This window comes from Erinaceus europaeus, chromosome X (assembly GCF_950295315.1).
Source record: "Erinaceus europaeus chromosome X, mEriEur2.1, whole genome shotgun sequence".
NCBI lineage: Eukaryota > Metazoa > Chordata > Mammalia > Eulipotyphla > Erinaceidae > Erinaceus > Erinaceus europaeus.
In genome coordinates this window covers 41,326,039-41,470,217 of record NC_080185.1, presented here as the reverse complement: position 1 = coordinate 41,470,217, position 144,179 = coordinate 41,326,039, and the positions used below count along the sequence as shown (strand labels likewise).

Sequence of the window (144,179 nt, the reverse complement as noted above, 5' to 3'; positions counted from 1 at the left end):
ATCATGCTAGCATCTGGAACCTGGTGGTTGAAAAGAAAGTTAACATATAAAGTCAAACAAGTTGTTGACTAATCATGAACCTAAAGGCTTGCCAGGAGCCATTTCTCTTCTTGATAGATGATAAGCTTTGAAACAATGGAAGCCCTCGAGACAAGTTTCATTTCCCCCTGGGCAGGCCATTTTCCCCTCAGGTAGACCATTTTTCAGAAACAGTGACACAACACATAGTTGTGGTAGCAAACATGATTTCATCCATTGTATGTTGCAAGGAACATTCCCCCTTTGAAGATTGCTCCCCCTCCTCCTCCTCCAGCACTTCCCCCCTCCTTCCCCAAAGCCTTATAATGCCTGTGTTCACAATAAAATTTACAGCTTGATCAGAAACTTGTCTTGCTGTCATTCTTCGTGTCTCATGTTCCTTAATTTCAGGTCTTTTTTTTTTTTATACTGCTTTGTACTTAGCTAAATAATTTATCTTGTTTTGCAGTTTTCTTTTTTTTAATTTTTTTTTATTTAAGAAACAATTAATTAACAAAACCATAGGGTAGGAGGGGTACAACCACACAATTCCCACCGCCCAATCTCCATATCCCACCCCCTCCCCAGTAGCTTTCCCATGCTCTATCCCTCTGGGAGCATGGACCCAGGGTCATTGTGGGTTGCAGAAGGTAGAAGGTCTGGCTTCTGTAATTGCTTCCCCGCTGAACATGGGCGTTGACTGGTCGGTCCATACTCCCAGTCTGCCTCTCTCTTTCCCTATTAGGGTGGGTCTCTGGGGAAGCTGAGCTCCAGGACACATTGGTGGGGTCTTCAATCCAGAGAAGCCTGGCCGGCATCCTGATGACACCTGGAACCTGGTGACTGAAAAGAGAGTTAACATGCAAAGCCAAACAAATTGTTGAGCAATCATGGACCCAAAGCTTGGAATAGTGGAGAGGAAGTGTTAGGGAGGTACTCACTGCAAACTCTAGTGTACTTCTGCTTTCTTACTTTGGTGCCATACTCCAAACTCAGTTAATTTCTGCTTTGCGTTTCTACCTCTTTTTTTTTTTTACATGCATAACATTCCCCAGATTCCCATTTAACAATACAACCCCCACTATTTCATTCATCATTTTTCATGGACCTGTATTCTCCCCACCCACCCACCCACCCCAGAGTCTTTTACTTTGGTGTAATACTCCAATTCCATTTCAGGTTCGACTTGTGTTTTCTTTTCTAATCTTGTTTTTCAACTTTGGCCTGAGAGTGAGATCATCCCGTATTCATCCTTCTGTTTCTGACTTATTTCACTCAACATGATTTTTTCAAGGTCCATCCAAGATCGGCTGAAAAGAGTGAAGTCACCATTTTTTACAGCTGAGTAGTATTCCATTGTGTATATATACCACAACTTGCTCAGCCACTCATCTGTTGTTGGACACCTGGGTTGCTTCCAGGTTTTGGCTATTACAAATTATGCTGCCAAGAACATATGTGTACACAGATCTTTTTGGATGGATGTGTTGGGTTCCTTAGGATATATCCCCAGGAGGGGAATTGCAGGGTCATAGGGTAGGTCCATTTCTAGCCTTCTGAGAGTTCTCCAGACTGTTCTCCACAGAGGTTGGACCAACTGACATTCCCACCAGCAGTGCAGGAGGGTTCCTTTGACCCCACACCCTCTCCAGCATTTGCTGCTGTTGCCTTTTCTGATGTGTGACATTCTCACAGGAGTGAAGTGATATCTCATTGTTGTCTTGATTTGCATTTCTCTGACAATCAGAGACTTGGAGCATTTTTTCATCTGTTTCTTGGCCTTTTGGATCTCTTCTGTGGTGAATATTCTGTCCAAGTCCTCCCCCCATTTTTGGATGGGTTTATTTGTTGTCTTGTTGTTGAGTCTGGCAAGCTCTTTATATATATTGGTTATTAAACTCTTATCTGATGTATGGCATGTAAAGATCTTCTCCCATTCTGTCAGGGGTCTCTTGATTTGGGTAGTGGTTTCTTTTGCTGTGAAGAAGCTTTTTAATTTGATGTAGTCCCATAGGTTTATACTTGCCTTAGTCTTCCTTGTAACTGGATTCGTTTCATTGAAAATGTCTTTAAAATTTATGCGGAAAAGAGTTCTGCCTATATTTTCCTCTAAGTATCTGATAGTTTCTGGTCTAACATCCAAGTCCTTGATCCACTTGGAATTTACTTTTGTATTCGGTGAAATACAGTGATTCAGTTTCATTCTTCTGCATGTTTCAACCCATTGTTTCCAACACCATTTGTTGAAGAGACTCTGCTTCCCCCATATAATAGTCTGGGCTCCTTTGTCAAAGATTAGATGTCCATACGTGTGGGGCCTCATTTCTGGGCTCTCAATTCTATTCCATTGGTCAGTGTGTCTGTTCATGTTCCAATACCAAGCAGTTTTGATGACAATGGCCCTATAATACAGTTTGAGATCTGGCAGTGTGATGCCTCCGGTTCTGTTCTTTTTTCTCAAGATTGTTTTGGCAATTCTAGGTCTTTTTTGGTTCTAGATAAACATTTGTAGCATTTGTTCTATTCTCCTAAAAAATGTGCTTGGGATCTTGATGGGGATAGCATTAAATTTGTAGATGGCTCTGGGTAATATATTTATTTTGATGATGTTAATTCTTCCAACCCATGAACATGGAATATCTTTCCACTTCTTTGTGTCTTTTTCAATTTCTTTGAGTAATGACTCATAATTTTCAGTATACAAGTCTTTCACTTCTTTGGTTAGGTTTATTCTTAAATATTTTATTGTTTTTGTTGCTATAGAAAAAGGAACTGATTTCTGGATTTCAATTTCTTCTAACTTAGTGTTTGCATAGAGGAATGCCACTGACTTTTGAATGTTAATTTTATAGCCTGACACCTTACTGTATTGCCTGATGATTTCCAAAAGCTTCTTGCTGGATTCCTTAGGTTCTTCCATGTATACTATCATGTCATCTGCAAATAAGGAGAGTTTGACTTCTTCTCTTCCAATCTGTATGCCTTTAATTCTTTGCTCCTGCCTGATTGCTATGGCAAGAACTTCCAACACTATGTTGAATAGTAATGATGATAGTGGGCAGCCCTGTCTAGTCCCTGATCTGAGTGGAAATGCTTCCCGTTTTTCACCATTGAGTATGATGTTGGCTGTAGGTTTGCTATAGATAGACTCCACTATCTTCAGGAATTTTCCATCTATTCCTATTTTTTGTAGTGTTTTGATCATAAAGGGATGTTGTATTTTGTCAAAGGCTTTCTCTTCATCTATTGATATGACCATGTGGTTTTTGGTCTTGCTTTTGTTGATGTGGTGGATCACATTGATTGATTTATGTATATTAAACCAACCTTGCATGCCTGGGATAAACCCCACTTGGTCATGATGAACAATTTTTTTGATATACTGCTGTATCCGGTTGGCTAGAATTTTGTTCAATATTTTCGCATCTATGTTCATCAGAGATATTGGTCTGTAGTTTTCTTTTTTGGTTGTGTCCCTGTCTGCTTTTGGTATCAGGGTGATGTTGGCTTCATAGAAGCTGGCAGGGAGTATTCCAGTGTCTTCAATCTTCTGGAAGACTTTTAAAAGTAGACATATTAGTTCTTCTTTGAAAGTTTTGTAGAATTCATTTGTAAAACCATCTGGTCCAGGACTTTTATTTTTGGGAAGATTTTTGATAACTGTTTCAATTTCATTAGCTGTGATGGGCCTGTTCATGTTATCCACTTCCTCTTTACTTAGTTTTGGAAGTTGGTAGATATCTAGGAAATCATTCATTTCTTGCAGGTTCTCTAGCTTGGTGGCATATAGTTGTTCATAGAAGCCTCGCATGATATGTTGAATTTCTGCAGTGTCTGTTGTGATTTCTCCTCTTTCATTTACTATCCGATTTATTTGGGTCTTCTCCCTTTTTTGTTTTGTGAGTCTGGCTAAAGGTTTGTTGATTTTGTTTACTCTTTCGAAGAACCAACATTTACTTTCGTTGATCTTTTGTATGGTTTTCCTATTCTCAATGTTATTTATTTCTGCCCTAACTTTAGTAATTTCTGTCCTTCTGGTTGCTTTAGGCTTCCTTTGTTGTTCTTCTTCTAGGTCTTTGAGATGTACAATCAGGCTGTTTATTTGTGCCTTTTCTTGTTTCCTAATGTGTGCTTGTATAGCTATGAACTTCCCTCTTAGGACTGCTTTAGCTGTGTCCCAAATATTTTGATAGCTTGTGTCTTCATTTTCATTGAACTCTCGAAACATTTTGATTTCTTCCTTGATTTCCTCTTTGACCCAGAAGTTGTTAAGAAGTGTACTGTTGAGCTTCCACATTTTGGGACTGTTACTAATCTTTTGTTGATTGTTAAGTGTTAGTTTAATTCCACTGTGGTCTGAGAAGATGCTTGGGATGATTTCAGTGCTCTTGAATAGGCTGATGCTGTCTTTGTGGCCTAACATATGGTCTATCCTTGAGAATGATCCATGTGGATTTGAGTAAAGTGTGTATTCCAGTTTCTTGGGATGAATGACTCTGAAAATGTCCAATAGTTCTAGTTTATCTATCTCTTCATTTAGCTCCCTTATGTCTTTACTGATTTTCTGCCTGGATGATCTGTCAAGTTGAGATAGTGGGGTGTTGAAGTCCCCTACTATGATTGTGTTACTGTTAATATATTGCTGTAGCTCTTTCAGTAGAAGTTTGATGTATTTAGATGGCTTCTCATTGGGTGCATAGATATCAATAATTGTTAAGTCCTCTTGATTGACTGATCCTCTGAGCATTAAGTAGTGTCCATTCCTATCTTTTTAAATCTTATCTATTTTAAAGTCTATCATGTCAGATATGAGAATAGCTGTTCCTGCCCTTTTTTGTGGGCCATTGGCTTGAATGATAGTTTTCCATCCTTTCACTTTAAGTCTGTGTTTGTCTTGTTGCGTTAGGTGAGTTTCCTGTAGACAACATATTGTTGGGTTGTGTTTTCTGATCCATCTTCCTACTCTGTGTCTTTTAATAGGTGAATTCAGGCCATTGACATTTATTGATATCAAAGATTGAAGATATTTTAACCCCATTCTTGTAGAGTTTTAGAGTGTTTTGATATATGTCCTATTTGTGGTGGTCTGGTTGTTTATAGGAGACCTTTCAGAACGTCTTTCAGGGCTGGCTTGGTGATGGTTGCTTCCTTCAACTGTTGCTTGTCTGAGAAGGTTTTGATGCTTCCATCTAGTCTGAATGACAATCTAGCAGGATATAGAATTCTTGGCTGAAAGCCTTTCTCATTGAGCACTCGATAGATATCTTGCCATTCTCTTCTGTCCTGTAGTGTTTGTATGGAGAAGTCTGCTGCTAATCTTATGGGTTTTCCTTTGTAGGTGACTCTTTGTTTTTCTCTTGCAGCCTTCAGGATCCTTTCTTTATCCTTATTCCTTTCCAATCTAAGTATGACATGTCTTGGTGTCTTTAGGTCTGGGTTAATTCTGTTTGGGACCCTCTGGGCTTCTTGAATCTTTGTGTCTTTGGTGTTGTCTAGACTAGAGAAATTTTCAGCTATTATGGCCTGGAGAATGCTTTCTTCCTCCCCTTCTCTTTCTTCCTCTGGTAAACCAATAATGCGTATATTGTTTCTTTTGAAGTCATCCCATAGGACTCTGTTGTTGTTTTCAGCATCTCTTAATCTCTTTTTTAGATCTCTTACTTCTTTTTTGTTGTCTCTAATTCATCCTCAATCTTGTTAATTCTGTCTTCAGCCTCATTGATTCTATTCTCTCTGCCCTCTACTGCTTTCTGGAGTTCATCTATTTTGTTGCCCTGCTCTGATACTGTTTTAGCTTGTTCAGCTAGTTGCCTTCTTAGCTCAGCGATTTCAGCTTTCAGCTCTCTAATAACCATGAGATAATTAGAATTTTCTTCCATATTCTCATTTGTTGTTCCTGCATTTCTGATTACAATTTTTTCAAATTCTTTACTCACCTGTTATTATTTCCTTAGCTAATGTTTGGATGTTGAACTCATTGTTTTGTGCTTCACCCTCTGGAGGACTTTTAGCTGGACTCTTGTCCTGGTTCAAGTCTCCAATATTTTTTCTTGTTGTTTTAACCATTTTATATATGTTAACAATTTTTTTCAATCCCTGAGTTGGAGCTCAGTGGTGTAAAAGCCTTTTTTTTCCCTGTAGGCTATGGGATCCTGAGGGCTTTTAAACTATCAATAGGCTTCTTAGCTTAATCACTGACTCCCGACCAAGAGATAAAGCAGGGTGTGGCAGAGATAATCCAGTGGTTATGCAAAGAGACTTTCACAGCCCCTCAGCTATGCCACCGAGGTATAGGTCTTCTCCTGAGTTTACCGGTTAGATCTCTGTCCCCTGGTTTCCCTCCCTGTTGCTGCTCCAGATTCTGAGGGTAGTAGCAATGGAGACTCAGAGTTGCACTTGGAGAGTCTCTGGGGAGTCCTTTCCTCCCTTCAGCTGTCCCCTTGTTGGTGGAGCAGATTGGAGGTGGTGTCTCCACTGATAAACTGCTGAATGTTAGCAGTCACTAATCTCTCCTTAGGCCCCTCTCTCCTCTCTGTCACCAGCCACGCGTGTTTGTACTCACGGGTGATTTACTGGGTTTCTGTGGTCATTCTAGTCCTGTCTTGTTTCGGTCTGGGTGGTCTCCTTTGGTATTCCTAGTTGATCCAGGAGAGGAGAGGAAAGGAGAGGAGAGGAGAGAAAGCGATCTGCTGCTCATAGCTCCGCCTCCGGAAGTCTCCATTTCAGGTCTTATTGGGTTCCTAGCCCCTGCTCACTGCCCTGCTGGCCGGGGCATTCTGGCGCCTGAGCGTGGGGCGAAGAAGCCTTCTGGACCTAGAAACTCCGCTGATCGAGAGGGTAGGCCTACCCGAATTCACTGAGTCACTGCGGCCAAGGGAGTAACGCAAAGACTCGCAGAGATCGCCACGGAAATACCCGACCGTGAGTCGCATCTGGAGGGGTGTTCACAGCGGCTGAGGTAAGCAAAACCATGGGACATGAATTTAGCAAACAAGATTTATTCATTAAAGGACTCAAGGAGTCAAGACACGAGGAACTAGGGTTAAAAAGAAAGAATTAAAGAAGTTTTTAGATTATATTGGAAATATTTGCCCCTGGTTCCCCCAGGAAGGCACTATAGATGAGAAACGTTGGAGGAGAATTGGTGACTGTCTTAATGATTACTATCAGTCTTTTGGTCCTGAATGTGTACCTGTTTCTGCCTTTTGTTACTGGAATTTAATGACATCTTAAAATCTATAATAACCACCCTGATATTAAAAACCTTATTACAGAGGGTGAAAAGGTCCTCCGACAACTTTCTTGTCCGCCGTCCAGGACAAAGACCCCATCTCCATGCCCTTCTGTGGTTATTGATCTTGATCCCCCAGTACCCAGTCAAAATAAAAGCCTCCCAGCACCCGATGAAAGTAAAAGCCCTGTTCCCCTCCCTATAGGTCCCTCCTCACTTACTAAAGTTCCCTTTATTGACCCTCCTATTGCTAATTCACATGAGGACGAAACCCAGCATTCTTTCCCCCGCCTCTATCCAGTTTTACAAAACCTCCCACAAAACCCCCCCTCTCCTGAAGCACTTCCCACAGCGGAGGATGAGGCTTTGCTAGAAAAAGAGGCTGCCACATACCACAATCCTGATTGGTGTCCTCCTCCCTTTAATCCCCCTCCCTATATCCATGCCCCCACTCTCCAGCCTGACCCTCTCCTTGACAACCCCTCCGTCAGGAGGGCACGCTCAGGAGCCCTTACAGGAATTTCCACTCTCCGCAAGGTCCTTGCTGACCGGAGAGAGCAGCTTCAATTAATGAAAGAAATAGCTGCAGTTACAGAAGAACTTACATTTTTAACCTCACCTAAAAACCCAATCCCTAAAACTAAAGCTAAAACTAAACCATCCAAATCTAAACCGGTTTTGGCTTTCCCTGTTACTCGGAGCCAGGCTCAAACTGATCCTGAACATAAGGACTCTATACAAATAGAAAATACTGAAGACCCTCCAGGTTCAGATGATGGTAGTGATGATAATCTCCCAGAACCCCCTGTCCCCTCTAAAACTGAAGATGACAAAGCCCAATCAAATTCAGACGATGATAATGATGATAATTGTTCTCAAAATCATAAAAACTTAAATCATTATGATAATGGTTCTCAGAGATACAAAAATCTAAATCTTAAATACTTAGAAAAACTAAAAGCGGCGGTTGCTAACTATGGACCGACTGCTCCCTTTACTATAACCTTGTTAGAAGGATTTAGTGATAAATGGCTTACTCCTAATGATTGGAATCGGCTGGCTCGTGCTGCTTTTAGTGGAGGAGACTATGTCTCCTGGAGAATTGAATTCATAGAAAATTGTAGGGACATGGCTCAGCGCAATGAGAGAAAAGACTCCTCAAAAACTTGGACCCTTAAAAAACTTGTTGGTGAGAGCCCTTATAATTCCAGTGAAGCTCAAGCCCGTTTTCCACCTGGCTTACTCACCCAGATACAGCAGGCTGGCCTAAAAGCATGGAAACGCCTTCCCCCTAAGGGATCGACCACTACTTCCTCGGCAAAAATTAGGCAAGGCCCAGAAGAGCCCTATAGTGATTTTATCAGCCACCTAATTGAGGCAGCAGAAAGGCTTTTCGGAGGTGAAGAAACTGATAATCCTTTTGTTAAACATTTGGCTTTTGAAAATGCTAACCCCGCTTGTCAAGATGCCATCCGTCCTTACAGGCGTGGCACTCTTGCTGATTATGTTAAGCTTTGCTCTGGCATCGGCACTACACATGCTCTTGGGCTCGCCATCGGGGTCGTCCTCCGTAATAATAATTTTGCTGCAGGCGCCAGCCAACATAATAGGACTTGCTTTAACTGCAAACAGCCTGGTCATTTTATGAGAGAATGCACGGCTACTGCCCAAATTCAATCTCCTGTGTCAGAGCGCCCTCTACCGGCAACAGTGTGTTCATGTTGCCAAAAAGGCAGACACTGGGCTTCTGAATGCAAATCAAAGACTAACATCCAGGGCCAATTCTTAAACCCCCGACCGACGGGAAACTTCCTGCGGTGCCGGCCCCTGGCCCCCACACAAAGGACAAACCCTGGGGCTACAAGGTTTGTCCCTCCGGCTTCAGCCCAACCGCTTCAGCAACCGCTCCAGCCGCTTCCCCCTCCCCAGTCAATTCCCAATGCCTTCGCAGGTCAGTCTCTAGTCTCTGGAGAGCCACCGCTCGCAGCGCAGGACTGGACCTCTGTGCCACCTCCCGCACAATATTAACCCCTGATACAGGCCCACAGACCATAAATACTGGAGTTTTTGGCCCTCTCCCCCCAAATTTGTTTGGTCTCATACTAGGAAGAGCTAGTTCCACCCTCCGAGGTCTGCATGTGATCCCTGGAGTTGTTGATAATGACTTCACCGGAGAAATTAAAATTATTGCCTCCTCTCAGGAAGGCACACAGGTCATTCCACCCAGTGAGCGTTTAGCACAGTTAATATTACTTCCCTTACAACACCTTAATAACAATTTCCATAAACAGTCCCGTCTCAATGACCCCCCTGGGTCTTCAGACGCATATTGGGTCCAACAGGTTTCTCTTGACCGCCCCTCCTTAAAACTATTTTTAAATGGAAAACCTTTTACTGGTATTATAGACACAGGGGCTGATGCCACAGTTATTTCTGAAAAAGACTGGCCACACACTTGGCCCTTAACGGCCTCTCACACCCATTTAAAAGGCATAGGCCAGTCCACTGATCCCAAAATCAGCTCCCAGGCTCTTACTTGGTCAGACGAAGAAGGGAAGGCAATACTGGCTCTGTTACTCCATTTGTTATCCCTGGGCTGCCAGTTAATCTCTGGGGTCATGATATTCTCTCTCAAATGAATGTTATTATGTGCAGCCCCAATGAAAAGGTGACCCGGCAGATGTTAAATCAAGGTTTTCTCCCGGGAAGAGGACTAGGAAAAAACTCTCAAGGAATTAGAGATCCCCTTACAGTCGTCCAAAGAACAGATCAGTCAGGGCTGGGTATCCCTCCCCCTCTGCCTTTTTCCTAATGGCCATTGACATACCTGCACCCCATGCAGAAAAAATTTCCTGGAAAACAAGTGTTCCCGTATGGGTTGATCAATGGCCTTTAACACAAGAAAAAGCCAAGGCAGCACTGACGCTAGTGCAGGAGCAGCTTGCTGCAGGTCACATAGAGCCAACCACCTCCCCATGGAATACCCCAATTTTTGTCATAAAAAAGAAATCAGGAAAATGGCTATTATTACAAGACCTGAGAGCTATTAACAAAGTAATGTTCCCTATGGGGGCCCTTCAACCGGGTCTACCCTCCCCTGTAGCAATTCCCTCTGGCTATTTTAAAATAGTTATTGATCTCAAAGATTGTTTCTTCACTATTCCCTTACACCCTGATGATAGGCCTCATTTTGCCTTCAGCATACCCCAAATAAATTTTCAGGGCCCTATGCCCCGTTATCAATGGAAAGTACTACCACAAGGCATGGCCAATAGCCCTACCCTTTGTCAAAAATTTGTTGATCAGGCTGTTGCTCCAATTAGACAAAAGTGGCCTTCCATATACATACTACATTATATGGACAACATACTTTTGGCTGCCCCCCAAAAAGACAGCCTGTTCCTATGCCTAGAAGACCTGACAGCCAGCCTTTCAAATAGAGGATTTCAAGTTGCCCCCGATAAAGTACAAATAGCTGACCCGTATACTTACTTAGGATATGAATTGCTTCATCACCGTGTGCTAACCCCACGGATTCAACTACGCACCTCCCATTTACAGACCTTAAATGACTTCCAAAAACTTTTAGGTGACATTCAATGGCTTAGACCATATTTAAAATTGCCCACTCATGCCCTGCTCCCCCTAAATGAAATTCTTAATGGTGACCTAAATCCATCGTCTCCCAGAAAACTTTCCCCTGAAGCCCAAGCTTCCTTAACCCTTATAAACCGCTCCATACAAGAACAGACTGTTTTTCAAATTGACTATAATACACCCCTGCTGTTTGTTATCTGTTCCACTTCTCATACGCTCACTGGTGTTTTCTGGCAAAACTCACTTAAAGCCAAAGATAAGGGGCACCCCCTACTATGGGTTCATCTGCCCGCTTCCCCTCAAAAAGTGCTTGCCACATATCCATTCCTGATTGCACAGCTGATTATAAAAGCACGTAAATTAAGCCGTCAATATTTTGGGAAAGATCCTGATTCTCTTATCTTACCTTAAAAGATCAGCTTGACTGGTTGCTCCAAGCCTCTGATGACTGGCCTATTGCATGTGCCTCCTTCTCAGGCACCATTGATAATCATTATCCCAACAATCCCCTGCTTCAATTTGCTGCTGTACATCCCTTTGTATTCCCCAAAGTAACAGCCACCCAGCCTCTCGATACGGCCTCCTTGGTATTTACTGACGGCTCTGCTAATGGAATTGCAGCCTACGTGATTGATGGGAACCCTGCCTCCTGCCTCTCCCCTTACACTTCAGCTCAGCTTGTTGAACTTTATGCTATCATCAAAGTGTTTCAGGAATTGCATTCCCAGCCCTTTAACCTATATACAGACAGTGCCTATGCTGCCCATTCAGTGCCATTGTTAGAGACTGTTCCTTTTATCAAATCCTCCACCAATGCTTCTCCCTTATTTCTAACATTGCTCTCCTTAATTGTTGCTCGAACCTGCCCTTTTTTCATAGGCCATTTGCGTGCTCACACACTGTTACCTGGTCCACTCTCTGAAGGAAATGCACTGGCAGATGCTGCCACTCAGTTAACTTTCCCTGTACTTGCTGACCCCGTTTCCCTAGCACAACAGGCCCATTCTCTCCACCACCTTAACTCTCAGACCCTTTGCCTTGCATACAAGGTTACCCGTGACCAAGCTCGTGAAATTGTTAAAAATTGCCCTGACTGCTCTATCTCACTCCCAGTCCCTCACATTGGAGTTAATCCACGTGGACTGGTCCCGAGTGAAATTTGGCAAATGGATGTTACTCATTTTAATGAATTTGGAAAACTTAAATACATTCATGTTACTGTTGGTACCTTTAGTGGCTTTATCTTTGCCTCCCTCCATACTGGAGAGGCCTCAAAAAATGTTATTGCTCATGTCCTTCAGTGCCTTTCAGTCATTGGTAAACCTAAGGTGGTCAAGATGGACAATGGTCCGGGATACGTGGGGAAAAATTTTCAGGCCTTCTGCCAGAGACTCTGTATTAAACATATCACTGGCATCCCCTATAACCCTCAAGGCCAAGGCATTGTAGAACGAGCTCACCAAACACTTAAGGCAGCTCTGCATAAACTCAAAAATACTTCCCTCTATGAAACTCGTGGAGCGCCACGTAATATCCTCAACCATGCTCTTTTTGTTCTTAATTTTCTCAATCTCGATGCACAAGGAAAATCTGCTGCTGACCGTCTCTGGCACCCAGAGACCCATGATAGACAAGCCATGGTCAGGTGGCGTGATCCCCTGACCTCACAATGGAAAGGTCCCGACCCTGTCCTCATATGGGGACGTGGTTCAGCCCGCATATATGATCAAAATGAAGGAGCTCCTAGGAGGCTTCCTGAAAGACTTGTTAGACAAGTCAATGGAATCTCACCCTCAAGGGGAGATTGCCCTGCTCTTCCAAAAAACAGTGTTGATACACTTCCCTAAAGCGCCAAGAGTTACTAATGCATTCCACGCCCAAGAACATAAGTTCCTGAGACCTTTTTTCTTCTCTTGTCTTTCAGGTAAACAACTCAACAATTTGAAGATGGCTCCAAAGAAGTCCAGCCATGTGATGCTTCCTTGTCTTCTCTACCTGCCCCTATTATTGGCCATTCCCACCCGTGCAGCTCTTGTTTATCAGTGGGAATTCCAGGTTAGAGAGACACAAACTAAGGACTCACACACCACAGTCCAAAACATTGGCACAGCACGCTGTCCTCCTAAAGGTTGCCGGGAGACTGTTGTTATTAATATTTCTCCCAAAACTATATCTAGCACCTATAGGCCTTATGCCTGCTTTCCCTTTGATAATAAAGACAGGAGCGGATGCCTTACTGATGTTTCCACTTATGGAGGCTGCCGCTATTGGTCCTGCATTATTCATGATGCCCACTCGCCAAAAACCCGCACCGGAAAGCCCAGTATTCTCAGATTACAAGGGTCCCAGTTTACTATTCAGATTTCTGATCCTTTGAATACCCGCTGGCAAGAGGGAGTTATAGGTAAATTATATAATGATGGATATTCCAGATATCCTACTGGAACTATACATATCTCCCGACAATTGGCGTTGGCTGAGCACAGAGAACAAGTAAATCAAGTCATTATAGAAACAGAAAATAAGCTCCATTCGGTTTTCCAAATAAATTCAGCCATGGAAGTCACTAAAAAATGGGCTACCTGGCCCCATTATCTTCAATATGCAATTAATCTTTTAAATTATTCTCAGATTGTTCTCAACACTTCCCGTTGCTTGCTGTGTGCATCCCTTTCACGGCCCATTCTCGCAGCAGCACCTTTAAACAACACACCTCCAGCTTCCCTGGAGGCCACCACAAAAAACCCCCCTATGGGGCCCCATCCCTCCGCCCCCTCAGTCCCACTTTTTCTTTTTTCATAGGCAGTTCATTTATACTGTTGTGCCTTTATACCAGCAACTCCAGCTCTGTTAATTTCACTTGCACCCGTAATGTCTCTGTAAGCGCTGTCCATACAGCCCCCCCCATTAGCTTACTTCTGGTGCTGTGGGACACTTCTGACTAGCATAAATACCACTACCCCTGGACCCTGCCTCATAGTAGCTATAGTCCCCCAACTCACTTTATATGAACCTGATGAGTTTGCATGGCTCTTACACTCCACTCGTAAAAGAGCTGTTTTCCTCCCATTGATAATTGGCATAGGCCTAGCTACCTCTACCGGCATAGCTGGTGGGGCACTAGGACATTCCATTTACTTCTCCCATGATTTTTCTAACAAATTACAGCAAGTCATAGACTCCACCACAAATAGTCTAGAGTCATTACAGAGACAGATCACATCACTGCAAAAGTTACTTTACAGAACAGGCGAGCTCTTGACCTTTTGACGGCAGAAAAGGGAGGAACCTGCCTAGCTTTACAAGAAGAATGTTGTTTTTACATTAATGAATCAGGAGTTATAGAAGAAAATGTCAGAAACCTACAAACACTTAGTCGAGATTTGAGGAATAGATATGACCCTTCCTTTACACAATCATGGATGAATTCCCCCTTTTTTACTTGGCTGCCCTCAATTGTAGGACCCTTGATTAGTCTTTTGTTAATGATTACCTTAGGACCCTTTATTTTTAATAAGATTACCGATTTTATAAAACGGCAGATTGACTCCTTGGCATCAAAACCTTTGCAAATTCATTATCACAGACTTGATTTGGCTGATAGAGGCCTGGCTGAACCTGAGGATGACTGACCTCCTTTTCGGATGGCATAAAACTCAGAATTATGCACTGAGACATCCAACCTTGGCAGGGCAAGGACACCAGTAAGGGGTGCAAGGCAAAGCACTGCAGGGGGAGGACCCTGTAGTCCACCTCTGAGTCCCCCGTGAAGCAAACCTGATTTGCATGGAGGTTGGTGTCAGCAACAAAAAAATCATTTCCCTGGAAACTGTGGCTCTGCCTCCCCTCCCCAAAAAGACACCGAGAGCCTTATAAGATGCGGGAAGGTTGGTTTCTGCACCCACCCCGCGGGAGGAATTGGGTCAATACTTCCCCCCTCTGGTTATACCTGCTGTTCAGGTCCCTGCTCCTCACCTCAACTGCCTGCCTCAAGTTAAATTATAACGAAGGGATGAGATGCCAGGAGCCATTTCTCTGCTTGATAGATGATAAGCTTTGAAACAATGGAAGCCCTCGAGACAAGTTTCATTTCCCCCTGGGCAGGCCATTTTCCCCTCAGGTAGACCATTTATCAGAAACAGTGACACAACACATAGTTGTGGTAGCAAACATGATTTCATCCATTGTATGTTGCAAGGAACATTCCCCCTTTGAAGATTGCTCCCCCTCCTCTTCCTCCAGCACTTCCCCCCTCCTTCCCCAAAGCCTTATAATGCCTGTGTTCACAATAAAATTTACAGCTTGATCAGAAACTTGTCTTGCTGTCATTCTTCGTGTCTCATGTTCCTTGATTTCAGGTCTTATTGGGTTCCTAGCCCCTGCTCACCACCCTGCTGGCCGGGGCAAAGGCTGGAATAGTGCAGATGAAGAGTATATGTGGGGAGGGGATGTCTCCATTTTGTAGATAGCTAGTAGGCATATTTTAGTTATTTTCCAAAGGTCCTGTGGCTATATTACCCCCCCCCCCCGAGCCTAAAATCTGATATGCAGGTGGATCCAAGTTACTGTCTGGGGAGATGATGTCATGGCTGGGAAAAGGATCAGAAAGCTTGATCAGGTAAGAGAGTAGTTCTCAAATATGGGAAAGGTATATAAACATTGTTGACTGTAAACCCCATCGATTTGATCTGATCTGGGGCCCATATTCAGCTTAGGAGCCTATGTGACCTCTGCATCCCTGTAGATCTGAGCTCACATTCTGTGGTCATGAGTAGGAACGTTCCACGCTGCCCCAATTTCAGGACCCATCTTCCTCAGGTGTAGCATAGAGTATGTTGTCTGTCCTGCCTTCGGAGGATGGAACATTCTCTACCGTTGTTGATCCAAGTTGAGAGCAAGGTCCCATGGGGGCCCACAAAGGGGTATGTTTTGTTGTTCCTGATAGAGATGACCGGTAACAATGGAGAGAGGGATTTATTCGAGGTCTAGGCCCACCATGTCTGTTTGGGAATCTTAGGACTCCCTGAATAGGGCTCCTCCACTGTAAATACAACACAATGTAGGGAGGGATATCCATTTATCTGAGGAACAAACCAAAACAAGAACACTGATTACACAGATTCCTTTAAAAGTGAACATAAGAGTATGAATGTAGGCCAGGCAGTGGGTGCACCTGGTTGAATGCATATATGGCCATGTGCAAGGATCCAGGTTCAAGTCTCCACTTGCAGGGGGGATAGCTACACAAGTGGTGAAGGTTACAGGTCTCTCTCTGTCTTTTTTCTATCTCTCCTTCTCTACCTGTCTCTCAATTTCTCTCAATTTCTCTTTCTCTCTTTCTCTCTACCCTCTCAATCTCTGTCTCTGTCCAAAACAAATAATACATGTTAAAGTACCATATATAGTTCTTTATTGTGGGATTAATGGTTTACAGTCGACAGTAAAATGGTTTGTACATGCGTAACAGTTCCCAGTTTTCCACATAACATTACAACCCTCATTAGGCCCTCCTCTGCCATCATGTTCCAGGACCTGAACCCTCCCCCCCACTCACCCCAGAGTCTTTTACTTTGGTGCAATACACCAGCTCCAGTCCAAGTTCTCCTTTGTGTTTTCCATTCTGATCTTATTTTTCTACTTCTGTTTATGAGTGAGACCATCCCATATCCATCCTTCTCTTTCTGCCTTATCTCACTTAGCATGATTCCTTCAAGCTCCATCCAAGATGAGGCGAAGAAGGTGAAGTCACCATTTTTTATAGCTGAGTAGTATTCCACTGTGTATATAGACCACAACTTGCTCAGCCACTCATCTGTTGTTGGACACCTGGGTTGCTTCCAGGTTTAAAGCACATTATACAACAGAGCGATGCTACATAATCTGAGATGGTCACCACAGTGTGTCTGGTTAGCATGATTACAAAATTCCTTTCTTGTGATAAGGATTTTTTTCTTTTGTCGCTGCTGGGACTTTACCCCAATTTAAAAAAAAAGGACTTAGTTGTCATCTGAACATTAATATGCTCCCTAGCACAAATTTGGCACAATGTCATTGACAGCTGCTCAAGAGCACATTTCAAAAGTTCCCATCGCGAGAAAAATATTGTCTAACTATGTATGGGGACAGAAGTTATCTTCATCATCATCATCATCATCATCATCATCATCTTGCCAGTTATCACTGGGGCTCAGTGCCAGCACTACTAATCCGCTGCTCCTGGTGGCCATGTTTTCCCCATGTTACTGGATAGGACAGAGAGAAATAGAGAGGAGGAGGAGATAAAAAGGGAAAGAGAAAGATAAACACCTGCAGACCGGCTTCAAAACTTGTGAAGCATCACACACACACACACACACACACACACACACACACACACACACACACACACACCCGGTGCAGGTGGGGAGCCAGGGGTTCGAACAATCCTTGCGCAAGTTCGTGAGCTTAACTGGATGCTCCACTGCCTGGCCGCGCTAGATTTATTGTAGTGATCGATTTTCAATAGATGCCACTACGGAATGAATTATTGCTTAGCTGAAATTAGTACAGTATGTGAACTATACCTCGATAAGGTAAACAAGGGACACAATATCTATATTTCACCTTTTTCATGATAACAGAAAAAAACATCATTATGGCACCAAATAAAATAATAATTCTTGATAGCGTCTCATACCTAGTATGGCTTTCATTCCCAGGCTCCTAGTGCATGGTATGGTTCCTGACAAGTCTTTGAGTAAGTGAATTTCTCCCTAACAGTGAATGGGTCACATAACAAGGGGCCATCATCTATCATCTCAAAATTCTGAGATTCTCCAGGTCATTTTTTCCAACTTATAATATGCTTTCATCTGTAGATGAAAAGACAAAATACAGGGGGCCGGGTGGTGGTGCACCTGGTTAAGCGCATACACTGCAGTGCACAAGGACCCACCTGCAGGAGAAAAGCTTCGTGAGCGATGAAGCAGTGCTGCAGGTGTCTGTCACTCTCCCTATCATCCTATTCCCTCTTGATTTCTGGTAGTCTCTTTCCAATAAATAAAAATAAAGATAATAAAAAAGTTTTAAAAGAAAGAAAATACAAAATAAATAAAATAATTTGAAAAGAATTCTTTGGGGGCCGGGCGGTGGTGCAGCAGGTTGAGCTCACATGGCGCGATGCGCAAAGATCTGGGCTGGAGACCCCTGGCTTCACAAGCGGTGAAGCAGGTCTGCAGGTGTCTTTCTCTCCCCCTCTCTGTCTTCTCCACCTCTCTCAATTTCTCTCTGATCTATCCAACAACAACAGCAGTGGCAACAATAACAACAAGGGCAGCCACAAGGGCAACAACAAGGGCAACAAAATGGGAAAAATGGCCCCCAGGAGCAGTGGATTCATAGTGTAGGCACTAAGTCCCAGCGATGACCATGGAGGCAAAAAAATTCTTTTTAAAAAATTCAAATATGGGGGCAGGGTGGTGGCGCACCTGGTGGAGTGCACATGTTGCAATGCACAAGGTCCCAGGTTCGAGCCTCCAGTCCTCACCTGGAGGGGGAAAGCTTCACGAGCGGTGAATAAGTACTGCAGGTGTTTCTCTGTCTCTCTGCCTCTCTGTGTACCCCTTCCCTCTCAATTTCTATCTGTTCTAATAAATAGGAGGGGGAAAAAAGGAAAAAATGGCTACCATGAGTGGTGATTTCATAGTGCTGGCACCGAGGTCCAGCGATACAGCAATAACCCTGGAGGTAAAAATAAAATAAAATAAAATAAAATACATAAAATAAAAGGGGGCAGGCGGTAGCGCAGCGGGTTAAGTACACATGCATGAAGCATAAGGACCAGCGTAAGGATTCTGGTTCGATCCCCCGGCTTCCCACCTGCAGGGAAGTTGCTTCACAAGTGGCGAGGCAGGTCTGCAGGTGTCTATCTTTCTCTCCTCCTCTCTGTCTTCCTCTCCTCTCTCCATTTTCTCTCTGCCCTATATGGCAACAAAAACAACTATAACAATGACAAGAGCAACAAAATGGAAAAATTGGCCTCCAAGAGCAGTAGATTTGTAGTGCGGGCACCGAGCCCCAGCAATAACTCTGGAGGCAACAAAAATATAAATACATAAATAAACAAGCGGGTTAAGCGCAGGTGGCAAAGCGCAAGGACTGGCTTAAGGATCCTGATTCGAGACCCCGGCTCCCCACCTGCAGGGGAGTCGCTTCACAGGCGGTGAAGCAGATCTGCAGGTGTTTATCTTTCTCTCCCCCTCTCTGTCTTCCCCTCCTCTCTCTATTTCTCTCTGTCCTATCCAACAACGATGACGTCAACAACAACAATAATAACTACAACAACAATAAAACACCAAGGGCAACAAAAGGGAAAATAAATAAATATTAAAAAATGTTTTAAAAATAAAATGAAGACTAGAAGACTGGGCTGGGGAGGCTGTGCTTCACAGTCTCATGCGTGTGGCACCTGCACACACAAGGTTCATTTGGGACACTGCATAAAGTAAACTCAGGCTCAGCCCCGAGTGGTGGTTCACCTAGTAGATTGCACACATTATCACGAGTGAGGACCCAGGTTCAAGCCCTCAGTTCCCACCTGCAGGGGGAAATTTCAGGAGTAGTGGGGCAGGGCTGCGGACATCTCTCCTGTCCCTCTCTCTCCCTCTCCCTACTTCTTGTACAGAGCCACACTGCTGAGGCTGGAATTCCTGCTACATTCTTATCAGATTCTCTGGCAGAGAGATGGGACACACTGAAGCAGTATTTATTATGCCGGCAGACCCAGCTGGAACTTTGTCCACAAAAGACTGTGTCCCAAGCACCATAGCTGGCCCTTTTATACAGTTCTCAACTTTCCCAAAATAACTCAGAGCAGAGAGCCAGGTGGTGGTGCACCGGGTTAAGCACACACACTACAGTGCGCAAGGACCTGGGTTCAAGCCTTTGGTCCCCACCTGCAGGGGGAAAGCTTTACAAATGGTGTCTCTCTCCCTCTCTATCTCCCCCATCCTCTCACAATTTCTCATTCTCTATCCAATAATAAATAAAATAAAATAAAATAAAATTTAAAAAGAAAGATTAAAAATAATAACTCATAACAAAAAGCTTCACACGTGACTATTTATGTTGTGTATACAGAGAGTACAACTTGTTTGGCTTATCAGTAGACTCGGGTGGAAGTAGCAGAGTCTAAGGCTGCTGACCAAGGCCACTTTGATAACAGCAGTAGAAAGCCCTGTTGATGCTGAGAGCAGGCGGAAGGTTGCCACCACCTGCATTTTTCTTTAACTAAGAAGTTAGCCCTTGTTTTTCTCTTTAAAAGTTAATCCTACCCACCTGCAGGGGAGTCACTTCACAGGCAGTGAAGCCGGTCTGCAGAGGTCTATCTTTCTTTCCCCCTCTGTCTTCCCCTCCTCTCTCCATTTCTCTCTGTCCTATCCAACAGCGATGACATCAATAACTACAACAATGAAACAAGGGCAAGAAGAGGGAATAAATAAATATATTTTTTAAAAAGTTAACCCTTGTTTGCCTCGACGTGCCCCTGAGTGGGACACCTTCACCTGCTCCCTGCCTCCCCTGCCCCAGCTCCCAGGGTCTCCTTTCTCAAACAGCCCTTTCTCAAAGGGGCAGTTTCAGGGGGCTAGGCAGTGGCACACCCAGTTGAGTGAGCGCACATAGTACTAAGTGCAAGGACCTGCACAGGGATCCAGGTTTGAACCCCCACTCCCCACCTGCGGGGGGGGGGGGACACTTCACAAGCGGTGAAGCAGGTCTGCAGGTGTCTAGTTTTCTCTCTCCCCCTCTTTCTGTCTCCCCCTCCTTTCTCAATTTCTCTGTCCTATCCAATAAAATGGAAAAAAAAAGAGGCCACCAGGAGCAGTGGATTCATAGTGCCAGCACCAAGCTCCAATGATAACCCTGGAGGAAAAAGCGGGGGGGGGGGGAGTTCCAGATTATGCCCAGGCAGTGGGAATACTGTGTTCAGAGCTCAGCGAACCCAGAAGCCCTGGGAGGGAATTCCTCCCAAGCTAATAAGGTGAGTAGGCAGGTGCTCATTATGTCACTTCCTGCTGCAACCTGGTTTCATCTCTACTCTCGGGAGAGTCTTGCTCTTCTACACACACAAAGGCAAACTTTCTCCTTTTTCTTTGTTCTTGCCACAAGGGCTATCGCTAGGGCTCCGTGCCTGTATGACAAATACACTGCTCCTAATGCCTTTTTTCTTTCTTTCTTTTATTTAATAGGCTAGATATTGAGAGGGAAAGGGGAAGATAGGGAGAGAGGGAGGGAGGAAGGGGGAGAGAGACAGAGACAGAGCGAGACAGACAGAGACGTAGTTATGGCTTATACACAAGTAGGGAAACCTTAGCCAGATGCCAGGACCCTGAGATCTAAAGCATCTCAGGCCTGAAAGAAAGTAATTACTCCCTGGGCAGATGTCCTCACCAATATGTTCTGGAACCTCACAGCGTCAGCCTCAGAGCCCTACCCCATTAGGGAAAGACAGAAACAGGATGGGGGGGTATGGATCAACCTGCCAATGCCCATGTCCAGTGGAGAAGAAATTACAGAATCTAGAACTCCAACCTTCTGCACCCCACAAATAATTTTGATCCATACTCCCAGTGGGGGAGAAATGATAGGGGAAGATGACCAGAGGGTCTGAACTCCAACTCCACCAGGACCTGGAGAGAGAGGAAAAAAAAGGGGAGGGATAATAGGATGTAGTAATAGGTGTAGGTATGACTTGGAATGGAAGATGGGACCTTAAAAAAGGGCCAAATATATATATATAGTTGTAGAAATAATAGTTAACCCATATCTGCAACCTTGCGAGAACTGCTGTAGCTTCCAATGGAGGGATTGGGGATCCAGAGCTCTGGTGGTGGGAACCGTGTTGTCTTACACTTTTGTAAATCAATGTTAAATCAGTGGTAAAATTTAATACTGTCTGCTACATCTGCTCTGACTTAGTCATAGTGACTCCATGGGTGTTCTGAAGAAAGTATAGAATACTTTCCGGATGGGAGTCAGGTGGTAGTGCAACGGGTTAAGCACACGTGGCGCAAAGCGGGTTAAGCACACGTGGCCCGAAGCGCAATGACAGGAGTAAGGATCCCGGTTTGAGCCCCTGGCTCCCCACCTGCAGGGGAGTCGCTTCACAGGCGGTGAAGCAGGTCTGCAGGTGTCTATCTTTCTCTCCCCTCTCTGTCTTCCCCTCCTCTCTCCATTTCTCTCTGTCCTATCCAATAACGACGACAACAATAATAACTACAACAATAAAAAACAAGGGCAACAGAAGGGAATAAATAAATAAATATTTAAAAAATACTTTCTGGCTAAGAGTAAAAGAATGTTAAGTACATGAAAGATAAAATACAGCTGAATGAAAAGAGTGTAAATGAGTAAATAAATTAAACTTGTGGTAAGTTTATAGTAAGTAGATTGCTAAAATTCTAACAGTAAATTAAGTTCTAATATTGTGTTTAAATTGTTTAACTGTTTTAAAATCATACTACTTAAGAGATGGTAATCATTTTACCCTGTCAGTGTCTTGAGTATTGATCCATTGGTATATTTTTGTTTTAGTCTTCTTTGCAATTAGATTTGCATCATTGAAGATGCCTTTAAAACTTATACGGAAAAGACTTCTGCCAATATTTTACTTTAAGTATTTGATAGTCTCTGGTCTAACATTCAAGTCCTTGATCCATTTAAAACATATAGACTCCACAATCTTAAAGAGTTTTCCATCTATTCCCACTTTTTGTAGCATTTTACTCATGAAGAGATGTTAGATTTTTGTCAAAGAGTTTCTCTGTACCTATTGATATAATCATCTGGTTTTTGGTCTTGCCTTTGTTGATAGGGTAGATCACATAGATTTGTGTACATATATTAAGCCAAGCTTGCATCCCTGGGATAAAACCCCACTTGGTTGCAATGAACAATCTTTTTAATATACTGTTATATCCAGTTGGCAAGAATTTTGTTCAATATTTTAACACCTAAAATACCCTTATTGTAACTAGCAAGCTAACACTAAAAAAAAAAAAAAAAAAAACTTTGAGCTTAACTCAGACTCCTCTAAAACTTGTGTTAACTCTACTCCATAAATACACTAGCTTAGACTTTAGTCCAACAAAATATGTGATGGTTGTTCAGTTACTGTTTAACAATTAGCCTTCAAGGCCTTAACAACTGGGAAGAAGTTTAACCTTATTGGATAGAGGGCAGACTACAGAAACTTCACATGGTGAATTGTCCAGAAACCTCATCTCTCCAGAGCCCTACCCTTATAGAGAAAATATCAGGGACGGAACAGGTCTGTCTAGGAGTATGGGTCGACCAGGCAACTGCCTACATGTCAACAGGAAGCAAAAGTCTGTCCTCCAACATCTCACAAAGAATTTTGGGTCTGGGAGTCCGTGGTAGCGCAGCAGGTTAAGCGCACATGGTGCCAAGCGCAACGACTGGCACAAGGATCCCAGTTCGAGCCCCCTGGCTCCCCACCTGCAGGAGAGTCACTTCCCAAGTGGTGAAGCAGGTCTGCAGGTGTCTATCTTTCTCTTCCTCTCTCTGTCTTCCCCTCCTCTCTCCATTTCTCGCTGTCCTATCCAACAACGGCATCATCATCAACAACAATAATAACTATAATAATATAACAACAAGGGCAACAAAAAGGAATAAATAAATATTTTTTTTAAAAAAGAATTTTGGGTCCATACTCCTAGAGGGGGAAAGGTTGAGGGACAGGAAGTACCTAGAGGGTACCGCCCAGAAAATGGAAGTGGTGACAGGTGTGGTTTGGAAAGGTGGAGGTGGGGCTTGGGTGTTAAGAGGTAGATCTGTGGGCGTGGCTCTGTTTTCTGTCTAGGTCATCAAGAAGTAAGAAGTCTGTTTCTCTCTATCTCTCTCCGTCTCCTCTCTCTTTCTCTCATGTCCTAACATGTGAATGTTCTCAATAAAATTTAAGGTTACTGAAAATCATGCTCTCTCTTCAGTTCTTTGTTGAGATAATGCATGATGAACTTTTTAAAATGTTGGGGAGGACTCAGGAGACAGCATAATGGTTCAGCAAAAGACTTTCAAGCCTGAAGCTCCAAAGTCCCAGGTTCAGTCCCCAGCACCATCATAAGCCAGAGCTGAATGGTGCTCTGGTCGCTCTCTCTGTATCTTTCTCTCTGTATCCCACTTTCACTAAAAATAAATAAATTAAATATTTTTTAAAAATTTGGGGAAACAAGTGTCATCATCCCCTCCCCCCAAAAAAAATGTCATCACTTTATCCTCATGCGAATTCTAAGTGAAAAATTGTCTGTCTTTTTTACTAACCTTTCTGAAAACACATCCAATGTAACTCAAAACTGTTCTCTTTTAAAGTTATCTTTATTTATTGGATAGAGAGATAGCCAGAAATCGAGAGAGTAGCGGGAGATAGAGAAGGAAAGAGACAGAGAGACACCTGCAGCTCTGCTTCATTACTCGTAAAGCTTTCCCCCTGCAGGTGGGGACTGGGACCTAGGTTCTTGTGTACTGTAACATGTGCACTCAGCTAGGTGTGCTACCACCTGGCCCCTCAAAACTGTTCTTAAAGTTTCTGTTCCCCCCCCCCCACAGAACCTTTTAAAATAGTTTTCTTCTTATATATGGGAAAGAAAGAGAGTCACAGGAGGCAGAGAGAAGGGGAGGGAGGGAATGCTGTACCAGGGACTGAACTGGGAATCTTTGGCATGGAAGTTAGGCTTTCTACCAGCTGAGCTACTCCCCCAGCTGCCCCTACACACAGTCTCTATAGATAACATAGGCTCTTTATGTTCCAGGAAACAAACCGTTACAACAGCCCCCAAAACGACCAGCACTGTTTCTATTCCTTGTTTATGGGTGAAGAAATGAAGCTTAGTGAGGTGAAGTGGCTTGTCCAGTGCTTTTGACATGCTTAAGCTGGAATGCATGGTGCAGGATGGTGAGCCAGAGGTCACCCACAGACCACAAGAGGAACTGAAATAAGAGCTGCTTCTGACTCCCTGAGCCCGCAGAAACACACAGCAAGCCTCAAGGGGCTGCATGGGAAGATCAAGGCAGGTTGTGGAGAGATGGGGGCCTGGGACACACACCTTAAATAGCGGCTGTGAGTGGCATGTTTGGGGCTTCCCAGGCTAAGACCAGAATGGTTCATTCAAGCCCAAAGTGAAGGATTTGGTAAGCCTCAAAGGGTCTCTCTCTCTCTCTCTTTAAAATATTTTTTATTCCCTTTTGTTGCCCTTGTTGCTTTATTCTTGTAGTTACTGATGTTGTTGGATAGGACAGAGAGAAACTGAGAGAGGAGGGGAAGACAGAGAGGGGGAGAGAAAGATAGACACCTGCAAATCTGCTTCAATGCCTGTGAAGCAACTCCCCTGCAGATGGGGAGCCAGGGCTCGAACCGGGATACTTAAGCCAGTCCTTGAGCTTGGTGCCATGTGCGCTTAACCTGCTGCGCTATCGCCTGACTCCCTCTCTCTTTTTTACAGAGGCGGGGGGGGGGGAGGGAATAAAAGAGACGACAGCACCCAAGCTTTCTTCAGTGTGGTAGGTGCCAGGCTCCAACCTGGGTCACGTACCTGGCAAAGCAGCCCATTATCCATGAGCTGTTTCTCTGGCCCACCCCACAGGGTCTTGTCTGAGGGCTGTGTGCAGGTGTATACGGGTGCGGGGAGGCAGTGGAGACTGTTGATAGCAAGGGCTGCTAGAGACATCCTGGTGGGAACTCACTTCTGCTTGCCGCCCTGTAGGCTGCTGCTTAGGGTGTTCCCGGCAGGGGGCGCCCCTGGCAGTTTAAGGTAAGGCACTTGCAAAGCACATGGTCAAAGAAAAATGAACACTAATAATGGCACCACATAGTTTAGGGTTTCCAACTCTGGGAATCTCTGCCTCATCAGTAAGTTTTATTATTCCCCGGGAATATAATGAAACCTATTTTTTTCTTTTTCTTTATTTTATTGCCACCAGTGTTATCATTGGGGCTTGGTGCTGGCACTACAAATCCACAGCTCCCGGCAGACACCCCCCCATTTTATTTGATAGAACAGAGAGAAATTGAGAGGGGAGAGGGAGGCAGCGAGGGAGAGAGAAAAAAATACCTGCAGACCTGCTTCACTGCTCCTGAAGTGTCCCCCTTGCAGGTGGGAAGCAGGGACTAGCTCCCCCGTCCTTGTTCATGGTATTGTGTGCACTCGTCAGGGTGGGCCAGAACCAAGACCCCTTCTATTGCTTTTTTAATGTTTTCTTAAATATTTTATTTATGATTATTGTTTTAAATTCTCGGAAAGAGACAAACTGAAAGGGCAGGGGTAGGTAGAGAGAGAGAGAGAGATAGAGGCACCTGCAGCCCTTCTTAACTGCTTGTGAAGCTTCCTCCTGCTGCAGGTGGGGCCTGGGGGCTTGAACTCAGGCCTTTGCACATGGTAGCATCTGTGCTCTACCAGTTGTGCCACTGCCCCCTGCCCCGTCTGCTATTCTGGAAGGAGAAGGAGAAGGAGAAGAAAAATCAAGACACCTCTCAATTGCCATAACATCAACTCTACCACTCAATGCCAGTAATGCTTTTGTAAAGATTTTATTTATTTATGTGTTTATGAGAAAGATAGGAGAGAGAAAGAATCAGACATCACTCTGGTACTTGTGCTGCCAGGGTTTGAACTCTGGACATCATATTTATTTTATTTTATTTATAAAAAGGAAACATTGACAAAACCATAGAATAAGAGGGGCACAGCTCCACACAATTCCCACCACCAGAACTCCATATCCCCTCCCCTCCCCCGATAGCTTTCCTATTCTTTACCCCTCTGGGAGTGTGGATCCAAGGCCATTGTAGGATGCAGAAGGTGGAAAGCCTGGCTTCTGTAATTGCTTCCCCGCTGAACGTGGGCCTTGACAGGTTGATCCATACTCCCAGCCTGCCTCTCTCTTTCGCTAGTGGGGACATCATCTTTGAGAGTTGATTGGTTTATCCTCTGCACCACCTCCTGGACCACCAGTAATGTTTTTAAACTGTCATCTTTAACACATTCAAGGTACTCAATTGTGGTTCCTGACACTTTCAATAAACATTAGATGAGAATACTTACACTTCAATAATGAGACTTATCCCCTCATCTTTGTGCTACCAGGGTTATCACTGGGGCTCAGTGCATGTATAGGACAGCACCCCTTTTTGCTTTATATTTATTTATTTTTGCCTCCAGGGTTATCACTGGGGCTCAGTGCCAGCACTATGAATCCACTGCTCCTGGCATCTATTTATTCCATTTTATTGGATAAGACAAAGAGAAATTGAGAGAGGAGGGAGAGGTAGAGAAGGAGAAAAAAAGACACCTGCAGACCTGCTTCACCACTTGTGAAGCAACTCCTCTTGCAGGTGGGGAGCTGGAGGGTTGAACCTGTATCCTTGTGTGGGTCCTTGCACTTAGTACTATGTGTGCTTAATCAGGTGTGCCACTGCCTGCCCTTCCCCTTAAATTTTTTTTCATATGTCTGTATATGGTGTAGGGGAGAGGCGAGCCACCTGTAGCACTGCTCCACCGATCGTGAAGCATCCTTCCTGCAGTTGGGAGCCAGGGTTTTGAACCTGGGTCTTTGCAGATGGTAACATGTGTGCTACCACCCAACCCCCCTTTTTTTTTCACCCAACCCCTTATAACTGTTTCTGAAGCTATTTTCTACTCCAAAATTCACCATCATCACAGTGAAGCTGACCTCATCCTCTTTTTTCTTTTCTTCTTCTTCTTTTTTTCTACTCATCCCTGAAGGACAAGATGGAGACCACTTCAGAATGTTTTCCAGGTAGCCTCAGTTTAGCACCTTGCTTCTACGCCCATCTGGCCAAGTTTTGGGAGAAGATTTTTTTTTTCATGCATGCATCAGACAAGAGGCTAGTAACCAAAATATATAAAGAGCTCACCAAACTTGGCAACAAAAAATGCAAATGCCCCAAGTCAAAAGTGGGCAGAGGATATGAACAGAAAGAATATTCACTACAGAAGAGATACAAAAGGCCAACATACATATGAAAAATTGTTCCAGGTCACTGACTGTCAGAGAAATGCAAATAAAGACAACAGTGAGATACCACCTCACCCCTGTGAGAATGTCATATATCAGAAATGACAGCAACAACACATGCTAGAGATGTTGTGGGGACAATGGATCCCTCCCGCACTGCTGGTGGGAATGTAAATTGGTCCAGTCCCTGTGGAGAACAGTCTGGAGAACCCTCACAAGGTTAGAAATGGGCCTTCCTTATGGTCCAGTAATTCCTCTCCTAGGGATATAACCTAAGGACCTAATCATACCCATCCAAAAAGATATGTGTACAACTATGTTCATAGCAGCACAATTTGTAATAGTCAAAATCTGGATGCAACCCAGGTGCTCAATAACAAATGAATGGCTGAGAAAGACTTCTACTCAGTTGTTAAGAATAATGAGCCCACCTTCTCTGACCTATCATGGATGGAGCCAGAAGGAATTATGTTAAGTGAGATAAGTCTGAAAGAGAAAAATATGGGATGATCCCATGTATAAACAGAAGTTAAGAACGAAGAACAGAAAGAGAAACTCAAAGCAGAATCTGAGTTTGGAATATTGCACCAAAGTAAAAAAAAAAAAAAACTCTGAGGGGAAAGAGAGGGTAGATATTCAGCTCCACTGTAGGGGCATGGGGTAGGGACACAGCCCTCTGGTGGCAGGAATGATGTTAATATACACTCCTATTAATTTATAGTTTTACAAATCATTATTTAATCAATATGAGAGAGGAAAAATAGATGGAATGTATTTTGATGCATAGACCCCAGTTCTGAGTAGATATTCCTTCAATCTAAGCACTTAAGGTTTTAAATTGGTAACCAATTGAATTTTAACAGTGGGTTTAAATTATTAATACATTTTTAATAATGACTTTTGATGAAATATTAAATCACCTATAATCATAAACCAGGGAGACCAGAAGTAACTGGTCCTGTCAGTATATAGGATACAGTTACTTGTAAATAGCATTAAATGACATAAATCATGGTAAAGTCTTGTATGGTACAGTGAATCCTAACCATGGGCTGTTCAAAGTAAAACAAATTCCCAAATAGCTTGGTTATAACAATAACTATTGCCTTTTTGAAATACTGACTCTCCTAAAAGCTTAGACCAGGGAGAACAGAAGCAACCGGTGGTGTTACTTTATAAGACACAGCTATATATAAATAATGTCAAAGGACATAAATTATGGTGAGGTTGTGTATGATACAGCAAATCCTAACAATGGGATTTTCAAAGTTAACCCAATTGCCAAATAATTTGATTATAGCAATAACTATCTATTGCCTTCTTAAACCCTAAGACGGCAGGAACCTCCCGCTTCCTCTATGAAGCCCATATTTTCCCATCCTGGAACCTCTAGGGTGGGGCTCACTTTCCTTTATGCTTCTCTCAATCCATACCAAATGATATCCTGATCCCAGCCTAATCAATGAAACGCGCACCACCTCGGCATGCTTCACTTTAGACTGTGTACAGAGAAGTCAGGCATGGAATGTCAACCCTTCAGCCTCATTACTCAGGTGAGACCTTTCCTTTCATAGTATTCTCTAATTCCATTTCGGGTGGTTCACTTCCCAACAAAGTCCCCAAACCTAGATATAGACCAGGTCCCATGTGATAGGGCATATGTTCACATGTATCCATAAATTAGGGCAAAATATATAACTTACTGCTTTCTTAAACTCTAAGACAGCAGGAACCTTCCCCATTCTCTATAAAACCCACATTTCTCCCAGTCCTGGAACTTCTGAGGCTTTGTTCATGTTCCTTCATGCTCTCTTGATCCATACCATTTGATACTGCATCTTCTCACCTCAACCGAATCAATACAACCAGTGCCTCTTCGACATGTTTCACTTCAGATGGTGTCTAGAGACACCAGGCCTAGGATGTCAACCCGAACTTCAGCCTTTTGTCGTAACCCTTTCCAGTTCCCTGCAAGAGTATCCACTCACACACCCTAATATCATGGCCAACAGACCTTACACATTCACTCTGCACACAGTAGCTGAGCTCCTAATCCCGTGCCAGGTACTATGCATTCTACCATGGATGAAATTGGGCTTCTCTATGGGAAATAGAAACCTGCTCAGGAACAATAACACAACCCAGAAAAAAACAAACTGAGGTCCGGGAGGTGGTGCAATGGATAAAGTACTGGACTCTCAAGCGTGAGGCCCTGAGTTCAATCCTGGGCAGCACATGTGCCAAAGTGATGCCTGGTTCTTTCTCTTACTCCTAGTTTTCTCATTAGTAAATAAATAAATAAAATCTAAAAACAAGAGGTGACCCTGAAGCACATCCATCACAAGACCAGACGTGGTAGATAGCGGCTGGGCTGTGGTGCATCTGAGCGTACATGTTGCAGTGCTCAAAGGACCTGGGTTCGAGCACCCGGCCCCTCTCGGCGGGCGGTGGGGGGGAGCTTCATATGCAGTGAAGCAGGGCTGCAGGTGTCTGTCTCTCCCCTGCATTCTCAATTTATCTCTATAATAAACAAACAAATAAATAATGCAAGCATGCAAAAGCAAGCAAGCAAGCAAAGGTGGGTGTGGGCTCGGGTCTCCTCTTCTCTCCATGTCGCCGCCTCCCAGCCCCCTCACACACACACACACCCGGGGCATGAGCCACAGGAGCTAAAGGCCTTAAGAGGCGGTAGAGAATCCTAGGTGGGCAGCAGCACCAAGCAGCTCTCACCCCGGCGGGGTGAGCAGGACCAGCTGGGAGCGCAGGCGCTGTGGCCACTCGGGCTCTTGGGCAGAGCGCGTGCGCCAGCGGACCCCCCCCTTGCTCAGTTGCAGCCCCTTCCACCAGCGGGCTAGCGACGCCCAGCCCCCCCGCCCCCCCAACCCGGGGGCTCCGCCTCCGGCCCGCCCGGGAGAGCGGTACTGGTGCCTTTGTTTCCGCGGACATAGGGAGCCCTCAAATCCCGGGATGGTCTCTGTAGCCGCGGCTCCCAAGCTTGCGCGGCTGCGCAAGCTAGCAAAGCCGAGACCTTTTCGGGTACGTCAGCAAAACCCCTCCCTGGGCCCTCGTGGCCTCCAGCCGACTCACGTGGGCGGGGGGAGCGTGTGCATCGCTGTAAACCCGCCGTCTCTGCTATAGGCTCCGCGCCTCTCTCAGGTTCCGCCGGAGGCCTTCCCTGGGCACACGTGTAACTTGGTCTTTCTTAGCCTTGTACTTGACCTTCTGGAAGGGACGGATGACCGACCACAGGACACATTTCGCAGAGTGGCCACAGAAACCACACAGGCTACTCACTTGTGCTTGTGTTTTCAGGAGCACTGTGTGTGGCATAGTGTATAATATTCGATGCTTGTTGCTGTGTCTCATACATACATGTGTACACCATGTAGGAACAGATAGATGTGTGGAAGTGCATAAGGTATGAGATACAAGAGTGTTTCACATCGAATGCTATAAGGTATTCTGAGTTTATACTCCAATGAAAGAACAGTCTGAGTGAGACTGGAAGGACAAGCACAAAGTATTTCTTCTGCAGCTGATAGCATGTTTTTTTTTAATCTGCTCAGATTTACCTAAATGAAAAAAAGATCACATAGGCCCACTTAAATTAAGTTTCAGATAAGAGATGAATAATGTTGTGTGTGTGTAAGTATGTTCCATCCAATAATAATGCACTATAAAATGACTGTACCATTCATTAGAGGTGAGGAGATGGCCACTATTGTATCAATACTTACTCCTCTCATCTCCGAGATGTATTTCTCATATTCTAAGGATTTTTGGTCTGCTTCCTGCTACCCCTGATATCTGGCAGTTGGTGTGACATCAGGCTGTATTCTCCTATTGGATATAAACTCAGAACACAAACAAGATCACTGGGTGACTGACAGTGTGAGACAAAACAAGATCACTTTGTGATTGTATCGAAGCCAAGAAAATGCAAGGTCATTCACTGTGCTGCTCAGAAAACACCAAACACCTCTCTTGCCCCGCCCCCCCCCCAAATTGACTGCTGCTGTATTATCAATACTTTCCGTTTTATTCTTGCTCTCATCTGCCCTCCCTAAAGACACGATTTGTTGAGGTGCCCAGTCATACAATTGCATCAAACTTAGAGCAATTCTGAGTTCCTTAGACCCCTCTCTAAATTACTGCTAAAGCCTGTTCTTTCTAACATCCTTTGAAACACTTCACTGTTCCTTCTAGTGTGTATCCGCCCTCCCTGCAAAGAATAATGAACCCAGTAGGTCAGCTACAGGTATGTGCCTTGGAGGTTTTGGCTAAAGGGCGCAGTCATATTCTACTGCCTAGACTACTGATCTCTAGATACTTGCTTCGCACTTTTGGTTCATCCTGTTCTTGACTCACATAACATCTTTCAGAGGCCGCTCTTCACCACACTACCTGAAAAAGCCCCCTTACCATTCTCTATCACTTCACATTGCTCCCCCGTCTGTCTGTCTGTCTGTCTGTCTGTTTATCTATCTATCTATCTATCATCTGTCTATCTATCTATCTATCTACTTATCTCTCTCTGTCTCTCTCTTTTACCAGAGCACTCAACTTACATTTAAAATGGATTCCAGAAGAAGTTAAAGACAGGTGCTGTCTTTGTTGATCTCACAGCAGCCTATGACACGGTCTGGCACCGTGGTCTCCTAGTCAAGATCTCAAGATGCCTGCCTCCATGGGTGGCCAACACTATATCGTTTCTTCTCCAAAACAGAAGATTCCAGGTGCATCTGGGTGACAAGTCTAGCAGATGGAGATTTGTCTCAAGTGGCCTCCCCCAGGGCTCTGTTCTGGCTCCTACGCTATTTAATATTTACATCAATGACCTCCCAGAAACTTCTTCAAGGAAGTTCATCTATGCCAATGACATCTGCTGTGCAACTCAGGCATCAAAGTTTGAAATCCTCGAGGAAACACGAAAGACATGTCTCTGATATCTGATTACTGTAAAAAATGGCGACTAATCCCTAGCACTGCAAAAACGGTATCATCTGTTTTCCATCTACACCATGCCTCGGCCTCGCGTGAGCTTAATGTGCAGCTTGGCAATAGGAGAATCCGGCATGAAGCCCAGCCAGTCTATCTTAGCGTTACTCTCGATCGCACTCTGTCATTTCACGAACATCTCATAAAAACTGCAGCAAAGGTGGGCGCGAGGAATAACATCATTGCAAGACTGGCCAGCTCCTCATGGGGCGCGAGCGCTTCCACACTACGATCATCATCTCTGGCATTATGCTATTCCACTGCAGAATACTGTGCCCCAGTATGGTTCTGTAGCCCCCATGTCCACTTGGTCGATTCCAAATTATATTCCTCCATGAGGATAATTTCTGGAACCATCCTTTCCACCCCGGTTCCATGGCTGCCAGTTCTTAGCAACATCGCCCCGCCAGATATTCGTCGAGATGCGGCATCATCTAAGTTCATTTCCCATGTCTGTGCTCAACCGGACCTGCCAATATACGCGGATATCTTCGCCCACCCTGTCTTGATGTCTCGTCACCCAATCTGGTCCCCTATGCCTACACTGAACTTCTCTGTTCCAGTCTCTTGGAAACAGAGTTGGCAGTCAGCTGAGGTAAAGAACAAACACCTCATCACAGACCCCTGCAAGCATCAACCCGGCTTTGACCTAGCTCGTTATGATTGGGCCCTCCTCAATCGCTATTGAACAGGCCATGGCCGGTGCGCCGCTATGCTCCATCGCTGGGGAGCCAGAGACGACCCGAACTGCCCCTGCGGCTACAGACAGACTATGACCCACATAGTCAACGACTGCCACCTCTCCAGATTCAAAGGAGGTCTCGAAACTTTACATCAGGCTCAACCTGACGCTGTTGACTGGCTACGGAAGAAGGGCAAACGCTAGAAGAAGAACCAGAGCACTGATTAGCTCTGATTTATGGTGGTGCAGGGGATTGAACCTCGGACTTTAGAGCCTCAGGCACGAGAGTCTCTTTGTATAACCATTATACTTTCTACCCCCACCCACACTGTTTTTCTCCACAACACTCATTACTATATTATGTTATAAATATCTAGAGAATATATCCATTGGGGTCGGGGGGTGGCGCACCTGGTTGAGTACACATACTATAATGCACAAGTGGTAGGGAGCCAGGCGGTGGCACAGCGGGTTAAGTGCACGTGATGTATAATGCGCAAGGACCTAGGTTTTCCCCCTGCAGGTGCCCTAGGTGCCCACCTGCAGGGGGAAATCTTTGCAAGCGGTGAAGCAGGGCTGCCGGTGTGTCTCTCTTCCTATCTCCCCCTAATAAATAAAGATAATAATAAAGAAAAATCTATCCACCTGTGTATTTTCTGTTTCTTCCACTAGAATGTAAGTTTCATTAAAACTGGGAATGTCACTGGACAAAATAGGGACTAAGTGGCATATATTTAATGTACAAACATATTATTGTATTGTACATATTATAAGCCCAGAAGTTTAATTCCTACTCATAATCAATACTGTTGTCTGGCATTATTAATATTTCCTTTTCTTTTTTAATGAGAGAGACAGAGACAGACAGAGACAGAGACAGAGAGAGAGAGGCTCTGAACCACTGCTCAGCTCTGGTCTATGGTGCCTGGAATTGAAGCTGGACACCAGAGCCTCAAGCAGGAAGGATTTTTGCACAATCATTATGTGATCCCCCCCCCCACACACACATGCACACACTGGCCTTAGACTGCCGTTTAAATAGATTCACTGCAAAATTTCCATGCACAGTTCTCGATTTTGAGTCATTTACAATCTTTATTTCTCTTATTTTTTCTAGCAGAAAGATGATTTTATTGTATCTTTAATCAGTGCACCGCTCAGTTCTGGTTTATGGTGGTGCAGGGGATTGAATCTGGGCCTTCAGAGCCTCAAGCATGAAGGCCATTTCTATAACCATTGTGTTATCTTCCCCACTGGAGACATTTCTAATTTTATTTGTGGGTGAGGAAGGCAGCCTAATGATTCTGCAAAAAGACTTTCACACCCGAGGCTCTAAAGCCCCAGGTTCAATCTCTAGTACTACCATAAGCCAGAGCTTATGCAGAGGGAGAAAGAGAGACACCTGCAGAGCTCCCCTCCTGCAGGGGGGAAGCTCCACTAGAGGTGAAGCAAATGCCTCTCTCCCTCCCCCACCCTACTTCTTTCTTTTTTTTTTTTATTTAAGAAAGGAGACATTAACAAAACCATAGAAAAAGGGGCCAATTCCGCACAATTCCCATAACCCGATCTCCATATCCCATCCCCTCCCCTGATAGCCTTCCCATTCTCTATCTCTCTGGGAGCATGGATCCAGGGTCGTTGTGGGTTGCAGAGGGTGGAAGGTCTGGCTTCTGTAATTGCTTCCCCGCTGAACATGGGCGTTGACTGGTCGATCCATACTCCCAGTCTGCTCCTCTCTCTCCCTAGTAGGGTGGGGCTCTGAGGAAGCGGAGCTCCAGTATTACCAAATAAAACAGAAAGGAAAAAATGGCTACAGGGAGTGGTGGGTTCATAATGTAGGCACAGAACCCCAGTGGTAACACTGGTAGCAATAAAAAAAAGTAAATAAGTAAATAAAATATTGTGCCAAGTGATAGTGTACCCAATAAGAGTATACAAGTTACAATGCGCAAAGAACCAGGCTCAAGCCTCCATAGAGTTCCTAAACATTTCTGTGCCTTAGCCACTTTGACTGCATTGAGATGAAAGTGGCTAGTTTCTCTCCTAACGCCTCCGCCGGCGACAACCTCACCCTGTCTTTCCTTTCCCCCCCTTTTTTCCCCAACCCTTTCACCCTCCGGAAAGGGCCGATCGTTCCTCGCTCTTCCCAGTCTTTCTCCGCCCCGTTGGCGGAAAGCGCCGAGGACAGAATGGGGCGCCGCCGAAGCGGGGGCCGCCAGGAGCTCGGGAGCTCGGGAGCTCGGGTACTTCCGGTAAGAGCCGAAGTGCGCTCGGGCTGAGAGGGCGCCTTTGACTTCGGCGCCTCGCCCCACGCCCGGTGCCCTCTGTCGGCGGCCTGGGGCAGCTGGAGCACCTGGAGCGGCGGAGGCGGCAGCCGTGTCGACGTCGAGCCAGAGTGCAGCGACGCTTAAAGAAGGGGCCGACTCGCCGCGGAGTCCTGCTTGTGGTCACCGGTGGGTTCGCAGCCTTCAGCCAGACTCGACGAGGAGCGGCGGTGGCGGTGGCGGCGGCGCCGGGAAGCAGGTAAGGCCCAAGCCAGCCGGGAACTGGGAGCCGGGAGCCGGGAGCCGGGAGCCGGGAGCCGGGAGCCGGAAATCGCGAGGAGCAGGCCGCCAGCCGCCTGCCGCCAGCTGCCAGCCGCCGCGCCTGGGCCGCGCTTGCGTTGCCTTCTCCTCACTTGAACCAGGAAGCGGCCGAGTCGCAGGCTGGGCGCCGGCGGCCTTTCCTTTGTGTGGGCCCCCGGGCGAAGGGAGGGACCGTCGGGAGGGCCGCGGCGCGCCGTCAGGGCCCGGGAGGCAGTCGCTGCCCCGAGTAGGCCCGGAGCGCGAGGCGCACACAGCCCGGCCCGGTCGGCCTGCCTTTATGTGTCTCCCCGCCCCCTCCAGGTCCTCGCCCTGACTCGGGGCTTCTCTGCGGGACCCTCCCTTTGCCGGGGCACAACAATGCCGCCTGCTCGGCTTCCCCACACCGTCTCCCGCCCGCCCGCCACCTTGTACACTTCCCCGGGCTCGCCCCGCCGCCCCTGCCCCCGCCCCCGCCCCGCGGGGGGGGGGTCGATCTCAGTCCGCCCACGTCCACGAAGAAACAGCCGCCGCCATCACCCCTTTTGCCGTGGGTCGGGGCTCCGAAGCCTCACGCGCAGCCGGCCGGGGGCAAAAGGGAGAAGTGGGAGCGGGGGGGGGGGGGGGTGGAGGAAGGAAGATGGGGCCGCGTGTCCGTCTGGCTCCCGGGCAGCGGGTGGAGGCGCCGCAGTCCCTCTCTGCCGGCACCTGGCTTGGGGGTCAGGGGTTTGTCCGGGTGGGTCGGGTGGGTGGGAAGGCAGGTCCACAATCCTGCCACTTCTTTCCCTGGCACCTTCCCGGGGGAGGAGGAAACCCAAACAAAACAAAACCACTTCCCAGTGTCTTTCTGGAAGCGGCTGGCCTAACGCATTCTCCCTCTTCCAGCCCCCCTCCCCCAACGTTGGGAAGACCTATTTGTGAGTGCTGGGAATCCTGGAGGCTTATCCCAACAACCTATCTAACTACTTAAAAGCGACTTATGTCGAAATACCCAGATTTCCGAATCTGTGTTTGCTGGCTAGCTGTCCAAAGGTCACCCTTTCTGGTGAATGGCTTCACGCTTACCTGGGACTCCATGGTGCGGTTGCTGAGCTCTACCTTGTATCAGATGACCGTTTCAATCCTCTCATCTATAGACTTGGGGCCTCCCTTGTGGTCTTTCAGTGAAATCTGCCAAACTGAGAAAATACTCCAGAGGCCCTGCCTTCCACGTGCGTTATAACTTAACCACTGTGACAGAGACACTATTTGGGGGAACTTGTCTGAAAGGGAAAGAATATTAGCAAGAAGACTGGGTAGTGACAAGGAGTGCTGGCCAGTTGTTATTTGGTAGGTGTAGGTTTCTATCAGGGGTTTCTTTCAGCTCAGCCCTGTTAGGACAGGGAACATACTCAGTGAAGTGGAAACGGTGTTTTGGGGGTGGTTCTCAGCAGTACTATTTACTGACAGCCCGTGTGCTCCCCCCCCTTTTTTTTCTAAAGGAATGTCTGCTCTGTTCCAATGAGTTTCTGTTTTCCTTTTTACCAATTTGTTTGGTGTGAGAAAAGAAAAGAAAAAACTTCTCATGCCAACACACAGCATTCTTTGCCAACACAATGAAATGGTTCATGGGTCTGTACAAAGGAACATTAAGAAATGGTCAGCTTACCTTTGCTTTTTTTTTTTTTTCCAAGAAAGCCTTTCTTTGCTTCACTTGGCACTCTGTTTAACTTTCTCCCGAGAGAGAGAGAGAGAGAGAGAGAGAGAGAAAGAGATAGATAGATAGATAGATAGATGAGGGGCAGGGGGGCAAGGGGCTGAAGAAAGAGGATCAGAAAGATGTTTTGTCATTTAAGTGAGGCATCCCTAGGTAAGAAAAGGAAAATAATAGCAAGTTTAAGGCCAATAATTGTCCATATTTCTAAGTGCTGATTCTGTTGTGGACTTCAAGGATTAGGTTTGAAATATGCTTTTTAGGGGAAAAGTTAGATCTTATAGAGAATATCTATTTTAGACTCAGCATTATATACAAAGTTTTTCTGACATGTGAATCATTCATTTACTAGTAAAATAACTTAATATGTATTCATGGTGAAGATTTTTTCCTTAAAAAGTTTTAAGACTACAAAAATTAACTTCCTTGGGGGGAAAAAAGTCAAAATTGGCACTCAAAAGATTTATTTTAACCTTTTTTTTTTTTTTTTTGGTCACCAGGGTTGTCTCTGGAACTCTGTGCCTACAGGATCAATCCCATACTTCTGTTGGCTATATTTTTCCCTTCTTTTTTTCTTTGATAGAAACAGAAATTGAGGGGAAGAGAAGGGGAGAGAGAAAGGGAACCTGCAGTACTATTCCACCGACTGTGATTGTGAAGCTTCCCCACTGCACGTAGGACTGGAGACTGGAAGCCGGGTCCTTGAGTACAGCAATGTGTATGCTCTATGGGGTGCACCACCACCCGGCCCCTAATTCTAATCTTGTAAGAGTTGCTTTGGGGTGTGGTGTGTCATTGAGACTCAGAGGAAGAGATTATTGTTGACATCCAAACAACGTCAATTAGGAACTTAACTTGCTGCTTCTCAGAGGAAGTTTTGAGATTTGACACATAGTTCAAAAATCAGCTTTCATGAGCAGTATATATAAGAGGAAAACGGGGTCAGGTGGTAGCGCAGCGGGTTAAGGGCACGTGAGGCAAAGCGCAAGACTGGCTTAAGGATCCCGGTTCGAGCCCCCGGCTCACCACTTGCAGGGGAATCACTTCACGAGAAGTGAAGCAGGTCTGCAGGTGTCTATCTTTCTCTCCCCCTCTCTGTCTTCCCCTCCTCTGTCCATTTCTCTCTGTCCTATCCAACAATGAATGACATCGATGATAATAATATTAACCACAACAAGGACAACAAAAGGGGGAAAAGGGCCTCCAGGAGCAGTGGATTCACGGTGCAGGCACTGAGCCCCAGCAATAAGCCTGGAGGCAAAAAAAAAAAAAGAGGAAAACAAAAAAATGCTGCCAAGCCTCAGAACTTGAAAAATGGGGGGGGGGATACTGTTACTTCCATTCTCAGTGATAAAGTACTTTTGTCTCTTTTCCTAATATTCTCCTTCCCTTTTGCAGGCATGGAGAGCAGAAAATTGATTTCTGCTACAGACATTCAGTACTCTGGCAATCTGCTGAACTCCTTAAATGAGCAGCGTGGCCATGGACTCTTCTGTGATGTTACTGTCATTGTGGAAGACCGAAAATTCCGGGCCCACAGGAATGTTCTGTCAGCTTCCAGCACTTACTTCCACCAGCTCTTCTCAGTTGCCGGGCAAGTGGTAGAACTGAGCTTTATACGAGCAGAGATCTTTGCGGAGATCCTCAATTATATCTATAGCTCAAAAATTGTCCGTGTGAGAGCAGATTTACTGGATGAGTTGATTAAATCAGGGCAGTTGTTGGGAGTTAAGTTTATAGCAGAGCTCGGTGTTCCGTTGTCACAGGTTAAAAGCATCTCAGGTCAAGTTCAGGATGAGAGTGCAGAAAGCTTACCTCCTGATTCTAGCGACAAGAACCTTGAAGTGCAGAAATCAAAAGATGACTCCCAAGATAACGGGGTCACTGCAATGCCCATAATAACTGAGTCTTTTTCCTTACCGGCTGAAGATTATGAAACGAAAAAAATCATTGTTACTGATTCAGATGATGACGACGATGACGTCATTTTTTGCTCTGAGATTCTCCCCCCGAAGGAGACTTTGCCGAGTCCCAACACAGTGCCACAGGCTCAGCCTCCCCCAGGCTCTGTTGCTATTTCAGATGTTACACCTTGTGCTAGCAGCAGCTCTCCCCCTTTAACAAATATCGCACCTGCTCAGAAACTTCCTACTTCTGTGAATCAGACAACTCTGAGCCAGACACAAGGAAGTGAAAAACTGTTGGTATCTTCAGCCCCAACACATCTGACTCCTAACATTATCTTGTTAAATCAGACACCATTAACTACACCACCAAATGTCAGTTCTTCAGTTCCAAATCACATGTCTCCTTCAATCAGTTTACTTGTGCAGAATCCGCAGGCACCGAGCAGTGCGACTCTACCAGGAAGCAAAGCCAATGAAGAGGAAGAGGAGGAGATCATAGATGATGACGACGACACGATTAGCTCCAGTCCAGACTCGGCGGTCAGTAATACATCTTTGGTCCCCCAGGCTGAGGTCCCCCCAAACACCACTTTTGATGGAGCACTGATCCAGAAGATGCAGATTCCCACCCTTCTGCAAGAGCCACCTTCCAACTCTTTAAAAATCTCAGATATCATTACTAGAAGCACCAACGGTCCAGGCTTAGGAGCCAAGCATCTAACGGAGGGACAGAAGATCATAACGTTAGATACAGCTACTGAAATCGAAGGCCTGTCGACGGGTTGCAAGGTTTATGCAAATATTGGTGAAGATACCTATGACATAGTGATCCCTGTCAAAGACGACCCGGATGAAGGGGAGGCCAAGCTTGAGAATGAGATAGCAAAAACATCTGGCAGCGAGACGGCAAACAAGCGTATGAAAGTGAAGCATGACGATCACTATGAGTTAATAGTAGATGGCAGGGTCTATTATATCTGTATTGTGTGCAAAAGGTCCTACGTCTGTCTGACAAGCTTGCGGAGACATTTTAACATCCATTCCTGGGAGAAGAAATACCCTTGCCGCTACTGTGAGAAGGTGTTTCCTCTTGCTGAATATCGCACGAAGCATGAAATTCACCACACAGGGGAGCGCAGGTACCAGTGTTTGGCCTGTGGCAAGTCTTTCATAAACTATCAGTTTATGTCTTCGCACATAAAGTCAGTTCATAGCCAAGATCCTTCTGGAGACTCGAAACTTTACCGGTTACATCCGTGCAGGTCTTTACAGATCAGACAATACGCATACCTTTCTGACAAGTCAGGTGCTATGCCAGCCATGAAGGATGACGGTATTGGGTACAAGGTCGATGCTGGAAAGGAAACTCCAGCAGGCACGCCATCTACTCCTCAGAACAAGCCAATGACCTGGGAAGATATTTTCATTCAGCAGGAAAATGACTCCATTTTTAAACAGAATGTAACAGACGGCAGTACCGAGTTTGAATTTATAATCCCTGAATCTTACTGAACTCCTTTGAAATATCAAAAGTCTTGATGTTAACTAAGGGTCAGGGGTTTCAGAAAATCTGTTAACACAAATTAAGGTGCACATCAGTTGATTTGATCTGCCATGTCATCTGAAGGTAGTCTAGTTGGATTATTTGTTGATAATTTTTAGAAGCAAAATATTCTGAAAGTTTGAGTAGAGATTGAGAAGATATCCCCCCCATACTTGTTTATATAGTTCACTTTCAGACCTTTTAAAAGAGGCAAAAAAAAAAATTGTGTCGAGAGCTAGTTTTTTTAATAGAATCTGAAGCAGTTTGGATGTTCTTTAATAATAACTGGAGTTACTAGCATACCCTAGTATGTCTTAAAACTTTCCCTTACATGGTAGCACTTTACTGCTGGATTCTCAATTCTCTTAAGATTGAGACTGTGTGTGTTGTCTCGTAGATGGCATAAAAAAAAGTAAATAAGAATTTCTGAAGGTGTCAGAACAACTAAAGTTGAGGGAGGCTCCACTTTCGTTGTGTATTCTGCTAGTCCAAATGGGTAGCACTTTCCTGCCTCTCTCTGCCCATGAAAATGGCCATGCAGGCCCAATTTCTCACCTGAAGAATGAATTAGTTTTAGTTAAGTAGAAGTAAATCTTGCTTTTATTGCCATAGTCTGGAAAAGACTTTGGTGGCTGGACTACTGTATGTGGGGTGTGTGTGTGTGTGTGTGTGTGTGTGTGTGTGTGTACATACATATTTATTTGTATATGTATATACACACATACCTTTGTGATATGGTCTCTGGTCAAAAATACTAATGGAAGACAAGTCTCCCTAATGCAGAAAGAAGAGAAAACGTTCCGTCACATTTGTTTTGGCATCCATGCTCTTAACATGATAGAGACAGAGTGGAAATGAATGATTTCCCTTTTTGATCATGTGGTTGAAAATATTTCCATGTAATCGTTCCAGTTTTTGTCACTACAGGTTCAATGTGGTATTGCACCACAGAGCCACCTTAATTTTTTTTCAAGGTTTGAATCTGAAAGCCACCAACTCTTGATGTGTAAGTCTTTTTAAATGATCCCATAAATGAGATTCCTACAGATTTGGGGCAGGGGCCACTGGCATCTATTCTTCAGTGTTCCTATTGGCATTTAGTTTTAATCTGAAATAACTGAATCAGCGATCTAGAATTTTCCTTTCGGCAAGACTTGTTAGGTTTTTACCTCTTCTGAAATCAATTCCATTCCATCTGCAAGTTGCTGCATTATTATAGCAATCAGAAACTATATATGGAATGTTTTATAGGCTTGTTGATACACCCATTATCTTGAAAACAATAAGTACCACCTTCCTTCCTTTAAAATGACACATATTTAAATATTTAGAAAATATGGGAAAATGTCTTAAAATGCTAGTACTAAAAGGAAGCAGTTTGGAATAAATATATAGCCTAGCATTTATAACAGGATTAAATGGTTGAGCTTCTGTAAATGACTTTTTGCAAAGGAAAAAAAATTGATACTGAAAGAGATTGTTGTGCATAGTTATTAGCCATTTATAACCTTGCTTACACATAGATATTTTTCTCCTTAATTATGTATTTTTTAAAAAAATTCTATCTCTTGACTTTGAACTTAAAGCTTTAATCATGGGTTTTCATGCATACAACAGTCTCTGACAGCAAGCGAGATATGATACAGGAGTTTCAGTGTTTCTTGAGTTGGTAGCTGAGAATATCAAGCATCAGTGTTTGCAATCGTACAGGCAGACAGAAAAATCTAATCCCTTGCTTGCTGAGGACCAGAGTGCTGTGCATCTATCTGTTTTCTTTTCTGTGTGTCTGTAGACCATTTTGTAGAGTAACCCTTGGGGAATTGGACATGACCTTTTAATTTAGACTGATTTTTAGAATGGCATTGTCCATCTTCTTTGTGTATAGACACAGATGACAGTGCTCTGACTTGAGGGTGCTCTCTGAAACATGTTCAGTGAAAAATTTGCTTGAATTTCATGACTGCTATTTCCCCAGTTTGGCATAATTACAAGTGTGATTGATCCTGATGCCAAAAGAGCTTCCAGACCTCTCAGACTTTACCTCTAGGTTTGTCATAATAAAATGTGGTAGTTTCTAGAAGGTGATCAGGGCGAACCAGGTATCAGTTCTGTCATGGAAAGCTATCCTTTCTGAATAACATAGATCTAATTATTTGCTGCTGCACTCTGTTCAAATAAATTCTGAACAGACAGTTTAAATTCTGTGCCTACTAAAAGGCGTCTTCTGGAATGTGGGGATGGGAGGATGACAACTGGAAAAAAAAAATGTATTTTTGCCAGAAGACTCTTTACTTACATGCATGCCAGGGTCTTCCATTTTTCTAGGCATTTCTTACACCCAAGGTTCAGAGTTCATGTGGAATACTCCGTTGGGGCTAAAACCCTTCACTCCCAGTATTTACTGGGTTGAAAATCTGTACCAAGATGCTGTTTAGAACTGATCATGTTTTTTTTTTTTTTTTTCTATTTTACATGTAGCTTATTGGCTGTTAGACTTTTTTTTGTTTTCAAAGCTTCACATTTGCTGTGCTTCACTGTCAATATTCAGGGTAAGAACAGCTTGAAATAACAACTTGTTAAAAGAAATGACAGAAAATGAAAATTCTCAAACTAAGCAAAGATTCTAAATGATTTTGATGTGAGTGATCCTCCACTTACAACAACTAAGAGGAATCGATGCTGTATTTTTTTTCCCCATTGTACCAAAAAGATAAGGCAAGTGGTAAATATGATCAAGGAATTCTGTACTATCAAAGCATATGCGTATTCTGACGGATCAATGCTAAATGCAGTAGTGCTGGCTTCCTCACCTCTGCCAACCTGGAACCTTATTATGTTCCATCTAATACGATAATGTTCATAATTGTACAACCATCCCTGTCGTCAATTTCAGTTCTACTTTTCGTTAACCATTCTTTGATATTAGTTCATAGAGCTCCTTATGGCAAAAATAAAATGTTTTAATTCTGATTTTTGAGTGCATTTTTTACAAGATTTATCTTTCAGAAATTACGTAGACTTCTGTGTTGTTATTTTTTTTTTCTTCCAATTTTTGTAGCAGGAGACTGGATCTGGGTTTCTGACTCCCCATTAGGTCTTTGTATGTTGGTTGACTGTTCATAATTTTCAGTATTCTGATCCTTCGCTTCCTTTATTAGGTTGACTCCTAGATGTCCTTTTTTTTTTTTTTTTTTTTTTTTTTTTTTTTTACTGCTTTGGTAAGTGGGTTCGATTTCTGGATTTCTTCTAACTGGGTGTGCATTAGAGGAATGCCACTGATTTCTGTTAACTTTGTAGCCTGCCGCCTGACTTACTGCTTAATAATTTCCAGGAGTTTCCTGCCGAATCCTTTTGGACTTCTGGGGGAAAGAGGAGATTAACTATTTACAGTGCAGTCTGACCCACAGGCACAACCTCTCATCTCCCTTTGATAGGTGTCGGGGAAGACACTTTCTTCCCCACACGAGGACCATCTCCCCTATCATATACCAGGACTCCACTGCCCCTTCAGCCTATGCCCAGCCCTCCTTCCCCAGGCTCCTTTGCTTTGGTGCAATATGTTGCCCCCAGCTCAAGTTTCACTTTCTATTTTACCTCAACTGTCTCTCACTTTTGGATTTTCTTTGTGTACAGTCCTATCATCTGCAAATATCTGGGACCATAATAGTCAAAAGTGGGGCAGTTCTTGTCAGATGCTTCTAAGCATTTGTGATACTTCTTTAGACTTCATGAAAATGCATGTCAGTGACTAAGGAGGAGGAGAATTTTATTGATTTGAAACATCACAAAAGCAGTCTGAACTTCCAATGTGGCAGTGATACAGATTTTAAGCAACACCCAGTTTATACATGTTCCTGGATTAATATTTTAATGTCTCATGCCCAGTTCAATACTTAAAAGCTGAATTAGGAATAATGCAGTAAATATTACAAAATGCAGTCAGGGTACATATGGGAAATAGAAATTCCTTCATTACAGCAAATGTTTTGCAAAAGAGTAAAGCAGCAAATATCAATTTGTCCTAAGGTAACATTGCACTTTATATAATTCAATGTAATAAAAAAAGAAGCTGCTCAAATTAACTGTTACAAAATCTATACTGTTTCAAGTTATTTTGGAAAGTAAGAAAAATACATAAAAATGAGTCATAGAATCTTAACACTTTAAGAAATGTGATACATGTAGAATATACTATGTAATGATGCCTTTAAAAAATTAAATACACACGTTTACTAAAGCATAAGGTACAGTGTAAATGGCCAAAAATCTCGTTATTACAAGTTTGTATAGTAAGTCAATTGGTTACTAGGCCCTTTTTGAAATCCAGCAGAATTTGAATATACTCAGAACTGTAGAAAATCATAGTGACTTGATATAATGCAGAAAAAAGTGGTCTTTCAGATTTGAAATCTGGATGAGGCATCATTCATGATGCTGAATTAATTAAATTGATTTCTCTTTTTCTTTTTTTGCAAACCTTTACTGTGAGCAATGAGTGCACTTGTCGTGCCTTGATAATTCTGGATGACTGGGTGTCTACAGGTGGGTGGGAGCACCAGCATTTGCCTACTACCTCTTATCCTTTGGCTTGGGAGGTAGCAAAATTGGCTGGAAATGTTTCCAGTGTGTGTTCTGTGTTTGCAGAAACTACTTGGGTACCCTCCTGTAGCCCCTGTATTTTTACAATATGCAAGTGTAGGATAATCAGTCTTCCTTTAAATCAACCAAGTCTTGGGTTAACATAAGATCTCGGTGAAAGTGTTCGTTCTGAAGTGAAGGTGTGGATGCCCAAGTGTTAAATTTGTCCGGTTTGGAGGGACAGAAGCTATGGAGAATCAAAGTAACTGGACAGCTACCTACCAGAGTATGCCAGATGAGTTTTCAATATAGGACAAGAAGAGTTTGTCAAGCTGGCTACATTTTGAGGTTTTGCAGACTTGAAGCGGCATTGTAACACTTTCATAATCTTGAACACTCACGATTGGTCTCAACAACGACAACAAAGGACCAATAAGAGCAGTGGCATTAAAGTACAGATGAATCTTGTGGGGCGGGGGTGCAGGTTACGTGCGGTTTGCTGGGGTTGAAGCACAATATTTGAAGGGTAAATAGTCACAAGATTAGTAATAATTCATATCACAACCCAAGAACTTAATGTGGCAATTTTTAACTGCATTTGACCTGTCAGACATCTGCAGCGGCCAGCCCTTATAGTACTGTAATGTGTAGTAGAACCGCTGTCTCCTAACTGGTTGGATGGAGAAAATGAACATGCTTTGAACATCTCAGTGTCACTCTGTGCATGTCAGCGCTTCCCAAACGATCCTGTTCCCTGCTACTCTAGGGACATTGTACATCCCTCCCCTTTTTTAATTTCTTTATTGGAGGATTAATGTTTTATATTTGACAGTAAATACAATAGTTTCCCTTTTAGGAGGTACTGAGAACAAAAGCTAAGCTGAGTGATCCCAACAGCCATGTTTACAAGGTTTGCAGGGCAAAAAGGAGGAGGAGATTGAAGCAGATTTGCTCACCATCCAGACACAAGCACACACAATCTTAGCCAGAACTCTCTGAAGTGGAACTACCCACTGTGTAACCCCATCATCTGGGGGAATTTTCCTTAGTGATTCATTCTAGTGTTGGGAAAAGATAGTGCCAATAAGCCAGGTGCTTTCACCAAGGTGCTAGGGTGCCAAGGGTCTAAGGATGACACTCCATTTACACAGCTAGGCTGGTCAGACAAATTTCTTGTGGAAAGAACTCCCCAACCTTAGAAAGCATCTAGCCACCCCTGCCCTGCACTGACAAAGAATAAGCTTCCTCTTTCTCTTTCTCTTTCTTTCTCTAGCCTGGCAGGTCATGGTAAAATGCTATGCATACGAATCACGCATTAAATGTTGTACCCTACACACTTCCACTAAAGCAGAAATACAAAAGCCACAATGACCTTGGTAGCCAGCAGGCCTCCCTCTTTAGGGGCTGTAAGGTGGGGGCTTTTCAAAAGGTGGGTAGTAGGGGGGAGAGTAGCGGGGTGGTGCGCTGGAAGACCACATGTAGCTGGGTGAAGGAGAGGCAGACTGGGGCTCATCCGAAAGTCCAGAGGGCGGGGAGGGGGGGAAGACACCGGAATGCTATGGAGTAGAAAGAAAACACAATCAGCTGCAGGCAGTGAGGTTGGGGAGCCCCGCCCCCAGCCATGCCATCTCTCTCAGATCGTATTTGCTTCCGTTTGGAACAACAAAGCTTTCAAACCTTGCAAAGCTAAACTGGACCCACATTGTTTCAGTCACTCGGGCTGCAAAATTCGTCAAGACAGCTTACCATCCTCTTCTCCCTGCCCTCAAGCCCCACTCTCAATCAGCTACTGACTCCTAAACCCTGCTGCTGCTCCTAATTTTGTGTTGTCTCTTGAATCCGTCATTCTCTCCGGCATGTTGATACCCGCAAGACTTCAGTACCTCTGCCTAAGCTATGGCAGCAATATCCCTACTAGTCTTCAAAACCAAAGATGGCTTGGGTCTTAAGGACACTTAATGAGGTGAAACCATTATTCCCTGGGAGAGTTTTGGCTACAGGAATATGTTGCATAGACAAAACACCAACAAATGAAGGCCAAAGAGGTTGAATCACTTTGGAAGGGAGGGAATCTGTTGCCGCCTTAGTCTAAAGCCAATCATTTCTACTCCATCCCAACTCCCCAAGTGCAGGGAGATGGGAGAGGAGAGAGGAACAAAGGCATGGGAGTGAGAATACCAGTGGGTGAGGAGCCATGTATCAGGTTGAAGAGACACTAGGGATTCAATCTGACTGCTGATTAATTTTGGCAGTCTTTAGGAAGGGAGTGGATGTGGATTTAAAAAAAAAAAGAAAAGAAAAATCCAATGATTTGATTTGTCATTGCCACCTCTCTTTCCCTGGCCTATGTGCACCCCTGTCCCTAATGATCTCCCACTCAAGAAGAGTTGGGCCTGTTTCGCTCACTGCTGTACCTCCCAGAGTTCAGAGGAATGCTTGGCAAATAGTGGGCAGCAATAAATGTGGCATAATGAGATGAATGGCCTTGGCATGATTGTTGTCATCACCAGGACTTCATACAAGGCCAAGTTTTTCAGACAGAGAGGGAAAGACACCGTAGCCTCAAAGCTTAGAGCTCAAGGCTTGAACCTAGGTTGCGTGTATAGCAAAGCAATATATTATCCAGGCGAGATATTTTGTGGACCACTTGGCATGACTTTAAAATTTTTTTAATGATTTTCTTTTAAAAAATATTTATTTATTACCAGAACACTGCTCAGCTCTGGTTTATGGTGGTGTGGGGGATTGAACCTGGGACTTTGGAGCCTCAGGAATGAGAGTCTCTTTGCATAACCATTATGCTACCTACCCCTACCCAGCATGACTTTTAATAAAAGAAATCTATTTTCAAAGAACACGAAAAGAGCCCAGGAGGTGGCTCAGTGGACAAAACATTGGACTCTCAAGCATGAGGTCTTAAATTTGATCCCTGGCATCACATGTGCCAGAGTGATACTCCAGTTCTCTCTCTCCTCTCTCATAGATACATGTATAAATCTCCCTCCCCTCTCAGTTTCTGTTTTCGCTGAGAAAGAAAGAAAAGGGAGGGGAAAATGGCCACCAGGAGCAGTGAATTCATCGTGCAGGCACCAAGCTGCAGTGATAAACCCTGCTGGCAATGATGATGATGATGATGATGATGACGACGACAACAATGCAAAGAAGCAAGGGTCAACTTTCTAGTAGAAGAAAAACGCAGTTGGCAGTAATCTTCCCCCTCCTCCCAGAATAAACAAGGCTTGTACTGCTGTTACCAAAGTGGCCTTGGTCAGTGACCTTACAACCTGCTACTTCTGGGGCCTTACAATCTGCTACTTCTAGAACCTGGTTAAGCACACACATTACAGTATGCAAGGATTCGGGTTCAAGCCCCTGGTCCCCACCTGCTGGGGAAAAGCTTCAGGAGTGATGAGGCTGTGCTGCCAGTGTCTCTCTGCCTCTTTCCCTCTCCAGTTCCCTGCTTCCTTCTCAATGTCTCTCAGTCTGTATCCAATAAGAAGCATATATTTTTAAAAGAATAACTTTTTAAAAAATCTGCCACTTCTGGGGAGTCGGGTGGTAGCGCAGCGGGTTAACCCACGCAGGTGGCGCAAAGCACAAGGACCGGCATAAGGATCCCGGTTCGAGCCCCTGGCTCCCCACCTGCAGGGGAGTCGCTTCACAGGCGGTGAAGCAGGTCTGCAGGTGTCTATCTTTCTCTTCTTGTCTCTGTCTTCCCCTCCTCTCTCCATTTCTGTCTGTCCTATCTAACAGCGATGACATCAATAACAACAACAATAACTACAACAATGGCAACAAAAGGGAAAATAAAAATAAATAAATAAATAAAATCTGCCACTTTTGCCTAAATGTCTGCCGATAACCCAAACAAACTGAACTCTCTTTATACAGAAAACTATAAATAACCCGTTAAGCTTGTTGCTATGAGTTCCTATGGGAAAGCTGATAGCTGTCTAGAAAGGTAAGCACCATTGCAGTTTGCTCGTGGGTTCAGCTGGGTCTGCAGGCACATAACACTGCTTCTTGCATTCAAGCCTCCGAGTGTCCCCCTGTGCCTGAGAAGCCCATAACAACAATAAAGAAACCCATATCACGATGACATTGTACTTTTCCATGCTGCCCCAAGCACTTTCTCACTTTCTTTCTCCTTCTCTCTGCCTCTCTCCCTCCTGTTGCTCTCCTCAACCAAAATGTGTTCTGTTCTCCTCTTACAGAGAGAGAGAGAGAGAGAGAGAGAGAGAGAGAGAGTGCCCACCAGGAACCTGCGCTGGTCGTGTGTGCTGCAGGTTGGCTGGCACTGGAGATGGTGGCAGAGAGCAGGAGCCCAAGGCAGCTGGGCCCTGCGAGGCAATGGATGTCCATAGTGAGGGGGTGGGGTGGGGTGTCATGGCCTGTCTGCAAGTTTCCACTTCCCTTTTGCAGGCTGTGAGGGCCTGGGGCTCTGAAGGGACAGTCTGCAGCCTCCTGGCTTGGGGTGGTGGTGGTGGTGTGTGTGTGTGGGGGTTGCGTAGCTCACTGGCCCAGGCACTACGGAGATCTGGGGAGGGGTGTGGAAAAGTAAAGTAAAGTAAAGTAAAATAAAATAAAATAAAATAAAATAAAATAAAATAAAATAAAGGCCCAGAGGAGCAGTGTGCTGTTGCCTAGCAACGGGCAGGCGACAGGGGGAGGCCCGGGCTTTGTTGCAGCAGCTGGGGGAGCTGGCCAGTTTGGGCTCCAGCCTGAGGAGTTGGCTCCACTAAGGGCAGCTGGAAAGAAGGAGGTTTGCAGTCCCTGTAGGCCGCAGGACAGGGGGAGCAACTAGAGTGCCTGCTGCTGGGCCGGGCTAATAAAGGAGCCTCATTCGCAGCTCTGGGCATCTTTCTTGGCCTGTCTCCGCCCCCCTCCCTCCCCTGGCTGGCAGAGCCTTGCTCTACTCTTCAAGGCCATTGTGCTGTTTCTGTGGGGACCTGCTTCTCTCTCTAAGAGCAGTCGCGGTGGGAATAGCTCCAGAACTGAGTGGGTGGCAGAGCTGACTAGTGAGAGGTGCTGTACTTCAAGGATGAGAGCCTCTTGGTGTTCTGCATCATGCCTCAGAAAGCAGAGGCTGGGGGTGGACAGAAAAGACAGGAGGGAGAAGAACAGGAGGGGGAAGAGAATGGGGAGAGTGAGGGAGGACAAAGAAGAGGAGGAGGAGGGAGATGAGAAGTAGGAGGAAGGAGGGGAGAAGAAAAAGGAAGAGAAGGAGGAGGAAGAGGAGAAGGAGGAGGGAGAGGAGGAGGAGGAGAGGAGGGAAAGGAAGTCAATGAGGAAGGGGCCAGAGATGTCTTAGTTGTAAAGTGGATGCCCTGTGGGCATATGGCCCTGGGTTCAACCCCTGGCACTGTCTAGAAATATATATGTATAATGAGAGCATCATAGCTGGTTCTCAGATTTCTCTTGAGCTCACTTGCTCATAAAAAGGGGGCAAATGGGGATTAGACACAAGGGAAAGGGGCAGGGGAGACCGCATAATGGTTCTGCAAAAGACTTTCATATAACCAAGGTGTTCCTGCCTAGCAGGCAGACAGCTCTCTCTTTGCTGACAGGCCTACCCCCTGTCTCCCCTGTGAGGCCGATAGCTCTTTCTTTACTGTCCACCCTAGCCTTCTCTTAGTGATTATTTCTTAACTTATTTATTCCAATAAATTTTATAAAACCTTTGCAGCTGCCTTATTCTCTCCCAGATCCCCTGTGCAAAATATGTCTTCAGGAAATGCAAAATATGTCTTCAGGAAAGACAAGAAAAAATAATGAAAGAAAGGGAGGGAAAAAAGAGGGGAGAAGAGAGAGATACAGACAGGATAATGGTTCTGCAAAAGACTCTCATGCCTGAGACTCCAAGTTCCCAGGTTCAACCCCCAGCACCACCATAAGCCAGAGCTGAGCAGTGTTCTGATCACTTTTGCTCTGTATCTTTCTCTCAGTGTCTCTCTTCCACTAAAAAAATGACCCTGGGGGGAGTTGGGCAATAGCACAGCAGGTTAAGCACACGTGGCTCAAAGTGCAAGGACTGGCTTAAGGATCCCGGTTGGAGCCCCCAGCTCCCCACCTGCAGGGGTGTTGCTTCACAAGCAGTGAAGCAGGTCTGCAGGTGTCTTTCTCTCCCCCTCTCTGTCTTCCCCTCCTCTTTCCATTTCTCTCTGTCCTATCCAACAACAATGACAATAATAACAACAATAATAACTACAACAACAATTAAAAACACAACAAGGCAACAAAAGGGAAAATAAATAAATAAATTTAAAAAATGATCCTGGGTCCATGCTTCCAGAGGGTTAAAGAATAGGGAAGCTATAAGGGGAGGGAATGAGATATGAAGTTCCAGTGGTGGGAATTGTGTGGAATTGTACCCCTCTTATCCTATGGTATTGTCAGTGTTTCCATTTTATAAATAAAAACTTTTTTAAAAGGATAAATAAATAAAACATTAAAATAAAAATTAAAAAGAAGGCAAAGCAAGAGAAAGGAAGGAAGGAGAAATGGAAAAGAAAAGGAAGAAGAAAGGGAAAGGAAGGATACAGGAGAAACTGAGCAGGAGAGGGAAAATTACCAGTAAGGTGGAGAGATGGCAAAATAGCTCACTTGGATAGCATGATGCTTTGCCATGTGTGGGACCCAGCTTTGAGCCTGGCCCCCACATACCAAAGGAAGCTTTGGTGCTGTGGTATCTCACTCTCTGCCCCATTCTCTCTCTTAAAATAATAAATAGATAAATATGTAAATAAATAAGAACCTGAACCAAAATAATAATAATAAAGCTGGGGAGATAGCATAGTGGTTCTGCAAAAGGACTGGTAAATACATGAGATTGAGCGATAGCAGCCACAGTCGTCTATTCTTTTTGGCATCTCACACTAAAGTGATCCTTTTGTTACAAGGGCTAAGTTTGTCCTGAATGATTCTCTCCCTCTCCTTCTCCCATTTCCTCCTTCCTTTTTTCTCTCTCCCACTCTCTCCCTGTCCCTCTTTCCTTCTCTCTTTATCTCTCTCTCTCACTACTCAGCCCTGGCTTATGGTGGTGCTAGAGACTGAGCCTGTAACCTCAGAACTTTGGGCCTATGAGCCTTTTTGCAGAACCACTGTGCTGTCTCCCAAGCCCAATCCTGGGTCATTTTAATAGCTATGATGAGACTTAAGAATAAGCATTCTCAGGGCCCGGCAGTAAGTAGCATAACAGGTTAAGCACACATGGTGCAAAGCACAAGGACCAGCGTAAGGATCCCGGTTCGAGCTCCCCACCTGCAGGGGGTTGCCTCATGAACCAGGAGAAGCAGGTCTCCAGGTGTCTTTCTCTCCCCCTCTCTGTCTTCCACTCCTCTCTCAATTTCTCTCTGTCCTATCCAACAATGATGACAGCAATAACAACAATAATAGTAACAACAACAATGATAAACAACAAGGGCAGCAAGAGGGGGAAAATGGATCCCTACTGCAGGCAAAACCCTGGAGGCAAAAAAAAAGAAAGAAAAGAAAAGAAAAAGAGTAAGCACCCTCATGTGACTGACTGCTGAGCAGACATAGAGTTCCTTCCAGTTTGCACAGAGGAAATATCTGGTTTGCACAAGACTCGGGAACCCACCAGCTGGCCAGGAAGGGGGCCTGGCCATGGTTAGAGTGAAAAGGGGTGGGGGGATTGGCCAAGTACACCAGACTGGGTGGTGTGGCTGGAATTCTGAAGGGCTTTTCATAACGTCCCACAGGGCTGAATTTCCAGCAGCAGAAGAGAGTGATGCTTTATATCCTGCAGAATGTTCTCTTCTGGGCGGAAGCTCAAGTATGTGTGTGTGTGTGTGTGTGTGTGTGTGTGTGTGTGTGTGTGTGTGTGTGTGTGTGTGTGTGATCACTATACAGGGCAAGTAAATGGGTGTTGGGAGCCACCCAAGAGTTGGAGCAGTGGGTAAAGCATTGGATTCTTTTTTTTTTTTTTCCTCCTGGGTTATTACAGGGCTCGGCACCAACACTACAAATCCACTGCTCCTGGGGACCATCTTTCATTTTATTGGATAGGACAGACAGAAATTGAGAGGGGAGTGAGAGATAGAAAGGAGAGAGAAAGACCTGTAGGCCTGCTTCATCCCTTGTGCAGTGCCCCCCTGCAGGTGGGGAGCCAGTGGCTCGAACCCTGATCCTTACACAGGTCCTTGCGCTTAGAACTATGTGTGCTTAACCAGGTGTGCCACCACCTGGTCCCTGATTCATTTTTTTTAATAAGCATCTTTTTGGTACTATTTTTATTTATTTATTGCATACAGACAGCAAAAAATCAAGAAGAGGGAGGGAGGTAGAGAGAGGGAGAGAGAGACATGCAACATTGCTTCACCACTTGCAAAACTTTCACCCTGCAGATGGGGACTGGGGGATTGAACCCAGGTCCTTGTGCATTGTCCAGGTCCTTGTGCATTGTAACATGTGTGCTCAACCAGGTACACCACCACCTGGCCCCTAAAGCATTGGATTCTCAAGCACAAGGTCCTGAGTTCAAGCTCTGATATCAAACGTGCCAGAGTGATGTTCTGGTTCTCTCTTTCTCTCTCTCTCTCTCTCTCTCTCTCTCTCTCTCCCTCTCCCTCTCCCTCTCCCTCTCCCTCTCCCTCTCCCTCTCCCTCTCCCTCTCCTCATCTCTCTTTCTCTTTAAGAAGTGAGTTTTGGGGAACCAGCCAGTGGCACACCTGGTTAAGGGCACTCGTTACTATGTGCAAGAACCTGGATTTGAGCCCTTGTTCCCCACCTATAGGTGACGCAGTGATGCAGTGCTACATGTCTCTCTCTCTCCCTTTCTTTTTTTTTTTGTTACTCATTTATCTATTTATTTATTGTTTGGTAGAGACAGAGAGAAATTGAGTGGGGATAGGGAGATAAAGAGAGAGAGAGAAAGAGAGAGAGAGAGAGAGAGAGAGAGAGAGAGACCAGCAGCCCTGCTTCACCACTTGTGAAGCTTTTCCTCTGCGGGTAGGGACCAGGGGCTTGAACCTGGATCCTTGTGCACTGTAATGTGAGCACTTAGCCAGGTGTACCACTGCCTGCTCCCCTCCCTTTCTATCTCCCCAACCCTCTCAATTTCTCTGTCCTATCAAATAAAGGGGGGGGGGGTAATGGCCACAAGGAGTGGTGGATTCATTGTGCTGGCAGTGAGCCACAACAATAACCCTGGTGGCAATTGAAAAAAAAATAAAAAGGAGAAGGAGGAGGAGGAAGAGAAGAAGGAGTGAGTGTTGGGTTCATTATTAGAGAAATATAAAATTTAAACACATTTAAATTCCACCTCAAACCTGTGAGAATGGTCTACATCAACACAACAGGAAATACTTAAGTGTTGGAGAGGACGTGGAGAGAAGAACTCTAGTACACTTCTGGTGGGAGTGCCAACTAGTAGAACCACTCTGAAGAACAGTATGGTGTGGCCTGGGAGATGGCACAGTGGACAAAGCATTGGACTCTCAAGCATGAGGTCCTGAGTTCAGTCCCAGGCAGTGCATGTACCAGAGAGATGTCTGGCTCTTCCTCTCTCTCCTCCTATCTTTCTCATTAATAAGTAAATAAAAACTTCTAAAAAAAGAACAGTATGGAGAATGCTTAAACAAATACAAAGGGAAATACCATAAGATGCAGCAATTCCACTCGTAAGCATTTATCCCAAAGACATGAAAGCACTAATTTGAATGGACATATGCACCTGCATGTTCATAGCTGCCAAAATAAGAATACAATCTAAATGCCCATCAACAGATGACTGGATAGAGACGTTATGGAACATAGGCTCAATGCAGTACTACTTGGCAATTAAAAAGACGGTATCATGTCCTTCAGGACAAAATGGATGGAACTGAAGGTGATCAAACTTAGTAAAGTAAGCAAGACATCTACAGGATGATTTCACTCATATGTGGAATTTAGAGAATGGAAAGACACGAACTTGGGGCAGGGAGGTGGGGAAGTAGTCAACCCATCTCTAAGATCTTAGGAGAACTGTGGTGGTTATCACTGGGGCAGAGCAGAGGGGGATGGGGCACAGACCTCTGGTGTGAAACTATCCCCCTACTATCTTATAATCTTGTAAATAACTAAGAATGTTTTTCAACTACAAAAAATAATAAAATGAAGAAGAAGTGAGTGTTGGGTCAATGAGCAAGGAGACAAGGCTAGTCTGTCCTTGCAGCTTTTGGGGGGGGGGGAGGAAAGGGTTCACTGAAGGCACAAACACCTGAGAGCCCCAGCTTTTGCAAAGCATCCTGTTGCTCCAGGCTCAGAGTTACAGTGTCCTTGCTGGCGTTTGAACATAAGACGTGTTTCTCAAGCTTCCTAACTGAATGTTTACCCAATGGGACTTGGCTTTAAGTGCTTAATACAGAACCTCTTTCCTCTGCCTTCTGTTAGCCTCCTGGTAAAAAAAAAAAAAAAAAAAAAAAAAAAGAAGGGAGGGGGGAAGTATTCAAATTCAAGGGTACATGAATAGTCTTATTTGGAAAGAACCAGAATGGGGGAGACATTCATTCGGGAGGAAGGTGACAAAGGTTAGTTGTTTTGCTGTAATTTAGGCTCTTTAACTTTATTTATTTTTCAGTCATTTTCCTTTCTCTCCCTCCTCTTCTCTCCCTCTTCTCTTTTTCTGCCTTTACTTCCTTCCTTCTTTTTTTCTGTTCCTCTCTCTCTCTCTCTCTCTCTCTCTCTCTCTCTCTCTCCTCACACCTCTTTCCAGGGATTTCACTGGGGCTCAGGGCCTAGACAAGCACACTCCACCATTCCTGGTGGTCTTTTTCCTTTTCCATTTTCTTTTGCATAAAGGACAAGGAAGAATGGAGTGAGGGAGAGGGAGAGGGAGAGGGAGAGGGAGAGGGAGAGAGAGAGAGAGAGAGAGAGAGAGAAGGAGAGACATCTGTAGCATTGTTCCACCACTCATGAAGTTTCCTCCAGCAGGTAGGGGGACTGGGGTCTTGATCTTGGGCCCTTGCACCATGGTGATGTGTGCGTCCTATTGGGTGTGCCATTACCTGGCCACTTAAAATTTTTTTTTGTCTTCTCCAGGGCTTCACCATTCCAGGTTGACCTCTCCATATATATATATATATATTGAAAGAGAGAGAGAGAGACCACCTACTGAAGCTTCTTTCAATGTGTGTATGGGGGGTAGGCTTGAACTCAGGTCATGCATTTGGCAAACCTGGTGCACTCTCCAGGTAAGTTATCCTGCTGTTCCTAATTTGAGCTCTTTCTGTCACCTGAGAAGAGCTAGGGGGAGCTCTGGTGGGCATGGGCAAGGCAGGTCTGTGCTGCTGGTGATTTTATCACCAGACCCCACCTCCTTCCCCCCTTCCCCCCCCCCAGGGTCAGAGGTCCCCTGAACTCTGACTCTTCTGATGAGAAACTGCTCTTTACCCCCATGAAACCATAAGGGAGTGGAACTGGGGAAACAAAAGAAATCTCAACTCCAACACTAAAACTAATCACCATTTAGAGGGCTGGGTGGTGGCACACCTGGTTAAGCACACACATAAGGACATGGAGACGACCCGAACTGCCCCTGCGGCTACAGACAGACTATGACCCACATAGTCAACGACTGCCACCTCTCCAGATTCAAAGGAGGTCTCGAAACTTTACATCAGGCTCAACCTGATGCTGTTGACTGGCTACGGAAGAAGGGCAAACGCTAGAAGAAGAAGAAGGACATGGATACAACCCCCCTGTTCCCACCCAGAGTGGGGAAGCTTCACAAGTGGTGGATCAGTGCTGTAGATGTGTTTCTCTCCCTCCCTCCCCCTTTTCTCCTATCAAAAACTGGCCACCAGGAAGAGTGGAGTCGTGTAGGCACCAAGCCTCAGCGATAACCTGGGAAAAAAAATAAAATAAAAAGTCCTAAAAGTCAGTATATCCAGCATCACGTTAGTTGATAGAAAAAATGAAGGTAGACTTCTTTTTTTAAAAAACATTATTCCCTTTTGTTGCCTTTATTGTTTTATTGTTGTAGCTATTATTATTGTTGTCGTTGTTGGATAGGACAGAGAGAAATGAAGAGGGAGAGAGGAGGGGAAGACAGAGAGGAGGAGAGAAAGATAGACACCTGCAGACCTGCTTCACTGCCTGTGAAGCGATTCCCCTGCAGGTGGGGAGCTGGGGGCTCGAACTAGGAACCTTACGCCGGTTCTTGCGCTTCACGTCACCTGTGCTTAACCCGCTGTGCTACCACCCAGCCCCCGAAGGTAGACTTCTGAGCTCGACCCAGGCATGACTCCTCTAACCCAGGACGGCTTTCTGTTATAAGGTGTGTCAAGAGAATGGGGGCTGTGTTAGCTTCAACAGCCTTGCTCTTAAAGGACATCGTTTTGCCTCAGCCACTACTAAAACGATCTATGCCTTTCTCAGTTATATCCGGGCTTTCTCGTCAATGCCACCACCATCTGCTCCTCCTTCTGGTACTCTCTCTTTAAATTAAATTAAATTGATTTTTTTTAATTGCCACCAAGGTTATTATTGGAGCTTGGTACCTGCATGACAAATCCACTGCTTTTGGTGACCATTTTCCCTTTTTTTCTTTCCTTTTTTATTTGATAGGACAGATAGAAATTGAGGAGGCAGGAGATAGAGGAGAGAGATAGAGATACACTTGCAGACCTGCTTCACAGCTTGTGAGCTGAACTACTCCCAGTGACGGTTTATTTTCTTTCTTTCTTTCTCTTTCTCTCTTTCTCCTTCCTTCCTTCCTTCCTTCCTTCCTTCCTTCCTTCCTTCCTTCCTTCCTTTCTATTTTATTTAATGTGACAGAAGTTGAGAGGGGTAGTCCGGGAGGTGGCGCAGTGGTAAAGCTTTGGACTCTCAAGCATGAGGTCCCGAGTTGGATCCCCGGCAGCACATGTGCCAGAGTGATGTCTGGTTCTTTCTCTCTCCTCCTATCTTTCTCATAAGTAAATAAAATCTTTAAAAAAAAAAAAAAAGTTGAGAGGGAAGGGAGAGACAGAGGGGGAGAGAGAAAAATAGACACCTATAGACCTGCTTCACTACTTGTGAAGCTTCACCCCTGTAGGTGGGGACTGGGGGCTCAAACACGGGTCCTTGTGCATGATAAGGTGTAATATTCAACCAGTGTGCCACCACCATTCCCCTTTCGTTTTGATAGAGGATTAGAGACAGAAAGATGGAAAGACAACTGAAGCACTGTTTTACCACTCATGAAGCTTCCCCTGGGGACTAGGGACTTGAACCTGGGTCCTTGTGCATGGTGATGTGTGTGCTCTACTGGGCGAGCCACCACCTGGCCCCTGCTCAATGTCTTTTTTTTTTTCTTTGCCTCCAGGGTTATCGCTGGGGTTCGGTGCCTGCACTATGAATCCACTGCTCGTGAAGACTATATTTTCCCTTTTGTTGCCCTTGTTGTTTATCATTGTTGTTATTATTACTGTTGTTATTGCTGTCATTGTTCTTAGATAGGACATAGAGAAATCAAGAAAGGAGGAGAAGACAGAGAGGGGGAGAGAAAGCTAGACACCTGCAGACCTGCTTCACCGCCTGTGAAATGACCCCTCAGCAGGTGGGGAGCTGGGGGCTCGAACCGGGATCTTTACTCTGGTCGTTGCACTTTGCGCCATGTGCGCTTAACCTGCTGAACTACCAGCCCCCCATGTCTTGCTCGCCCTTCCCCCCATGTCTCCAGCCCCAGCTGCCTACATAGCTCTTTTACTTTTTTATTATTTATTTATATTTATTTCCCTTTTATTGCCCTTGTTTTTTATTGTTGTTGTTGTTATTGATGTCATCGTTAGATAGGACAGAGAGAGAAATGAAGAGAGAAGAGAAAGACAGAGAGGGGGAGAGAAAGATAGACACCTGCAAACCTGCTTCACCGCTTGTGAAGCGACTCCCCTGCAGGTGGGGAGCTGGGGGCTCAAACTGGCGTCCTTGTGCTTTGGGCCACATGCGCTTAACCGGCTGTGCAACCGCACGACTCCGCCTACTCAGCTCTTAAGCTAGTCTCTGGTTCTCACACACTTCTGTGGACACAAGGGACTGAGCACCCGGCTACCTCCTATGCCCAGGAAGCTTCAGTGATGAGGAGGGCCATGATGAGCCAGCAGGGCTGTCAGCAAGGGCAGCAAGCAGAGAGCCCTTTCCCCCTCCCCAGCATACCTGGAAGTCGTAGGCAGAGTAGGGTGGCAGGTGAGGAGGGCTATGGTAGTAGGCGTTGTAAGATGCCACTTGAGGGCGCGCATAGTAGGAGACACTTGGATGGTCGTTCTCCACCGAACAGTTCAGGGCTGGCAGAGTCGGGTTCTAAACAAAGAGCAAATCAGAAACAGCATCAGCATTCCTTCAAGGCTGCAAGGTTGATTAACCATGGTCCATGCACACCCCCAGAATACTATGTAGTTTGTTCTCTCTCCCTTTCCTCTCCTCTCCTCTCCTCTCCTCTCCCCTCCCCTCCCCTCCCCTCCCCTCCCCTCCCCTCCTCTCCTCTCCTCTCCTCTCCTCTCCTCTCCTCTCCTCTCCTCTCCTCTCCCCTCCCCTCCCCTCCCCTCCCCTCTCCTCCCCTCCCCTCCCCTCTCCTCTCCTCTCCTCTCCTTCCTTTTCCTTCCCTTCCCTTCCCTTCCCTTCCCTTCCCTTCCCTTCCCTTCCCTTCCCTTCCCTTCCCTTCCCTTCCCTTCCCTTCCCTTCCCTTCCCTTCCCTTCCCTTCCCTTTTCTTCCTTCCTTCTTTCCTTCCTCCCTTCCTTTCTTTCTTTTTTGTTCTTTTTCTAAAAAAGTATTTTATTTATTTAATTTTTTGAGAGAGATGCAGAGAGAGAAAGACACAGAGAGAAACACCAGAGCACTGCTCAGCTCTGGCTTATGGTGGGGAGGGGGATTGAACCTGGGACTTCGGAGCCTCAGGCATGAGAGTCTCTTTGTACAACCATTATGCTATCTACCCCACCCTTTCTTTCCTTCTTTCTTTCTTTCTTTCTTTCTTTCTTTCTTTCTTTCTTTCTTTCCTTCCTTCCTTCCTTCCTTTCTTTCTTTCTTTCTTTCTTTCTTTCTTTCTTTTTGCCACCTGGACTATTGCTGGGTCTCTGCCTGCATAGCTCCACTGTTCCTGGGGGTCATTTTTGATAAAGGGTGAGAGACAGAGAAGATAAAGAGGGGGACAGGGAGAAAGAAAGACACCTATAACATTGCTCCACCATTTGTGAGTGCTCCCCCCCACCCAGCGCAGGTGGGGACCAGGTGCTTGTATATAGTGATATCTGTGCTCTACCGGGTGTGCCACCACCCAGCCCCTACCCTATGGCTTTTTTTTTAAGTGCCACACAGAGCCCCTGCTATGTGGTCTTCTACTGGTTACCAACTCTTTCTGAGCTTCTACTTGCTCCTCTGTAACTTGAGCCTAGTAACAGTAGCATCTTAATTCTAGTCATGTGGGGATAAAATGAGATTATCTATGCCAAGAGATTAAAACCAACACAATGAAGGGACAGGGGTAGATAGCATAATGGTTATGCAGAGAGACTCTCATGCCTGAGGCTCCAGAGTCCCAGGTTCAATCCCAGCCCCTACATTATGGCTTTAAATAAACAGTGATCTGGATCCGCATTTGGTAATTGAGAGTCTTTCATTAAATGGAGAGTATACAAACTACAGTGGTGGGGTCAGTTGGTGGTACACCTGGTTGAGCGCACATGTTACCATGCACAAAGACTCAGGTTAACACCTCCAGTCCCCACCTGCAGGGGGACACTTCATAAGTAGTAAAGCAGTGCTGCAAGTCTCTCTCTCCCTCTTCCCTACTGATCAATTTATGTTTCTATTCAATAAATAAAAAAGAAACACATTAAAAAATTAAAAGTTGGGAGTTGGGCGGTAGCACAGCGGGTTAAGCACACGTGGCGCGAAGTGCAAGGACTGGCATAAGGATCCCGGTTCAAGCCCCCGACTCCCCACCTGCAGGGGAGTCGCTTCACAAGCAGTGAAGCAAGTCTGCAGGTGTGTATCTTTCTCTCCCCCTCTCTGTCTTCCCCTCCTCTCTCCATTTCTCTCTGTCCTATCTAACAATGACGACAACAGTAATAACTAAATCAACAAGGGCAACAAAAAGGGAAAATAAATAAATAAATAAATAAATAATTTTTTAAAGTTCAGTGGTTATCAGAGGGGAGGGGAGAAGGGTGTAAATTATTTTTAGGGCAGTGAAACTACTCTGCTTCTCTACAATTAAAAAAAAAAGATGAGAGGGCCTGGCCAGTGGTGCACCCTATTGAGTGCAAATGTTATCATGCACAAGGGCCCAGGTTCAAGCCCCTGATCCCCACCTGCAGGGGGAAAGCTTCAAGAGCAGTGAAGGAGGGTTACAGGTGTCTCTCTTTATCTCTCTTTCCCTCTCAATTTCTCTCTGTCTCTATCAAATAAATAAGTAAATCGATAAACAAGAATGAAATTGTATCATGTGGGAGAAAACAGATGGAGCTGGAGGTTATGATGCTAAGTGAAATAAGTTAAGAGGTAATAGACAACTACCAGCTGGCTTTACTCACATGTGGAGTCTAGATAGCTAAAACTTGAGCTTGCGATAACAATGTAATATAACCCAAGTGTCTCTCAGACTTTGTGACAACGAAAGTGGAGGCTCTTTGCAAGCTCTGGTGACTAAGGCACTTACGTGGGTGTGGAATTCTACCTGTGACATCTTTTAAGTCTGTAAAAATACTTGTATCACTAATAACCAATGACAGGTATTTGTTATGATGCATTTACTCAAACCATAGCAATGTACAATGGCAGGAGTGAGCCAGCCCTGAGGTAAAATGACTTGGGGTGATTATGACAGGTCACTGCAGGTTCAGAGAGTATAAGCAGTGCACATTCTGGTTGAGGAGGTTGATAGTGAGGGTCTGTACATGTTGGGGGGGGAGCTGCACAAGATCTATGCACAATCTCTATACCCTCCTCTCAATTTTATTGTGATCCTACAACTCCAAGGAAATAAGCAAGCTACCATGTTATATTCATGTAGCATGATCCTGATTTATGTAAAAATGAAGGCTTAAGGGCCAGGCTGTGGTGTACCCAGTTGAGCACACACATTACCATGCATAAGGACCCCGGTTCGAGCCCCTGGACCCCACTTGCAGGGTGGAAGCTTCATAGTGGTGAAGCAGGTCTGCACATATCTCTCTTCACCCCTTCTCAATTTCTCTGTCCTAAAAAAAATAAAGACTCCAAACAATTATGTGTATCGATGTGTTTGTAAAAACTAGTAACAACAGTGACGGCCATGATTTAACATAGAGAAGTCACCACTTAGAATTGTGATGGTCTCTGGGCGGGGAGGAGTGTGAAGTCAGTGGGCACTCTCACTTTCTGCTACACAGATTAAGTGTTGACAACTAATATGGAGTATTTGTGTCATTTTCCCTAACATAATTTTTTTTCCCCTCCAGGGTTATCACTGGGGCTTGGTGCCTGTACTATGAATCCACTGCTCCTAGAGGCTATTTTTTCCCCTTTCATTGCCCTTGTTTTTATAGTTGTTGTTATTATTATTGTTGTTGTTGTTGCTGTCATTGTTGTTGGATAGGACAGAGAGAAATGGAAAGAGGAGAGGAAGACAGAGAGAGGAGAGAAAGATAGATACCTGCAGACCTGCTTCACCACTTGTGAAGCGACCCCCCTGCTGGTGGGGAGCCTGGCGCTCTAACTGGGATCCTTACGCCAGTCCTTGCACTTTGCACCATGTGCACTTAACCCACTGTGCCACTGTCCAGCCCCCAGTTTTGTTTTTTTTAAATCAAACCTATAGGAAAGCTAAATGTCCAGCAAGATAGTTCACTGAGTAGGTGCCTGGTCTGCCATGTGTGAGACCTAGGTTCAATCCCAACCTTCGCTGTGCTGGGGGGTGGGAGGCCTTGATGTGGTGGTCTCTCTCTCCCTCTCGCATTCTCTCTCATTCTCTGGGGCTTCATCACTCTGGGCTGGCTTTTTCATATATATATGGAGGGGGGAGCAGGTTCAAACCTGGGCCACACACACAGCAAAACAGCGGACGATTCTGATAACTGAGCTACTTCACCGGCCCTTGTCCCTTTTTTTCTATCTCTAACAGTTGGCCTGAAGTAGTGAAAAGATGAGGCATTTTATTTAGGTGGTTCATGTGAGTGTTCAAAGTGGAATGTGTGAAGTATCACCAAGCAATCTCTCAGGCCCAAGGTTTCCCCCCTTTTGAGAGAAAGAGAGAGAGAGACAGACAGAAAGAGATGTTGGAACTGGATGGTAGTGCAGCTGGTAGAGTGCACATACTACAATGCACAAGGACCCAGGTTCAAGCTCTCAGTTGCCACCTGCAGGGGTGAAGTTTCATGAGTGGTGAAGCAGTGCTGCAGGTGTCTCTCTGTCTCTCTCCCTCTCCATTTCCCCCTTCCCTCTCAATTTTTTTCTATCCAATAAACATGTAAAATATTACAGAGAGAGAGATATATACAGATACAGAGAGACACCTCCACCATCATGATGCTCTTCTTGTGCTATTCAGGGTGCGCCTGTATGGTGGCAAGGCACCACATATGTCAAAGTCCATACTCTACCTCATGAGCCGTATCCCAGCACATTCATGTGATCTTTTCCCTTGTTAAGACAGAGGTAAAGGCAGAGAGAGAGAGAGAGAGAGAGGTGTGAAAGGTGAGATATCACAGCACCAAAGTGTTCTTCAATGTGGTGGGGGCTGGGCTTGAACCTGGGACTCACACATGGCAAAGCAGCGCACTATCCAAGGGAGCTATTCTACCTACCCTTATGGGAGCTTTTAGAAGAGTAAATAAGACTCAAAGTACACAATTTGCATAGACTACGAGGCTAAACAGGCTGGTGCTCTTGCTGGGATGAGTCACAGAGAGTTTGTAAAATGTGTGTGTGTGGTGGGGGATCTCTACCAGGCCCAACCTTACTGAGGGGGTCTCTCCTGCAGACAGGAAAAATGTTTATTCCCAACAGCCCTGGAAGCTGGAAAGGGACCCCTTCCACCAGAAACTTGTGAAAGACCAAGCAGAGCATATTCCTCTCCCCGTTTTAGCAGATAAAACAATGCAAAAAGAATACCATGTCTTTTTTTTTTAATACAACATGGTATTGTATATAGGTTTTCAGGGAGTTAATCTTAATCTTGGCCAGGGTTGGGGCTTAGTCTCCAGGGCAGAGCACTGTCAGAGAGAGTCTCCACTGTCCATTCATCCCCAAGCACGCCTGTATGGGGGTGCCATTTCTCACGTCACTAGTGTGGATAATCAAGAGGGGTCTGCAAAATCAACACGACTAGTTTCTGGTTCAGTGAGAGCAGCCGCTTGCTCTCGGCACCGGGCACCCCAGGAATGGGGCTGTGTGGGCTGGCCTTGGCAGTGCCTGCAGGCAGCCAGGCAGGGGTGTTAGCAGGGTGAGGAGCTTCCCTGATAGCAAGTTTCAACACGCTTCACTCACAGTGGGTAACTGTTTACATCTCTCAGAAGTCTGAAAGAGCTACAAACCTCAGTCATTCCAAGGCAGCTCACAGCCAGCCAGGCAAGCATCTGTGACACACACACACACACACACACACACACACACACACACACACACCATCCCCCACCAGGGGGGAAAGGGCTGAGCTCTTGACTCTGCCAAGGGATGGCTTGTTTCCCAAAGGTGAGCACTTACCAGCAGTCCCAGCAATCATGTTTCCCAGGTCTTCCAGGTGATTAAGAAAACACCCTCAAGGCTGATGGGGAATAGTATAGTGGTTCTGCAAAAAGACTTTCCTTCCTGAGGCAGCAAAAGCCACAGGTTCAATCTCCAACACCACCAAAAGCCAGAGCTGAGCAGTGCTCTGGTAATCAATAGAAACAACAAATAAACAAATCATTTTAAAGGACTGCAAGATAGCTCATTGAAATAGTGTGTTGCTTTGCCATGTGGAGAGAAAGAAACAAAGAAAGAAAGAAAGAAAGAAAGAAAGAAAGAAAGAAAGAAAGAAAGAAAGAAGGGAGGGAAGGGAAGGGAAGGGAAGGGAAGGGAAGGGAAGGGAAGGGAAGGGAAGGGAAGGGAAGGGAAGGAAAGGGAGGAAGGAAAAGAAAGACAGGCAGGCAGATGGGTAGGAGGAAGGGAAAGAGAGAGAAAACACACCAATTCTCTGCAAATGAACCAAACCTAACCCTGGAGAAAGGACCACACCACATAAACAGTCTCTGAAAGAGTAGGCGTGTTTTTAGTGATGCCAGGGGACCAGGGATAAACCTTGCTGATGAAGTTGACTATCAGAGAAAAAAGCAACATAAAATTAAGAAGTAAGGATAGTAAGGGAAAGCATAAGGTGAAACTTGGACTGAGTGTGGTGTATTATACCAAAGCAAAGGACTCTGGGGAAGGAGTGGAAAGGGATGGGATGAAAGGGCTCTGGGGTTCTGGTGCATAATGAGGGTGAGAAATGAGAGGCTGTACTTATGTGTCAACCACTGTATTGTAAACCATAATCCCCACCCACCCCGTAAAGTGGGGAAAAAAAGAAAATCAAATTGAAAAGGGGAGGGGGAGAGCAGCACGGGAGGAAGGCTGGGCGAGCACAGGAAAGTCACAGCAGAGAAGAGAATCAAGGATAGATGGTGGAGAAGAAATGGGTCCGGCAATGAGAGAAAGAAGCAAAGTTGGTGTGTGTGGGGGAAGTGAAGTGAAGAGTTGGACAAGAAAGGGAGAAAGGGTTGACCCCCAATAATGACCCCCCCCCGTTATATTTTTCAGTCAGTTCCGACTTGACACTCAATCTGGTCTCCACCTGTGTATGCATATGAGCGTTGATGTGTGTCTCTCTTCACATTCTGGGACCCAAGTTACAAGACCCTGGTTTATTGATTCGGGAACATTCTGAGCTCTATAGGTCCCCAGGTAGCAATTGCAATGGGGAAAGCAATCCCCCCAAAAAAGAAAACTGATGCAAAATATGTATTCCAAGTCAGTTATTTTATGCGGTAGTTCGTTCCCTCCCTCAGCAGATTGTGATAACCACATCTTTTGAATCTGTAAATAATGTTATCCAAATAATCTTAACCTTTGAAACACCCTAAATACCAAGGCTGCAAGATTAATACATCACCTATATCCAAAAAGTTTGCATTGTATCCAAGAAGGAAAAAGAGAGAGAGAGAGAGAGAGAGAGAGAGAAGAATAGAATAACACATATGCTTGGTTAAGGGCTAATGTTAACTGAGCAGCCAAATATGAAAGGGGAAAGCCACTTTCTTGGCTACTACTACATCTGTTCTGTGATAGGGAAGGGGGACTTTGGAAAGAAGGCACTTGTACTCCTCTCCGCTCTCGAGTAATTAAGGGGAAATGGCAAGACATAGTCCCTTTTTGAGATGCATCTAGAATCTTCCCATCTCTGACCAACAAACACTTCCTCACACCTTTCTTCAAGAGCCTCACCCCCACTCCTACCCCCACCTCCAAACATCTCTGATGAGGGAATGAAGGCAATCTTTCTCCCCTCTAGATCCTGTAACTCTGGAGCCAGTGGTTCCTGGTGTATTCTACTGAAGGCTGCCAGCTCTTGACCTCACTTCCTAGGAATGACTTTCATCATCTGGATGTCCTGGGACTCCCTGCAAAACCCCAGGGCATCTTACTCTGGGAGGAGCCGACCAACTAGGCTAGAGGGTGTAGGCTCCCCTGGTTGAGATTCCAAGAATTCTCCACAACACATGTCATTACAAAATGGTGATCTAAAGTAACTGTTCTAAGGGCCTGGGGCCAATGCATAATGTCTCTGCAAAAGACTTTCATGCCTGAGGCTCTTACATCCCAAGTTCAATCCCCAGCACCTGCACCCACCTCCATGCCCCCAACCATAAGTCAGAACTGAACAGTGATCTGGTTTTAAAAAATTAAAAAAGAAAAGAAAAGAAATAAAAAATAATAATAATGGAAGAACTGGCAGGTGGCTCATCCAGTAGAGCACACATGTTACCATGCATGAGGACCAGGGTACGAGTCCCAGGTCACCACATAGGAGCACCTGCAGGAGAGAAGCTTCACAAGTGGTGGAGCGGTGCTGCGGTGTTTCTCCTCCATCTCTCTGTCTGTCTGTCTGTCTCTCATCCTCTACCTGGAGGAAAGACAAGAAAGAAAATGGCCACCGAAAGTAGTGAGGTCATGTGGACACTGAGTCCCAGTAATGATGATGGAAGATGATGGTGATGATGACATAATGAGGATGGTAGCGCCCCATTGTTGCCCCCATCATTGTTTTTGTTTTTGTTTTTAAAGACAAGAGCAGTGTGCTGCCATTCTTTGCAGTGGTGAGGAACAAACCCAAAGGATCAAACACAGGTAAGGCATTACTAAACCACCTCCTCAATCCCTGGCATCCCCACCTTGTACTTTTACTCATTCTCTGGCCTCATGAACCAAATATCTTGCTCCCCAATTTTGCTTTCATTTTTCTTTTTTCCACTGGGAACTTGTTTGAAGTCCCAGGGTTGGCATTTGGTAATGCTTATGCTTCTTCCCTTGCTCCCTTTGTTATCACTGGGGCTTCGCTATTAGGGGTTGACTTTATTTTCAGCTAGACAGAGACAGGGACAGAGTGGGAGACACCACAGCACCGAAGCTTCCTCCAATGCGGTGGAGGCTGGGATCAAACCTGTGTTGCGGACATGGAAAAGCAGCACACTACCTAAGTGAGATATTTTACCACTTCTTGTCTGACTTTTTTGATAGAGACAGAGATAGAGAGGGAAAGACACCATAGCATCAAAGCTTCCTCCAATGCGGTGAGGGCTGGGCTTGGACCTGGGTGGCCTGCATAGCAAAGTAGGTGCACCACCGGGGAGGGGGGGGGCTTTACACCAGCCCTCAATTGGTTTTAATAAGGGCACTAGTTAGAAGCCCACAGAGAGCCTACCAAACACCTGCACCTTCTCTGTTTGTGCCTCAGAGCAGCTTTGTAGCCACTTCCAGAATCTGAAAGCTCTAGGAATGATTCTGAGAACAAGGAAATGCCATCCTGAGCTCCTGTCTTCTCAATCCAGCAACCCAGGGAGCATCTCTATCAGGCAGTGGGAAAAGGGGAGGGGGAATCCTGGCTTCTAAAAGCTGCCTCTACTTTCCCCTGCCCTGAGGGAAAGTCTCCAAGGTAGTGCAGTGAATAAATCCCTGGACTCTGAAGCGTGAAGTCCCGAGTTTGATCCTCAGCATCGCATGTGCCAGAGTGACACTCTGGTTCTCCCTCTGGTCTGGAAATAGATTTGCCAGTGCCCTCTCACCCCAAAGCTTCCTGTGGGGGGCAAACCTACAGAAATCCTTCTCTTGTCAAAAGTCTCACCATATCATATATATATATGAGACCACAGCACTGAAGCTTTCTTCATTGTTGCGGGGACATATGTTCACATGGCAAAGCAGTACACTATCTAAGAGAGTAATTTTGTCAGCCCTAGTTCCACTATCTTGATGGTTCCTACTTCTTCTTTTGTCTTTTTTTATAATCTAAAGAATAACATTATTTTTTTCTTTTAATTTCTAATTTTATTTATTTGTGATTGGATAGAGACCGGGAGAAGTTGAGAGGGGCAGGGGAGATAGAGAGGGAGAGAGACAGAGAGACACCTGCAGCTCTACTTCACCACTTGTGAAGCCTTTCCCTTGCAGGTGGGAACTTGGGGCTTGAACCCTTAAACACTGTGATGTGTGCACCTAACCAGATGTGCCACTGCCTGGCCCCAGTTCCTACTTCTTAGTTCCTGGCTTTTCTCAAGATAGTAGAGGGGTATAGGAAGGAGAGAGGGAGAGAGAAAGAGAAGAACAACAGATGCCCAGCAAGCACTGACCAAGGACTTCTGACTGAGGGTCCTCAGTGGAAATATTCATGACTTCACCAGCTGGCTCCTGCTGGGGCCTTGACACCCCAAACTCAGCTATTTATTTTCTCTGGAGGAAGGGGCCCAGGGAGGTAAATGCCTTTGAAAAAAAAATTTTTGAAAGCACTCTGGGTGATTCTATTCTACTATGAACCAGGTTGATAACCACAGCTCTAACGCTGTTATCTTCATGATTAGCTATCCAGGCTGATGAAATAAGCAAATGTATTCTTAGAGGTGTTTTATGGGTTTTATTTCGGGGGGTGGTAAATATATATACTTTTTGCTATGAGAGTTATCACTAAGGCTCTGTGTCTGCACATCTCCTCTGTTCCCAGTGCTTGTTTTGTTTTCTTTCCTCTAGATAGAGGAAGGGAGGGAGGGATGGAGGGGTGGAGAGGAGAGACACCTGCAGCGATGCTCCACAGCTCATGAAGCTTCCCCCCACAGGTGGGGACCAGGGGCTTGCGCCTGGTTCCTCACACATAGTAACGTGTGTTTAACAGGGTGCACCACTGCCTAGGCCCAGAATTGCTTTGAAGTCCTATTCTGAAGCCCATCCTGGGTGCTGAGTGCAGACACAGATAATAGGGACAGAGTTGAAAAAGGAGATGGTAGGGGACGAGGTGGTGGTGCATCAGGTTGAGTTGAGTACGCAAGGACCTGGGTTCAAGCCCTGGTCCCCACCTGCAGGGGAAAGCTTCACAAGTGGTGAAGCAGTGCTGCAGGTCTCTCTCTCTCTCTCTTTTTAACATCTTTATTTTTATTTATTTATTCCCTTTTGTTGCCCTTGTTGCTGTAGTTATTATTGTTGTTGTTGTTTTTGGATCGGACAGAGAGAAATAGAGAGAGGAGGGGAAGATAGAGGGGGAGAGAAAGATAGACACCTGCAGACCTGCTTCACACTGCCTGTGAAACGACTCCCCTGCAGGTGGGGAGCCAGGGGCTTGAACCGGGATCCTTATGCTGGTCCTTGCGCTTCACGCCACATGCACTTAACCCACTGCGCTACGGCCTGACTCCCCGCTCTCCCTCTCTATCTCTCCTTCTCTCAACTCTGGCTGTCTCTGTCTAATCAATAAGTAATGATAGAGAGCTGAGTGTAGCGCAGAAGGTTAAGCACACGTGGCACAAAGCGCAAGGACCGGTGTAAGGATACCGGTTCGAGCCCCCGGCTCGAACATCTACAGGGGAGTTGCTTCACAGGCGGTGAAGCAGGTTTGCAGGTGTCTATCTTTCTCTTCCCCTCTCTCTGTCTTCCCCTCCTCTCTCCATTTCTCTCTGTCCTACCTAACAACAAGAAGAGCAATAACAACAAAGACAATGATAAACAACAAGGGCAACAAAAGGGGGGGAATTAAAAAATTTTTAAAAATTTAAATAAATAATGATAAAAAATAAAAACAAAATAAATAAAAAGGGGGGATGGGAAGTGTGGGGAGACCTGAGGTGGAGGTCAAGGACAAGCCCTGGCAAACAGTTTTAAGCCTAGTGTTGGCCCCACAGAGGCAGAAAGCCCAGGGCCCAGAGGTTCTTTCTGGAGAAAGTTCAGCATAAAATTCCTGGGGAGAGGAAGGCTAGAATTCCTTTTTTTTTTTTTTTGTCATCACTGAGAGCATCACTGCTCTGGGCTGACTTTTATATACAGAGAGACTCAGAGACAGAGAGGGAAAGAGAACACAGTACCAAAGCTTCCTCCAGTGCAGTGGGGGGTCGGACTTGAACCCAGGTCATGCACATGACCAAGCAGGTGTACTGTCTAGGTGAGCTATTTTTCTGGCCCAACTGGAACTACTTTTCCCTGTTACTAATAGGAACATAGGAAAATAACTTTTCCTTCCACTGTTCCTCAAAATCTGGTTGAATATATATATATATATGAAAAACTACCCAATAAGGTTTCTATTGAGTAAGTGTGCCTGTGTGTGTGCATGTACTTACATTTACTTATATTTTATGTATTTATTTACTTACTCATCTTTTTCAGATCCCTGCTCATCTATGGCTTATGGTGATGCTGGGGATCAGACCTGGGACCTCAGAGCCTCCGGCATGAGAGTTTTTCTGCAGAACGATCATGTTGTCTCCCCTGCCCAAGGTTCCATTTACACAGCTAGCATGGACAAAGGGATAAAGAACACCCCTACTTCCCCCTGCTACCTGTCCTCAGAATGCACCCCGATAATACTGACTCCTCCAACTTCAACCTTTCCAGGCAGGAACATTCTTGCAGTCACTGCTCTGATCCCTCCCTTGGAAACGTGGGTCCTGGTGGCCTGCCAACCACCCTGCCTCCCACAACTGACCCTCTCCCACTCCAGGGGCTTCTGCTTCCTTACCATGTCCTTGAAACCTCCTAGAACCGCGGCAGTGATGATGCCTAGGAACAGCCCGACGATGTTGAGGATGGTGGCAGACCAGAGCAGGTGGTACAGGTGGATGATGTCCTGGCAGCTGCTGACGTCGATGTATTCATAATACCCTCCGGTGATCTCCACCCGGCTGGGGACAGAAGGACACCCTAATCAGATCCTTGTGCAATGAGCAGACTGTCTGCCAGGTAAGCATGTAGGGGGTGGGCTTGGGGGGGGCTGCTATGGTCAGTAACTACAGGACCTACCTCATAGATGGAAATGCACTTGGGGAGCAAGACACTGTCACTGATCAAACTGTGATTGCCTATTACCCCCCAAACACCCCACCCTGGCAAGAGAGTGCTTGTTAACTACCACTAACAGGTGGGAACAGCATTAAGTGTCCAGTGACATGAGAGGTTAAAGACCCTGTGGCACATCTACACAATGGAATACTGCACAGCTATAAGAACTGACGACTACACACCCATCCAAAAAGATGTGTATACACCTATGTTCATAGCAGTACGGTTTTTTTAAAAAAATATTTATTTATTTATTCCTTTTTGTTGCCCTTGTTTTTTATTGTTGTAGTTATTATTGTCATCGTTGTTGGATAGGACAGAGAGAAATGGAGAGAAGAGGGGAGGACAGAGAGGGTGAGGGAAAGACAGACACCTGCAGACCTGCTTCACTGCCTGTGAAGCGACCCCCCTGCAGGTAGGGGGGCTCGAACCGGGATCCTTACGCCAGTCTTTGCGCTTTGTGCTACGTGCGCTTAATCCGCTGCGCTACTGCTGGACTCCCATGCAGTGCGTTTTGTAATACCCACAACCTGGAAGCAACTAGGTGTCCAACAAGAGATGAGTGGCTGAGAAAGTTGTGGTCTATATACGCAATGAAATACTACTCAGCTTTTTTTTTTCCTCCAGGGTTATTGCTGGGCTCGGTGCCTGCACCATGAATCCACCGCTCCTGGAGGGCATTTTTCCCCTTTTTGTTGCCCTAGTTGTTGCAGCCTCGTTGCGGTTATTATTGCCATTGTTGACGTTGCTTTGTTGTTGGATGGGACAGAGAAATGGAGAGAGGAGGGAAAGACAGAGAGAGAGGGGGAGAGAAAGATAGACACCTGCAGACCTGCTTCACCGCCTGTAAAGCGACTCCCCTGCAGGTGGGGAGCCGGGGGCTCGAACCGGGATCCTTACGCCGGTCCCTGCGCTTTGCGCCACGTGCGCTTAACCCACTGCGCCACCACCGGACCCCCTCTACTCAGCTTTTTAAAACGATGAATTCACCTTCTTCACCTCATCTTGGATGGTGCTTGAAGGAATCATGTTAAGTGAGACAAGTCAGAAAGAGAAGGTTGAATATAGGATGATCCCACTCATAGACAAAAGTTTAGAAATAAGAACAGAAAGGTAAACACAAAGCAGAACTTAGACTGGGTTTGATTGCCCCAAAGTAAAGGACTCTAGGGTGGGGAAAGTGTTCAGGCCCTGGAGCATGATGGTGGAGGAGGACCTAGGTGGGAGGTTAGAGTGTTATGCAGAAAACTGATTAATTTTACAGATGTACCAACTATTGCATTTATTGTTGGCTATAGACCATTAATCCCCTCAATTAAATTAAAAAATGATAAATAAGTAAAGAAATGGGGGCTGGGTGGTGGTGCACCTGATTGAGTGCACATGTCACAATGCACAAGGACCTGGGTTCGAGCCCTCACTCCCCACCTGCAGGAGGAAAGCTTTGCAAGTGGTGAAGCAGTGTGACAGGTGTCTCTCTGTCTCCCTCCCTTCTCTACCACCTTCTTTCTTCCCTCTTGATTTCTGGCCATCTCTATCCAATAAATAAAGACTAAAATAAAAAAAAGAAATAAAAGACAAATACTGGATGGTTTCATTCCCATGTAGAATCTAGAGATCTGATCCACGTGAACTTGGGAAAAAAACTAGAAGTAAGCAAACTATAAGACTTGTGAGAACTCTGGTGGTTATCTTTGGGAGGTGGGAAGGTGGGGAGACACAGAACTCTGGTGGTGGCTGTGGTGTGGAATTGTACACTATAATCTTTATAATCTTGTAAACCATTACTAATCACAAATTTAAAAAAAAAGAAATGATGGCATCTTCTCTTTTGCTACAACATGGAAGGAACTGGAATCCTGTTGACTGAGATAAACCAGAAAGAGGAGGAATACAGGCTGCTCTGACCTACAAATGGGCTCTAAGAAACAAGCAAAGGACAATCCAGGGTGAACCTTCAGTGGACTGTGGCCGATTACAGTCGGTTTGGGGATTCAGAAGGGGAAAGGGAGGAGCACCAAGGGGAGGCTGCGGATGTTAAGTGCCTAGGGTGGAAAAGGATGAAGGTTTTGTGGAGGGTGAGATGTACTGACATTTATCTTGGGAACATGTGGACAAGAACCTTGATGGCAACCACAATCGCGTAAACCGGCGTGGTCTCAATAAAGTGATCTGAAAGCTGGAAAAATATTATTACTAACTCTCATGGTAGACAGATTTTCTTGAAGCTTCCTACGGGCTAGGCACTGTGTGAAGCATTTTACATATGTAAATCCATTCAATCTGTGTCATCTAATATGCCACATTGTCCAGTAGTCACTGGTTAGAGCATATGTCACATGTAAGACTGCACTAGTCATATGTGAACACAATCCCTAGTAATACAGCATCTGCTAGTCACACACAGGTACTTAAATTTAAATTAAGCAGAACAAGGGTTGGGTGATGGTGCACCTAGTTGAGTACACACTATAATTAGGCAGAATAAAGCATTCAAGGCTGGCAGGAGAGCTCACCCAGGAGGGTGAGCTTGCTTTGCCATGTGTACAACAACTTTTCAGCCTGGCCTTCACTGCACTGGGGGGGGGCACTTTTTCTTTGGGGGGGATTAATGGTTTACAGTCAACAGTAAAATACATTAGTTTGTACATGCATAACATTTCTCAGTTTTCCATATAACAATTTAACCCCCACTGGGTCCTTGGGGGACACTTTGATACTGTGGAGTATTTCCCTCTGTCACTTTGTCTTTCTTCCTAGAAAAGTCAGCCTGGAGCTTCAATGAAGGCCTGTTGACAACATATAGAAACAAATAGAGAGGGGCTGCTGGTGGTGTGGTTGAGCACACATATTACAAAGCCAAAGGACGCAGGTTCAAGCCCTTAGTTCCCATCTGCAGAGGGAAAACTTTATGAGTAGTAAAGCAGTGCTGCAGGTGTCTCACTTTCTCCCTTTATATTTCCTGTTCCCTCTCAGTTTCTCTCTGTCTTTGTCCATTAAATGACTATATAAATAAAAAGGGGGAAATGTAACTAAAAAGAGAGAAGTAATTCTGTCCTTCAGGCTCACTGCCCACATTTCAACTACTAGTCACACGCTTTTTTTTTTTCTTCTTTTTTACCACCAGGGTTATCTCTGGGGCCTCTATGACTTCACCACTTCCAACAGTCACTTTTTTTTTTGCCCCCAGGGTTATCGCTGGGCCTTGATGCCTGCACTAGGAATCCACTGCTCCTGAAGGCCATTTTTCCCATTTTGTTGCCCTTGTAGTTGTCAATGCAATTGTTGTTGTTGGAGACAGAGAGAAATGGAGAGAGGAGGAGGAGACAGAGAGGGGGAGAGAAAGATAGACACCTGCAGACCTGCTTCACCGCTTGCGAAGCGTCCCCCCTGCAGTTGGGGAGCTAGGGACTCGAATCGGAATCCTTATGCTGGCCCTTGAGCTTTGCGCCATGTGCGCTTAACCTGCTGCTCTACCCTCCCCCCGTAGCCATTTTTTCCTTTCTTTTTGACAAAGGAGAAGAGAGAGGAGAGAACAGACAACAGAGCTTTGTTCCACCATGCCAGAAACCCCGGCCCTTCCCCACCCCATTCTTCAGGTACTTCCGTGTGGTGGTTTGGGCCTCGGACCCAGGTCCTCATGTATGTTAACGTGTGTGCTCTACCAGGTGAGCCATTTGTTAGCCACCTCAGCATAGTAAGATTTGTAAGAGCTACCCTCGTGGCCGGCTACTGTGCTGGACAGGGCAGATCACACTACCGTCACTGCAGAAGGTTCCCTTGGGAACCACTGGAGGTCCTCCCACTGGTCTATGAGGATGGTACTATTGCCCTTCCTGTTCTGCAAATGAAATTATATACCGTGAGGTTAGGAATGCATCCAAGTCACAAGGGGGTGTCCACACTAGGATCTGAATTCTGGCTGCAAAGATCTTGGTCTTTCCTCTCTCAAAACCAACACAAACCACAGTCCTGGGAAAGGACTGAAGCTGAGTGGCTGCACGAAACTTGAAATTCAGGGTTTGCAAGGCAGTTCATCTGGATAGTGTGCTGCTTCGCAGTGTGTGTGACCTAGGTTGAGCCTGGCCCCTAATGCACTAAAGAGAGCTTTGGTGCTATGGTCGCTCTCCTCCTCTTCCTCCTCCTCCTCCTTCTTCTTTTTCTTCTCTCTCTCTCTCTCTGTCTCTCTCTTTCCCTCTCCGTCTCCATCTCTGTCTTTATCTCTCTTTCTCTGAGAAAGTCAGCCCAGAGTGGTGAAGTCCCAGTGATGCCAAAACAATACTTGGATGTCACCTCCCTAGAGATGACTTCCCTGACTGCTCTGTCCAAAGCCATCCACCCCTCTCTTCTCCTCCACTCTCATTCTCCTTTCTCACATAATAAAAGCAATAAATAAATCTTTAGAGGAAAACGTCCATGTTCAGCAGGGAAGCAATTACAGAAGCCAGACCTTCCACCTTCTGCAACCCACAACGACCCTGGGTCCATGCTCCCAGAGGGATAGAGAATGGGAAAGCTATCAGGGGAGGGGATGGGATATGGAGATTGGGTGGTGGGAATTGTGTGGAGTTGTACCCCTCCTACCCTATGGTTTTGTTAATTTATCCTTTCTTAAATAAAAAATAAATTGAAAAAACAACAAACAAAAACACACACACACACACAAAAGAATGCACTGGGAAAGTCAACAAGGAAATGAAAAGCTTACCTCCCAAAACAAATTAGAGAGAGGGTTAAAGGCAGAGGAACGAAGAGCTGGGGGGTGGAGTGGGGGAGGGAGAGAGAGAAGAAGGAGAAGTAGAAGAAGTAGAACAAGAAGCATTAGATGAAGGATAAAAAGAGGAGGAGGAAGAAGAGAGATACCACAGCACTGCTGACACTTGTGACACTTCTTCCTTTGTGTGGGACTCCCATGTGGTAGCCAGGGGCCTGGACCCAGATGTGTACACACACACACACACACACACACATACACACACACACATAATTTATGCCCTCTACAGGGGTGAAGCATTTCTCAGCCCCTAGTGATACTTAAGAAAGAGAGCACTCAGTGCTGAGCACCATGCTGGGTGCTGAAGCTTGAACCAAGGCCCAAGCAGACATGATGTCTGATCTAAACTGTAACCTCTAGAGGGCCATGGTCATCTCTTAACACTTCTTTCATGTTCCCCTTCCCCACCCCACCCCTCACTGCCGAGCATGTGGTAGGAAGGCTAGAGGCCATCTATAAATACTTAGTGAATGAGTAACTAAGGTCAAAGAGTGAGTGATCCCTGCATCGATCCTGCGCTCCATTCCCCAACAGAGACTGCCCCAGCCAGATGTGCCTACAGAAACAGAGCCCTTCTGTGTGTTTTGGTCTCCCCCTCCCTCCGGAGATTGTGACAGCAGGAGACAGCAGATCTCTGGTTAGGCAGAAAATGCCACCCCTTTTTAGTTTTTGACAGGGGCTTGGAACTACTGAGCATGACCACTTGTCCTAGGCAGGTCATGGCCCCGGGTAAGCTCTGTCTGTCTCTCACTGTTTCTAGTCTAGTCTAGTCTAGTCTAGTCTAGTCTAGTCTAGTCTATATTTCATTTTATTTCCCAGAGCACTGCTCAGCTTTGGCTTCTTCTTCTTCTTTTTTTTTTTTTGTAAAGATTTTACTTACTTATTAATGAGAGAGAGAAAGAGAGAAAAACAGACATCACTCTGGTACATGGGCTGCCAGGGACTGAACTCAGGATCTCATGCTTGAGAGTCTAGTGCCTTATCCACTGCGCCATCCCCCAGACCACCAGCTCTGGCTTCTGGTGGTGCTGGGAATTGAACCTCAGAGCTCTGAGCCTCAGTCATGAGTCTTTTCACAGAACCATCATGGTGTCTCCCTATCTCACTGCTAATATGCTGCACAGAGTTCTCAACGCTCTCCCTCCAGCTGCCCCCACCCAGGTATGCCAAGTGCTTTATTGACACCTGTTCTTTCAGAACAGTCTCTGGCACATAGTAGGTCCTAAAAAAGCTGAAAGGGGAGCCTGAGTGAAGGTAAGATAGCTTCTTCCCCTTTAGCACCAGCCACGCCGCCACTTTCTGTCACATCCTGCAGGCCACATGCTGACAGCCTGTGACATTGACATGACCTCCCCGAAGCTGAGTGAAGTCCCCCACGAGGTGGCTGCCAGGAGCTGTATCCAAGCGAAAGGCACTTTCCTGCACGGGGCTGAGTGGAATGATCTATGTTTGGAATGAAAAACTCAACTGGCCCTGACGTCAAAGGAGGTCTGTGGGTTCGAGGGGCCAGTAGAATCTGTTTCCGTCGTGCTTCCTTGCAAATGACTGCCTGGCATTTTTGTCCTCACTTTTTTTTTTTTTTCTAACTTGGCCTCCTTTCCAGGAAATGGACCGGAGGAGCTGGCAATTGATTAAAAATAGGCTTCATGTGAGTAAAACAAAGACTCACTGGGTAGAAGGAAAGCCTCCCAGTGCTTGCTGCTCACTATATTTAGGCCCTGGAATTTGGAACTCTGGTGTTAGCTGCAAAAAGCTTTGGGTCAAGGTGTAAGTAAGCTTTCCCTCTAGTGTGGAACTGTGGCCTCTGTAGTCTCAGGACCTGGGGTGATGATGACCTAGTGGGATTGTGTCCTTATAAAAAGAACTGATAGAGTAGTTTTGTCCTTGGTTTCTTTTGATTATTATTATTATTATTATTAATTATTTTATTTATTTATCGTCTCTTTTGTTGCCCTTGTTGTCTATTTATTATGGTTGTAGTTGTAATTGTTGTTATTGATGTCGTCGTTGTTAGATAGGACAGAGAGAAATGGAGAGAGGAGGGGGAGAGAAAGATAGACACCTGCAGATCTGCTTCACTGCTTGTAAAGTGACGCCCCTGCAGGTGGGGAGCCGGGGGCTCAAACCAGGAGTTTTATGCAGGTCCTTGTGCTTTGTGCCACGTGTACTTAACCCGCTGTGCTACCACCTGACTCCCTGTCCTTGGTTTCTTAGCTACAGACTTGGGATGCTACCCTGTATCAAGCAGGGGAAAATCAGTTTCTGGTTTAAAGATTTGCAGGGACAGTGTTCCCATTGAGGCAAGCAAGGGTTAACTTATTTTAATATTTATTTTATTTATTTCCTTTTTTTGCCCTTGTTTTATTGTTGTAGTTATTATTGTTGGTGGTGGTGGTGTCGTTGTTGTTGGATAGGACAGAGAGAAATAGATAGAGGAGGAGAAGACAGAGAGGGGGAAAGACACCTGCAGACCTGCTTCACTGATTGTGAAGCAACCCCCCTGCAGGCGGGGAACTCGAACAGGGATCCTTATGCTGGTTCTTGTGCTTTGCGCCACTTGCACTTAACCCGTTGCGCTACCTCCCGACCCCCAGGCTAACTTCTTAAAGAAAATTGCAGGTGGTGGCAACCTTCCTCCTCCTCTCAGCACAAACAGGGCTTTCTACTGTTGTTATCAAAGTGGCCTTGGTAGGTGGCCTTTGAATCTGCTCCTTTTGCCTAAGACTCTGCTAATAACCCAAGCAAATTGTACTCTGTCTACACTAAAGAAAAAGTAATCTGTTAAGCTTGTTGCTATGAGTTATTATGAGAAAGCTGAGCACTGTATAAAAGGGCCAGCGCCATGGTGCTCTGGACCCAGTCTTTTCTGGACAGGGGTCCAGCTGGGTCTGCCGGCATAAAAAACACCTCAGTGTATTCGTCTCTCCGCCTGAGAATCCGATAACACCATGACCCCTCTTAGTTACCTAGCCCACAATTTGTGTTTCCAGTGAAAAGGTTATATTTTTTTACTTCTATTTCAACAGGCCTTCTCTCAGGCCTGGACTTGAGCCCACAACCTGGGGACAGAGATAAGATGAAGTCATGTTTCTCTGCCTTTAAGGAGCCTGGAATTGTACATAGCTCCTCAGAAAAGTCCTTTAGAGTCTTGAAGACAGTGCTGACATAACTTGCCTTAGGAAAGTAGGGAAGTCAGTTAGAATGAAGTTCAGATTGCCTAGAAGATAAAATTGGGCTGGAGACTCCACCTTCAAAAAGAAATCACCTCAGGGCCCAGCTAAATGGAATGTACTGACTGGGAGCGTTTAGTTTACTCCAGCCTTTTCCAGAAACACACCTAATTGCAGAGAGGAAGGTGTGTCCGCGCAAGAAATCACTTCTCAGCCCTCTAGATAAACCCTTCCTCTCTTTCTGGGGACCTAGCCAGCTCCTCACTCTGCCCACCCTGTCCCATAGGAGGTGATGAAATGGAGAAGGAGAGGGGACTGGGCCAGAGGAGAGGAGGGAGGAGGTGAAAACAGAGGGAAAGACAAAGCAGGGGAGGGGGGTGGCAGGGGGAGACCAATGGAGAGGACAGCTAGAAAAACAAGCCCAATTCCCCTAGGGCCTGTTTTGCATTCCTTTGATCACTTTGTAAAGGTTGGGCTCAGGAAGTATAATTATAGCTGCTAGCTCTCAATCATTGCTGTTAAGGAGGGAAGTCCTTTACAAGTGTTAGTTATTATTACATCATGAATAATTGAACCACCCAGATAATCCCCTAAACCTCATTTGAGTTTTTTGTTTCTTTTCCTCCACCCTCCAAACCTTTAAATAGAAGCTGGGGCGGGGGACTGGTGTGTGTGCTCTCCCCGTCTCCCTTTTCTTCCCAGCTCTAACCTCTTCAGAGCAGATAAACTCTCCAGAGTTTACAGGGGGGTTACAGTCATTAAGGAACCCCACCCATGGCTCCCAACACCCCTCATGTATACTTCCCAGATATCTGCAGCACTGGGGCTCTGGCCCACACCCCCACATGCAGGCTCTGAGTTCATTCTCTGCTTGGTCTGCTTATGCATTCCTGTCCCATGGAACCTTCTAAATTGTTCCCAAAGCTTTCCTTGCTTTCTCCTGTCCCCAAACCTACTTTAGCCTGGACTCTTACAGTGACCTCCTTGCTGCCTCTAATCACGTAGATCTCTCTTCTATGCCATACCCTTCCTACAGTGGCTCTCAAGTCCATGTCACCAGAGACACCCAGCCTGAGATGTCAACCTCCTAACTCCTCAAATCTGGTGAGATTTTTCCTTATCAGATGGGACTAAAGTTACAGATACTAGATACAGGCTAGGGTCTAGGGGACTGGGTACAGGTGTACATGGATCCATAAGCAAGAGGCAATTATATAACTCAAAGTAAAAGTGCTTAACAGCCCTCTGTGATTAGACTTAGACCTAATAAGCCTGGAATCCTAGTAGAAGTGCCTAAAGAAGGCATCATAAATTCTTTAATCAAATGGACAGGACAAATTAGTTTGGCAATCTAGCAGAAAGGCCCAAAGAAGACAGACCCCCAAAACCTAACTCTGGTTGGGAAGAACAACTGGGAAAAAGTCTAAGGTCATCAGATAAAGAGAGGACTACAAAAGCAGGATAAGGGCAAGAGACTGGTTCACTTAATGGTGGCCCTTTTGGTCAATATCACACCTCATCATAATCTGGGGCCTTAGCCAGGGAATTCTTGGATTCCCACACAGATAGGTCTAGATCTCTAATAGATCCCTCTCTCCACTTTTACTGGTCACTTCCATCAGGAACGTCATCATAAGCCCTCTAGCAGACCTTCCCAGGACCTTGCTTTCACTGTAAAGCAGCAATGGTAGGGACTGCCCCAGTCTAAGGGAGGCTGAGTCATCCTGCCCTGTCTGTAACTCAAGGAAGACTGGGCCTGAAATAAGTGCAGCCTAGAATGTTCCCAGCTGTGGCCATGCACTACGGGCTCAGACTGACAGGGACACGGAGGTTTGAACAGGCTCCTGTGCTAAAGATAAATATATATGGCCCCATGGGTCAGGTGGATGGGGTAGATTTTTTAAAAATTTATTTATAAAATAGAAATATTGACAAGACCATAGGATAAGAGGGGTACAAATGCACACAGGTCCCACCACCAAAACTCTATATTCCATCTCCTCCCTTGAAAGATGTCCTATTCTTTCTCCCTCTGGGAGTATGAACCCAGGGTCATTATGGGGTGCAGAAGGTGGAAGGTCTGGCTTCTGTAATTGCTTCCCCATTGAACATGGGCATTGGCAGGTCGATCCATGCTCCCAGCTCCCCCTTTCTTTCTTTCTTTCTTTCTTTCTTTCTTTCTTTCTTTCTTTTTTTTTTTTTTTTCAAAATTTGGAGCTAATCTCTGCCCTTGTCTAACTTTCTAGCCCTTTTCTCTGCTCCAACACCATCTTCTAAGACAACACTTTTGTCCACCTCCATGTTAGCTATCACACTCAAGCAAAAACTATGACAGTCGTGGGCCCTGGGAACATGCCTAAAATGGACTTCCTCCCTTCTTCCCACTCTAGAATCCCTGTAACCATCTGCTCTGTTCCTACATTTTGTTCCCTGTTCATTAACCATTTGGTCTCACTTTATGTCCTGTCGCCTTTCAGCCACCAAGTCACAGATACTATCATGATCCCATCCTGACTTCCCTGGTGAGATGACCTCACCAATGTGTCTTGGAACCTTACCTCTCCACAGCCCTACCCCACCAGGGAAAGATGGAGACAGGCTAGGGGTATGGATCGACCTGCAAAAGCCCATGTCCAGTGGAGAAGCAATTACAGAAGCCAGAACTCCCACCTTCTACACCCCCCCCAAAAAAAGAATTTAGGTCCATACTCTCAGTAGGGGAGAAATGATGGGGAGAATATGACTAGAAGGCTTGGAACTCCGATTCCATCAGGACCCAAAGACAGAAGAGGATAAAGGGAAAGACATTTTTGTTATAGTAATAGGTCTTACTCACTTCACTAAGGTTTCTGCACAAGTGTCTGTCACCTTCCTTAAAGATGCCTTCTCTGAGGCTGAAGAGATACCTTGCATAGAAGGATTGTAACAATGGTGGAAGCTCCAGTGCTGAAGACTCAGTCTCTCTCTCTCTCTCTCTCTCTCTCTCTCTCTCTCTCTCTCTATGAAAAAGCAGCCTGGGAACAGGTGCATGTGTAACTTGTAAAGGAAGAGAAGATGGGTCCATAGGAAAACAATGTGGGGGCAGGGGGCAGGTGGTGGCACACCTAGTTAAGTGCACACATTACAGTGCACAAGGACCTGGGTTCCAGCTTCTGGTTCCACCTGCAGAAAGCTTCACAAGTGTGAAGTGTCTCTCTTCCTCTCTATCTCCCCATTCCTCCTCCATTTATGACCATCTCTATTCAATACATAAATAAAGATAATAACAAAAGAAAAGAAAAAATGGGCAAATATATACAAATATAGACAGAGTTGTAGAAATAATAGTTAACCTATATCTGCAACCTTAAGAGAACTGCTGTAGCTTACAATGGAGGGATTGGGTGGTGGGAACGGTGTGAAGTTGTACTCCTGTTATATTGTAATTTTATAAATCAAAATTAAATCACTAATAAAAATTAAAAAATAAGTTCAAGTCCAAAGTTGTTCCTATGGTCCATCAGCCCACTGTGATCTGATGGGTGATTACAACTGCGCCTTTAACACCTTCCACGCTACCTTGCTCCCCACAACTGCGGAGAATACCCTCATCCTCTTTTAAGTTGGCTCCTGACTCCCCACTTTAGCCTTTATATCTCAGCTCCCACATCACCTCCTTTTCGACACCCCCCCAGACACACAGCCACTGAGTTTCAGTTGATTTGGGTACCAGTGTTCTTGGTATATCCACTGATGTCCACTGCACTTATTGTTGTGATATTGTAACCATGAGTGTCTTCTGTCTAGTCTGTGAGTTCTTAGTCCCTCATTAGTAGAGCTTGTTTTCCTAACACCTATATATGCTTTGAAAGAATAAAGGATGCTTTAGCAATTGGATGGCAGAGAGCCAGAGTGATTGTAGCAGGCCTATTTCTGCTTCCAGCCTTTGTATATCTGGTTGTCTCTGTATGAAACACTCTTTGTCCAGGCATCAACTTTGTTGCTGTCTCACCCACTTCACTAAGTTTTCTGCACAAGTGTCACCTTCCTCGAAGATGCCTTCTCTGAGGCTGAAGAGATACCTTGCATAGAAGGGTCGTAACAATGGCAGAAGCTCCAGTGCTGAAGAGTCTCTCCTCTCCTCTCTCTCTCTCTCTCAATGAAAAGGCGGCCTGGGAGCAGTGAAATAAAAGATATGTGAGGCCCCAGCTCCACAAAAATTAATTTCAGGGGGCCGGGCAGTGGTGCACCCACTTAAGCACATATGGTACTAAGTGCAAGGACCCACGTTAGGACCTGAGTTCAAACCACCACTCCCCACTTGCAGCAGTGAAGCAAGTCTGCAGGTGTCTATCTTTCTATCTCCCAGTTACCTCTCAATTTCTGTCTGTCCTATAAAATAATTTCAGAGTCCATCCCTGATAGTCTAACATAGCATATCCACATCTCACTTCAACATTATCTACCTCTCTTGCTTCATTATTTTCAGAGCTTTGACCAACCAGCACTTGGCATACTATACTCTCATGTCTCCAGTATTGAGAATGTAAGCTCCAAGAGGACAGTGGCTTTGATTCTATTGGCTGTGAGTCTCCAGTGTCTAGAAAAAGGTCAGGCACAGAGCAAATACCCAATAACGACATACTGAATGTTGTTAGACTTGGATTTAGAACTGAGTTTGAACTCTTCCTCTACTACATTCAAGTTCAGGCCACCTTGGCCTTGTTGTCTATTTTCTTCTAAGCCTCACTTTCAACAACACCCTTAAAAAGAGGATGTGCATCATAAGTAAGCATTACATGACATCAGATCTTTGGAAGCACTTAGTGTGATTTCCAGTTCAGAGAAGGCAAGTATGCGTGTTACATCAACTAACATCTATTTACAGACCAATGACTTGACTTCTCTGGTCCCTATTGAGTGCCAGCCCACACCCAGCCCTTCTAAATGCTCAGTATGGTCAAATCCTTATTCCTGGACCTGGGGCTCAGCACTTACCTGCCACAGTTGTAGAGGTCACAGCAGAAGCATGTGTTGCCCCGGATGCGAGGTGTGCAGAAGCCACGGCTCAGATGAGGGCAGTTCACCTGAGGGCACACAACAGTCAGAAGATGAGTGGGGCCCTCGAAACTGGACATATGAGTCAGTGACTGATGGAGATGGTGAGGATGGCTGTGAAATGAACACACCAAAACATGAGAGGGATAGGGCCAGCAGGAGTTGGGGAAGGGGGAGGGTTGGTTGAACTTGTTCATAAGGCAGGTCACTGTATAGCTGAACTTGAATCCAGCCTCAGCAACAGCTCTCAGTGCCCCATCCCTGAAGGGCAGAGATGGAGAGGAGGAAGGATGACGGAAAAACAGACAGAAGAACAAAAGGATGGTAGGAAAGGAGGGGGAGCAGAGAAGGAATCAGGGTACAGGTGGAAAGGGGGTGGGTGGGAAGGAAAACAGAGGGGCCATGGCATGCATTCTGAAGTACGATAGTACCTCTCTAGCTGCCTGGGTAAGGTTCCTCATAACCCTCGCGGAAGGAGAATTTTTGGTAGAGGAACTTATGACCTTATACAGGAAAAATAGGATTAGGGGGACCAGGGTTACAAGCAAACGTATGGAAGTCATTAGTAATACTGTTACAGTTAACACATTAACACAAGAAAGCTATCCCAACACAACCAAGAGAAGAGCAATGGCATTAAACACACGCTGAGTTTACCAACACATTTTAGACATTCATTTCCATTTACCATATCTTGTTTGTTAGATATTTCCCCCTTAGGCTTCTTCCCCTGTTCAGATGCAATGAAGTGCTTATAAATTTGTTTTGCCATATTATAGTGAATGTTGGGGAAACATGCATTTTTTTCTATAAGAGGTCTCTTATACACATGTCCAGGCCCTTTCTGATAAGCTGTTGGCACATGTACATTTATACTTCTCCCTCTCTGACCTGAGAAAAGTTAGAAAAATGGTGAATTCGTGACAAGGGAAAGAAAATGAATGGCGAGGCTGCCACTTTGCCCAACTCCAATGGGCACCATTCACAGCATATTTTACATGGAGTCACAGGAGGCGGTTGCCATTTTGTATCTGCTGGCTTCCTTTCTCTCCTGATTCCAATTTTACCATTTTTCTAACTGTTTTGTTCAGGGTTTGGGGTGGAGACTGACAGCAAAATTTCAGGACATGAGAGGAGCTCCTGTGCACTGAAATAGAAGCCCTCCGACCAGGTCCTGGGATCATGTGTCCCCTCCGTGCCCACAGCCTTTACCTGCTAAATGGTCCTGGAACTGAACTGGAATTGTGTGGGGGAAAGAAAGAACTGTATTCCTGTGTCCCCACTTAAGCATTCCCTGACTGGCCTCTTGGGAGTGTCATGAGAGGGCCAGGTGAACAGTCCAGCATCCCAGGAGTCTCCCAGTGAACTAGGCTTCTCCATGGCCTTCATTTGACTTCCTGACTTCTCCTGCATATGAGGACTCTGGCTCTGCTTCTTGGAGCCCAGACTCATGACTAAGTAGGAGGCCTACTTTTGTTCCAGTTGGAAACAGAGTCCAGGCAACTAAGTCTCCCACAGAGAGTGAGTGGGGTGGGGGGGTCATGGCATATGACCTCTATGCCATTTGGCATCAAAGTCATAATCTAGGAGATTGCCTGCTGGGGTCAGTGGGGCAGCCAGCCTGTAGACACAGCACAAAGTCGATTGGCTTGGGCCTTCTGAAGCTCCAGCCTGTGACCCTGGGCTTGTCAGTACCACTCTGACTCACTGAGAGAATCAGCTCTGGACATAGCAGCACACCTTAAGCCCATGAAAAGGAGCAAAAGAAAAGTTTCAGACAGAACAGGTGGGAGTTTCCCAAACATAAGACATTCAACCTGATTCTGGCTCACCTCCTCAGCTTCTCTCTGGGATGTCTTGGGGACGTAGTGGCATCGGTTGGCATAGAGTGGTTTCAGGTCCTGGTAAAACAAACATCAAGCCAAAGGAGTTTTGGTTTTGGAAAATGATTCAGCAAGTGCTTGACTGGTAGCAAAAGATATGAGCATACACACACACACACACACACACACACACACACACACACACACACCACTCAGAGTAGGCAGTGGAAGTTGCCTGTCCATAAAGTCAGAGGTGTGAAGGTCAGATACGGCTGTCTTAAGAACTGCTTCCTATCAGGTCAGTTGGTTTGTGAAAAACTACGACATTGACTGAGAAATGGGTTTCTTTACATTTTCTCTCTAGTCATCTTTTGAGTTCTAGTCTATATCTGTCTTTTTTTTTTTTTTTTTTTTTGCCTCCGGGGTTATTGCTGGGGTTCTGTGCCTGCACAAGAAATCCATGTCTCCTGGAGACCATGTTTTCTCTTTTGTTGCCCTTGTTGTTTACCGTTGTTGTTATTGTTACTGCTGTAATTGTTGTTGGACAGGACATCGAGAAATGGAGGAGGGGAAGACAGAGAGAAGAAGAGAAAGACAGACACCTGCAGACTTGCTTCACCGCTTGTGAAACAACCCCCCTGCAGGTGGGGAACCAGGGACTCGAACTGGAATCCTTATGCTGGTCCTTGCACTTGGCACCATGTGCCACGTCTGTCTTCATTCAGGGTAGTAGGTGGCCAAGTACTGGAACTCAGGAGGGCAATGACCGCACATCAAGTTTCCCTGCTATTGTGGGCTGGGGATGGCCTCAGCCACAACCCAAAAAAGACAGACATGGTGACACGGCTGTCTGTTGGCTGCCTCTGGCTACTCCTTGACCTGACAAACTCAAAGGGGAACCAGCCCATACAGGTACAGATAGGAACAGGCTGGGAGGTGTCACAGTGCATGAAGCATTGAACTCTCAGCCATGAGGTTCTGAGATTGATCCCTATCATCAAATGTGCCAGAGTGATGCTCTGGTGTTCCTTCTCTCTCTCTCTCTCTCTTTCTCTCTTCCTCTTTCTTGTAAATAAATAATTCTTTTTTAAAAAATAAAGCAGTGGAATTTAAATTTTTAAAAAATATTTATTTATTTCCTTTTGTTGCCCTTATTGTTTTATTGTTGTAGTTCTTATTGTTGATGTCGTTGTTGGATAGGACAGAGAGAAATGGAAGACAGAGAACGGGAGAGAAAGATAGACACCTGCAGACCTGCTTCACCGCTTGTGAAACAACTCCCCTGCAGGTGGGGAGCTGGGGGCTTGAACCGGGATCCTTCACTGGTCCTTGTGCTTTGCGCCATGTGCACTTAACCCGCTGCTCTACCGCCCGACTCCCAGTAGTGGACTTTTAAAAAAAATTTATATTTGTTTTCCCTTTTGTTGCCCTTGTTGGTTTTTTATTGTTGTAGTTATTATTATTGTTGTTGTTGATGTAGTCGTTGTTGGATAGGACAGAGAGAAATGGAGAGAGGAAGGGAAGACAGAGAGGGGGAGAGAAAGACAGACACCTGCAGACCTGCTTCACCACCTGTGAAGTGACTCCCTGCTGGTGTGGAGCCGGGAGCTCCAACCAGGATCCTTAAGCCGGTCCTTACGCTTTGCGCCACATGTGCTTAACTCGCTGTGCTACCTGACTCCCAATAAATATATAATTCTTAAAAAAACATATTGGAAGTTAGGAAAATATCCTAAAGCCAAGGTTTGATGGGAAGGCCACCCAGCTCTGGGCGGAGGGATGGACATCATTGTATGGTACAAGCCAAGCCCTCTTAGTGCCCTCTCCCACGAGGAGTCCACACTGTTCTCATGCTAAGCCTGAGCAGTGTGCTGCTATTAGGATCTACTTAGAGGAGGAAACTGTAGCATAAGAAGACAGTGTGACTTTCCCAGATAGCTAATGGTCACGTTAACGGGGAGGAGAAAGGAAGGAAACAGGAGACAAGAGAGAAGGAACAGTGCACCCCCAAGAGGTGGTGCGGTGGCTAGAGCATTGACCTCTCAAGCATGAAGTCCCAAGTTTGACCTCTGGCATTACCTGTGCCAGAGTGATACTCTGATTCTCTTTCTCCTTCATGTTAATGAGTGAATATATTTTTTTAAAGTACTATCAGAAAGGCAGAGTGTGAGAGAGATCACAGCACGGAAGCTTCCTTCAGTGCAATGGGGCACCAAACCTGGGCCACACAGATAGCAAAGCAGCACACTATCCAAGTGAGCTATTTGGCCAACCCAATGAGTACATCTTGAAAAGATTTAAATTTAAAAGCACGGTATGGGGGCTGGGTGGTGGCACACCTGATTGAGCGCACATGTTACAGTGTGTAAGGACCCAGGTTTGAGCCCCCAGTCCCCACCTGTAGGGGGAAAGCTTCACAAGTGGTGAAGCAATGCTGCAGGTGTGTCTCTCTGTCTCTCACCCTCTCTATCCCTCCCTTCCCTCTTGATTTTTGACTGTCTCTATCCACTAAATAAATTTAAAAAGCACGGTGTGGGGGTAGACAAGGCACATTTAGAGGGGTGTGTAAGGTTGACAGAGAGGGAATTCATATCCACCCAAGCCAAAAGACAGGGCAAAATGACAATGAAAGTCTTCAACAGGGGCGAGGTGGTGGCGCACCTGGTTGAGCGCACGTTACAATGTGCAAGGACCCAGGTTTGATCCCCTGGTTCCCACGTGCAGGGGGTAAACTTCACAAGTGGTGAAGTAGGGCTGCAGGTGTCTCTCTGTCTCTCTCCCTCCCTATCATCCCCTTCCTTCTCGATTTCTACCTGTCTCTATCCAATAAATAAATAAAGGTAATTTAAAAAAAATTTTAAAAGTCTTCAACAATGGAAAGGGGTAAGCGACCTGCCCACGTGGTACCAGGATCCAAATGCATCTTTTATATAAACCAGCAAGTATAGTACCAGAGATTAAGGAAAGCTCTTCCTTGAAATGCTCTGGGTGTCACTGAGGACCAGCAGGTATCTAAGACAGTATAAACAAAACAGTTTGGGTAGATTCACCCAGCTTTGGGACCAGATGGTGGCATACCTGATTAAGTACATGTTATCAGGCACAAAGACCAGGGATCAAGCCCCTGGTCCTCACCTGCAGAGGAGAAGCTTTGTGAATAGTGATGCAGTATCGCAGGTGTCTCTTTATCTTTCTTTCTCCTCTGTCTCCCTCTTCCTTCTTAATTTTTCTCTCTGTCTCTATCCAAAATAAAAAAAAAATTAAAAAGATTTTAAAAAAAGAGAGAGAGTGCTCAACAATTTGTTTGGCTTCATATGTTAACTCTCTTTTCAGTCACCAGGTTCCAGAGGCCATCAGGATGCCGGCCAGGCTTCCCTGGACTGAAGACCCCACCAATGTGTCCTGGAGCTCTGCTTCCCCAGAGACCCACCCTACTAGGGAAAGAGAGAGGCAGACTGGGAGTATGGACCGACCAGTCAACGCCCATGTTCAGCGGGGAAGCAATTACAGAAGCCAGACCTTCTACCTTCTGCAACCCACAATGACCCTGGGTCCATGCTCCCAGAAGGATAGAGAATGGGAAAGCTATCAGGGGAGGGGGTGGGAAATGGAGATTGGGTGGTTGGAACTGTGTGGAATTGTACCCCTCCTACCCTATGGTTTTGTTAATTAATCCTTTCTTAAATAAAAAATAAAAAGAGAGAGAGAGATTCATCTTGGGCAGGTGTTGGCATACTCCATTAGTGTGCACATTACCATGTGCAAGGACTCAAGTTCGAGCTCCTGCTCCCTGCCTGCTGGGGGACACAGGTTTGCAGGGGTCTCTCTTTCCCTCTCCCTCTCTGTCTCCCTCTTTCAATTTCTGTCTGGCCTATCTACCAAAAAATACAGAGAAATAATGGGGTAAGGTGGTCACGTGGAATGGTGGATTTGTAGTGCAGGTACCAAGGCCCAGCAATAAACTCTGGTGGCAATAAAAAATAAATTAATTCAAAAAAAGATTAATCCAGTTTTACTCTAAGCCCCTGAATTCAATGCTCTATTTACTCATTTTGTAGGAAGAGGGTGGGCAGGAAGCCTGGAGTTAGGCAGAGGCTGTTGGGTGGTTATTTATTAAATTCAATCTGGGTCTTTCCTCAGCGCCTTTGGTTGAAGCCAGTGATCATACCTGCTAGGTATATTATGGAAAAAAGCAAATCAAAACCACAGTGAAATACCACTTGAGACCCACTAGGTTGGCTAGTATTAACAAGTCAGATAATAACAAGTGTTGACATGGAAAATAAAAGAGTTGGCATGGATGTGGAGAAATGGGAACATGCACATGCTTTCAGGGGGCGTAGAAAATGGTGAGGCCACTTGGACCCTACTTGGATGTTCATCCCAGGATTAAATATAGTTATTATATGAACCAAAATTTCCACTCCTAGGTATGTACCCAAGGGAAATTAAAATATATGTCCACAGAAAATGTGTAGAGAAGTGTTTATAAAAACATCATAAAGGTACAAAGAACATCAAGTGGTAAGTATACAGACGTGGTGTGGTATATCCATACAATGGAATATTGTGAGAGCACAAAGGAAATGAAAAGACTGGTACATGTTACAATGCGGAAGAATCTGGAAAACAGAGTGAAGGAAATCAGGTTACCAAAGACCATATATGATATGATTCTAATATCATGATGTGTCAGTTCATGGAGGGGAATCTAGGGAAGAAGAAAGATTCAAAACATCATAGAATTATGGCTGGGGGCAAACCAGGGGATTGTAATGGACATGGGATTTCTTTGGAGGATAATGGAAATCTTCTCAAACTGATAAGGTGATAATTTTTACATAAGTGTGCTCATACTAAAATCATTAAATTACAAGCTTCAAATGGGTAGATTCTACAGGGTACGAATTATCACTCCATAAAGTTGTTCAGGAAAACACTAAGGGTGAGAGAAGTATGGAAAGGGAGGACGCCATTTTGGCTCATGATGCCATTATCAGCATCTCCTCCAGGCTTCTTGGCCACTAGGCCTGTGTTACCATGGAGACTGCCTCAGAGTGAATACTGCTTGTAAGCAGGGAATAATAATGGCTGCCCTACATACCTCACAGGATTGCAATGGGTCTCAAATGAGATAATAGATGGGAAGGCATATTGAAAAGCGACACGCAGTACACAAAAACAAGGCATTTTTCTTCCTAAGATGGTTCTTGTTGAATGTAAAATAGGGTGCATACGCTGAATGGCTACATCCAAACCACTAAAATAGGCCGTGATTCAGAAGGGAATAAACCAAGAAAAATCTCTGTGCTGAGGTGCTAGCATTGTGAATGTTAAAAGTTCCTGATGTGTCATCTGCCTCTGAAGAGGGGGACAGAAAAAAAAATAAATTGGCTGCTCCAATCAGAAGGGATAGGTCTGATATAAGGCCTGCTTCTGTATGCCTGAGTCTGAAAGAAAGTCAGTCAAGGAGTTTCTGGCTCTCACCCCTTCCTTTTCTCCTTGCCCAGAAATGATGTCCTAAGATACTATTTCAGAGAGAGTCTGGAGAGCATCACTGAGCATAGGAGTTCTAGTTTTGGCAAGCTTGTACCTCGAAGAAGGGTCCAAGAGCAAGATGTAACTAAAACAACAAGGCCACATTGCATCCAACTCTCAATTCCACTATCCCCATGATACTGTCTGAGGATTGCCTGTGATCTTCGCCAATGATTGAGGTAGGATAATATATTATTCTCAGCTACAGAACAGTCTGATAAAACAATGTTGCTGGAATTCAGTTGCTTGAGTAAACACATAACTTTCCACCTAGAGTCCATGGGTTGTTTTCATTTTCAATGTTGGTTCAATCGGAGTGAGCACAAGCAATGTGGGGGCTAAGTTGCTATGACTCGCGTTTACTTTTAATATGTATCCCAGATCAGGGCCACATTAGGATTGCCCTGGGACTTAGGCCCATTTGCCTGTCTGGGCCACTTCCTCCATTAAGAGAGACCAAACATTCTATTTTCTTGGATTGTGACTTGTGGCAGCATTTGCATCAAGACAGATATATTTATATTATCCGCTCAAGTTCTTTTGACCTAAAGGTTCATTCTTCCTCTGATTTGAAAAGAAATTATCATAATTTGATGGTGCCCTGAAAACTGTGGGTCTTGGGCACTAGCATGCCTAATAGAGAGAGCAGCTATCTACAATAGCAGGATAATGTAAAGCTTAGATCAAGGGGTGTGACTCTTAGAGATATCATCATGTAAGAGCCCAGAAGCCCAGGCTCCTTCCAGACTAGAAGCACAGCTTTGGGCTTCAGCACTGAAATGACCTTTTCCTAAGGCCCAGTCTCTCCAGAACAGGAGCACATCACTGCTCTCTAGTCACAACTGAGAGGTCTGCTGAGGTATATGGGAACTGGGTACTCTGTCCTCAGGGTCTGCTCTTGGTGCAGTTGAAGGGAGGAAGGAAGGTGGTTGCAACTGAGCCCTCATCTCTGAGGCAGTCTTGTGGCTTTAAAGGGACAACTGTAAGGCATAATGCAAGGACTCAGTGCTAACTGTTCCTGGGTCCAGAGATGAAAGGATGGAGAGTGAACCAGAACTTGGAAGGAGAGGGTTCTGTACAGTAGGGCACCTTGAGCGGAATGAATCTCTATCAAGGAACAATCAACTATTGATGACCTCATGGGAAGTAATGGTAATAAAGGCTATGACTTCATTGTACTCCCTCCTTACATTCTCCAGTTGGGATTCCAGTGGCCAAATCCAACTAGAATCTAGTAGACGTGAGAGTTAATTGATGGCACCCATTCAAATCAGCTTCCTTCAGTAGCAATTGGGAATGTTGGGGATTGAGACTCATTTGAAAGTGCTCTCTCCCTATCTCCTCACTTTTGACACTAATTCCCCATCAGTCCCCTGAACCACAATACTGTGGCTCTTTCCTTACCTGCTCCTTATAAGTCTCCTTACCACCCTATTGCCAGTGCAAAGCCTTTGAGTGGAACTCTGGATCCAAGACACACCACCCACAAGGGCACTCAAAGATGATCCCCCCCAGCTCAGACCCAGTTCTGGATCTGCCTGCATGTCTACTCATGACTTCATGTTGACTGTCAGGTCTATGAGGCCAGAAGGCCACCTCCTCCCCAGTCGGGTGTCCTCACATTGCTTCATACACATACAGCACACACCCAGGGAAGCCCTGCTGTGTCAATCACACATTCATGACCACGTTAACCCAGAACTTCGAGTACTCACAATGTGTCTGGCAGCGAAGACCCCATCGACTATGGCACAACAGAAGGCTGCTATCACACCAAAGCTGATGAAGACGATAGAAGCCACCAGCTGCCAGGGGTTTGGGGGTGGGTACAAAAGGAAAGTATCTGTTAGTCTTCCCTTTCTGCGGTTAATGGAGACTGAGTAGTCCCTGGAGGGTGATCTTTCCCCCCCCCCCAAAAAAATGTTCTTTATAGTGGGAGCAGATGATGAGAAAGAGGAGGCAGAGAAGGACCCATTGAAGCATGTTTTTTCCATTCACAGGAAATTCATTCTGGCTCTGAGCTCCAGGTGAGGGGAAGGTGTGCTGGAAGCCAGCGAACTGGGCATGGAGGAACTGGACTGCACGACTCTCCCATTCTTGGCTACGGAAACATATTGCACCTTGGACATCATGCAGTCCAGCCCATTTTATTTCTGGTGGGAGGTCAGGAGGTAGCTCAGAGAGGGAAAGTGGTATGTTCGAGGCTATCAGCTAGTCTACAGAAGAACCTGGTGCCCATGATCTCCTTGTCCCATGTCCTTCTCAAGGCCCCACTAGGCTCCTTGATGGAGCAGCGAGCAGTGGTGGAGACAAAAGATTGATTGATGAGTCTAAGGCCCCATACAATAACCATGGCATTGTAACTACTACAAGAAAAGGACTTTCTGCCCACTGAGACTGAAATGTCAAAGCCATCTTCCCAAGGTGGAGTTCTCTGAAACAGATCCATTCTGTGTGGTACAGAAGAGAACCATTCAGGAAGACAAAATGGTCCCTTCTGTCAGCTGGTTCTCACGTGGATCATCGTCAAGAATGGAAAAGAATGTCCTCAAGACTTTCTTTCTCATTACAAAGGTGAAATGGTGCCCCAGTGTGGAGGTAGGTGTTTTTTAGGGGGCAGGGGTAGCTGCTGCCTGAGTCCACCATCTGCTCGAACTCCTTGGAGGGCTGGGAAGATAGATAGCATAATGGTTCTGCATATGACTTTCATGCCTGAAGATCTGAGGCCCCAGCTTCAATCACCAGCACCACCATAAACCAGGGCTGAGCAGTTCTCTGGTTTAAAAATAAAAGGAAGAGAAGAAAATAAATCCATGGAATTGGTCTTTTTCTTTTTGAGGTGTTTGTGGCTGAAAGAAGAAGAGCATGGCATGAAGCTGCTCTCGAGGGGAGAAGGAGGACATCAAACTCAAGGTTACCCTAAGGTTCTCCCACCTCGACAAGCTAGGAGGAAACACTTCTCTCCTTCAGGAGTTGTTTAGAAACCTTGCCCCATAAATCTCACTTCACAGCACCATAGAGAATTGCTAAATAATGAATGAACGATGTCATGAAATTGGCACTATTAGCCATGCTCCAATAGGCTCAACAATTAAAATTCCCCTGTTATTCTTGAATAATTGAAGCCCAAAGTGCACACACCACTGGCAGGAGGGAAGTCCAGGTGAAATGGAAGAGGAGGACTATTAGAACTCTCCCGAGGATGATTCCCCATATTACTGGAAGAGAACATATGGTTAGAGTTCTCTGTCCCTGGAGCTATTATTATGTTACCTGATTAAACTTGCTGTTAAATAGATCCCATTATCCAGCTCTATACCCTCAGAGACCTGGACTGGGTGAGGCCAGTCAGTCCATCATCTGACCATTCACTGGGCATCCTGCCTCACAAGCTTATAAATCTGCTATGTGCTTACACTCTACCCTGTAACTTCTTCCCTTGCCCATCAGGAAGCCTTCTCAGACTTAACCAGGAGCACACAACAGCATGCCTTTGTGGGTCCCCTTTAAGACCTAGAACTTTCTATGCTTTGCCTGCCATTATATGCTCATCCTTTCCTGCATCTTTCTTTCATTCCTTCTTTTCTTTCCTTTCTTCTTCCCTCACTTTCTTTCCCTTTTTTTTTTCTCTCTTTCTCATTGTTTTTTTTCAATCACCAGGGTTGTCACTGGGGCTCACTCCCTGCATGATTAGGCACCCATTTTTTCCTTCCTCCTTCCCTTTTTCTTTCTTTCTTTCTTTCTCTCTCTCTCTCTCTCTCTCTCTCTCTCTCTCTCTCTCCCTCCCTCTCTCTCTTTCTCTTTATTTCTTTCTTTTTTACCAGAGCACTGATCAGCTCTGGCTTATGATGATGTGAGGGAATGAACCTGGGACTTAGGAGCCTCAGGCACCAGGCACGAGCGTCTCTTTGCATAACCATTATGCTATCTACCCCACCCTCATTTTTTCCTTCTAGATTGAAGGTGAGAGACAGAGAGAGTGAAGGAGAGATACTGCAGCACTGATACACTACTCGTGAAGTTTCCGCCAAGCAGACGCTCCCATGTGGTGGTCCAGAGCTTGAATCTGAGGTAACAGGTGCATATTCTATCAAGTGAGCCACCTGCTGGCTTCTTCATCCGTTGTTTCTGCCTAACTACATACTTCACTCTGCAGCATAGGTAAAGGCAATCTTTCAAGTTGACCTCATAATTTGATTTGGTCTTCTACATGCCACTTTGTCCTCTCTTTCCCTCCCTCCACCAAAGCACTACTCAGCTCTAGCTTCTGGTGATGCTGGAGATTGAGCCTGGGACCTCAAACCTAAGGCATGAGAGTGTTTTGCAGAACCATTATGCTATCTCCTCAGTCCTCCCCTGGGTTCTCTGAATTCACTTCTCCTAAACTGCAAACTCTTAGAAGACCAAACCCCTCCATGACAGCTTCCCACCCAAATATGATGCACATGAGGTTCACCAAAAATCCAGGGCTTTGGCAACAGAGTCCCAGAAGCAAAGGCATTGTAGATAAGGACAGAAGACTGATGGGATAGGCTGGAGCACTCCTTTGGGACTGAGGAGGACGCAAAGGGAAAACCCCATATCACCTTTGATTTGAGAAATCTGGCTCAAGTAATGAGGGAGCCTCAGGCAATTGAGAAAGCAAATTCCACCTCACAGGAACCTGGTAAACAGGTCTCCTGGCTGGGGAAATGAGCCAACTGGTAGAGCTTTAGACTTTCATGCCTGAGGTTTGATTCTCAGCACTGTATGTGCCAGAGTGGTGCTCTGGCTTGTCTCTCTCCTTCTCTCTGCTTCATATGAGACTCTGTCTCTAGGTAATAAATAAAAATTAATCTTTAAGGGATGGATGGTGGCATTCCGGGTTGAGCGCACACAAAGGGCAAAATCCATATGTACAAGGACCTGGGTTCAAGCCCTTAGTCCCCACCTCCAGAGGGAAAGCTTCACAAGTGATGAAGCAGTGCTGCAGGTGTTGTTCTTTCTTCCTATCTTCCCTTTCCCTCTCAATTTCTCTATACCATCAAATAATAAATATTAAAATTTTTTTTGCCTCCAAGGTTATTGCCGGGGCTCGGTGCCTGCACCATGAATCTGCTGCTCCTGAAGGCCATTTTTCCCTTTTATTACTCTGGTTGTTTAACCATTGTTGTGGTTATTATTATCGTTGTTGTTGGATAGGACAGAGAGAAATGGAGAGAGGAGGGGAAGACAGAGAGGGAGAGAGAAAGATGCCTGCAGACCTGATTCACCGCCTGTGAAGCAACTGCCCTTCAGGTGGGGAGCCAGGGGCTCAAACCGGGATCCTTATGCCAGTCCTTGCGCTTTGTGTCACGTGTGATTAACTCACTGCGCTACTGCCCGACCCCCTTAATTTTTTTTTTTTTTTTTTTTTTGCCACCAGGGTTATCTCTGGGGCTTGGTGCCTGCACTGTGAATCACCACTTCTAGTGGCCATTTATTTTTCTATTGTTATTTCACAGGACAGAGAGAAATTGAGAGGGGAGGGAAGATAGAGTGGGGGAGAGAAGGAAAGACACCGGCAGACCTGCTTCACTGTTCATGAAGATTTCCCCCCTGAAGGTGGGGAGCAAGGGCTCGAACCCAGTTCCTTAGGCATAGTGATATGTGTGTTTAACCCAGTGCACCACCATCTGCCCCATTAAAAACAATTTTTTTTAAAAATGAGTTTCCTGGAAGCTTAGGAGAAAAAGCAAAGCAGCAGTTTCTTTTTAATATATTATTTATTTATTTATTCTCTTTTGTTGCCTTTGTTTTTTCATTGTTGTTGTAGTTATTGTTGTCGTTGTTGGATAGGACAGAAAGAAATGGAGAGAGGAGGGGAAGATAGAGGGGGGGAGAGAAAGACAGACACCTGCAGACCTGCTTCAGTGCCTGTGAAGCGACTCCCCTGCAGGTGGGGATCCGGGGGCTTGAACTGGGATCCTTCTGTCTGTCCTTGTGCTTTGTGCCATGTGCGCTTAACCCACTGAGCTACTGCCTGACTCCCAAAGCAACAGTTTCTTTTGAGATTCGATTGGACAACTTTAAGGAAACATGTTACTAATTATCCCTAATTATCCATATAAACACTGAGTTTTTTGTACACTGGAATTTTTATTTTTCATTTTCATTTTCATTTTCATTTATTATTTTATTTTTTTAATCAGATCTCAGCTCTGGTTTATGGTGGTGCTGGGGACTGAACCTGGGATTTCAGAACCTTAAGCATTATCTCTCCCTGACCAAATACTGATTTTTTTCTCAGATGAGGAGGAACATGAGCCTTGAGAGATGCCGACTTACCATCTGCCGTTTGTTCTCAATCAGGTTGGAGCCAATGATTCCCAGGAATGATCCGAAGCCGAGCTGCAAAGCAACAGAGCAGACATTGTGTGTGTGTTAGGGGGTGGTGGTGGGAGGAGATGGGTCAGGGTACCCATACTCCTCCACCACCCCAGCTCCTGGGTACACGAGTCAGGTGAGCAGAACATAACTGGGGTGAGGCTGCTCAAGCTTCATGCTGTGGTTTACTGATGTAAGCCACAGCGTGTACCATCAGAGCATTTTGCCCACCGCTTGCCACAGTTTGCCTGTACCTGTGAATCACACTGACAGTGGACCTTGTGGACCCAGAAACCAGCAGTGAAGATCAGCTACAGCTGTCTCTGAGCCTGCTGATTTCAATTTCAATATCCATTACCTCACACGAGTCATTAAGAGACGTACAATGAATGGCAGCGGGCACATGGTCTAGAGTCTGATGCTTATGAGTATTTTCAAAAGAGACCTTCTACTCGGATGTGCAGATCACAAAGAGAGGTTTGCAGCAGCACTGGTGGATGCAGCTGGCAAACCCCATCAAACCGAGGGTGCACTTTAGAAATCAGCCAGCGTCTTAACCTAGACTTAAAAATATAAATAAATCTTTTGAAAGTCCCTATTTGTGGTTGGCCTAGTGTAATTTCTGTGAACACTTACCTCCTTTTCCATCTCTGCCTCATATCTGGACAGAAAAGCATTCATTAAAGGGTGAACAGAAATGGCAATGTGAAATCCCTGAAAAACAATTTCCCTATCTAAGCGGCTGGGCTGATGGCTCTGGGTTACGCTTCCCACTGTCCTCTCCCTTCTGCTATAAGTGGATAAAGTCTGCTACTTTTGCCTGCAAACCATCACTTACTGATAGCTGTCGACGGGGGTGAAAATGGAAGGAGTAAAAAGTGGCCAGGATGGACCAATAAATCTTAACACTGGTTTAGGGAGGAGGTAGCTACACTCTTCTCTGGTCTCACTAATGGCCTGGCTTTCCATCTGTAACCTTCCCTTGCTCTCTGATAGCTCATTCTACATCTGTTTCAGCACACACACACACACACACACACACACACACACACACACACACACACACACACAATCTCCCCACTCTCCAGCCTTCTGTCTAAGGCTTGGAGATCTAAGAAAACCAAGGATTGGATAGGACCTTGATGGGAACATTGCATGGGAACTTGGTGGTTGGGTCAGAAAGCTGAGAATAAAAGAGAAAAAAAATGAATGGAAATTTCCAAGGATTTATTCTTTAGGGTCACTCAGCTGGCAAGCCCTCTTGGGAAACAGAAATCCAAGTACATAAAGAGGTCTAGCCTATGCCATAAAGACTCTACCAAGACCACACTCATTCAGCAGCTGCACTGTGTCTGTTTCTCACTTGGCTTACTTGGATATGATTAAGTGACCTGGAGGGTGGCACAGTGGCTAGAATGTTGGATTCTTAAGCATGAGGTCCCAAGTTCAATCTCTGGCATAGCATGTACCAGAGTATCACTCTTTCTCTCTCCTAAACAGTTAAATGTTAAAAAAAAGAAATGTCATTAAAATGTGTTGTCATAAAGTAGTCTATTTCAAACTTCATTATAATCATACTAGAATGGCTTCTTCCTATCCTCTTCCTCCTCCTCCACCACCTCCTCTTCTTCTTCCTGCCCCTCCTCATTCACTGCAGTAGCTTTTAGTTCTTCCAGCATATGTGACCTTGAACAAACTTACTGGCCTCTCCAAATCTTGGTTTTCTTACCTAGGAGATGACACTAGTGGCAATTTCACTAGGTTTCTTTTTTATCTTTATTTATTGGGTAGATACAGCCATAAATTCAGAGGAAGGGGAAGATACAGAGGGAGACAGAAAAACACCTGCAGACCTGCTTCACCACTTGTGAAGCTTTCCCCCTGCTGATAGAAACTAGGGGCTTGAACCTGGGTCCTTGTGCATTGCAATGTGTGTTCAACCAGGTGCAGCACCACCTGGTCCCTCACTGGGTTTCTGTAAGGCTTAACCAGGATCATACATCCAAAGCCCTCTGCACAGTAAGTGCTAAGTAAATATTAGTGTTCTCATGACCACTTCTACTTTTAAATGACATTTAACTTTTTGATCAGCTCGAAACAGATTTGAGCCAGGAAATCCCATCATTATTTGCTCTGTTTCTTTAGAGTCTTATGTTCTGTTTTTCCTTCACTTCCAATATAGTCCACGGCTTTTTTATTTTCGAAGGGAAAGTTCACGAATGCCCAAATGGCATCTGAGCCATTTGTAGGGACTAAAAATCAGAGGTGGCTTCTCCTGTGGAAAATAAATCCATGGTCACAAGGTATAATAGGTATAGGTGTGACTTAGAAAGGAAGTAGGGGCCTGGCAGTGGCACACCTGGTTGAGTGCAAGGATCCTGGTTTGAGTCCCCGGTCCCCACCTTCAGGGAGAAAGCTTCACAAGTGGTGAAGTAGGGCTGCAGGTGTCTGTCTTTCTTCCTCTCTATCCCCCTTCCTCTCAACTTCTGGCTGTATATGCAATAATTAAATAAAGGTAATTTTTTAAATAAAAAAGTGAAAAAAAGAAAAAGAAAAAGAAAGGAAGTGAAGGGAGGGATTTGGAAGCTTCACGATGGTGAAGCAGTGTTACAGGACTCTCTCTCTTTTCCTATCTTCTCCTTCCCACTCAATTTCTCTGTCTCTATACAAAACAAACAAACAAACAAATTAGACAGGAAGGAAGGAAGGAAAAGAGAAAGCATGGCCATAGAAGTTAATAAAAAATAGGATATATTAGGGGAGTCAGGCGGTAGTGCAGTGGGTTAAGTGCAGGTGGCACAAAGCACAAGGACCAGCATAAGGATCCCAGTTCAAGCCCCTGGCTCCCTATCTGCAGGGGAGTCACTTCACAAGTGGTGAAGCAGATCTGCAGGTGTCTTTCTCCCCCTCCCTCTTTGTCTTCCCCTCCTCACTCCATTTGTCTCTGTCCTATCCAACAACAATGACATCAATAACAACAATAATAACTACAATAATAAAACAACAAGGGTAACAAAAGGGAATAAATATTAAAGTAAATATACATATACATATATTCAACCCATATCTATGATCTTGGGAGAACTATGGCAGTTACCACTTGTGGAGGTGGAAGCACAAGACTTTGGTGGTGGGAGTGGTGTGGAATTATACCCCTATTATCTCGTAATCTTATAAATCATTATTAAATCACTAGTAAAAATGGGGGGGGAATCCGTGTTCACAAGAGGTGGGCTGAAATCTCATGGAATTGGTTGCAAAGAAAGACATCCTGGGGCTGGGGATCCCAGGCTAGTCCACTGCTTTCTCCGGCTCCCTCCCCTTTCCTTCTATGAATCAGATTCGCTGGCATCTGTAACATCTCATAAGAAGACATGGTCCCGGGAGTCGGGCGGTAGCACAGCGAGTTAAGCACATGTGGCGCAAAGTGCAAGGACTGGCATAAGGATCCTGGTTCCAGCCACTGGCTCCCCACCTGTAGGGGAGTCGCTTCACAAGCAGTAAAGCAGGTCTGCAGGTGTCTTTCTCTCCCCCTCTCTGTCTTCCCCTCCTCTCTCCATTTCTCTCTGTCCTATCCAACAACAACATCAATAATAACAACAATAATAACTAAACAATAAAACAACAAGGGCAAAAGAAGGGGAATAAATAAATATTTTTTTAAAGGCATGGTCCCTGCACTCTGGGAACTCACAGTCTACTAAAGGGGAGGAGGACTGTGGGTTAAGGGCAAATGACAAGGCATGAATAAAACTCAACAGGAGGAGTTGGGTGGTAGTGCACCTGGTTAAGCACACACATTACTATGTGCAAGGACCAGGGTTCAAGCCCCTGACTCCACCTGCAGGGGGAGGGAAGCTTTACTAGTAATGCAGCAGTGCTAAATCTCTCTCTCTTCTTTTTTAATTTTAAAAATGTTTAAAAAATATTTATTCATTTATTTATTTATTTTCCCTTTTGTTGCCTTTGTTTTTAATTGTTGTTTAGTTATTATTGCTGTTGTTATTGATGTCGTTGTTGTTGGATAGGACAGAGAGAAATGGAGAAAGAAGGGGAAAACAGAGAAGGGGAGAGAAAGATAGACACCTGCAGACCTGCTTTACCGCCTGTGAAGTGACTCCCCTGCAGGTGGGGATCCTTATGCCGGTCCTTGTGCTTTGCGCCACGTGCGCTTAACCCGTTGTGCGCTACCGTTCAGACTCCCTCTCTCTTTTTCTACCTCTGCCTTCCTTAACAGTTTCTCTCTGTCCTATCAAATAAAATCATATAACAAGGAAGTTCTTTGCAGGAACGGAAAGGGTGGTAATATCTGAGGCAGAGCTGTGAGGGATTGGAAGTAAAGAAGGACAAAACAGTATGGTACACCAGGATCTGGGTTCAAGCCCCCAGTCCCTACCTGTAGAAAGAAGCTTCGCAAGTGGTGAGGTAGTGCTGCAGATGTCTCTGTCTGTCTCCCCCTCTGTATACTCATTCCCACTTGATTTCTTCCTGTCTTTATCCAATAGGAAAATTAAAAAGATGAAAATAATTTAAAAATATGTAAGAGAGAAGGAAATACAGGAGTTCCTGACAATGAGCAGCTGCTTCCAGCCCACTGTTGGTCTTCCTTGGGCCTCAGAGGGGGAAGCTCAGGAACTGTGTGAAATTAAAGAATGTGAGGGCCTTTGGAACTCTGTCTGGCTTCCTTGTTACCAGAGTAAATAACTAGCTTTCTCTGTTTTGACTGTCTCGTCACTTGCAGAAGAAAACAGACAAGCCCTTAGAGAACCAAGTGAGACTTGGACCAGGAAGACAGACAGCCCATCTGGGTACCAGGGTAGATGGCTCAGCTGGTACAGCATCAAACCATCATACCAGAGGTTTCCAGTTCAATCCTTGGCACCACCAGTGTCAGAGTGGTACTCTGGTTCTCTCTCTCTCTCTCTCTCCTCCCTTCTATTTGCCTCATGTGAAACTCTCTCTTCCTCTCTCTCCCTCTCATGTAATTAAAAATTTTTTTTTAAAAAAAGATCATTCCTCTGGATAGTATGTTGCTTTGTCATGCACACGACCTGGGTTCAAGTCTGAGCTGGAAGAAATTGTATTGCTAATCAGGCAAGAGAAAGAAATCAAAGGAATACAGATTGGAAGGGAAGAAGTCAAGCTCTCACTATTTGCAGATGATATGATAGTATACATAGAAAAACCTAAAGAATCCAGCAGAAAACTATTGGAAGTTATTAGGCAATATAGCAAGGTATCAGGCTACAAAATCAATGTACAAAAATCAGTGGCATTTCTTTATGCAAACACTAAATCTGAAGAAGAAGACATCCAGAAATCACTCCCATTTACTGTTTCAGCAAAATGAATCAAATACCTAGGAATAAAGTTGACCAAAGAAGTGAAAGACTTGTATGCTGAAAACTATGAGTCGCTGCTCAAGGAAATAGAAACTGATACCAAGAAATGGAAAGATATCCCATGCTCATGGATTGGAAGAATAAATATCATCAAAATGAATATTCTCCCCAGAGCCATATACAAATTTAATGCAATATCCATCAAAGTTCCACCAAGCTTCTTTAAGAGAATAGAACAAACACTACAATCATTTATCTGGAACATGAAAACACCTAGAATTGCCAAAACCATCTTAGGGAAAAGAAACAGAAATGGAGGCATCACACTCCTAGACCTTAAACTATATTATAAAGCCATCATCATCAAAACAGCATGGTACTGGAACAAAAATAGGCACACAGACCAGTGGAACAGAATTGAAAGCCCAGAAATAAATCCCAACACCTATGGACATCTAATCTTTGATAAGGGGGCCCAAAGGATTAAATGGAAAAAGGAGGCTCTCTTTAATAAATGGTGCTGGGAAAACTGGGTTGTAACATGCAGAAGAATTAAATTGAACCACTTTATCTCACCAGAAACAAAAATCAACTCCAAATGGATCAAAGACCTAGATGTCAGACCAGAAACAATCAAATACTTAGATGAAAACATTGGTAAAACAGTTTCCCACCTACACCTCAAGGACATCTTTGATGAATCAAATCCAATTGCAAGGAAGACTAAAGCAGAAACAAAACAATGGGACTACATCAAATTGAAAAGCTTCTGCACATCCAAAGAAACTATTAAACAAACAAAGAGACCCCTCACAGAATGGGAGAAGATCTTCACATGCCATACATCAGACAAGAAACTAATCACCAAAATATATAAAGAGCTCAGCAAACTTAGCACCAAAAAAGCAAATGACCCCATCCAAAAATGGGCAGAGGATATGAACAAAACATTCACCTCAGAGGAGATCCAAAAGGCTAACAAACATATGAAAAACTGCTCTAGGTCACTGATTGTCAGAGAAATGCAAATTAAGACAACACTAAGATACCACCTCACTCCTGTAAGAATGGCATACATCAAAAAGGACAGCAGCAACAAATGCTGGAGAGGTTGTGGGGACACAGGAACCCTTTTACACTGCTGGTGGGAATGTAAATTGGCCCAGCCTCTGTGGAGAGCAGTCTGAAAAACTCTCAGAAGGCTAGACATGGACCTTCCTTATGATCCAGTAATTCCTCTCCTGGGGTTATACCCCAAGGACTCCATAACACCCAACCAAAAAGAGGTGTGTACTCCTATGTTCATAGCAGCACAATTCACAAGAGCTAAAACCTGGAAGGAACCCAGGTGCCCAACACCAGATGAGTGGCTGAGAAAGCTGTGGTATATATACACAATGGAATACTATGCAGCTATCAAGAACAATGAACCCACCTTCTCTGACCCATCTTGGACAGAGCTAGGAGGAATTATGTTAAGTGAGCTAAGTCAGAAAGATAAAGATGAGTATGGGATGATCCCATTCATCAACAGGAGTTGAGTAAGAAGATCTGAAAGGGAAACTAAAAGCAGGACCTGACCAAATTGTAAGTAGGGCACCAAAGTAAAAGCCCTGTGGTGAGGGGTAGACATGCAGCTTCCTGGGCCAGTGGGGGGTGGGAGTGGGTGGGAGGGATGGGTCACAGTCTTTTGTACACTCCTAGCAAAATGTAGTCATATAAATCACTAGTTAATTAATACGAGAGGGGGAAAATTAATTGTATGTCTCGAAGTTTTTCAAAACACAAACTGAATCTTTTCAATATATAGGCTGTGTAATTTATATGCAGACTCTCTCAAAAGCCTAGACCAAGTAGATCAGAAGCAACCAATAGCACAGCTATATACAAGATACTGGGTACTGTACAGCAAACCCTAACAAAAGGACTTTTCAAAGTTAACCCAATTATCAAACAATGTGATGATAACATTAACTATCGATTGTCTTTTTGAACCCTAATACAGCAGGAACCTCACATCTCCACTATAGAGCCTCTACTTCCCCCAGTCCTGGAACCCTTGGATAGGCCCCACTTTCCCGTATGCCTCTCCCAATCCATATCAAATAATATTGCATCTGCCGATCACAACCTAACCAACACAATGATTGCCACCTCAACATGCTTCACTTCAGACTGTGTCTAGAGACTTCACGTGTGGAATGACAACCCTTCAACTTCCTTACTCGGGTGAGACCTTTCCTTTCATAGTATACTCTAATTTCATCTCAGGTGGTTCACTTTCTAACAAAGTCCCAAAACCTAGATATACACCAGTTTCTGTGAGAGAGAGCATGTTTTCACACGTATCCGTAAACTACTGCAAAATATATGCCTGAAAGCAGAAGTGCACTAGAGTTTGCAGTGAGTACCTCCCTAACACTTCCTCTCCACTATTCCAAGCTTCGGTTCCATGATTGCTCAACAATTTGTTTGGCTTCGTATGTTAACTCTCTTTTCAGTCACCAGGTTCCAGATGTCATCAGGATGCCAGCCAGGCTTCCCTAGACTGAAAACCCACCAATGTGTCCTGGAGCTCCGCTTCCCCAGAGACCCACCCTACTAGGGAAAGAGAGAGGCAGACTGGGAGTATGGACCGACCAGTCAACGCCCATGTTCAGCGGGGAAGCAATTACAGAAGCCAGACCTTCTACCTTCTGCAACCCACAATGACCCTGGGTCCATGCTCCCAGAGGGATAGAGAATGGGAAAGCTATCAGGGGAGGGGGTGGGAAATGGAGATTGGGTGGTGGGAATTGTATGGAATTGTACCCCTCCTACCCTATGGTTTTGTTAATTAATCCTTTCTTAAATAAAAAATTTTAAAAAAATTTAAAAAAAGAAATTGTATTGCTCGTGGCCTCTTTCTCTCTTCATTCTGTCTGCCTTTTTCTCCCCGTTTCTTTATTATTTTTTTGCTACATGATGGTTTATTTATTTTTGCTATCAGTATTATTGCTGGGGCTCCATGCCTACACAACTCCACAGTTCTCTGTGCCACTTTTTTTTCTGGTTTTGATAGAGGGTAAAAAGCAAAGAGAGAATAGAGAAGGAGAGGGAAGGAGGGGGCCTGTGGTGGCTCACCTTGTTAAGTGCATATATTACCATGCACAAGGACCCAGGTTCAAGACCCGGTCCCCACCTGCAGGGGGAAAGCTTCAGGAGTGGTGAAACAGTGCTGCAGGTGTCCCTCTTTCTCTCCTTCTCTATCTCCCCATCCCCTCTCAATTTCTCTCTGTTCTATCAGATTAAATAAATAACGTTTAAAAAAAGAGAGGGGGAGTCGGGTGGTAGCACAGCAGGTTAAGCGCATGTGGCCCAAAGCACAAGTACCGGCGTAAGGATCCCGGTTCAAGCCCCACTGCTCTCCACCTGCAGGGGAGTCACTTCACTGGCGGTGAAGCAGGTCTGCAGGTGTCTGTCTTTCTCTCCCCCTCTCTGTCTTCCCCTCCTCTCTCCCTTTCTCTCTGTTTTATCCACCAACAACGACATCAATAGCCACAACAATGTTAAACAACAAGGGCAACAAAAGGGAAAATAAATAAATAAATATTTTTTTAAAAAGAGAGCGAGGGAAGGAGTAAATGAGATAGCTGTCGCATCCTCTCTGTATCTCTCTCCAGTGAAGAAAGATGAAAGGAATAAAAAAAGAAAGAAAGAAAAATAAAAATAAAAGAAAGAAAGGAAGAAAGAAGAAAGAGAAAGGGAGAGAGAGGGAGGGAGAGAGGGAAGGAAGGAAAGAGGGAAGAAAGGAAGGAAGGAAGGTTTCTCTTCTTTGATGGATAGGGAGCACTAAATAAAGAGGAAAAATGTCTGAGTTGTGATATATATATGTGTGTGTGTGTATATAATAAAATGCTACTCAGTTATTATGAATGATGAAGGTACCTTCTTTGCCTCGTCTTGGATGGAGCTTGAAGGAAGCATGTCAAGTGAGATCAGCCAAAAAGAGAAGGATGACTATGGAATGATCTGACTCATGAACAGAACTTCAGAAACAAAAACAGAAAGGGGAAGCACAAAGTAAAACTTGGGCTGGGATGGTTTATTGCACCAAAGGAAAGAACTCTGGGGAAGGAAGACAGGTAGAGGAGTGGGGTTGAAGGAGGGGCTTTCAGGTCCTGGTGCCAAAGTTGGGGGTCAGAGTGCTTTGCAGACATCTAGCTTGGTGAGATGAGAAGTTGTGCTCATGTGCCAATAACTGTAATGTCAACCATTAACTGCCCAATAAAAAAAGGAAAGAGAGAGAGAGAGAGAAGAGGGGAGGGAAGGGGAGGGGAGGGGAGAGGAGAGGAGAGGAGAGGAGAGGAGAGGAGAGGAGAGGAGAGGAGAGGAGAGGAGAGGAGAGGAGAGGAGAGGAGAGGAGAGGAGAGGAGAGGAGAGGAGAGGGTCCAAAGCAGTGACACCCAGGCAACAACAACAGCAGCAACATCAGATCTCACTGCTCTTTGGAGGCTGGCCCCCTGTAACTTTGTAACTTCAGCTTATTGTCTCACATTGCTGAGGTTCAGGACTAAGTGACAATATACTTGATCTGTGACTTTGACACCAGGCAGGAGGATATAATACCAAGGCCAGCAGGACTCAGCTCAAAGAGCTGTGATCAGGTGAATCAGTCTACAGTCCCCTGATGCTCTCCTAAAACCCACAAACTAAGGATTTTCTGTGTTTGTTTTAGCCACTGGAATGGGTGGGGTGGGGGGATTCATTGCTTGGGGGTTGGTGCCTGCACAGCTCCATTATTACCAGTAGACTTTTTTTTTTAAATAGAGGGTGAGAGACAGAGAGTGGGAGAAAGAAAGACAAGAGAGAAAGAGAGGAGAGATACCTGCAGCACCACTTCACTGATATGAAACTTTCCACATATGCGAGTGGAGATATGAATCTGGGTCCTTGCACATGGTAACGTGTGCACTCTACCGAGTGAGGCAATGCTCAGCCCGTTTGTTTGTTTGCTTGAGTAACTAACATGGTGGCAAAACTTAACTGGTAATTGACGTGAGACTATTTTATAATTGTTATCCACTTAGTGCAAAAAAAAAAAAAACCCTCACAGCTATCTGAACATGTTTGATTACCAGGCAGCTCTCAAGACCCCACTGAGATGTTACATAGCAGACACCGCATGCATCGTGTTATCCTTCTAAAAGAAAAAGAAATCTAAATTCTCAAACATGTCTGACACAACAGTTCAGATAAGCAATTTTGGACATTCAGAAACCAAGCTAAATGAAGGCCAGAGAAATAGTTCACCTGGACAGTGCGCTGTTCTGTCATGTGCACGTCCCAGGTTCAAACTGGCCTTCACCACACTGAGGGAAACTTTGGTGTTGTGGTATCTCTCTCGATCTTCTTAATACTTTTTATTTGTCTATTATTTCTTGGACAGAGACAGAGATAAGCGAAGAGGGAAGGGGGAGATAGAGATGGAGAAAGAAAGAGAGATGCCTGCAGCTCCACTTCACCACCTGTGAAGCTTCCCCCTTGTAAGTGGAGACTGGGGGCTTGAACCTAGCTCCTTGAACACTGGAGCATGTGTGCTTAACCTCGTGTGCCACCACCTGGCCCACTCATCTACCTACCTACCTACCTACTTACCTATCTCTGCCTCTGCCTCTGTCTCAAAAATTGAGCACACAAAGCTAAATGAGAACACGATCCAACAGACACCACAAAGCAGGACAAGGGGATTTTCTGGCACCCCACAGTAGAATCTACGGGTGGGGGCTCATTCATGGTAGAGATGCAAGAGCTGAGGATTGCCCCTGCTGTGTCTTTCAGCTGGGATAGGACAGAGCCTTTGAACGCACAGAAAGTGAATCCACAAATCTAGCAAAAAGAATGGTAATGGTAGAGCAGGCCAAGGACATCAGTAGAGAGCCTTGAATGACTTGTGGGGTGGGGGTGGAGGGCACAAGATGGCAAGGAAGGTTAGAAACGTATGACATGGGGCTGGGTGGTGGCACACCTGGTTGAGCGCACATGTTGAAATGCTCAAGGACCCAGGTTCGAGCCCCCGGTCCCCACTTGCAGGGGGGAAGCTTTGCGAGTGGTGGAGCAGGGTTGCAGGTGTCTTTCTGTCTCTTTCCCTCTCTGTCTCCCCCTTCCTCTCGATTTCTGACTGTCTCTATCCAATAAATAGATAAAGATGATAAAAAAGTTTTTTTTTTAAAAAAAGAAACTTATGACACCTAAGTCTTCTCAAACACATTAAGATCCAACAGACACTTAGTAATGGCAAAGGGCCGAAAATGTTTCAGTGAGGTGGGAAAAGAGGACAGGAGGTGGTGCACCTAACTGAGCGCACACACATTACGGTGCACAAAGACCTGAGTTCAAGCCCCTAGTTTCCACCTGCCGGGGCGGGGGGAAGCTTCACAAGTAGTGAAGTAATGCTACAGATATCTCTCTTTTTCTTTCCCTCTCTATCTCCCCTTTCCTTTCAATTTATCTCTGTATCTAAATTCAATTCAATTAAATAATTTAAAAGTACTACTAAGAAAATTAGACAGTCATATGTAGAAAAAAAATAGGCCAGGTGGTGGCGCACTTGGTTGAGCACAGACATCACAGTGTGTAGTGACCCAGGTTCAAACCCCTAGTCCCCACCTGCAGGAAAGAAACTTCAAGAGCAGTGAAACAGGGCTGCAGATCTCTCTCTCCCTCCCTCTCTCTCTCTCACTCTCTCTCCCTCCCTCTCTCTCCCTCTCTGTCTTCCCTTTCCCTCTCAATCTCTCTGTCTTTATGCAAATTAAATAAAAATAAAGAAAAAAAAGAAAGTAGACTATCACTCAGCACCATGTACCTAAATCCGTTCAAAATAGATCAAAGACCTGGATATTATACCTGAAATAATAAGATACATAAGAGCTTCAACTTTAGAATCATTACACTAAGCTACAGAATCTCCATACCTGGAGCCTCTTTATCATCATCTTCATCATCATCATCTCCTTTTTTTTTTGCCTCCAGGGTTATTGCTGGGGTTCAGTCTCTGCACTACAAATCCACTACTCCTGGAGGCTATTTTTTTTCCTTTTGTTGCCCTTGTTTATTGTTGCTGTTATTGCTGTTGTTGAATAAGACAAAGAGAAATCAAGAGAGGAGGGGAAGACAGAGAAGGGGACAGAAAGATAGATACCTGCAGACTTGCTTCAAAGCTTATGAAGCGACCCACCCCCTCAGGTGGGGAGCCGGGGGCTCGAACTGGGTCTTTGCCCAGTCCTTGCTCGGGTCCTTGCACTTCGCTCCATGGCACTTAACCTGCTGTGCTACCGCCTGGCCCCTACCTGGTGCTTCTTATCTTTCCTAAGTATCCAGTTAGCCAAAAAGTTCTTGCATTTGTCAAAGTCTTTTCAAGTTTTTTGTGTGTGATCATTTCTGAGCCTTTAACATTCTAGGATGACTTTTTTTTTTCCAGAAAAAATGATAGAGACACAAAAAGACAGTGAAAGAGCCCACAACACTGAAGTTTCTTCCTATGCAGTAGAGATTGGTCCAAACCTGGGTCGGGTGCATGACAAAGCAGTGCACTATGGAAGTGAGCTGTTTCACCAGCGGAAGCTTCCCCTTGTAAAGCCGAAGCCACCACCCTGGACTGAGGAAGGTTGCTAGGCTTTTGATTATTTTGAATGAGCCCTTTTCCTGTCTTCCCACAATCCCAAGGCAACTCTGAGCTGATTTTCAATTAACTCACCCCCCCACCCCCAAAGGTAGGCAATAGCTCCTAGTGTCTCTCCTGGAAGAAAACCCAGGCTGATATGGGTCCTGACAGCCGAACCGCTGGGGTGGAGGGTGCAAATGAAAGGCTCTTTGCAAGATGCGGGTGGCCAACTCCCCCTTGTGGGCTCCTTAGGAAACACATCGAGCCTCCTTCTGCCCCAGAGGAGGCTCGGGCGCCTGCTTTGCTGAGCTTCCCCAGGGAAACTGAGGCTCTTGATTTGGGTAAGATATGGAAAACATCTTGAGGGCTGGTGAAATAGCTCACTTGGATAGTGTGCTGCTTTGTCATGTATGTAACCCAGGATCGAGCCCAGCCTCCACTGCATTGAAGGAAGCTTCAGTGCTCCGGTCTATCTCTACCTCTCCCTCTCTGCCTAAAAACATTTCTGGAATATTTGAGGACAGTAAAACTCTTAGCTTGTTTCTAATTTTAAATTAATTAATTAATGAATTAGTGGTCTCCACGGTTTTCAATGGTGCTTAATACCTGCAGGAGTCTACCACTCCTGGTGGACTCTACTACTTTTCAGATGGAGAGAAGGAGAGAGAGACAGGGTGGGGAAGAGAGACACCATAGAACCTTTGCATGGTGCTCCCATGTGGTGGCTGGCGGCCGGAACCTAAGTCCTCCTTGCACATGGTAAAGTGTGCCCTATACCAGGTAAGCCATCTACTGGCCGATCGGTTTAAATTTATTTTTAAATACTTTATTTATTTATGTTAGAAGAGGAAGAGAGAGAGAGAGAGAGAGAGAGACCAGAGCACTTTTCATTGTGGTGGGCTGAATATAGTTTGATATATTATTCTTCATTTTATTTATTTATTTGGGAAGGCAGAGACAGAGAGAACTTGAGAGGGAAGAGGGAGATAGAGACATCTGCAGACCTGCTTCACCATTTGAAAACATTTTTTCCTTGCAGGTGAGGGCCATGGGCTTGAACCTGGGTCCTTGTGCATGATAACATGTGCACTCAACAGATGCACTATCACCTGGCCTCAAAAATACATTTTTAAGTTATTTATTTATTTATTTATTCCCTTTTGTTGCCCTTGTTTTATTGTTGTAGTTATTATTGTTGTTGCTGGTGTCTTTGTTATTAGATAGGACAGAGAAAAAAGAAACAATCAACAGGAAGTACACAAGCAATTTCTGCAAAGACACACTGTTAGGGATGGCTCACTTAATGAAGGGGGGAGGAGAGGGGGAGAGAGAGAGGAGAGGGGGAGAGACAGAGATCTCCTTAGTGAGTAGCAGGTGCTTGAATAACTACAACCATGCACATTTCAGCCCAGCCACCCACACTCAGGCAGTGCACAGAGCAGGTTCAAGGCCACCAGACATGAACAAGGACTCCTGCTCTGAAGTGACATAGGACAGACGCACAGCCTTCCTTCCCCCTTGCAGAGTCTGAATCTGAGCTGGAGCATTTGCTCCCCAGAGTTCTTTGACTAAACACATCTGCCTGAAACACACAAAGGGACCCAGTCCCTGGACAAGCTGTCTCTAACCCATCGAAATGCCATCTTGACACCCACCCGCATCCCTTTGACTCTGCCCTACCCCACCCTTCCTTCGCTTGTGTTTAAAAAATACAGCCCAGTTTTGCTGATGGCTAGTTTTCTGGCCTTCCCACAGGCTGTGGACCGAGTTCTCACATGATGTGTTTAACAGAGGGCACAGACGGTGTCTGTAGACACCTGCCCTTGGCTGGAGGTGGAGGGGGCTGAAGGGGACCTGCCTGCCCATGAGCTGCGGAGGAGTTTCCCCAGGGCACAGCATAGCATTTCTGGAGCTGTCCAGGACACTGACTGTGAATTCAGTGCCCTAGGCAACAGGCAGCAAGCTTGCTCATGCACCGCACTGGCCTGTCAAAAGCATCCAGGCTGAATGACTCTCTCCTCTCTGCCTCTCTCTCCAAATGTCACCTCTTTAAAACACAAGAGAAAAAAGGAAAGAGACAGACCCATAAATAATTCTGACTTCTCTGCTGTTGAAGGAATGAAAGGCAGGGAGGAAGGAGGGAAAGAAAGAAGGAAAGAAAGAAGGAAGGAAGGAAGGAAGGAAGGAAGGAAGGAAGGAAGGAGGAGGAGAGAGGGAGAAAGGAGAAAGGGAGGGTAAGGGAGAGTGGGGAGAAGGAGGAAGGAGGGTCAGGTGGTGGTACACCTGGTTGAGTGCTCATGTTATAGTACACAAGGACCTAGGTTCAAACCCCCATCCCCCCCATCTCCACCTGCAAGGGGAAGCTATGAGAGCAGTGAAATAGTGCTGCAAGTGTCTCTCTGTCTCTTTTCCTCTTATTTATTTATTATTGGATAGAAACAAAGGGGGAGATTAAGAGGGAGAGAGACACCTGCAACACTGCTTCACCACTAGTGAAGCTTTCCCCCTGCAAGTGTGGACCAGGAGCTTGAACTTGCATCCTTGAAGACTATTATATGTGCGCTTAACCTGGTGTGCCACTGCCTGGCCCCTCTCCCCCTCTATCTTTCCCCTTTCCTTGAGATTTCTCTGTCCCTATCAAAAAAAGGAGAGAGAGGAGAGAGAGAGAGAGAGAGAGAGAGAGAGAGAGAGAGAGGGAAAAGAAGAAGAAGAAGAAGAAGAAGAAGGAGAAGGAGAAGGAGAAGTAGGAGAAGAAGAACCATCCTAGATTTCCTTTCTATTCTCTAGCAGTTACAGTAATGAATATACCAAACTCTATGGCTGTATGAAGAGGCAAATAAAGATGTGGAGAGACTGGTCATTCCATCAGGAGCATCATCATAAGCCCTCTTGTGGGCCTTCCCAGGAACTTGCCCTCACTATAAAGCAGCGACACTAGGGATAGCCCCAGTCTACATTGGGGTATCCTGCCCTGCCACTTGAGGAAGACTAGTCCTGAAATGAATGCAGCCTGCAATGTTCCCAGATGTGGCCAAGAGATGCAAGCTCAGACCAACAGGGACTGAGAGGTTACACAGGCTCAGGTGCTAAATGTATATATGTGCATGCCCTGAGTCAGGTAGATGGTAGTAAATAGTTAATTGTATCCACAGAATTTTTTTTCAAGAATGGGAGCTACTCACTGCTCTGATCCAACTTTCTAGTCCTTTTCTCTACTCTGACACCATTTTCCCAGATGATATTTTTATCCAACTTCAGGCTAGCTATCAAACTCAAGCAAAACTATCATAATTGTGTGCCTTCCCCCAGAACATACCTAAGATGGACTTTCTAGCTTTCTTCTACCCTAAGATCCCTAATCTCATCTGGTCTATTCCTACTTTTTGGTTCCTGTTCATTAACCATTTTGTCTCAATTTTTGTCCTGCCACTTTCCAGACACCAAGGAGCAGATGCTACCATGATTCCATCCTGACTTCTCTGGGCAGACAACTTCACCACTGTGTTCTGGAACCTCGCCTCTCCAGAGCTCTGGCCCACTGGGGAAGGATAGAAACAGTCTGGGAGTATGTATCTACCTGCCAGCACCCATGTCCAGCAGAGAAGAAATTACAGAAGCCAGAACTCCTACCTTCTACACCCCAAAAACAACCACGGTCCATACTCTCAGTGGGGGAGAAGTGATAAGATAAAGATAAGCTTTGAACTCCACCTCCATCAGCACCCAGAGAGAAAGGAGGAAAAGGAGAGGGACATATGGAAGTAGTAATGTTGTCATGATTGGCTTGGAGGGAAAGAAAGGATTGGATCAGGAAGAAAAATGGGGCAATTATGTATAAATGTAGACAGGTAGTTGTAGAGATGATGGCTGGTCTGTGTGGTGGCTTGCAGTGGGGTGACTGAAGATTCAGAACGCTGGTGGTGGGCATGGAGTGGATTTTATACCCCTGTTGACATGTAATTTTGTAAATCCATATTAAATCACTAATTAAAAAGAGATGTGGTGTGTGTATGTGTGTGTGTGTGTGTGTGTGTGTATTCTTTTCCTCCAACCCAGCTCTACTGAAGTAGAACTGACAGAGAGGATTGTAGATTTTTATTATTATTATTTTTATTTATTTATTGGATAGAGACAGTCAGAAATCAAGCGGAAATGAGAGACAGAGAGGGAAAGAGACAGAAAGACACACCTAAAATCCTGCTTTACCACTAGAAAAGCTTTCTCCCTGCAGGTGGGGACCAGGGGCTTGAACCTGGGACCTTGCACATTGCAACACGAGCGCTCAACCAGGTGCGTCACCACCCAGCCTGTAGATCTTTAAATTACACAATGTGATGGTTTCATATAAAACACAGTTTTTAAATGTATTCATTTATTAGATAGAGACAAAGAGAAACTGAGATGGAAAGGAGAGAGAGAGAGAAGCACCTGCAGCATTGTTTCACCACCTGTGAAGCTTCCCCCTGAAGGTGAGAACTAAGGATTTGAATATGATAATGAGTGCACTAAACCCAGTATGCCACCACCTGGCCGCAAAATGTGGTTTTCTATGCACAGAACCTAGAACTTTCCAGAATAGACGGCTCAGAAACTGGTGGTGGGTAAAAAACAATCCATTAAAGTCTGGAAAGAAGCGTGTGAACTCTTGTCTCCTAGTTTGGCCTTTCTAGAGAAGGAAGAAATTAAGCATTATAAATATTCAATAAGCATACTCAATAGCACCCTCCTTCTGTCTGTATGTCAAAGAACAACACCAACTAGCCTTTGGCAAGAAGGCAAGTCCCAGGTAGCAGAGGGTTGGTAGTGGGGGATTTTCTGTGTACTTGGGTTGTATTATCTAACACACACACACACACACACACACACACACGTATATATATATATATGTGTGTGTGTGTATATATATATATATGTATATATATATATATATATGACAGAGACAGAAAAATCAAAAGGGAAGGAGAAATAGAGAGGGAGAGAGAGAAATATCTGCAATACTGATTCACCACTTGTGAAGCTTCTCCCCTACAGGTGGGGACCAGGGACTTGAACCTAGATCCTTGTACACTGTAATGGGTGCGCTCAACCAGGTGCACCGTCACCTAGCCCCATATTATCTAGTTTATTTTTCTTTGTATTATCTAGCTTTAACCAAACTAGTTCCAACAAAATGGACAAGTGGTTTGGATGGACTCCTGTTGAGGAACCACAAATGGAAAATGACCTCAATAACTTAAGCAAAACAATAGCAGTAGACACTTCCCTCTTCTGTGTGAGCCACACTGTGAAACTGGCACTCAAAAACAATGACAAGAGAATCATGCCTGACATAAAGTCAGCCAATAGCATTCAGAGTTATGTAGCAAGTAATCTGGCATTAATCTCTACAGCCTCCATCTTTAATAACTTGACCAGTAGTGTGTCTCATTCTCTAAGATGCTAGTGTTTGCATAGAGACAAATAGGGGGAGAGAAAGATAGACACCTGCAGACCTGTTTCATTCACCGCCTGTGAAGCGACGCCCCTGCAGGTGGGGAGCCAGGGGCTCAAACCGGGATCCTTAGGCTGGTTCCTTGCGCTTTGCACCATGTGCGCTTAATCCACTGTGATACCGCCTGGCTCTCAGGGGACATCTATTCTATACAGAAGACAGGAGCTCAACCAAAGGGCAGCAGTGCTGGTGAATGAAACAGCCATGACCTGAAAATCAATGTCCTAAAGCATGAGCTGACTTGCTCAGGATGACACTGCTAGTGAGGGAACGAGCTGGGAGTCTGTTGACTCTTAAGCCACTGTTCTTCTATTTTTAAATTAATTAATTGTATAGGAGGAATTGAAAGGGAAGGAGAGGGAGAGGGAGAGGGAGAGAGAAAGAGATAGATAGATAGATAGATAGATAGACCTGTAGCAATGCTTCATCACTCATGAAGCTTCTCCTCCCCCCAAAGGTGCACACCAGGGACTTGAACCTGGGGTCCTGAGTATTGCAATGTATGCATTCATCCAGGTGTTCCTCACCACTGCTCTTCCTAATAGATCATAGTTCTCTCTCTCTCTCTCTCTCTCTCTCTCTCTCTCTCTCTCTCTCTCTCTTTCGGTCTAAAGGAGGGAAAGTGAGTGCATGCAATAGACTCAACAGACCTGAAAACCACAGGGAACTGACCCTGAATGTCTGCTGTCAGCAAATTACTGAAACCTTTCCCACTAGGTCTTTCATACTTACAATAACTCCTGGGTAATAGCCTCCAACGGTCACATTCTGGGTCCGGGTGGTAGCAGCAAGACCCACCGTGAGAATTAACACGGACACAATGAGCAAAGTCACAGTCACATAGATGGAATTTCGCTTCCTCCGATTGAAGGCTCCTGAAAATGCACAGAAAGATTGAAGTTGCTCCTTCTGTCAGAGAATGGATGGACTTTAAAAACAAACTCAGGGGCCAGGCTGTGGCACACCATGTATAGCACACACATCACCATGCACAAGGACCCACGTTCAAGCACCTGGTCCCACCTGCAGGGGGAAGCTTCATCAGTAGTGAAGCAGTGCTGCAGGTGTCTCTCCTTCTCTTTTCCTCTTTATCTCCCTTCCCCTCTCAATTTCTTTCTGTCTCTATCAAAGAAAAGAAAAGGAAAGAAGGAGAAAAGACAAGGAAAGAAAAGAGGCCACCAGGAGCTATAGATTCATTGTGCAGGCACCAAGCTCCAGTGATAACCCTGGTGGCAATAAAAATATACATTTAAAATATTTTATTTATTTTAATATGAGAAAGAGAGAGAAAGAGAAATGGAGAGAAAGACACCAGAACCCTGATCAGCTCTGACTTGTGGTGATGCTAATGACTGAACCTGAGACCTTTGGTATCTCACACATAAGTCTTTTGCCGAACCATTATGCTGTTTCCCAGTGCTAAAAATAAATAAATGAAACTAATCAATCAATCAATCAATAAAATAGACCCAACTCTGCAGCCAGGGGCTGTGCAGTAGTGAAGGTCAATATTTGCATGTGAGTGGCTGTGAATGTGAGGTCTGGAGTTCGATCCCCAGCACCTCCTAGACCTGAGTGATGTTCTGGTGTGTTCTCTGTCTGTCTGTCTGTCTGTCTATCTTGCTTATAAACAAATTAGAAAAAACAGGAAAAAACTTTTGGAAGGTCCTTCTTTTCTTCTCTGACTGGTGACTGGGTTATCCCTAGGGAATGGAATTATAGGAAGGGGCTGGAATTGGTGTTTGGTTTTTCCTGCAGTCATTAGGTGCCATGTTTTACTGTTGTGCACACACACACACACACACACACACACACACACACTGAAAACAAGCAGAAGACAGTTTCCCCCATTACAGAAAAACCCAGCAAGTCTCTGTGCCTTGGGCAGCCTCCACACTGTGCACCGTGCCCACTTAGTAGAGTGTTTTTTAGGCCCCATTAGAAGGCAGATGATAAATGGGAAGGCTACGTGCGACGGGATTAAATGAAAACAGTGGCAAGGCAGCGTGCAGCTAAGAGGGCGGCTTTCATAAGCTGGTGATAGGAAATTTCATTTTCAGTGTAAATATCAAAGCCCGAGCAGGTAGTGGGTTTTTTTTTTCATTTCTTCCTGACATTTGCTGCCTCATGTATAAACTTTAAAATGGTGTGTTGGCAAGATTTGTCACATAACAAATGCGTGTAATAAAGTAAGTGCGTTGGAGACCATTAGTCCACACAGATATGCGCTGGGGGAGGTGGATGGGGAGGATTAGAACTTACAGGCACTTAGGCTTCTGTTAGGGTGATGTAAATATAAATGATGAGAACCCCCTTCTCCTCAATGCTGATCAGACACGATAGCACAAACCAATACATATGTATACTTTTCTTTTTTCTTGCCAAGAATAAGCTTATTCAGCCAGATTTTTTTTAAAAAAAGGTATCTGGCCTGGCTTTTCCATTAAGCTATTTTATTATTTTTTAAGGACCAGAACACAGCTGTGCATCCTGCAAGGTGGTTTTGTTTTTGCTATTTTTTTTTCCTGGCCTGGGGAGAAAGGTCCTCAACAGGAAACAGCAGATGAGTTACCACCTAGCTCTCTAAAAATCAGCAATGAGGGGCTGTAGAGACAGTATAGTGGTTATGTAAATGATTTTCATGCCTGAGGCTCCTCGGTCCCAGGTTTGATTCCCAGCTCGCCATAAACCAAAGCAGAGCAGTGTTCTAGTTTCTGTGTGTATCTGTATCTCTCTCCATTAAAATTAAGTAAATATTTTTTGAAAGTCAGTGATGATCAGAGAGCTCAGTTCTGTGGGGGGTAGAGGTGTCTTATCATGGGGATCACCAGCCCAGCTGGCTGAACCTTGGCTTAAGGGCCTAAGAAGCCCCCTTGGGTCTGTTCCTAGGACCTTGTCATCCGGGAAGGCCAGGCTGGGCTGCAGCCTAGAGAAGCAGCTGCAGGAATGAAGAGGTCCAGATTACACCATTGGGGGGGAGGGAGAGAGGAGGGTGAAAGGAGGAGGTGAAGAGAGGTGGACCAGCCCATCAGACCCAGAAGGCTCAGAAGGCTGGGAGAGACAGAAAGGGAGGCGGGCAAGGCAGCCCCCAGCATCCCTCCCTCCTCCTCCTCCAGGGAATGGGGGCTTGGGCCTCGCCACCCACTGCAAGTGAACCCCATCATCATCTTCCACTGTGCGTCCCAGGAGGTGGGAGGGGCTGCGGCCTCCCCTGACGTCAGCCTTGAAAGTGACTCATCAGGGTCCTTTCTAAGAGGGGACACATCTGAGACTGTTCTACCAGGGAATGTAGAAGTGGCTAGAGCTTTTTTTTCTTTGGCGGGGAGGGTGGAGGTCGGGGGGTGGGATGCAAACCCCTGCCACACACACTTCAAAGCACCAGGGAGGAGGAGGTTAAGGCGAGGTGGGAAGAGGCTCCATCAGAAAGGACCTCCACCAGAGACCCTTGTGACCTCCTGGGGGGCGGGGGGATGTAGGGGTACCCATAGCCAGTTAGCTGGTGGGAAAGGGAGGGGCACAGTCCCCACCCAGGAGCAGGTGGTCAAGGGTGGGGACTGAGGGAGGGTTCTTTCTGGGGGTTCCCTGATGGTAGTTCTCTTCCTTCTGGATTCCGAGGGGCTGTGAGTAAGGCTCCCCAAATCTAGCCCAGCAGGAAACCTGTCAGCATCTCCCCTTCCCAGCTGCTGCCTTGCTCCTTAGTCACTCAGACCATCTGTGGCCCTTCTCCACCCCAAAATGGGAGAGGGAGAGAGAGAAGACACATCTGGATGCACCAAAGATGTTTTTCTGATACACAAAGATGCCTGCACACCTCAAAGGGCAAACTCACATCAGACCACAAAACGGAGGCGTGTGTGAGTGTGCTGTGGTCTCCCTCCCTCCCTGCCTCCCTCCCTATCTGTCTCTTTTTCTTGCCAGAGCTCTGGTTTATACTAGTGCAAGGAGGACTGAGCTTGGAACTTTGGAGCCTCAGGCATGAAAGTCAGTTTGCATAACCATTTCATCCCTCTATCACTCACCTCCTGCCCCACCAAGTGGCTTTTGATCCTATTCACAGCTCTCAGGTCTCCTCTGCAAAAATCTCACTCTAATTCTTCAAAGCCCAGGAGCCAGATCAGAAAAGTGACTCAGCAAACCGCACACTCACTGGAAAATCCATTGTTATGTTTATGGATATTTTTTTTCCTGCTTTAGAACCTGAGTTGGAAACCCAGGCAAAGACCCCGCGGTTCCGCAAAGCCCTCATTTCCTGGCAGGATTGGGTTGGTATAAAAACTCCAAGGAAACACTATCATCACTAGACTAACCAGCTTCTCTCTGTCCTTTCATGTCCTCTCCCCAAGACACCCCCCTTTTTTTCCTACACTTTTAGGAACACAACTATACCAAGAGACATTATTTCTAGAGGTTCCTTGGGGGAGTTGACCTTTTTATTGGGGGGGGGGGAGAACGGAGAAATCACACCTCCATGTACCTTTAATGTCCATTTCACTTCCTTCCACCTCACCCCAAGTCTATTTCCTGCAGGATGCACCTGTTTGCTGAAGGTGTGACCCAGGCTTTTCAAAGGGCAGCTCTTGTCGTGTCTGCTTAGATGTTTTCCCTGGTGTTTGTTTGTGTGTTTGTTTGTTTTCTGAAAGGGAAGAAGCAGAATGCTGCTTTGTCATGAGAGACAAATAAATCCCTGTGGCCTGCCTCAGCTACATGTCGGTTTTGTTTGATAACCGATACACACATACACACATGCACACGCACGCAAGCAAGCAAGCACACAAAGAACAAAAACCTCTTGGAAATCAGGAGGTAATTACAGCAAGCAGCGGGTACTTGAAAACAGAGCTGAACACAGTGTCTCCTCCCCAGCAAGCAGTCAGTACCTGTTGAATAACCGTGTCGCTAGCTTGCAACTGCTTCCCTTCTCAACTGGGGGGAAAAAATCTGTGGACAGAGTAGCTAGGCTTCATGGATGTGGTTTCCAAATTGTGTGTGCGTGGCGGGTGGTGGTGGGAGGAAGGCACACTGGAGGGCTCCCTGGGATTGACAGACTTCTGGTCACCCAGGGTGATTAGCCTAGGATCTCTCACTGGCCCAAACTGCTGGGTGGCTAGGAGCTTTCCATTTAGACAATCAGCAGCCCTGCAAACACCAGCAGTGAGAGAGTCTGACACCGCCATCACTGGCTTTGCCTCCCCTATCTGCCTCCCCCACTTCGTCCCCAGCAGCCTTCAGACAGTACTACCGCAGCCTTTCCCTCTCTGCAGTGCCCCACCTCCACTCCATGATGGCCAGAAGACTCTGGGCCAGGAAGTGCCCCACTACTCTCGTCTTCTTCCTCCTCCCACTCCCACACCCCTCTCCTTGGGAGCCCCCATCTGCACTGCTGGTCTTTGAATTCCAGCCCCTCCTTTCCTCTGAAACTGAATGGAAACTCACCTCCTCCAGGAAGTCTGTCTGGATCGCTGCTCACTCCATTCAGACCCATTATTTCCTGGCTTTGGGTTCCTGAGTCCCTTCCTTTAAGTGGATATTAATGTGGGTCTGGTCAGTAGCTCATGTGACAATCCCCAAAAGTTGTGTGTGTGTGTGTGTGTGTGTGTGTGTTTGGAACTAGGGTGTTGATGCTCAGTCAAATACTCTTTCTTTCTTTCTTTCTTTTTAAAGAATTTATTTATTTATGAGAAAGATAGGAGGAGAAAGAGAAAGAGAACCAGACATCACCCTGGTACATATGCTGCTGGGGATTGAACTCGGGACCTCATGCTTGAGAATCCAGTGCTTTATCCACTGTGCCACCTCCTGGACCACCTTTTTCTGTTTTTCTATAGACAGCAGTAGAGCTAGTGAGTGAAAGAGACCACAGCACTGAAGCTTCCTTCCATGCGGTGGGGGTCGGTCTCGAACCTGAGTCATGCTCATGGCAGAGTAGCACCGATCCAAGCAAACTATTGATATTTCCCAGGTCCCCATGCACACGTTCTAGATGGGAGGGTGTGAGATCTCCATCAGAGAGTGGGGCACAGGAGCCTGGTCTCCTCATGCCTTGCACACCCCACTGTTGCTGACCACTGGTTCTCTCAGCTCTGCGGACCAGCTGTGCTCACCTGAGTCAGCTTTGTAGCACGGGGTGCATTACGGGAGTGGTAGACTTGGGGGACAAAAAAGGAGAGCCTGATGTAGTAGAGGTGCCTTAGCGCCTGGGGGTGCTGTTGCTTAAAAGGGGGAAGGGGGTAGCCGAGGGGCTAGAAGGGCGCTGGAATGAGGTTCCACTATCAGGGAGACCATTTGCAAGTGGAAGGTGCAGCCAATGGGCATAGTGGGTGTCTGGGTGCCTTTGGTGGCGGCGTCCTATAGGTTGCGCAGTGTCTGGCCTTGGGGGAGGGGAGCTCTTCTTGGACCCATGGCCTGGGGGCTGAGGGGCTCACTCACTCATCCCCACACCCCCTGTCACTTTGCGGGCGACATGGCCTTGCTGGAGCTGGGTTAAGCGGGAATAGCTCCTAGGTTAGCAGGGTGCTGCTGGTTGAAGCCAGGGCTGCGTGGGACCAGTGCCAGGGAACTCCGCAGGGCTGAAACCCAGTGTTAGCACTCCACTGGAATAGGCTGAGTCCCCACCCCAACTCCTCCTGTGGGAGCGGGATGCTAGGTGGTGCGGGCTGGCCGGCCCAGGTGAGGTCTCTCTCCCACAGCAGTGCCCAGTCTTGTCCTGGCGATGCCCATTTGGCTGCTGTGACGCAGACCCTTTGGGCAATGCATGATCTGCTAGAGTCCCCAGGGCCCCCAGAAAGCAACAACTCCACATTCTCCCCTGCACTCCTCCTCCCACCCCCCCCCACCGCCCCTCGCAGCATGCCAAGTGCCACTGAGGAACCTGCCCTTGCAGGGGTGGGGTGTGTTCGCAGGTGGTTGTAGCAGGCTGCAGGGATGCAGGAAGCCTCGCACTCTCCCTTCCCAGAACCCCTTTACCCCAGTCCTCCTGAAGCCCAACAGACTGGGGGGGGGCAGGCGAGCTGCACGGCCTAGGGTTGTGTTGGCACCACAGTCAGCCAAGGTAAGGAGTGGTGTGTGTGTGTGTGTGTGTGTGTGTGTGTGTGTGTGTGTGTGTACAGAGGAAGTCTGGTCCTGCTGGCTTCTGGATTCCGACCTGAGTCCTTGGCCTCATTTGCATCAACTTGCAAAGAACTACACCTTTCAAAAGAAAAATCATTCAAAAGATATTTTTTAAGTGAATTCTTCTACCGACTTAGCCCTGAACCTAGGGACCTGCCCATCACCCAAGAGTTAAAACCTTCAGGGAAGAGGAGGGAGAGGACCCTAGGGTGAACGAATTCTGGGGAACTCAAGTCTTTTGCAGGCAACCAGGAGCACACTGGTGTGTGTGTGTGTGTGTGTGTGTGTGTGTGTGTGTGCGTGCGCGCGCGCGTGTGTTGTCGTGTCCCACCCTCTCCCCCCCCCTCCTCCTCCAGATGTTCCCGCAAATTCTTAGGCGCCGACCAGAAGGCCAGAACTGGGGGCAGGACCGGGTTTGCAGAAGGGGCGAGCGTCGAAGAGAGAGACTTTGGAGGTGGCTGGAGTGTCTCCGAGGCGAATGTTCAGATTACGTGGGGGTCACGGCGTGACAGTCCCCGCCCGCTCTCCTGGGCTCCAAACTGCCTTCCTCCACCCAGTGAAATCATAGGCCTTGGGAAGGTGCCTAACAGCTGGCGGGGGTGGGAGTGGGGGAGCAGGCTTTGCCTTCTGTTTGCCAACTCTCTGGAAAACGGTTTCGAAGGAGCTGGAGGTAGCGGTCCGCCCCCCCCCCTCCCCCCACCCGCGCCAGAGCACGCTTTTAACTAGGAAAGGTGGAGGTGGGGCTGGCTGGAGGGGAAGGGGGTACATATACCTAGTTCCGTGCGGAGAGAAAAAAGCGCGACTTCGGAGCAGCGCGGGCTAGCTGCGCTGGCTCTCTGGTGCGCTCTCACTCTTCCTCTCCACCCCCCGCCTTTTTCACACCCTCGTACACTGGGGCACTTGGAGCTGCAGTGATATCAAATGCAAGGGAGGCTGCGCCTGCCACCGCAGCTGGCCAGGCTGAGCTACCTGGAGTGATTCTTGAGGAAACCCGCGCCCCCCATTTCTGCTCCCTCACACCCGCACGCCGCCCATCCCCCAGGGTTGCGCAACTCCTGCCCCCCTCCATCATAGAGGTGCAAGTCACCCGCCCCCCATTCTTGGCCCTACTGCAGTTCTGAATTTCAGGGGCGCTATAGCAGAGTTGGGAGGGGGCGAGGCCCCCAGCTCCGTGTTCTTCGAGTCGGTGGCGGGCGCTCTGAAGTGACAGCGACTTTGCAAAGAGCGAGCGCTGGGCGGAGCGCGAAGGCGCGGGCTGCGGGGAAGTGCTTGGAGCCCCTCAGACATCGCGGAGAGCGACCCTCCAGCTGCCAGCCCGCGGGCACGCACACACAGACAGACGCACGCACACACACACGCACACACACACGCACTCGGGGGCCTGAGACCCTCGGGCGCCGCCGGACAGATGCCCTGGGGGCTCCGCTCCCCGATCCAGAAGTAGGGTGCGCGGCCCCCCTGGCTGGCTGTTGGGGCGGCAGGGGCGCTCGCTGTGCCCGGGGTAGGCAGGGTGACTGGACTTACCCATGGAGTCAGGCAGGGACATGTCGCTGGCCCGCTGCTGAGTCAGGGAGTGGTGCATGGTAACAGTGGCCCCAGCCCCCGAAACTGCCTGCGCGCCCCCCCCCCCCAGCTCAGGGCGCCCCGCAGAGCTCCCCACTAGGCGGCTGCTGCTCCCAAGAACAGAGAGCTGACTGCGCGGGGTGCGAGCCGCAGCCGGGCGCCTCCCCCCTCCACGCCTCGCCCGCCTAGCCCGCCCTCCCCTCGGCTCCTGGCGGCGGTATTGGCGGTCCGAACAGCGACGTGCGCTTGCGCAAGACCCCCCCTTCCCTCCCTCTTGCCCTCCCCCCATCCTACTTATCCACCTCCCAGCCTCCCAAGCCAGACAGGGAGCCGTTTTAGCCCCTTGGGGCTAAGGCTGAACAGAGGAAAAAAAAGAAAAGAAAAAAAAGGAGGAGGGGGAGGCCTGGCTTTAGCTTGGGGCCAGAGGGTCTCTGTAGTTCACAGAGAGGGACTCGGGCTAGCATTCTGTTCTAGGATGTGACATGGGGACCAGGCAGTACCCCGCCACATAAACACACACACACACACACACACACACACACACAGACACACACACGTGTGCAGGTTGAGTCTTAGTGCTTCCAGGATGACATAATGGAAATGGAGAGGATCCAGAGGAGAGCCACTCAATAGCTCAGGGTGGGGAGAGGTAGAGGGGTGTGGGAGGCCTGGGGGGGCGAGGAGGGAGCTGCCATGTGAAAGTGGATGAAACCAATGCGGGGAATAATCTGGAAGCAGGAAGACTGTGAAGGGGGCATTGTATGCAGAGATGGAGCGAGGGAACACAGCCTCTGCCACCAGTTCTAGAATGAGCAGACCCCCCCAACACACACACACACACACACACACACACACACACACACACACACACACACACATCTCCCCAGCTAGAAGGAGACTGAAGGAAAGAGGACTCCTACAGCTGCACTCCCACACACCCCCTGCAAGGCAGAAAGGAAGGAATCTGCCTATTTGACAGATGAGGAAACTGAGTCTGGGAGAAGGCCTAAGCCTTTCCTGCGTGACAGAGGTGGGCTGTGGACATGAATCTGTTGGACTTGCAGATCACTACCCACCCCCACACACACACCCTGGAAGACTGAGGAAAGACACTGATTTGTGTGGCAGTTCTGAACTCCTGACTCAAGAGGTGTGCCAGCTAAAGTCCAAGTCCCTTGGGAAACACTCACCACAGTTGGGCTGGCAGACCCCTGCAGGTGTCTAAGGGACTCTGGGGAGAAGTTGGGATAGTCTCCAATCTTGGGGGGCCAGCCAAGCCACCCCCAACCCAGGAACCTTCTAGAACACTGAACGAACACTACTATGCTGTTGATGCAGAAATGAGGTTCAGATTGTCCCTCCCCCCCCACAAAATAATAATAAATAAATAAAACAGCATCAGGACAGATGAGGCATCCTGTTGACATCCACCTGGTAACTGAGGGGAGCAGAAGGTAAACCAGGGGTAGCAGTGGGTCCCTCTTGCCTTGGGCACTGCTCTGTGGGCCTGGCTTGCTTACTAGAGAGTGAATTATTCACCTGTTTGAAGGCATCCATTCTCTTCTTGTGAGATCTCCCTCCCAGGTTTCTCTTTCTGGGTTCTCCTTCCAGCCCGGGGTCCTGTGATGATCACTGCAACCCTCTCTCTGTCTCCTTCACCCTCAACCAAAAAGGAAAAGAAAAAGTAAACCAAGTACAAAGTGTTCTCCTGAGAGACAGTGCAAATGGAGAAGAGTATTTGATTCTCTACTTAGTCCACTCAAAGCACTGGAATCAGGTCCCCTTGTCCTTTACTATCTTCCCCAGGAAGAAGGGATGCTTCCTGAAGGCAAAAAGGAGCCCTGTTTGCAAAGCATCTAGGAGACCAGGTGGAATGTTGTCTCAGGTATTCTTAGCAGTCCTACACTTAAAGGTACGACTCCAAAAGCTATGCTTTCTGGCCTAGATAGAGATGAGCTGCCCAGGTGCAGAGGGGTTGTGTCTTAAGGCTAGGGTCTGTGTTAGTTTATGTAACCCCCCCACCCCTAGGCCAAGGCCAAGGCCCAGAAAAAGCCCAGTTCCTATTCTTGTGATGTTTGCCTGCAGCTCTGTTTCTTTTTCTTCTTCCCCTGCTCTGCCACTCTGAGTCGCTCAGACATTTAATGTGCAGGACTCCAGCAAGCAGCCCTGATTTCTCTGGAGTCCTTCCTGATGAACTGATTTTTGTTGCAGGGAGAGTGAACCTTGCAGGAAAGAGGCCTCTCTATGGGCTAAGGAAAATTGCTTTCCGCCCACCCTGCCGATGGCGCTTCCCCAAGCAACCTTGCAGCTCTTGGATCCAGAAAGAAGCCCCGCCTGCATGCAGGTTTCCGGGAACAGAATGAGGTCTTCTGAATTCACAAAGGGGCACATGGAATTTGACCTTGATAATCAAAACCATCAACCAGTGAGGTGCCTTCAGCGGGACAAGTGTGGGCTCCTGCAACATGTGTATCCCTGACTCCTGAGCAAAAACCGAGAACTATGGCAGAAGGCACTAAGAAAGTGGCTCCTGGGAGATGGCACAGGGGAGGAATAGCCTTGGGCTCTCAAGCATGAAGCAGGTTTGGAGTTCCATCTTCTGCATTGCATGTGCCAGACTGATGCTCTGATATTCTTTCTCTCTCTCCCTCTCTCTCTCTCATAGATAAATAAATACATCTTTTTAAAAAGATGTTAGCGGAGGAGGATGTATGTAGTTCAGGAGGTGGTGCAGTGGATAAAACATTGGACTCTCAAGCATGAAGTCCCAAGTTCAATCCCTGGCAACACATGTACCAGAGTGATGTCTGGTTCTTTCTCTCTCCCCCATCTTTCTAAATGAATAAATAAATAAATAAAATCTTTTTAAAATGCTGGAGGAGCTGGCTATTTTAAATAAGTTAATTAATTAATTAATGATGCCAGTGTTATCGCTGGGGCTTGGTGCCTGCACATTGAATCCATAACTCCCATTGTCAATTTTTCTTTCTTTTTTTTCTATTTTATTTGATAGGACAGAGAGAATTTGAGAGGGGAGGAGGAGATAAAGAAGGAGAGAGAAAAAGAGACACCTACAGTATTGCTTCACCACTTAAGAAGCTTCTCCCCTGCAGGTTGGGATGCAGGGGCTTGAACCCAGATCCTTGAGCATGAGTGTGTGTGTGTGTGTGTTCAACTATGTACACCACTGTCTGCCCTGCCAGCTGGCTATTTTAAAAGAACTACATGATTGTCTATTCCCTCCGTACTGTCTCTTAGCATACCTTATGGGACTTGGAACACAGCAGGCTTTCAGTCAAGTTGAAAATGACTCCGAGACCAGTGGCAGTGACAATCGCAGTAGCTGCTGCATCTCAGAGAGTAGTAGTGGCATTCTCCCTGGAGACAGTGTGCCTGTTTCCATCAGGGATCAGGAGACAGACAAGGATGGGGACTTCAGGGGGAGGGGTGGTGGAGGCATTTAAACCAAGTCTGATACAAAGACTTCCCTATTTCCTTAAAAAAAAAAATTTTGTCTGAAAAAATGGACTAGGCAATGAAAAAGCAAGAGGCAATTTTTCATGTGCTGTGTTACTTTTCATGTCAAAACATGAAAACATTTTTGTCACTAGGGTGATGGCTGGGGCTCAGTACCTGTCTCTCTCTCTCTCTCTCCCTCTCTTTCTCATAGAGAACAAGAGACAGAGAAAGACAGAGGAGACATACATACATACACCCAGAGAAAGAGAAACACACGCAGCACTGCTTCACTACTCTTGAAGTTTCCCTCCTACAGGGGGGAACTGAGGCTTGAGTCTGGGTCCTCAGGCATGTGCTCTATGGAACACATCACCACCATCCCTCTCCCCACATGTGGACTTTATACATTAATAGACTCATAGCAAAATTTGTAAGTCAGCAAGTCACCTAGATGAAGGAACAGGTCTTTCTTGCTAGTGAAGCTTACTATAGAACTGCTTGGTTAGCTTTAGACCAACGAGAAATTATTTCAATGACTTCCCATAAATCTTCTTTATTATGGGTTTAATCAAGCATACAATGTCGCCCTATGTTGCAAACTGTTTTATGGTGTGAGAAATTGTTTGCCAATGGAACTGCAGTCTGCTTATCTGTCTCCCAACCATAGATGAGAGCACTCACTCCCTAGAAGCTTCTGGACTAGTAAGAAGATGCCAGATGGTTCATTGCCTCTACCCCAGTCACTCTGGGAATACCCCAGCCCCTTCATCACCTGATTCTGATGATGATTTGACTAGTGGAATTAGTTCAGGACTTTCTTAATTCCAAATCTGAGAGTGTGGAATCAAGGGGCTCTGTCTGCACGCGCGCGTGCGCACACACACACACACACACACACACACACACACGTATATGCTTATGGAATGACAGCCACACAACTACTCACAAACACACAGACATGCACAGGTCTATATCCCAGACATTCTCTCTCCACCCTAGGGATCACTACCAACCTTCCAGTCCCAAGATTTGTGTTGACCAAGAATAGGAAGGAACTCTATAGTAATGGAGGACCTCAAGAGTTCCAATGTCCTCTAGCTGAGGTCCACCAACCTACCTTAGGTGAATGACTAGTGCCCTGAACCTATGCCACAGAAGATAACAAGGTTGATAGTGTTGTTTCACCCAGGAAACACATCACAGTATGGGGGAACAACGTTGACACTTGTCATTGTTGACCTGCTTTAGTTGCCAAGTACTATAACATAAGTATGTTTCCTTTTTTTTTCAGCATTACAAGGAGCATGACGAACTAAGCCTTTGCATCTTCTTTACTAATGTTTCCATTACTATAGCACAATGATCTGTTCAAAAGTCCCAAATAGCACATGTGGCGCAAAGCACAAGAACCGGCTTAAGGGTTCCAGTTCGAGCCCCAGGGCCCCCACCTGCAAGGGAGTCGATTCGCAGGTGGTGAAGCAGGTCTGCAGGTGTCTATCTTTCTCTCCCCCTCTCTGCCTTCCCCTCCTTTCTCCATTTCTTTCTGTCCTATCCAACAACAATGACAGTAGTAACAACAACAATAATAACTACAACAATAAAAAACAAGGGCAACAAAAGGAAAAATAAATAAATAAATAAATAAAGTTAAAAAAGATAAAATTATAAAAAAAAAGTTCCAGATAAGTATCTTCTAATTAAAGCATCTCTCTGGAGTTGGCAAAATAGCTTACCTGGATAGTGTGCTGCTTTGGCATGCACAGGACCTGGATCTGAGCCTAGCTCCCGCTGCATTGGAGGAAGCTTCAGTGCTGTGGTCTCCTTCACTCTCTCTCCATCTGTCTCTATATCTCTCCTTTCTTAGATGGAGAGGCAGAGAAAGGGAGAGAAAGAGACCACAGCAGTGAAGTTTCCTTCAATATGGTAGGCTCTAGGCTTGAACCTGGCTCCTGCACATGGCAAAGGTGGTGCACTATCCATCCGGGTGAGATATTTTGCCAGTCCTGTCTCTCTCTATCTGAAAATGTTAACTTGGAGCAGTGAAACCCTGGTGATGATTTAAAAAAAAATTTTAAGCGGGAGTCGGGCAGGTGGTAACGCAGCGGGTTAAGCGCACGTGGCACAAAGCGCAAGGACTGGCATAATCGAACCGTCTGGCCACCTGCTGGGGAGTCACTTCACAGGCGGTGAAGCAGGTCTACAGGTGTCTATCTTTCTCTCCCCCTCTCTGTCTTCCCCTCCTCTTTCCATTTCTCTCTGACCTACCTAATAATGACGACGACAACAATAAAAAACTAAGGGCAACAAAAGGGAAACACTAAATAAATATAAAAAATATATAAGCATGCACAAGTCTTAAGTGTACACACACACACACACACACACACACACACACCACACACACACCTTTATAACCACCATCCAGATTACACACACACACACACACACACACACACACACACACACACACACACACACTACCTTTATAACCACTGCCCAGATTGATGTTGAACCTTTCCAACACCCCACCTGGCTCCTTTCCAGTCAGTAACCAATCTAGAGGCAGCCATTTTTCCTGATGTTTTGTCATTAAGCCCTGATATATTCAAAGCTTTTTTTTTTTCCAGATCACTGATCAGCTCTGGTTTATGGTGATACAGGGGATTAAACCTGGGACTTCAGAGCCTCAGGCATGAGAGTCTCTTTGCAAAACCATTATGCTATCTACCCCTGCCCTCATTCAAAGCTTTTAATACAGATCATCAAATCATCCTCCAGAATATGTGTGGCCATGTCCATCTTCACCACCAGCAAGTGAATAGGTCTGGGTTCCCACACCTTATTGACTCTATCTGGCATAAAAGCACTTAAGACACATTTCATCCCAGTCAGCCCCAGGAAAGGCCAGGCCAGACTCTGCACTGGTGTTCAACTAGGTGTAAGGCATCATATGGGAAACAGAGACTCAAAAACTAGGGATTGAGGGCCACACCTGCAGGCAAGCAACACTGTGTCACTGTCCACAGTACTTTACAGACCTCTAGCTGCTCAGTGGCTTTCAGCACAGCACTCATTACTGCTTCCTGTGTCATATACCCAAAGTCCTCTTTTTTAAAAAAATATTTTATTTATTTATTTTGCCTCCAGGGGTTATCACTAGGGCTCAGTGCCTACACTATGAATCCACTGCTCCTGAAAACCTTTTTTTTTTTCATTTTGTTATTGTTGTTACTGCTGTCATTGTTGTTGGTTAGGAAAGAGAGAAATTGAGAGAGATGGGGAAGAAAGAGAGGTGGAGAGAAAGATAGATACCTGAAGACGTGCTTCACCACTTGTGAGGAGATTTTCTCCCCTGCAGGATTCAACCCCAGGGGGTTGAATCAAGATCCTTATGCTGGTCCTTGAGCTCTGTGCTATGTGTGCTTAACTCTGCACTACTACCTGGCCCCAAGACTTCCTTTTATTTAGCTTTCAAGATTGCTATGATGATCAGTTAGCTCCACCTGATAAGTAACAGGCCCTTCCAATATCTGTTGAATATATGACAGTTTTGATTTGCTGTTTTATTTTTGCCTAGTGAAAGAAAACATGGTGCTTGAAAATGGTGCGTGACACCGGAAACCATCCTTGCCCTCTTCACTGCCACTCTAGTCCCCAAAGATAACAATGGTCTAAAGACAAGGAGTGTGTTCCCAGCTTTTTTCTCCATGCATACTATTTTAAATTAAAATTTCATCTTTTTTACAATTTATTTAATTTATTCGTATTATTGGATAGAGACAGAAATTGAGAGGGGGCAGATAGAGAGGGATAGAGACACAGAGACAACTGCATTACTGCTTCACTACTAGTGAAGCTTTTGCCCTGCAGGGGAGGACCAGGGGCTTGAACCTCCGTCCTAGTGCACTATAATGCGTGTGCTTAACCAGGTGCGTCATCTCCTGGATCCTCCAATGCATACTTTTGTTTATTTTTCTTTCATTTTTTATTAGTGATTTAATAAATTACATATCAACAGAGATATAATTCCACACTGTTCCCACCACCAGATTTCTGAATCTCCAACCTCTCCATTGTAATCTACCGTGGTCTCCCAAGGTTACAGACATGGGTTAACTATCATCTCTACAATTATGTGTCTAGATTTGTACGTAATCGCCACCCTTTTCTTCCAAGTCCAGTCCTCTTTTTCTCTCCAAGCCACACATAACCCTATTACTACAGTCAAATATTCCTCTTTTTTTCTCCTCTCTCTCTGGGTCTGATGGAGCTGGAGTACAGAGGCCTTTTATCCTCTTCCTCCTGTCACTTCTCCCCCACTGGGAGTATGGATCAAAATTGTTTTTAGGGGTGTAGAAGGTGAGAGTTCTGGCTTCTGTAATTGTTTCTCTGCTGGACATGGGTGCTGGTAGGTTGATCCATACCACCAGCCTATTTCTATCTTTCCCTAGTGGGGTAGAGCTCTGGAGAGGAGAGGTTCCAGGATATATCGGTGAGGTCATCTGCCCAGTGAAGTCAGGATGGAATCATGGTAGCATCTGCAACTTGGTATCTGGAAGGTGGCAGGACATAAAGTGAGACAAAATGGTTAATGAACAGGAACCAAAGAGTAGGAACAGAGCAGATGAGAACAGGGATCTTAGGGTGGAAGGAAGTTGGGAAGTTCATTTTAGTTATGTTTCTAGGGGCCCATTGCTGGGAAATTGTGCAGATGCAGTCACATCTGCCATGTTGTCCCCTCGGGCTATTGCTAGTTCCCGTGAGAGTTGGGACATTCTCGGAGCGCCTGTTCCGCCATGTTGTGCCCTCAGGGCATTGTCTATTCCCGGCATTGGTTGTGGTGCTCTGGTTGCTCCTCCCCCTTCCCATTCTCAGGAGAGTTGTTATCCTACCCTGGAGTGCTGTGGTTACTCCTCCCCCTTCCCATTCTCGCTAGAGCTACTCCCATAAAAGCCCTTCTTCTTCTGTACCTCGTTTTCTTGCCAGCTCTCTCGGTGTTTAGACACAGGAAAGGCTACTGTGTGAGGCGGCCATTTTTGCTACCTCCACGCCGCCCAACCTGCTTCTCTCTCACCCAACTCTGAGGTGCCAGCGCAAATAAAGATTTGTGTTCCCTCTTTGCTCCGGATCTCCTCTCTCTCTTCTCCATGACGCAGCCTGACAGCCCATGACTATGGTAGTTTTGCTGAAGTTTTATAGCTAGGATGAAGTTGAATAAAAATATTGTCCAAGGGTGGGGGTAGATAGCATAATGGTTATGCAAAGAGACTCTCAAGCCTGAAGCTCTAAAATCCCAGGTTCAGTCCTCCACACCACCATAAACCAGAGCTGAGCAGTGCTCTGATATAGAAAAAGAAAATAAATAAATAAATAAAATATTGTCTGACAAGTTGGTGTCAAAGTAGAGAAAAGGACTAGAATGTCGGATTAGGGCAGAGGGTAGCTCCCACTCTTGAAAAAATTCTGTGGATTGAATTAGCTCTTTACCTACAAACATCAGGGCCCATCTATGTATTTATATTTAGCACCAGAGTCTACCTGTGTAACCTCTATGCCCCTATTGGCCTGAGCTCACAGCTCCTGGTCACAGCTGGAAGCATTGCAGGCTGCACTCATTTTAGGACCAGTCTTCCTTGAGTGATGGGGCAGGATATCCTAGCCTCCCTTCATGAGACTGGGGCAGTCCCTACCATCACTCATGCATATTTTTGCACTGACAATCAAACAGTCCTTTTAAAAAAGTTAACTTATAGGGTTAGGGGAAACGGCATGATGGCACATGCAAAATATTTCTATGTCTGAGACACCACTGGCTTCAGGTTTGATCCCTGGCACCACTGTAAGTTAAGGCTGAGCAATGCTTCAGTGAAAGAAGGAAAGGGGGAGTCGGACTGTAGCGCAGCGGGTTAAGCGCAAGTGACACAAAGTGCAAGGATCAGCCGAAGGATCCCAGTTCTAGCCCCAGCTCCCCACCTGCAGGGGAGTCACTTCACATGCGGTGAAGCAGGTCTACAGGTGTCTCTCTTTCTCTCCCCCTCTCTGTCTTCCCCTCCTCTCTCCATTTCTCTCTGTCCTATCCAACAACGATGACAACATTAATAACTACAACAATAAAGCAAGGGCAACAAAAGGGAATAAACAAATAAATATTAAAAAAAAGAAAGAAAGAAAGGGAGGAGGGAGGGAGGGAGGGAAGGAAGGAAGGAAGGAAGGAAGGAAGGAAGGAAGGAAGGAAGGAAGGAAGGGAAATTTTTTGTCAGGCTGGAGACAGTAACTCCGCTAGTAGAGTACTGGACATGTACTCTTAAGGCGCTGGGTTTGCATCTCCATGCTGCTACGTGTATCTGAGAGGTACTCTGGCTTATCTAGTTGATATATCTATCTATATATTAATTGATAGATCTCCCTTTGTCTCGCATAAATTTAAATTTTATTTATTTTATTTTAATGAGAAAAGGGGGGAAACAGAGAGAAAGTCCAGAGCACTGCTCAGCTCTTGCTTATGGTGGTACTGAGGGTTGAACCTGGAACCTAGGAGCTTCAGGCATAAAAATCTTTTATAGAACCATTATGCTGTCTCCCTAGCCCATGAAATACATTTGTAAAAATATTTTTTAAGTAGACTTTGCCGATAATAACATTTTTGGGGTAAACACTGTAAATTGTATTTAAGAGTTTTCAAATATGCCAGCAAAGTCCAGCTTCCATCAATCAAAGCTGACACTAGCTCATTCTTACACATTAAACTCCCATCAAATTATGTTATGGTATCTACTTAGCTCTTATGGGTAGGGAATGGAAATTCTTTTTTTTTATAGAAAATTATTTTTTATATTTCTTTATTGGTGGATTAGTATTTTACAGTTGACAGTAAATACAATAGTTTATACATGCATAACAATCCTCAGTTTTCCACATAACAATACAACTCTGACTAGGTCCTCTGTCATCCTTTTCCAGGACCTGTACTGTCCCCCCCACCCACCCCAGAGTCTTTTATTTATTTATTTATTGGGGAATTAATGCTTTACATTCGACAGTAAATACAATAGTTTGTGCATGCATAACATTTCTCAGTTTTCCATATAACAATACAACCCCACTAAGTCCTCTGTCATCCTTCTTGGACCTGTATTCTCTACATCCACCCACCCCAGAGTCTTTTACTTTGGTGCAATACACCAACTCCAGTTCAGGTTCTATTTGTGTTTTCTTTTCTGATCTTGTTTTTCAACTTCGGCCTGAGAGTGATATCATGTCATATTCATCCTTCTCTTTCTGACTTATTTCACTTAACATGATTTCTCCAAGATCCATCCAAGATGGGCTGAAAACAATGAAGTCACCATTTTTAATAGCTGAGTAGTATTCCATTGGGTATATATACTTCAACTTGCTCAGCCACTTCTCTGTTGTTGGACACCTGGGTTACTTCCAGGTTTTGGCTATTACAAATTTTGCTGCTAAGAACATAGGTATACACAAATCTTTTTGGATGGGTGTGTTGGGTTCCTTAGGATATCTCCCCAGGAGAGGAATTGCAGGATTACAGGGTCGGTCCATTTCTAGCCTTCTGAGAATTCTCCAGGCTGTTCTCCACAGAGGTTGGACCAATTTACATTCCCACCAGCAGTGCAGGATGGTTCCTTTGACCTCACAACCTCTTCAGCATTTGTTGCTGTTACCTTTTCTGTTGTATGACATTCTCACAGGAATGAAGTGGTATCTCATTGTTGTCTTTATTTGCATTTCTGTCAATCAAAGACTTGGAACATGCTTTCATGTGTTTCTCAGCCTTTTGTATCTCTTCTGTGGTGAATATTCTGTCCATGTCCTTTCCCCATTTTTGGATGGGGTCATTTGTTGTCTTGTTGTTGAGTTTGGCAAGCTGTTTACATATTTTGGTTATTAAACTCTTGTCTGATGTATGGCATGTAAAGATCTTCTCCCATTCTGTGAGAGGTCCCTTTGTTTGGGTAGTGGTTTCTTTTGCTGTGCAGAAGCTTTTTAATTTGATCCAGCCCCATAGGTTTATACTTGTCGTAGTCTTCTTTGTGATTGGATTGTATGATAGTTTTCTATCCTTTCACTTTGAGTCTGTGTTTGTCTTGTTGATTTAGGTGGGTTTCCTGTAGACAGCAGATTGTTGGGTTGTGTTTTCTGATCCATCTTCCTACTCTGTGCCTTTTAATAGGTGAATTCAGGACACTGACATTTATTGATATCAAAGATTGAAGATATTTTAATGCCATGCTTGTAGATTTTTAGAGTGTTCTGATATATGTCATATTTATGGTGGTCTGTTTATAGGCGAATTTTCATAACTTCTTTCAGGGCAGGCTTGGTGATAGTTGATTCTTTCAACTGTTACTTGTCTGAGAAAGTTTTTATGCTTCCATCTAGTCTGAATGACAGTCTAGCAGTCTAGCAGTAGTAGTCTTGGTTGAAAGCATTACTCATTGAGCACTCGATAGATATCCTGCCATTCTCTTCTGGTCTGTAGTGTTCGTGTGGAGAAATCTGTTGCTAATCTTATGGGTTTCCCTCTGTAGGTGACTCTTTGTTTTTCTCTTGCAGCCTTCAGGATCCTTTCTTTATCCTTATTCCTTTTCATTCTAAGTACGATGTGTCTTGTTGTCTTTAAGTCTGGGTTAATTCTGTTTGGGACCCTCTGCGCTTCTTGAACTTTTATGTCTTTGATGTTGTCTAGACTAGAGAAGTTCTCAGCTATTATGTCCTGTAGAATGCTTTCTTCCCCTCCTTCTCTTTCTTCCTCTGGTAAGCCAATAATGTGTATATTATTTCATTTGAAATCATCCCATATGTCTCTGTTGTTTTTAGTATCTCTTAATCTCTTTTGGAGATGTTTTACTTCTTATTTAGTTGTCTCTCACTTGTCCTTGATCTTGCTAATTCTGTTTTCAGCCTCATTTATTCTACTCTCTCTCCCCTCTACTGTTTTCTGTAGTTCATCTATTTTGTTATTCTGTTCTGATACTGTTTTAGCTTTTTCAACTAGTTGTGTTCTTAGCTCAGCTATATGAGCTTTCAGCTCTCTAATAACCTTGAGATAATTAGTGTTTTCTTCCAGAGTTTCATTGGTTGTTTCTGCATTTCTGATGACAATTCTTTCAAACTCTTTACTCCCTCCTGTGACTATTTCCTTAACTAGCGTTTGGATGATGACCTCATTATTTTGTGCTTCAACCTTTGAGGGGCTTTTAGCTGGACTCTTGTCCTGGTTCATTTCTCCAATATTTCTATTGTTGGTTTTACCATTCTATATAGTATGTTATGAGGTCCCTCTCTCAGTACTTTTCAAATTACTGATCACTCTTACCTGGATTGACTTGTGTCTAAGTAAGGTACTTAAAGAGTTCACAGTTGTGGAAATTAACAGTTGTTTCAATATTATTTCAATCCCTAAGTTGGACCACAGAGGCTGTTAAAAGCTTCTTTTTTTCATTTTCTTCCCTGTAGGCTATGGGAGCCTGAGGGCTTTTTAACTATAAGTATGCTTTTTAGCTTAATCACTCACTCCTGACCAAGATATAAAGCAGGGTGGGGGAGAGAAAGCATAATTGTTATTAAAAGAGACTCTCACACCCCAAGGATCCAAAGCCTCGTGTTCAAATCAGCTTCTCTGCCAAGCCAGGCAACACTGCTGGGACCTTTGAGTTTCTAAACAAGTCCTGTTTATAGTCTGTAGGTTCTGAGGCAATTATTCACCATGTTCTCATCAGGAGAACAATGTGGAAAGGCTCCCACTATACAGCCCCACTGCTAGGCCACCGAGGTATAGATTTTCTCCTGAGTTTCCTTGTCAGATCTCTGTTCCCAGATGTCAGCACAGGGCCTTGCCCCTGCAGCTCCAGCCTCTGAGGGAAGTAGCAATGGAGACTCACAGTTGCATTTAGTGAGTCTTAGGGGAGTCCTTTCCTCCCTTCAGCAGTCTTTTTGTGGGTAAAACAGACTGAACGTGGTGCCTAAACTGGTTAATTGCCGGACTGTTACCAGCCGTTACCTAATCTTTCCTTAGGCTCCTCTCTGCCCACGAGCCACACGTGTTTGCACTCACTGGTGATTTAGTGGATTCCTGAAGTCGTTCTAGTCCTGTCTTGTTGCAATCCCAGGTGATCTCCTTTTCAGGAATGGAAATTCTGTCTCCTTTCTGATCACTAATGTGTGATAAAGAGCATCAGGAGAATTATATGAAAATGAATATAAGGGGATCATTCTGATTCCAAAGTACATTGTTTATTAATATTGATAGACATGAAAATGTAGCAAAAAACTTGTTTGGCTTTATATGTTAACTCTTCTTTCAGCCACCAGGTTCCAGATGCTACCATGCCAGCTAGACTTCCCTGGGCAGGCAACCCCACCAATGTGTCCTGGAGCCCTGCTTCCCCATATCCCTGCCCCACTAGGGAAAGAGAGACAGGCTGAGAGTATATATTGACCTGTCAATGCACATGTCCAGTGGGGAAGCAATTACAGAAGCCAGACCTTCCACCTTCTGCACCCTATAATGACCCTGGATTCCACCTTCTGCACCCTATAATGACCCTGGATTCCCAGAGGCTTAAGGAATAGGAAAGCTACCAGGGGAAGGGATGGGATATGGAGTTCTGTTGATGGGAATTGTGTGGAGTTGTACCTCTCTTATCCTACGGTTTTTGTCAGTGTTTCCTTTTTATAAATAAAAACATTTTTAAAAAGACATCAAAATAAGACAGGTGTACCTACACTTGATGAATTCTCCATAGTAAAGTTGGGAACAACAATCTACTTCCCAATACAAAGAGGAAGTCATTTCTTGAAGACCAAAGGCCATAGACTTTCTCATTTTCCTAATTTGAAGGCATAGATCTATAATGTACATACCGGTAAATGCACACAGCAATGGATACATGAGGAAAATATTGATGTTTAAATCCTTATTTTAAATTTTAGAGTCAACATAAAATAGTTCATCAGGAAACATTCATATTAGCGTGAAAATAGTCAATGGGTCCTTACACATGGTAATATGTGTGATCAACTGAGTGCATTACCACCTGGACCCTACTGAAGTATTTCTTGAAGGAAAGATATATGCAGAAAGTATTTACTCTTTATTGGATAGAAAGAGAAATCAAGAAGGAAGGGGGAGGTCCAGAGGGAGAGAGAGAAAGAGAGAGAGAGAGAGAGAGAATGACCTGCAGACCTGCTTCACTGCTTGTGAATCTTCCTCCCTGCAGGTAGGGATTGGGAGGTTGAACCTAGCTCCTCGCACATTATAACGCGTGTCCTCAACCAGGTGAGCCACCCCCTGATCCCTTACCTTTTTTATATATAAATTTATTGGGGCCAGGTGGTGATGTTTCCAGTTGAATATTCATAATACAGTGTGCAAGGACCTGAGTTTAAGTCTCTGGACTTCACTTGCAGGAAAGAACATTCACAAGTGGTGAAGCAGTGCTCTAGGTGTTTCTCTCTATATCTTTCCCTTCCTTCTCAATTTCTCTGCCTCTATCCAATAAATAAATTATTTTTGAAACATTGTGAAAGGGCTGCTGAGACAACATTATGATTCTGCAAAAAAAAAAAAAAAGAAAGAAAAAGAAAAGAAATCTTTCATGTCTGAGGCACCCAGGGTCCCCGATTCAATCTCTAGCACCATCATAAGCCAGAGCTGAGCAGTGAGTGCTCTTGTCTGTCTGTCTATCTATACCTTTTGTTCCGTATCTCTCTTATTAAAATGAAGAGAAAAAAGACAATAAATTAAAACAAGACTTTAAAAATATTGTTAAAATACATTTATTTTGATGAAAGGGAGATACAGAGAAAAAGATATATAGAAAGAAACCAAAGCACTGCTCGGCTCTGACTAATGGTGGTGCTGAGAATTGAACCTGGGGCTTCAGAACCTCAGGCATGAAAGTCTTGCAGAACCATTATGCTGCTTTCCCACCAGTCTTATGTATTACGTTTTTTTTGTTTTTTGGGTTTTTTTTTTTTTGCCTCCAACTTTATTGCTGGGGCTTGGTGCATGCACTATGAGTACAATGCTCCTGGAAGCCTTTTTTCCCATTTTGTTGCCCTTGTTGTTATTATTATTGTTGTTGTTATTGTTGGATAGGACAGAGAGCAATTAAGAGAGGAGAGGAAACAGAGGGGGAGAGAAAGACAGACACCTGCAGACCTGCTTCACTGCCAGTGAAGCGACTCCCCTGCAGGTGGGGAGCCGGGGACTGGAACTGGGATCCTTATGCAGGACCTTGTGCTTCGCACCATGTGAGTTTGACCCACTGCACTACCACCCGACCCCCTGTATTACCTTTTAATTGGGGTGGAGGAAGAGGTCAGGAGATGAAGTGAGTGGCCTTAAGCCCACAGGTGTGTGGAGGGATGGGGAGGGATTACTTGGTGGGGTTCCTGGTTTGAATGAACTGGTTTACTTGCAAGTGATGCCAGTTGATGGGGAGAGAGAAGATAGGGTTCAGTTAAGCTGCAATTGTCCTTTTTCGCTCCCTTCCTTTAATTAATCCCAGAGCTCAGAACATCCTTTTCCTTTATCCCCATCTACAGACATTCATTAAACACCTAATTGGATGTGGCCTTGTCACAAGATGGGGTGGGGGGGCTCTAGGGGAGGGTCATGGATGTACAACTGTTTGATTCTGGTTTGGACTGGAGAGGATTTCAGTGTTCAGTCCTTTCTGGGAATCAATAGATTTGCTACCAGTTCAAGCTGCTCCAAACGAGCCTTTAAAAATGTTTACACTCTGTGACTCAGTAATTCCACTTCTGGGAATCTGTACTAGGAGAAATCCAGGCTGAGATTTATGCGCAAAGATGTCCATGGCAACATTATTTATAATAAAAGGGAGGGAAAAAAACCCACCCCAAATGCCCTCAAATTAGGGGAATGATGAACTAGATGGCATCACGATCACACAATATATGTGTTATGTAACTATTAAAATTGCATTTTGTTTTCAAGTACTAAGGACATGGAAAGGTCCATAATAATGAGTGGGAGAGTAGGCTAGAAACTGCATGTATAGCTTGATCCCTTGTTTTGTTAAAAATGTGTACTGATGAAGAGAAAAAGGATTAGAGGGAAAGCCACACATATATTTCATACAGCTATGACTGGGTGGTGGATTAAAACTAGCCCCACCAATATATATTTTTTTAAAAATTTAAATTCTTTATTTTAATGAGAAAGAACATGGAGAGAGAGAGAACGAGAGAGAGAGAGAGAGAGCAGAGCACTGCTCAGCTCTTAGTTATGGCAGTGCTCCACTGAACCTCGGTCCTCAGAGCCACAGGCAGGAAAGTCTTCTTGCAGAACCAGTATGTTGTCTCCTCAGCCCCTCAACAGATTTTAGAAATAAAGGGGACTGGCTCTTGTGAGCCTTCCTAGGATCTTGTCCTCATCATAAAGCAGTGATAGTAGGGACTGCTCCAGTCTCATGAAGGGAGGCTGGGGTATCCTGCCCTATCACTCAAGGAAGACTGGTCCTGAACTGAGTGCAGCCTGCAATGTTTCCAGCTATGATCATGAGCTGCGAGCTCAGGCCAGTAGGGGCTTAGAGATTACACAGGCAGACTCTGGTGCTAATATATATATGCCCTGAATCAGGTGGATGGAGGTAAATAGTAAATTTTATCCATATAATTTTTTTTCAAGAGTGGGAGCTACTCTCTGCCCTAATCCAACTTTCTAGCTCTTTTCTCTATTTTGACACCATTTTCTCAGACTATATCTTTATCTAACCTCACACTATCAACCTCAAGCAAAAACTACCATAGTCATGGGCCCCTAGAAACATGCTTAAAATGAACTTCCCAGCTTTCTTCCACCCTAAGATCCCTAATCTGCTCTGTTTCTGCTTTCTGTTTCCTGTTCATTAACCATCTTGTTGAGCTTTTTTAAAAAAAACATTTATTTATTTTCTTTTTTGTTGCCCTTGTTTTTTTATTGTTGTAGTTATTCTTTGTTGTTGTTATTGATGTCGTCTTTGTTAGATAAGACAGAGAGAAGTGGAGAGAGGAAGGGAAGACAGAGAGAAGGAGAGAAAGATCGGTACCTGCAGACTGGCTTCACCGTCTGTGAAGTGACTCCCCTGCAGGTGGGGAGCTGGGGGTTCGAACTGGGATCCTTATGCAGGTCCTTGCGCTTGGTGCCACTTGCGCTTAACCTGCTTCACTACCGCCCAACTCCCCTTGTTGAGCTTTAAAAAAATTATTATTATTATTTATTTTCCCTTTTGTTGTCCTTGTTGTTTTTTATTGTTTTATTGTTTTATTGTTTTTTATTGTTGTTGTAGTTATTATTGTTGTTGTATTGATGTAGTCGGTGTTGGATAGGAGAGAGAGAAATGGAGAGAGGAGGGGAAGACAGAGAGGGGGAGAAAAAGATAGACACTTGCAGACCTGCTTCACTGCCTGTGAAGCGACTCCCCTGCAGGTGGAGAGCCAGGGGCTCGAACCAGGATGCTCTCACAAGTCCTTGCGCTTTGTGCCATGTGCGCTTAACCCGCTGC

The 144,179-nt window shown here is 45.4% G+C and overlaps 2 protein-coding genes across 6 annotated transcripts; one reads left to right on the top strand and one right to left on the bottom strand.

Moving 5' to 3' along the window:
- The first annotated feature begins 35,891 nt into the window (after positions 1-35,891).
- ZBTB33 (zinc finger and BTB domain containing 33) lies at positions 35,892-44,228 on the top strand. Its single transcript, XM_007530366.3, has 2 exons — positions 35,892-36,077; positions 39,207-44,228. The coding sequence occupies exon 2, from the start codon at positions 39,209-39,211 to the stop codon at positions 41,225-41,227; it is 2,019 nt and encodes a 672-aa protein (XP_007530428.1). The 5' UTR covers positions 35,892-36,077; positions 39,207-39,208; the 3' UTR covers positions 41,228-44,228.
- A 779-nt stretch (positions 44,229-45,007) lies between these two features.
- Positions 45,008-126,377, bottom strand: TMEM255A (transmembrane protein 255A). 5 transcript variants are annotated; one of them, XM_060183440.1, is made up of 11 exons: positions 126,145-126,377; positions 118,246-118,388; positions 99,000-99,062; positions 94,409-94,498; positions 87,165-87,233; positions 85,764-85,835; positions 85,273-85,361; positions 72,032-72,194; positions 67,850-67,939; positions 59,976-60,119; positions 45,008-47,392 (listed from the first exon to the last, which is right to left on the bottom strand). In XM_060183440.1, exons 1-11 carry the CDS (start codon positions 126,200-126,202, stop codon positions 47,234-47,236), a joined length of 1,140 nt encoding a protein of 379 aa, XP_060039423.1. In that variant the 5' UTR covers positions 126,203-126,377; the 3' UTR covers positions 45,008-47,233. The 5 variants fall into 5 exon arrangements, with proteins under 5 accessions (XP_060039423.1, XP_060039424.1, XP_060039425.1 ...); XM_060183441.1 differs by having other exon boundaries at positions 45,008-46,335; XM_060183442.1 differs by lacking the exon at positions 85,764-85,835 and having other exon boundaries at positions 126,145-126,376.
- Positions 126,378-144,179: the final 17,802 nt, after the last annotated feature.

What these genes read in the sequence shown, in the direction of transcription:
- ZBTB33 (XM_007530366.3), top strand. Translation starts at nt 39,209, where the DNA reads ATGGAGAGCAGAAAATTGATTTCTGCTACAGACATTCAGTACTCTGGC.
- TMEM255A (XM_060183440.1), bottom strand. Translation starts at nt 126,202, where the DNA reads ATGCACCACTCCCTGACTCAGCAGCGGGCCAGCGACATGTCCCTGCCT. An exon ending in CCCAGAGAGAAGCTGAGGAG is followed by an intron (nt 85,836 to 87,164) that starts GTGAGCCAGAAT and finishes TTCCTGTATAAG; the next exon opens with GTCATAAGTTCCTCTACCAA. An exon ending in GTGAAGCTTCTCTCCTGCAG is followed by an intron (nt 60,120 to 67,849) that starts GTGCTCCTATGT and finishes CTCTTTGTTTAG; the next exon opens with AACCCGACTCTGCCAGCCCT.